The sequence below is a fragment of the Giraffa tippelskirchi genome, chromosome 2 (assembly GCF_054371585.1).
Source record: "Giraffa tippelskirchi isolate mGirTip1 chromosome 2, T2T-mGirTip1v1.2.pri, whole genome shotgun sequence".
NCBI lineage: Eukaryota > Metazoa > Chordata > Mammalia > Artiodactyla > Giraffidae > Giraffa > Giraffa tippelskirchi.
The window spans coordinates 83,307,444-83,451,622 of record NC_137276.1 but is presented as its reverse complement, the minus strand read 5'-3'; the positions used below and the strand labels follow the sequence as shown (position 1 = coordinate 83,451,622).

General features: G+C 42.0%; 3 protein-coding genes and 2 non-coding genes across 13 annotated transcripts; 2 read left to right on the top strand and 3 right to left on the bottom strand.

Annotated features, from left to right (window-relative positions):
- Positions 1-355: 355 nt before the first annotated feature.
- On the bottom strand, positions 356-4,338 carry SERP1 (stress associated endoplasmic reticulum protein 1). Its single transcript, XM_081569452.1, has 3 exons — positions 3,893-4,338; positions 3,538-3,613; positions 356-2,352 (listed from the first exon to the last, which is right to left on the bottom strand). Exons 1-3 carry the CDS (start codon positions 3,974-3,976, stop codon positions 2,312-2,314), a joined length of 201 nt encoding a protein of 66 aa, XP_081425578.1. The 5' UTR covers positions 3,977-4,338; the 3' UTR covers positions 356-2,311.
- Positions 4,339-4,670: 332 nt separating this feature from the next.
- EIF2A (eukaryotic translation initiation factor 2A) lies at positions 4,671-48,186 on the top strand. Of its 6 annotated transcripts, none has more exons than XR_014076617.1 (15): positions 4,671-4,706; positions 7,202-7,312; positions 14,885-14,954; positions 17,822-17,896; positions 20,425-20,543; positions 21,576-21,678; positions 21,927-22,009; positions 25,561-25,634; positions 25,778-25,922; positions 26,124-26,240; positions 30,503-31,074; positions 35,033-35,146; positions 43,397-43,626; positions 44,218-44,283; positions 47,394-48,186. XR_014076617.1 is itself a non-coding variant. In XM_081569449.1 (15 exons), exons 3-15 carry the CDS (start codon positions 14,908-14,910, stop codon positions 47,457-47,459), a joined length of 1,710 nt encoding a protein of 569 aa, XP_081425575.1. In that variant the 5' UTR covers positions 4,671-4,706; positions 13,688-13,732; positions 14,885-14,907; the 3' UTR covers positions 47,460-48,186. The 6 variants fall into 6 exon arrangements, 5 of the variants coding, with proteins under 5 accessions (XP_081425575.1, XP_081425576.1, XP_081425574.1 ...); XM_081569449.1 differs by lacking the exon at positions 7,202-7,312 and adding an exon at positions 13,688-13,732 and having other exon boundaries at positions 43,397-43,525; XM_081569450.1 differs by having other exon boundaries at positions 21,579-21,678; positions 43,397-43,525.
- LOC145540046 (small nucleolar RNA SNORA42/SNORA80 family) lies at positions 11,515-11,646 on the top strand. The gene has a single exon (XR_014078172.1). It is a non-coding gene; the product is annotated as a small nucleolar RNA SNORA42/SNORA80 family (small nucleolar RNA).
- An 8,805-nt stretch (positions 48,187-56,991) lies between the features above and the next one.
- On the bottom strand, positions 56,992-57,124 carry LOC145540047 (small nucleolar RNA SNORA42/SNORA80 family). Its single transcript, XR_014078173.1, has one exon. It is a non-coding gene; the product is annotated as a small nucleolar RNA SNORA42/SNORA80 family (small nucleolar RNA).
- Positions 57,125-67,293: 10,169 nt separating this feature from the next.
- GNG4 (G protein subunit gamma 4) lies at positions 67,294-134,316 on the bottom strand. 4 transcript variants are annotated; one of them, XM_081569440.1, is made up of 5 exons: positions 134,157-134,316; positions 116,015-116,290; positions 106,073-106,182; positions 103,044-103,152; positions 67,294-71,147 (listed from the first exon to the last, which is right to left on the bottom strand). In XM_081569440.1, the coding sequence occupies exons 4-5, from the start codon at positions 103,140-103,142 to the stop codon at positions 71,019-71,021; spliced, it is 228 nt and encodes a 75-aa protein (XP_081425566.1). In that variant the 5' UTR covers positions 103,143-103,152; positions 106,073-106,182; positions 116,015-116,290; positions 134,157-134,316; the 3' UTR covers positions 67,294-71,018. The 4 variants fall into 4 exon arrangements, with proteins under 4 accessions (XP_081425566.1, XP_081425565.1, XP_081425564.1 ...); XM_081569439.1 differs by lacking the exon at positions 116,015-116,290 and having other exon boundaries at positions 106,073-106,287; XM_081569438.1 differs by lacking the exon at positions 116,015-116,290.
- Positions 134,317-144,179: the final 9,863 nt, after the last annotated feature.

The following is a 144,179-nucleotide window of genomic DNA, read 5'->3' as shown; positions in this document are numbered from 1 at the left end:
ATTGGATAATGTAGAAATGTAGACCACCTCAATAAAGTATTTATTCTCTACATTGTACTCAACATTAGATGACATATAAAATTCAACTGGGAAAAGGGGATCAAAAAAACTGTGCTTTTTCCTTGTATCAGACTCAAATAATAAGATGAGGGTAAATTCCACGTGGGAAAGTATTTAACTCATTGTGCTTTTATATATTTTTCTTAGTACCTATTCCCAGTTATCAACCTTAAAATTTGTGTCTCTGGGTACTATTTCTTCTAACTCAAGAACAACATACCAGGCGTTCCTTAAAATCATCTTCTATTAATTATAAAAAGTATACTCAGATTAAGAACTCTACAAAATCACTTCCTTTTAGAAAACATCAACTATTCAGGGATCTTTATTTTTAAGGGTAAATCAAATAAGACATAGCTTTCATTGACCCAAACATGCATAATCCATCCTTAATATAAAATGCACCCAACTGGTAATTACATATGAAATACAAAGGGGATGCAACTTTACATATGTAAAACGATTGATCACTATGGCAATTTAACAATCAAATTAACACACATTGTTTAAAAAAAAAAACTCAATGTTTTAAAGTCAGCTATCTATAGTAAACCAAGGGAAATTCTGATACGGAGATATGGAATAGTTTGACTCAAAAGCAAAGACTAAGGCACCTGCTATGAATTTAGAACAATACATTTCATTTTTAAAGGTACAATAAAATAGAATTAGTAAACCAAGAGGGAAACAAACACAGGGGTTGATTTCCTGGGTGAGAAAGGCAGGTTAACAATGCAGATTAAAACATGCTGGACCAAGGTCGGCAGATTCCTTTCCTATTCCAGAGTAGTCAAGAACCATCCTAACCACTCCTCACTCACTCTCCCCCATACTTAGGGCTATCAGAAGCTTTGAGGTTCATACTGTATAGACTAGGTAGTAGATTTCCCTTCTGCTCTTCCTAAAACAGCTTAAAGAGATATCCTGAGGCAATCAACAAAGCAAACAAGCAGCTTTCTCTCCAATTCATTAACACGCAGACACCTCTCAGGCTTCATCAACCTTATGGCTAAGTATTTAAATAGCCAATACTTGAAATTTTCAACAGTACCAGTAAACCTCAAACCTGCCTTATCACTCACCCTTACCATTAGTAAAAAGAAAGTCTGATCAATCATAACCTATAAAATCATACAACAAAGGGAAGACTAAGGACTGGTTCTTATCAGTAAATCCATTTAATTCTCCATGACACTTTAGTCTGATATATCTAGTATCCTAACAGAATTTTATCCATAAATCAAGAAAAGCATTTCCAAACTAAGTGTAACTTTTCAGTTGATGTGCCTTTTTGGTATTGAAAGTGCTATCAACATGATGTCTTATGGCACACTGGACTCAATAGTATGTCCTGGTGAGGCATCCATTTTTAGTAGTATTTTCCCTAAAATGTTGGTCACCATAACAGACCCCTTTGATATATTAAAGTAATTCTGGTGAAATCAATGGTGATATTAAAAAACCTTCCCTGACTTTACTCCACCATGGCTACTTTTAGTGAAACTGAAGTGACTAAGTTTTAAAATGCTCAACCAAGTTGTTTTCTTATGGCATCCTTGGTTAGTATATTCACTCATGCACAATCCAAGGTAGTGTAATAGAAATAATAATGTTAAAATAGACATTGCAGCTGAAAGCATCTCCCTTTATATCAGGCATTTAGGAACTTTTCAAAAATTTTTAGGTGCTAAAAGATTGTGGGTAAACTAGGCTAGCCGTGTAGTTGTTCCACTTATAAGTACCTTATTACAGGACAGTTACACGATCCTCTGTGGGAGTGTGCTTTCAATTCAAGAAATAGTAATAAAGTGCCTAGCTATATAAAAACTGTAGGGTTCCAAATTTTAAATTAAGCTAACTGCATTTACACATTTGGGCTAACAAAATCTAGACCCTGTCTACATGGATTTAATCTAATTTTCTATTCTGTATCTTGTTCTAATAACCACATTAAAAAAAAAACCCCAAAACTTACTCTTTACTGACTGAATAAGTAGGGTCCACTACTGTAGCTTAACAATCAAATTTTATTGCTTTATTCATGTGGTGCTTTTGCAAGGCACTGTGGTATGGACTAGAAAACTTGGAATGACTTGTGAAGAAACCTTGGAATGACACGTGAAGGATGATATGAACAGTCATTCTGAGGCAGGATGCTTTACTGAATTGTTTTTAACCAGGATACCAAACATCAGGAATGAGTTCAAGTTAAAATTCACAGGAGAATGGAAACATCTTAAGGTCAGTCACTTCACATGCCCATCCTGATACTTTGAATAATCTGGAAAATTGCTGTAAAAAGAAAGAGCAAAAATTAAAACATGCTTTGAATAAAACAGGCCTGGCAACTGACAAGTATTAAAGTAGTTCAAGAGTCCAAGAACACTCTGACAATTACTTGCAAATACTATGTAACTTCAAGTAATATGAAAACAGGCCTACTACGAAAATACAATTACTTTTCTATGCCTTAGCTTTCCTGAATTTTATGCCTAAATGTCTAAGAGAGTTATCAAATAAGGAGTGATTTTTAAGAAAGAAACTAAAGTACCAAAGTGAACAGGTTTTTCTAGCATACAAGTATTCTGGTTTAACCCTAAATATCAGGTGTACTTGGCCTGTAATATATGCATATTTCCTCATTCTCAGGAAGCTGAAATTCAATTATCTTTAGGTTACATAAACTGCTTGGCTCTTGGCCATTTATCAGGAAAGCTTCTCCAACGTTCAGGAGACAGACAAAGGGAAATGGTTAAAAGAAACCTCCAGTGACTTTAAAATGTCAGGACAAGGAAAGTAGAAACATGTTATTTCCATATTAACAGCTTGCATATTAAGATAATAAATGAAGAGAGGAAAGACATTCCGTAATCCATTCGCAGAGACAAGAGTCTACCACTCGAACAGCAGTTTGACCTGATAACTAATTCTTCATACCATATGTCAAACATTTCTTTCATTAAACTAAAAACATTTGTCCCACACATTAAATTGTCAATCAGGTACAAATTCTTCTACAGTGGATTAATTCCTTGCACTAGCTTTACTTTATAAAACATAACCAATTTTGACTTAAAGACATTAGATGTTGGAACACGTTAGATTAAGTTCGAATGTTTCCATGAACGTGAAATTCATAAGCTTCTCTTTCGCAAAGGTTGCTAAACATTCCAAATTCTCATTCTGGGAGATGTTTTTGTTTTTTTGTTTTGGTCTAATGTTTTTCAACTCGATAATTACTAAGGACCTGACCTCCTTTTCTGTTCTCCTATGAGCGCAAATCAAACGGGGAGTTTCTAGAGCACCACCCTCTGTACATATGTGGGACAAGTAATTTGGTTCGGACTAAAGAGAATTATACGGATCTCCCGGCAGGTGGGTTGAGAACTACGCGGAAGGACTCACCACTCATGGGTCACCACGTCATCCCCAAACCCGTCATCCAACACCCAACCCGACGGTCGACCCAACACTTACCAGAACCACAAACAACAAAAATGAAGAGAGCCAATAACCAGGGTCCTACAGACGCCTTCTCTTCAGGAGCATTTCTCTGTAAAATGGAAAATCCGCGGTTTGCAATGTAAAAAACCCGCCCTGAGCCCGGGCTCTCACCGCCCGCACCCCGGGCCAGGTGGCCGGGTCCCCGCACGTCACAGGTCTCTCGCGCGTTCCCGAGTCGACCAGCTCCCGCACCCATCTCTTAAGCTCCCAACTTAGGTCCAGCTCGCGGCCTCGGGCCCGAGTATGGGGAAGAGAGCTCGACGCGGCCCTGGAGCCCGGGCCTCAGAACCGGCTGCGGAACGGAGAGAGGCGCCCGCTCTTCCCTTACCGAGGTCTTGGCGACGTTGCCGCGCTGGGTGATGTTCTTGCTGTGCTTCTCGTTGGCCATACGGATCCGCTGCTTGGCGACCATCTTCGCGGCGCCACCACCTGCCCCGGCCACCCCTCGGCCTCGCTCGCTCGCTTCTTCTCGGGCCGCTCGACCGACGCTCCGCTCCCGGTGCCCGCGCCGCCAGAGCGAGGAGGCTCTCAGGCGGGGCGCTAGCTCCGACCGCTGGGCCTGGACGAGGCGGGCTCCGGGTCTGAACCCTAGTGGGGCGCGGGCCGACTGACGACGCCTGACTGTCCGGCCGAGCGAGGCGGGCGCGCGGGAGGTGGAGAGCAGGCCGCCAGGATAGTCTCGCGCTGCCGCTCTGGCCGCCGCCGGGAGCGTGGAGTGTAAGAGGGAGGAAACGAACAGAACGCAACAACGAGACAGTGCTGCCCGTCGCCTCCAACTGCTTCGGGATCAGCTGCCAACGTCAGCACTGGACTGGCCCCGCCCCGCGGAAGTGCAGGCTCCGCCTGCTGAGGAAGACGAAGAGGGAGGGTGAAGTCCGGCGCACCGACCCTACCCCCGCCCCTCCACGCTCCGTAAAGCGCGGCCCCAAAGCTGCGCGTGCGCGCAATCGAGGGCTTTTCAGCGTCTCGCTCCGACCGGAAGTGAATTGGCCCCGAGCCTCATGACCCAGGAAACACAAGTTCGCCGTCTCCACGCCGGAGGAGACGTGTTGGGGCCGGGTTCGGCCCTCGTGAACTCTGACCCAAGTGTTTGAATTTTTCTTTCCGGGACAAGATGGCGCCGTCCACGCCACTCCTGACAGGTGAGTTCTGAACGAACGAGGGACTATTTCTTTAGAGCAGAATTTTTTCTGTCTTTGACCTTGGGCACCACGCGAGAAGCCTTGGAGTCAGATGCGCCCTTTTTTGTGGATTGCGGTAGAGCCGGAGGGCCTTTTGGATTTCTGGATGTAGCGTGACAATCGGAAGTTAGGCCCTGGAATCGGGGCTCCAGTATTCTGCCCCCCGCTTTTGCCCATCCATCATTCTTTCCTAACACTTCAAGTTCTTCGGCAGTAGAGAAAGGGGCGTAAGAGCAGAGTGTTAGTGGGATTTGTTAACCTGGATCTGCAATACCGGTGAAACTCTAACGCTTACCAGGTCACAGGCCCTGTTGACATTGTGAAGTCATTTAACTCTATAAAAGGAAAGTCTATTAATACTAGAGTAACCACGCACATTAAATACACCGAAATTTAACTGATGACAAATCCTATGCTCTTTGCTTTAATGCAGTTTGTGGGACTGAGTGGAGCTGTGTTAGTGTAGGTTTTAAGTAGATGAGAGTGTGGTCTAGAGGAGTAGCAATGAACGTTATAAAGTAGCAACGTTAGAACATTATGGGATTCCTGAGGTTTTGAAGCCGAGGCAGAGTTTATAATGTTGGAGAAGATAATAAACTTACTCTTAGATAATATCGGCGCTGACTCTGGATTACAGTAGTGGCTGGAGTCTCATATATGAGCTTTAAGTAAGGAGAGGGGAGTTGGGAGAGAAAAGAAGGCTTAAATTAAGTTACCAATAACTTAATAACATGTAGAAGGAAAGAGAAGCCATTGAGGAAAGGGGTTACTTCCCCCCTGAGACTTGAAAGGAACCTTAAAAAACTTGTGCACCTTTTGCCATTCTGCATTTGGAGATCTTTGTTGTCAGTGTTAAGCACCAGGCTCATTCATATTCGGTGTGGCTACCACAGTTCTTTCATCAGACATGTGTCAAATACGACTGATTTGTTAAACGATACCGTGCCAGGGAGGTACTGCCTAAAAGCATAATTACCTAAGTAAATGAATTTATTTCTCTAACTTCACAAAGGTAGCTTGTATGTTACTTACAGTTTTGGAATACTGGATGCTTTTTTGAACTTTAAAAATTAATGCATTTTTGAATGTGATCATTTTATCTTTTGCCTTTTAAAATCCTTACAGTAACTGCTTACAGGGTAAATTCTTTCCTGTTTAGCACAGCATGTGGAACCCTTTATAATCTTTTGAATAGCTCTTGTCATTCATTTGACACCTTGCAACCTCATTCTATTTTTTTCTTCATCAATATTAAACTTCTTGAAAACCCTTGAGCCGCATATTTCCTTAGTCTAACACTATCCTCTTTCTCTTGATTTGGATGACTTCTTTTTATCTTTTTAATTTTACTTTAGACATCATTACTTTATGAAGGCTTTCCTTAATCTTCCCAGGTAGTCAGTGTTTCCTCAGGCTGTTTTTGTACCTCGTATATACTTTTTTTTTTCCTTCTCATTTATAACATAGGATAATTATCTACTTGTTTAGATGCTTTTCTCCCCTGGAAGACTGTGAACTTCTTAATGGCAGGGACAGAGTCTTACTCATCCCTGTCTTCTCAATACCAAGTACAATGCCTAGTATACAAGAGACACTAAATATTTAATGGAAGAATAAATTAATGAAAGATAACCCCTTTATTTGTAGTCAGACTAACCAAGAGTGACAGTTTTCTTTGAATGCTTAAAATCAAGGACTTAAGTTAAAATCAAGAGCTTAAGAGTTATCCAGTCAGTCTTCTCATTATATTCTCACATTTATAGCAGCTGAGAGAAATTAACTGGTGAGATTCACGTCACAAATTGGCGAAGTCAGGATTATATTCAATCATTCAACCCCATGTTTCATTTTTCATTCACTGGAACTCTTTCACTCGAACACGCTGATTAATCTTTTTTAAACATTCTGAGTATAGGTGTTTCAGTCAACAATGGATCCTTTTACTTCCAGAATCTTTTTTAAATTTATGGGATTTTGGAGTTGTTAATGATTTTAAGATTACCTAGTAAATTGTATTAGTTATGATTTTTCATTGGAAACGACAGAAAGCTAAAACAAGTGAAAGGATTAAAAAAAAAAAAATCTCATGTACCTTACCTTAAAGCTTTTACTGTTACATTCAGGTATTCTCATGACTCCAAAAATCTGTTTTTCTTCATCCCTAAGCTCTTGCTTTCTTTCAGGTTAAATTTATTCTCAGGCTAATGTTTTGATTGGGATCCCCAGGTTTACATTCAGCCAGCTCAGCAGCCGCTAAGGAAAGTACACATCTGTGCCAGTGTTAAGGTTGGCTGTCTTTGAGTTGGCTTGGCTCTTGTTCACCATATAATTAGTCAGATTTATTTATTTTTTTTTAAGAGTCTTTTTCTTCCCCCGTGTATTTATTTATTTTTGGATGCGCTGGGTCGTGGCTTTTCACAGGCTTTCTCTAGTTGCGGTGGCTTCTCTTGTTGCAGAGCACAGGCTCTAGGTGCCCGGGCTTCAGTAGTTGCCGCACACAGGCTAAGTTGCTCCAGGACATGTGGAATCTTCCTGAACCAGGGATCGAACCCATGTCCCATGCATTGGTAGGTGGATTCTTTTTGTTGTTCTCCCAGTTTTATTGAGATATATTTTACATACAGCACTGTAGAAGGTTAAGGTATATAGCATAATGATTTGACTTATGTCACAAAATGATTATCACAGTAAGTTTCTCATATACAATTTAAGGAAATGAAAATTTTTTTCTCGTGATGAGAACTCTCAGGATTTACTTTTTTTTTTCTGCTTGTTTTTTTAATTAATTAATTTTTAATTGAAGGTTGATTGCTTTACAATATTGTTTTGGTTTCTGCCATACATCAGCATGAATCAGCCATAGGTATACATATGTCCCCTCCCTCCTGAACCTCCCTCCCTTCTCCCACCCCATCCCACCCCTCTAGTTTGTCACAGAGCCCTGGTTTGAGTTCCCTGAGTCATACAGCAAAGTCCCACTGGCTGTCTGTTTTACATATGGTAGTGTATATGTTTCCATGCTACTCTCTCCATTGGTCCCACCCCTCCCCAACCCGTGACCACACATCTCTTTTCTGTCTCCCTTGCTGCTGGCAGGTGGATTTTTATTCACTGTGCCACCAGGGAAGTCCTAAATTAGTCAGTTTTTAATCAGATCACCAGAACCAAATTATTCTCACCCCTGGATATCTCCCAAAGGAAAACTAAGGTCTCCTGTAAAGGGGGTCCAGGATGCTTGGCCATAAAAGAACAATAACCCTTATATGAAGCTCATGTTGTTTAATCAGCTTGCCTACTTGAGGCCATTGAGATAATCAAGATTGAATCATTTTCCTAAATTGATATATACTTCAGTGGGTGCAAGGATTGGAAATAGTATGATATAATCACCATATCCCAGACCTAGGGCCATTGTTTGTTGAAGCCTCATAGTTTTCTCATATTAACTCAAGCCTAGAGCAATGAGTGGTATGTATCTAGAAAGGCTAGTAAGTTTTAAAAATATACTATATAGGCACAGTATTTAATGTAATTATTGTTTTTAAACAGTAATTCTTTGTGGAACTTTGCCATTTATTTGTTGCTTTAATGAAAAGAACCACTTGTAGTCTTGATTTTTCTTTTTTTATAGAACATGGTGATCCTTTTTTGATTAAAGAGGAAAATCATTAAAGATAAGGAATCATGTCATGTCAATAAACTACATTAAGCTATCCCCACACTTGACTCATTGTTTTACATTTAATCACTTCCAATTAAAATGAATTCCTCATTAGAAAGTCATATGTAGAAAAAAATTGTTTCAGTTATTGAAAACAGTTTGTTTTGAGTCCATATTTATTTTTGCTTTTATTTATAATGCAGTTTATATTCTGTTATGAACCTGATTTTGTGTTTCATCTGATAAACTTTGTATATCTGTGTATTCAAATTTGTGTAAGAAGTTGCTCAAACTGATAATACAGCATATCAGTAGCATATTTTAGTGGTTCCAAGATTTCTTACAGCACTTTCTTATAGTTGTATTTCTGTGTAGGGAAATGTAAAATAAAATATTTGCTTTAAATAGTGGTTTACATGTATGAACAAAGCTGTAATGATTCATTATGATTTTTATGATGAGTATAATTGATATTTAGTTCCCCTATAATAGACATATCTACTGTAAAGCATCATGTATAAAGAAGTTGTCTAATTTAATGGCAACCAACTGTATCATCAGTGCATAAAGTAGCTTTAATATGTACTTTTATCTTGCAGAATGTTTTTAGCTTAGTACAGAAATTCTTGGTCGGTGCGATTTTTAATTTAACACTTTTGTTCAGTATTCCCAGGCAAATCCATTCTTGTGAAATGTTGCAGACTTTTGATTGATTTCATTTCTTAGAATATTGTGAACAAAGTATTATGGAAAAATGATGGGCTTTTAAAAAGCTTTTTTATTTTGAAGTAAATTAGGACTTACAGGAAGTTGCAAAAAGAGTCAAGAGAGTTCCTGTGTATCCCTCACCTAACTTTCCTCAATGATCATATCTTATATAACTATAGTATATTATCAGAACCAGGGAATTGACACTGGTGCGGTAGTATTTACTAAACTACTCTCCTATTTGGATTTTACTCATTTGTGCATGCATGTATTTTACCACATGTGCAGATTCGTGTCACCACCACTATCAGAATATAGAACTGCTCCATCACCACAAAGGACTCCTCTGTCACCCCTTTCTAGTTGGAGCCTCCATCCACCTGTAACCCTTGGCAACCACTGATCTGTCCTCTATCATGATACTTTGTCATTTCAAGAGTTTTGTATAAACGGGATCATAGACCACTTTGGATTTTTGTTTTTAAAGTGTTCTTTATTTAGAATGAGAACATATGTATGTTGAAAAGGAGTTGATTAATTTGACTGAGATTTTGCTTCTCCAGAATCATATTAAAACCGGTAATTGAAAACCATGAGACTGAATGCTACTTGAGCAAGAAAGACATGGCACTTTTCACACTGACTTTTCTATCAGTGTTGCTTTCTGAGATTTTGGGTTAATAATCTGCGTGAAAGAGTGTGGGTTAAGTGGGAGTTTTGCTCCCTGTCTTAGTCCATTCTGGCTCCTATAACACAAATATCATAGACTGGGTGGTACATGCATGCTCAGTTCTCAGTCGTGTCCAGGTCCTTGTGATCTCATGGACTGCAGCTGCCAGGCTGTTCTGTTCATGGAATTATCCAGGCAAGAATACTGGAGTGGTTGCCATTTCCTACTCCTAGACTGGGTGGTAGCCAATAGAAATTTATTTCTTACAGTTCTGGAGGCTGGCAAGTCCAAGATCAAGGCACCAGCAGATTCAGTGTCTGGTGAGCACCAGCTTTCTGGTTTACAGACAGCCATTCTTCACCATGTCCTCACATGGCGAAAGAGACAGGGAAGCTCTGTGGGGCTTCTTTCATGAGGGCACTAATCCCATTCATAAAGGCTCTGCCTTCTTGGACTAATTACCTCCCCAAAGCCACTCCAAATACCATTAAGGATTAAGTTTCAGCGTATGAATTTGGAGTCGGGGTACACAGACATTCAGTCTATAGCAACTCTTTTGGGATCTTCTACTTATCTTAGTTTGGAATATAAGTATGACATAGGAATTTTGTAAGAGGAAAATCTTGTACCTGTACTGATTGCCCTGAATACCCTGAAAGTTCCCACTGCTGTGGCAGAAGGCTACCTTCTTGGGTTCTGACGTACAGCTGCCACTTTAGTATAACATCCAAAACCTTTGAATTTTCATCAAGTCAATATTGGGTTGGTAATAACAGCGGAATCAACAGATACAGAGGACCGAGGTCACTAGGTACAAATACCATGAGAACATAAGAAGTTGAGATGAGCTGGGGATGGCTTTTTTCTTTTTTGCCAGTCATTTTGGGTAGAACATGGTTTGATTGCATTCATCATATGGCACATTTTAAAAAGTATTTGTGTCTTCATTGGCTCTGTACGGACAATGTACCATTTTGTTTTCCTAGATGAGTGTGAGAATTCTGAAAGAGAGTGCTTAGTGAGTTAAACTGTCACTGCACTTTGTGAGAGGGACTTTGTTAGGCTGACGGAATATTATGTAACCTAGCGATAACATGTAATCTGATAACTGTATATGCCCTAGTTTGGGAAATTCATTTTTTGTTAATCCTTCAAATGTTTATTAAAACTGTAATTGTAGTATTAAAAATGGCGTCTTTCCTTCTAAATCAGTGTATCATATGTTGTATTGCAGCAGGAAAGAGCACAGCTTTGCCTGTGTAGTAAGAGAATTTTGACGGAATACTTGATTTTAGTGAAAGGCCAAGAACAGGACTTCTCTGGCTGTCCAGTGGTTAAGACTTCACCTTCCAGTGCAGCAGGTTGCAGATTTTATCCATCCCTGGTTGGGGAGCTAAGATCCCACATGCCTCATGGCCAAAAACCAAAACTTAAAACAGAAGCGATATTGTAACAAGTTCAATAAAGATTTTAAAAATGGTCCACGTCCAAAAATCTTAGAAAAAAACCCAAGAAACAGTTGAGAATTTCTGATGTTGAGAATTAAACTTCATAGTTTTCAAGTCATCTAAGATAACATTTTTTGGCAGAAAATGTTTACTAAATATTAGAGATTTTTAGAATAGGTGCTTATCAGTGTTTCATTCAAGGTGTAGCAATGGACTGAGCTCATTCGAAACCATTATCTTGAGTGTGGTGATGGACTCATTTTTTAAGATCCCTAGTGCAATGCATGGGTTTGGATTTATGGCAGGCCCGTCCCCCTGGGCCTCTCATAGTGTCCCATGCCAGAGAGAACTGGCCCCGAACCATTGCCCGGCCTCTGCCCATAGGCTGCAGGCACTGAAGTGGGTTGCACAGTGGAAAAGAAAAAATCCCTAATGCGTAGCACATGAAGGTGTGCAGGGCCCAGATAGAGAGCCTTGTGGGCAGTCCTATGAGGAGTTTAGGTTTTGATATATGTGGAACACTTTGCTAGACTCCATTCTGTTCAAGGGCAAATTACCCACAATAGTTTGGCAATTCAGTTTAGTATATGAGGAAACATGATATCCAGTTGTATACTTGTGAATGTAGACAAGAAACTTATCATTCAGTTACGTGTTTACTCAACTTATTTCTCATCTTTCCACTAGAATGAAAGCTCCGTTGAGTACATAGATTTTTATCTTGTTTGTCACTGTTTCTTTTACTTTCATTCTAACTTTAAAGTATTTACTTTGAAAGTTCAGTTCAGTTCAGTCTCTCAGTCGTGTCCTACTCTTTGCGACCCCATGAATCGCAGCACGCCAGGCCTCCCTGTCCATCACCAACTCCCAGAGTTTACCCAAACCCATGTGCATTGAGTCGATGATGCCATCCAACCATCTCATCCTCTGTCGTCCCCTTCTCCTCCTGCCCCCAATCCTTCCCAGCATTAGGGTCTTTTCCAATGAGTCAACTCTTTGCATGAAGTGGCCAAAGTATTGGAGTTTCAGCTTCAACAAGTAAATAGCAATTTTCAATATCTGAAAATTGAGCTAGTTAATCTATAGGCAGAAAATCAATGTTATAAGAACTGTCCCTTGGGAAGGGAAAGGAAACAAGGATCAGAGCTGGAGCCCCGAGGGCCCTTGGGTACCAGCTTTGCTGCTGAAGAGTGGGAGATTTGGAAATAGCTGGTAGAAAAGGAAGCAGGTGCACTTCAGTAAAACCTTTTCTTCAGATCTGTACTGTTGCTGCTAGCAAGAATTCTAGCTGATAAAATAGTAACTCATCACCAAGTTCTGTCAGTTTTCTCTCCTGAATATTGAACGCTGATTCTCCACTTTCCGTTTCCACTGCCTGGCCCTAGTCCAAGGTTTTTGTCTTGTTTTTGCCATGCTGCACAGCTTGCAGGATCATAGTTCCCTGACCAAGGATCAAACCCGGGCCCCTAGCAGTAGAAACACAAGAGTCCTTAACCACTGGACCACCAGGGAATTGCCCAGGTTTCTGTTGTCTTTCCTGTGGAACTCCTGCAGACCATCTTGAGCAGTCTCTTCACACCCTCTCACTGCCTTCTGGTTCTTTCTCTACACTGTGTCAGGCTGACCTTTTCAAATTGCAAATCTGGTTTTAAAAATCTGCCTAAAACTTCTTTGAATTTTCCTGTGGTTCTTCAGCTCCAGCCCAGTATTGCCTGACTCAGGCCCCAGCATCCTGTTTGGTCTGAGCCCTGTTTTCTTCTCTAGATCCATCTCCTTCCAGCCACACAGGCCTTCTTTCCAGTCCTGCGATGCTGTCATCTCTCCTGCCATGGAGTTTCTGTATTTGCTACTGTTACTTCTTGCTTGTTAACTGCTATTTTATCTTTCATATCAGCACAGGAATCACTAGTCAAGGATGCTTTTCCTATCCTTCGATTTTTAGATTGAAACTCCAAATTATTCACTCTAGTAGCCTCTTCTGTCTTTCTTTTGTAGCACCAAATGCAGTTATAGATTTCCATCTATTTGACTAATTATTTGATCAGTGAGGTCAGGGACAAGAGTGATTTTCCTCCCTATTGTATCTGTAGTACTCAACGTTAGGGGTAGTTTTTTTTTTTCCCCTGTAAACATTTGTTGAATAAATGGATCATTTTATTTGGTTCAGCTTTATAAGCTTCTAATTAAGCCATTTAAAACAAATTAGAATCTAGTTCTGTAGATGTTTTTGCTTATTTAATCTTGAACTTTGTTCCCACCTAATTTTTTAGGACATTAGTATCGTTGGGGGTATCGGTATCTCATCCTACTTATTCTTAGTTTAAGAAATTGTGACTATATTAACAGTGCCTTGTTTTTCTTTTTTTAAGAACTTTGCATGAATTTATACTGTATTTTCATGTTATTATTTTACATAAAGGACACAGTGTTCTAAAGTTTTCATTTTGCTGATTAGGGCACAGACTCTGACGTAGTGATGGATCTAAGGTTCCACAGCTAGGTAGGAACTGAGGCCTGCCTTTGAGTTCATGTCCTCTCTGATACAGTACAACTACTTTTCACTGGTGACAGTTACAATTTTGAGCTTTTATTTATAAAACTTACCTGAAACAGTAAGCTGATACAAAGATTTAACTTAGACTCAGCTTCTAATTCTGTTTCCAACAGCCATACATTTTGAAAATGAGATTACAAAATAATGTGAAAACATAATACTAAGATCACTTTTTTTCCATTTGAATGAAAGGATATAAATATGAATGTTATATTTCAATGCACATGCATAGATTTCTTGTAAGATAGATAAAAGTGGGTTTATTGAAGTAATCTCCTCAGAGACTAAATGAGTATGCTCTGCAGAAAAAGAGAATATTGACTGTCTTGGTCAGTTTGCATGTGTGCCCACTAAGTTGCTTCATTCGTGTCCAACTCTGTGCAGCACTATGGACTGCAGCCTGCCAGGCTCCTCTGTCCATGTGATTTTCCAGGCAAGAATACTAGAGTGGGTTGCCATGCCCTCCTCCAGGGGATCTTCCTGATCCAGGGATCGAACCTGCATGTCTTACGTCTCCTGCATTGGCAGGCAGGTTCTTTACCACTAGCGCCAACTGGGAAGCCCCTTAGTCAGTTTAGGCTATTATAACAAAGCACTGCATACTAGGTGGCTTGTAAACAACAGAAGATAGAGTTCTAGAGGCTGGAAGTCTGAGACCAGAGTGCCAGCATGGTCAGGTTCTGGTAAGAACCCTCTTCTTTGTCTGCCAGTGTATTGTAGCCTCACATACCCTCTGCGTTTTTCTTATAAGGGTACTAATCCCATTCGTGAGGAATCCACTTTTGTGATCTAATAACCCTCTGAAAGGCTCCACCTCCAAGTACCATCACATTGGAGTTAGGGTTTCAACATGAGCCTTTTGTGGAGACACAAACATTCAATCCATTGCATTACCTATGTATTTCCCAGCGGTTACATGATTTTATGCAGAACAGGAAGAAAAATGTACACATTTAATGCTGATGTTCAATAGTTCTATGAAATGTTTAGTGATTTTATTAGTATTTTGATTGGAAGCTTTTTGCTTTTTTAAACATTTGTAATGACTGAGTATTTATTAAAGAAGTAATGGTGATTCTTTCCCTTTTTTTCCTTTAGTCCGAGGATCAGAAGGGCTATACATGGTAAATGGACCACCACATTTTACAGAAAGCACAGTGTTCCCAAGGTATAGTTTTATTTTGTTGCATAATGTTATAGAGAACAAAAAAAGAAAGAACAGATAAGCTAGTTTCTTGGGACATATCATATAATGTTAACAGAAGATGGGAAGAATGTATATTCTCTGTCAAAAAAAATGACCTTTAGATTTGAAAACAATAGCTTGAGTACATTTAAAAGGTCGAGACTACAGTGTAACTTAGTTCATGCCTGAGGCTTAGAGGGATGAGGAAAAACTTGTGAATGTGATAGCCAGACCACTGCCTGTTATCTTCATTAAATTACAGCCCGAGGGGGTTTTGCTAAACCATGACAGGAGTCAACCTGAAAGAGTTCATGCCAACTTCAGGGAGAACGATTTGAGGATTAAGGAGAATAATGACCAAAAATTAAGTCATGTCAAGTATATAAATAATTCCCTCCAAAATCTTTCTCCTTCCAAATATTATTGGTCCGTGTTAGACATTGATGGGATCCTGTTCATTACTTTGAAAACTGATAAAGAAAAAAATCAAGCATTTATGTTACCTTTCCTGTACAAACTTTTTCAGAGAAACCAAACTGTTGATGAAGAAAACTTCTCTATAGAGCAGTAATAAACCCAGAAGGAAAGATGGGCTTAGATAATCACCATTTCTTTATCCTAAAGAAGTCATGTATCAGTGGTTCTCAAGCTTTTGCATGCCTCAGAATCATCTGAAGAGCTTGTTAAAAACACACACACACACACACAGGATACTGTTGCCTCTTTAGGTTTTCTGATTCAGTAGATCTGGGGCAGGACCCCAAGAATAAGAATTTCTAAGTTCCCAGTTAATGCTGATGCTTCAAGTCTAGAGACCACACTTTGAGAACAACTGATCTAGGCAAATGATCATTGAAAGATGCTGAAACTGTTAGATGAACTGTTGATAGGGAACTTTATAATCAGATTGCCATTATCTGACTCTATTGATGATTTTTCTTATTAGATCCAGTTCTCTAGAACCTTGTTACAGAAAATATGGGCGCATGGTCAACTATATTAGCAACCCCTTGAGTCAGTGCAGAAATATAACATCTCAGGCCCTACTCAGTTTACTGAATCACAATCTGTAGTTTAACCAGGTCCTCAGTGATTTGTGTGTATGTTAATATTTGAAAAGTACCACTTTAGAAAATGAGTCTGTATTAAAGCTTTTGTGCTGCACTTCATTGGGGTGTGCAGTCCCAAGGCAGCAGGATTGAGGGAGAAAGGGAAGTGAGAAAAGGAAGTGAAAGGAAACATAGAATAGGATGCACTGAGCTGACCACCAATTCACAAAATCCAGCTGGGTTGTTTGGTCATGCAAAATCTCTCCAGTGAGGTTGTATAAAACCACTGTGCCTTAGAACAACCTATTGTTAAGAGGATGGATACAAAATTGATTGCAGCCAGAGTCTCTTTTGATCTGTTTGAGCTGAATCTGAGTGCCAGTGCTCCTCTTCCTGCTACTGCAGTAAGTGTAATGGAAGCCATGCTGAAATGTGGCCCTCATTCCTGAAGAGTCTGAGACAACCAGTGGTGTTAGGAGATGAGGTGGCCACATCTCTTCCTTGAATGGCTGGCACCTGGGAGCGGGAAGGATTCGCTGGATCTGAGGAGGCACATAATGAGTCCAGTACAATCTCAGCATCACTAAGAGTAGAACAAGGAGACATTGCGTGTCTCTTGGTGAGTTGCAATAGGAACAGTGTAGTATTTACCTTCTATGAAGATTTTTAAAAACCTGCTTCTAGTCAAGCTTTTAGATCTGGGCATTATTGTGTGATTGCAGAAACACCAATGTTATGTTCAGATGAATTAATGGAAAGATGGTGCCCTGTTTAGAAGGGGTGTATTGGTGAGTTCTCAGTGTGTCGCTATTTGACAATTCAAATATTTATTAGCTACAAAATTCTGATCTGATGTTGTGACTACATGTATGGACATTACTGAACACACACACACATTTCTTTATGGGTCTTCATTATCTCTGGGAGATGTACTCACAGTGGCCATCTCCATTTGAGAGATTCAGTGCTTAAAGTTTTGATCATTTGATAGAAGATTGCCAAGAAGTCCAAGTTCCACAGGTTAGTTTTTGTACAGAATCCTGCATCCATATTTATTTAATGTGAATATCCTCTTCTGGTTGTTAATACTTTCTGTCTCTGCACAGGAGAAATTGATGGAAGGTCTTTGTCTTTCAAATCCAGGGGCACTTGTTGGGTACTTGAGGATATTGTATCCACCATTGTTTTGTTACGCTGGTAGTTTGGGAAATTCTTCACAAACCTGTGTTGGAATCCTTCGGCTGTCTCAGGATAAGGGCTGACAGCTGGTAACTTCCACATTGTTGTTTGTTTTTATTTGATAAATCCTGGCCGACTCTTTTGTGATGCCATGGAATAGCCCAACTAGGCTCCTCTCTCCATAGGATTTCCCAGGCAAGGATACTGGAGTGAGTTGCCGTTTCCTTCTGCAGGGGATCTTCCTGACCCAGGGGTCAGACCCAGGTCTCCTGCGGTGCAGACGGATTCTTTACCACTGAACCACCTGGGAACTCCTAGTTTCCACATACGCTTACTTTTTTGGGTTTTCAGACAAACTAGTTATTCACCCCAAAGGGCTCTATTTCTTACTTAAGATTGATCTGTTGGTGTAAAAATCGATTTCCAGCTTACTTTACAGTGGTAGTCAATGCTACATTTTAAGAGAAAGTATTTTGGACAAACTAAAGCATGTTGGAATTATTTTCTAAAATTATGTAAGTTCTTAGTCACTAAATTAGTAAGACTGTGGATTTTTTATTAAGATTTTTTAAAGTATTAATGTTTATTAATTTAAGCTTTTTTTTTCTTGTCATTTTTCAGAGAATCTGGGAAAAATTGCAAAGCTTATACCTTTAGTAAGGATGGGACCTTGTTTGCCTGGGGCAATGGAGAAAAGTTAGTGTTTATTTATATAACTTTTTTTGTATATGTCATGAATATAAAACATAATTGTTTTATTTGAATAACATGTATTTGGATGTCATTTATAAAGTCCATCTTTATAGTCTTGGTGCAGTTAGGTATTATCTCCAGTATAACATCCACAGAACATCTCCAAAGTTGTTAGTTTCTATTTATGTGTCACACTTGTTTGAGTTCTCTAGTTTCTTAGAATTAAAAAGGAACATATGAAAAGGGGCTATTAATTTGATGCCAAGAGTTTGTTTTAAGTAGTGCTGTAAGTTACTGGTTAGGATTTCTTGAGTTCTGCATTAATACTTAGAGAATAATTCTCTTTGCTCCTTTATCTTAGATATTTTATATTTTTGCTGTTAAATTTCTTAATAGCTGTGTTTATTGCTGTTAATTTTGTTGTAGATAACAGTATGTCATTAAGTATAAGTTATTCAGAAGTATGTTTGGTATAGTCTATATTACATAAAATAATCAGATTATAAAATTGGTCTTACAGAAAAATAAGTATTTAGATTTCAGTGTCATAATTTCACTCAGAAAACTAATCCTTTTTCATTTTCCATAGTCACTGTATTTTAATTAGCAGAACCAGGAAAAATTCCCGAATATTTATTGCTTGATTTAAAGTTATTTTAGTGTTGTTGTGTTTAACCAGATACAATAGCTTAGATTTTTAAAGGGGGAAAAAACGATTACATGAGTTTGAAAAGTGCATTTTAAATGTTTCTTACACCATGGTAATGTATTCTTGGGTCTTTCGACTATCAGGTCAAATTGGATTAAACATGATTTTTAAAAGTGCTAAAAAGATTGTGTTGAGTTAGTTGATTCACTTCTGCAACTATAAGTAGGTGGCAGGATTCACTTTTATAATTAAAAATGTTCATTAGTATTTTTTTTTAAGTTACTAAGTACAATCAACAAACTACTACTCTCAAATTATTAAGAATGTAATTATATTGGGTCTTATTCACAATATTAACAGTCTTAGTCTCAAAAGAAAGGATGCACTTTCAACTTATTTCTTTAGGTGTAACCTGTTGGGTTGTATTGTTTTTAAATCCATATTTTAGTTTGTACTATTTGAGTAATAAGTTGATAGAAATTTACTACCTGATAGGATATACCATATATCTTTTCATTGCCTATTATCTTTTCGATGTATCCTTTATTCTGATAACTTAAAGTTTATTAAGTTTATTTTCACTTTGGCTATTATCATTAATTATTTTATATGTCATATCTCCACTTTGCTTTCTGTTGAATTCAACTCAATCCTTTTAATATGTCCCCACATGTTGTGTCCATTCATCTTTTTAATAGATTTTTTTATACCTTGCCTCTAGTATTTCCTTAAGGTGTTGCAACCACAACAATACATATTGTTCCTGGGGCAAGAGAAACAGATGTAGTGTATTGATTGTAGTCTTTGCTGAGTCCATGGTTAATTAAGTCAGAAGCTATAGCTGATTTTTCCTTAAATATATGCTTATTTAAAATATACACCCTTCATTAAACTAAGAATAACTTCAAAGTTTATTAACAACAGCAAAAAACTTCATGTAATTCTAAAATATGTAATTTACAGTAAATTGTAAAGAATCTATAGTTGTAAGCATGTGTGTCTGTGTGTTTAAACAGTTTTTGCTTATCCTAACCCAGTGTTCTCAAACTTGAGTTGAACAGAGTAACTTTAAGGAATTTCTGCAGTGAGAAGGAATATCTTTTTTTTTTTTAATCCCAAGGACTATACAAGAGCAAGTCAGGCCAAACAGGTTTCAAAGCCTTGCTCTGGCATTTATCAGTAGTATGATCTTGGGCAAATCATATCACTTTTTTTTTTTTTCTAAACTTCAGTTTTACCATTTGTAAAATGGAGATGTAAATGTCTATTTTATGAGATTGTTGTGAGGAGTAAATGAGAAAATGTACATAAAATGGTTAAAACAGAACATAGTACCTAGAAAATGTTCCAAAAAATGGAAACTGCCCTTTTTTTATACAGTTATTGTCATTTTTGTCTTTATTGTATCATGATAATTCTTATAGTAGTGTCTTTTGGAGAATGCTTCTGAGATTTTAATAGACATCAAAACTCTCCTTGCTGATTTCCTCAGCTGCTGCAGTTTCCATTTACTCAAATTAAAAAGTATACTTTTTGTTTTCTCTTGAATTTGATATTCCTTTGCTTGTCTGTGGGTTTGCACCGTGTTCACTCAAAAGCCTGTTACTTCCTTTTTGGCTAAAGGTGGTAGCATCTATTGTGTCTTCCTGAAAATTCTATTTTAATTCCCAGCAGCAGCCTTAAATAGGGGCCTTTTGGTAAAACACACTTTTTTATGTTAGAGTATTTATTGGGTATTTTCTAGAACTAACTGAAAATTGATCTTTATGAAAAATGAACACTTCAGAGTGATCTGTATTTAAAAAGAAGTATGAATGTTTTGGATAGTGTTGACTATTGTGAAACAGTATTTCATTGCTGAAGTAATTTCTTTTGAAACCAGAATAAATGTTATCAATGTCACTAACAAGGGACTGCTGCACTCCTTCGACCTTCCAAAGGCAGTTGGCCTTGAGTTCTCGCCAAAAAGCACTATCCTGGCGACATGGCAGCCTTACACTAGTAAGTATATTCCAATTGTAAAAACACTCTGATAGGACCAATGCAGTTCAGTGGAGGGGGGGAGAGAAGATTTATAACCTTATAAGAAAGTAATTAATCTTTATAATACTAAGCAGTGTTTAAGAATGTTTTTAATCAACAACAAATCTTGCATTCCCCAATTACAGTGTACTTTAAATGATTTCAGGTTAGAAGATTTGTCATGAGATAGAGGAAAAGAAAAAGCTCAAGGGAAAATTTATAAAGTAAATAATCACTGGATAAAGAAGATCTCAAAAATTAAGAATAATAATGAACTTTAAAATAAAAAAATGTTTTATATAAGCATAAATGAAAGAGGAAGTACAGTAGACACATCATCTAAGAAATATGGATGGTATGACAGAGTAGGAAATGGTGTGCCATTTTCTGGCACAATTCAAGATCTAATATATTTTATATGAGCATTTTATGTGACTGCTTCGTAGATGAGTAATAAAATATTGGGCACTGGTATGGAGCTTATTTTAAAAAGCATTCTGTAATAATGTGGATATTGTTGAATAAATATATGTTAGTAGTTCATTATTGGCTTATAAACCTTCTGAGTTTGTTCTTCCAAGAGGCATGGACTGTAATGAATCTTTGTTTTCCAAGTAAGTAAAATAGAGTTGGAGAATCAGTTGAGAACTGTGAGTGGTTTTCTGTGACTTTTTTTCCTGTGTGTGACTTATAGACACAGCTTTTTTAATAAGACAATTTAATCTGTTTAGCAGCAAACCACATCAGACTTAACAAACAAGAAATCTCCTAAGTATTTTTAAAAACTGTAGTAATGGACTCATTTCAGAAATACTGAACTTCTCAAACAGCTGTCATATCATCATGGCTTTAGGAATGGATGATTAAATCTATAATTTAAGTTAGAGGGGAAAGTTGATTTAAAGCATCTCTTACCTGATCTTTATAATCTTGTTGAAATTTTTTCTAAGAATGAAATCTTTTTACTGGTGTTAGGAGACAGTTACTGCAAAAGAAATTTTATTTTTATAGCAGCTTCTAAAGATGATACAGCTGGGATACCCAACCTGCAACTTTATGATATGAAAACTGGAACATGTTTGAAGTCCTTCATTCAGAAAAAAATGCAAAATTGGTAAATAAGTGCCTTAAAATACTAGTTATTTTTTAATATTTTAAATATCTTTGTTGTATATTGTTTGTTTCTCTGGTATAATTTAGAATATAACTTGTCAGATCAAAATCTAGATCTTTAAGGATTTTGTATGTGGAAATGTAATAGAGTAAGAACTTGATCTTTGTTTGTAAGTATCCTTCCTTAAATGGTAAACAATATCATAAACTTTAATATCTTATAGTTAATATTCTTGCTCTTCATTTTAGGTGTCCTTCCTGGTCAGAAGATGAAACACTTTGTGCCCGAAATGTTAACAATGAAGTTCACTTTTTTGAAAACAACAACTTTAGTATGGAAAGATTTATGAAATAATTTTATTATTTACTATAAATATGTATAGTTTTTATTGCCTTATATGGCATCATATGGTTCTCCTAAATACTGTTTTTATATTAGCAGTTGCTGTTATAGGAATTCATTTGAGTAACTCAAGTCTAAATGCTAGTAAAATGTTATAACACAAAGATACTATTTTATAATAAATTTTTACTATCTAATTACTACTAAATTAATATGTTTGAATAGCTCTCACTGAGTTTAGTTGCTATTGAAATTCTGTGATACGAATTTTTAAAATATTGTGTAGAATTTCAAACACAAAAGTAGATACCTAGTCCCAATAATCATCAGCCTATTGCCAATCCTTCTTCATCCAGGCATCTATTCACCTACCATCTCTTTTACTCTGCTTAAACAAATCATACACATCATATAATTTTACCTGTAAATATTTCAGTAAGGTAGTCATAATACTGTTATCACAGATTATGAAATATCTAGTCAGTTTCAAATTTCTAATAATTGCAAACGTAGGTTTTCTAAAACTCAAGATCTAGATAAGGTCTTTCATGTTACAATTGACATATAAATACTTAAATATAGATTTCCTCTCTATTCTTTTTTTTCCCCTTGCAGTTTATTATTTTAGAAACAAGGTTACTTGTATTATATATCTTCACAGAGTTTAAGTTTTGCTCTTGTATCCTATTCTGTAATTTACCATATTCATCTGTTTCCTGTAAATAGCTATTTGAATCTAGAGTTGGTCAGTTTCAGGTTCTTTTTGGGAGAGATGAGGGCAAGACTACATCATCATAAGTCAGTATTATTTTTATCAAGAAGCACCTAATATCTCATTGTCTTTAATTTTGTATAGTTAATTGGCATTAATATTCAGTGCCTTGATCCATTATTTCATGAGTGGTTAGAAATTGCTAATATTAAAGTTTCCCTCCTTCTCATCTCATTTATTAATTTATACTACCACTATAAAGAGAATTCCCCTTTCTACTATTTGGTTATCTAGTGGTACTTTTTATATCAGAAAGGCAAGATAAATATTCTTTTCTTTTATCACTTTTAACAAAATTAATCCTTTCACTAGCAACTAGATCCCTTAGACAAGTTAGCCTCCCCCCAACCTAATGAACGTATATGATTAATCCATTTAAAAAATTATTCTTATTAACGCTTAAATTGTCCTGTCATTGGTCTTTAATGACTTCTTTGCTGTATGGTGGAACAAGTCATTCTGGGGTTATCTTGTATATTTCTTTCTATATACCTACTGCTGCTGCTGCTGCTGCTGCTAAGTCGCTTCAGTCGTGTCCGACTCTGTGCGACATCAGAGACGGCAGCCCACCAGGCTCCTCCGTCCCTGGGATTCTCCAGGCAAGAACACTAGAGTGGGTTGCCATTTCTTTCTCCAATACATTTAAGTGAAAAGTGAAAGTGAAGTCGCTCAGTCGTGTCTGACTCTTCGTGAGCCCATGGACTGAGGCCTACCAGGCTCCTCCGTCCATGGGATTTTCCAGGCAAGAGTACTGGAGTGGGATGCCATTGCCTTCTCTGCTATATACCTATAATCAGCCAATTCTCTAGTACACTTTGCTCTCTTTTGGTGGAAAATGGTATTTAGAGACTATAGTCTGGGTGTAGAGGATTCTCTTTGCTACTGTGTTGATTGATCATTGTTTCTATTCCTTTTTTTCTTCTTTCTTATCTTTCATATGTATTGTTTTTTGCTGACACTGAGAATCTGGTTCTCTGGGCTACCAGGGGTGATAGTTTGAGAATAGCACATCCACATAATTATTCATTTGCTTTGTTCTACTCGACCACATAATGTTCTTAGAATAGCAGTACCAGCAATATAACACCCGTAACATGATTACTGAAAAATACTTTAAAGAAGAAATTTTGCAGCTCCTTTGTCCTTAGAGCAGTCTGGTGACTGAACACTTTTCAGTACAGACAGTCCCCGACTTGGAATAGTTTGACTTATCTTTTTTGACTTTATAATACAATGAAAGTGATATATATTCAGTAGAAATTGTACTTTGAGTGTTGATCTTTCCCTGGGCTAGAAATATGTGGTATGATACATGATGTTGGGCAGCAGCAGTGAGCCACAGCTCCCAGTCAGCCAGGTGATCACAAGGGTCAACAACTGATACACTTACAGCTATTCTGGACTCTTACAGCCATTATGTTTTTCATTTTTAGTTCAGTATTCAATGGATTACATGAGATATCCAACATTTTATTATAAAATCAGCATTGTGTTTAATGATTTTGCTCAACTATAGACTAACATTAAGTGTTCTGAGCACATTTAGGGTAGTCTAACGTAAGTGAGGAGAAGGCAATGGCACCCCATTCCAGTACTCTTGCCTGGAAAATCCCATGGACAGAGGGGCCTGGTAGGCTACAGTCCATGGGGTCGCTAAGAGTCGGACACGACTGAGCGACTTCACTTTCACTTTTCCCTTTCATGCACTGGAGAAGGAAACGGCAACCCACTCCAGTATTCTTGCCTGGAGAATCCCAGGGACGGTGGAGCCTGGTGGGCTGCCGTCTATAGGGTCGCACAGAGTCGGACACGACTGAAGCGACTTAGCAGCAGCAGCAGCAGCAGCAACGTAAGTGATGATGTTTAGTACATCAGGTGTATTAAATGCATTTTCAGCTTATGATATTTCCAACTTAAAATGGGTTTATCAGGACATAACCATATTGTAAGTTGAGAAAGTAGAATGGGAATTAGAAACAGTTCACATTTACCAGAAATGGTGTGCAGTCTCATTTTGATACCATCCACACAGTCATTTAGCTGTACCCTTCAATTTCCTGCTTTTGAGACTTAATCTGCTCCCACTGATTTGGGGTTAGCTTGCTTACTTATCTTACTTGCCACTTCACGAGCATGCTGAAAGGAGGGGGCTGCCAGTTTAACTGCTGGATATGCTACTTTTGAACAGCTATTGATCTCTATATTTGAACAAAGGAAGAGTAATAGCTCTTGATCCCATTGACTGTGAGAAGCAGTAGTGTTGATAACATGGTTTCTTACTGCCTGGCACAGAGTAATCATTCAACAAATATCCAGCCATTGTTATTGTTACTGTTGTTGTGATTATCATTGTTATGGATCTGTGTATCATGTTAGTTATGGAATTTTCATATCCACATTCTACAGTAGCAAGCTAGAGTCATCTTTCCCATCAGATGGGCTCTAAGATGACATTAGTTCAGAGGTTTAAGGGAAGAGAACTGATAGCTATTTAATACCTACTTTGTGCCTGGCACTGTGTACTAGGAATTAAGTATGTGATTCTCTTACTTGGCGAAGGTCACACAGTTAGTAGTGACTGAGTAGGAATTCAAGCATAGGTCTATCTTGCTCTCACCCCATGCTTTTTCTACTACGTAGCTCTGCCTTGCCTACATGAGACTACATTTTGTGTATAATTACGTTAGCCTTTTATAATGTATTCAGAATTTGACACATATCTGTTAACTTTCGCTCATTAACCTAACACTATTTACTTTTTTTTTTAGACACAATTGCAAATAAATTGCATTTGAAAAAAATTAATGATTTTGTGTTATCACCTGGACCCCAACCGTACAAGGTAATTGCTAATGTTTTTTGTTTGTTCATGTGGAATGGTATGAGATTAAACCTTTTCCTAGTTTTTGGTGACTTTAAAGACGTGTCCATCTTAGTTTATATGCTTCAGAAAATTAAGTATTTATTTATGTCTGTGTATCTTAGGTGGCTGTCTATGTTCCAGGAAGTAAGGGTGCACCTTCATTTGTTAGATTATATCAGTACCCCAACTTTGATGAACCTCATGCAGCTTTAGCCAATAAAAGTTTCTTTAAGGCTGATAAGGTCACAATGCTATGGAATAAAAAAGGTATGATAAATATATTTTTATCTCCCATTTTGTTTATCAAGCATTAATTTAGACATATTCATGTGTGTATAGAAAAAGGAAAAATTATGAGTGCTTATTTATTGAAAATTTACATGTGGTCTGTTACACTTTTTAATGCTTTTCTTATCAACATTAGGTTAATTTATGTTTTAAACCTAATTAAAGTTTTTATCCTTTTAGCTACTGCTGTGTTGGTAATAGCTAGTACGGATGTTGACAAGACAGGAGCTTCCTACTATGGGGAACAGACGCTGCACTACATTGCAACAAATGGAGAAAGTGCTGTGGTGCAATTACGTGAGTGTTCCAGCAGTCTTCCTTTGGTAGATCGATGATAGTTAAAAATACTGTGCCATAAAAATGTTATCATCTAAGTTTTTTTTTTCAGTTGTGTCAGGTCTTAGCTGCGGCACACAGACTCTCTAATTGTGGCTCACAGGCTCAGTAGTTGGGCACATGGGCTTAGTTGCTCCACAGCATGTGTGATCTTAGTTCCCTGACCAGGAATTGAACCCACTTTCCCTGCATTGCAAGGCAGATTCTTAACCACTGGACCACCAGGGCAGTCCACATCTAAGTTGCTGATCAAGTGATAGAACTCACATATTTTAACAACCTTTAAGATAAAATTTATCTTCATTAAGGAATTTAACTCATCCCTAAACATACTCTATTTTGACAGAATCCAATTAGTTAATTTAGTTTTGCTGCAAGTTGAGTAGGGAACTTGCTGAGTGAAGTAATTCCACTGTATTAGCTCTTTGGGAGCTTATTTAACTAACTATGACAGCAAGTTGATCTAGTGGGTTTAGCATCATCTTCAAAACTGAAGATTGTTAACCACTTCGTACTTTGTTTCAAGGAGCTAAGGTAACTTAATAGTTTTAAATTCCTGCAACTCAGTAATCTTTTATTTTGAATTGAACATGTAAGGGTAAGGTAAACTTTCCTTTAAAAAAGTATGTGTTCCCATTGAAGTCAGGAACAAAACAAGGATGACTTCCCCCCCCCCCCCCACTTTCTACTATTATTGAACATTCTGAAAGACTTAGTCAGTGTTCCTGATCAAAAGAATAAGTATACAGTTTTGAAAGGTGAAAACCAAATCACCTCAGCTCATACAGATTGTCACAGTACAAACAGCATCCTCTTATAAAACATAATGGAAGGAAAGAGTCCATATATGGCAGCAAAAAAACAAGAAATATATAGGGCTGATGGGGAGAAAACTAAAACTAATGAAGGATCACTCATTATTAGAGAAATGCAAATCAAAACCACAATGAGGTACCATTTCACACCAGTCAGAATGGCTGCTATCCAAAAGTCTACAAGCAATAAATGCTGGAGAGGGTGTGGAGAAAAGGGAACCCTCTTACACTGTTAGTGGGAATGCAAACTAGTACAGCCACTATGGAGAAGAGTGTGGAGATTCCTTAAAAAACTGGGAATAGAACTGCCATATGACCCAGCAATCCCACTGCTGGGCATACACACCGAGGAAACCAGAATTGAAAGAGACGCGTGTACCCCAATGTTCATCGCAGCACTGTTTACAATAGCCAGGACATGGAAGCAACCTAGATGTCCATCAGCAGACAAATGGATAAGGAAGCTGTGGTACATATACACAATGGAATATTACTCAGCCATTAAAAAGAATACATTTGAATCAGTTCTATTGAGATGGATGAAACTGGAGCCCATTATACAGAGTGAAGTAAGCCAGAAAGAAAAACACCAATACAGTATACTAATGCATATATATGGAATTTGAAAGATGGTAACGATAACCCTATATGCGAGACAGAATAAGAGACACAGATGCATAGAAGTCTTATGGACTCTGAGGGAGAAGGTGAGGGTGGGATGTTCTGAGAGAATAGCATTGAAACATGTATATTATCATATGTGAAACAGAGCACCAATTCAGGTTCGATGCATGAGACAAATGCTCAGGGCTGGGGCAATGGGATGACCCAGAGGGATGGGATGGGGAGGGAGGTGGGAGGGGGGTCCAGGAAGGGGAACACATGTAAACCCATGGCTGATTCATGTCAATGTATGGCAAAAACCACTACAATATTGTAAAGTAATTAGCCCCCAACTAAAATAAATAAATTTATTTAAAAAAAAAATAAAACTAATGAAGGGCAAACTAACCTTTCGTAAGAATTTTACAAAGATGTCATTTCTCTCCAAACTGATCTAAAAATTAAATTAGAATTCCAGTAGATTTTCTTTTTTTATAACTAGATAAGCTCATTCCAAAGTTGATATCAAAAAGTAAACATGCAAGAATGGTTTGAAAACTTTGTAAAAAAAAAAAAAGAGTAAGGAAAGAGGGATTCTGATACTATTAAGATGTAAGGCAATTGTGATGAAGACAGTTTGGTTCTGTGTTATGGATAGGCAGATAAATCAGTGGAAAACAACAGGATTCAGAAATGGATCCATACTTCTGTAGCCATTGACTTATAATAAAGTCAGCATTTTATCATGGGAGAAAATACTGCTCTTTTAATATATGGTTTGGGGACAGTTGGCTATTTGTAACAAAAAGTTTTTGCTGTTGTTTACCAAAATAAGTTCTGGCTAGGCCAAAAAATTATGTCTAAAACTACAGAACTATAACAAAATGCGGGAGAATTTTCTTCTAATCTTAAAGTAGAGTAAGACTTTCTAAACAGGACAGAAGTCATATGGGGAAAGGGATAAATTTGAATATATGAAATTATAGATTTCTACATTGGGGGGAGAAAAGAGTCCATAAATGAAGCAAAACAAACAATAAATTAAGGAAAATATTTTTAGAAAAGGGATGAGTATGAGAAAAGATGAATTTTGATAGTATATTAAGTATAACAAAGAATAATAGGAAAGAAAAATAGGTATAGGACAGTAAAAAATAGTCCACAGGACTATTATAGGACACTAAAAAAAGAAATAAGATTATGTATAAGTGTATTAAAAGGTGCTTAGCTTATAATAGGAGAAGGCAATGGCACCCCACTCCAGTACTCTTGCCTGGAAAATCCCATGGACAGAGGAGCCTGGTAGGCTACAGTCCATGGGGTTGCTAAGAGTCGGACACGACTGAGCGATTTCACTTTCACTTTTCCCTTTCATGCACTGGAGAAGGAAACGGCAACCCACTCCAGTATTCTTGCCTGGAGAATCCCGAGGACTGTGGAGCCTTGTGGGCTGCCGTCTATGGGGTCGCACAGAGTCGGACACGACTGAAGTGACTTAGCAGCAGCTTATAATAAAGGAAAACAAGACAGTTTTTCACTTAGTTGGCAAAGATAAAAATATGAAACAGTGAGTGAGAGTGAGGGGAAAGTCTTTGCTATCAAAAATTATTGGTAGTGTAAATTGGTGCAACTTCTTTAAAGGGCATTTCAGTGTACATTATCAAGTAAATTTATATGTCCTTTGGCCAGGCAGTTTCTCTCCTACAGGTGTTATTTGTGTACATTTACACAAATGGAAAGTAAATAGCAGGGTTTGTAATGGAGCACAGTGCAACTGAATGAGGCAGAGCTCAATGTGCTTTCATGGAAAAATTTCCAAGATAAGAGTATTAAATGAAACAAGAAAGGTTTAAAACCTTTGTGTGTGTGTGTGTGTGTGTGTGTGTGCATTTATGTATTTAAGAGAGAGACGATTAATTTCAACAAAAATATTCTGAAATAATATGCAGGAAATATGATAGAGGATTGGTGGTCTTTATGTTATTGTTGTTTAGTCTCTAAGTTTTGTCTGACTCTTTTGTGACCTCACGGACTGTAGCATGCTAGGCTCCTCTGTCAATGGGATTTTCTAGGCAAGAATACTGGAGTGGTTCAATGCATGATACAGGGTGCTCGGGGCTGGTGCACTGGGATGACTCGGAGGGATGGGGTGGGGAGGGAGGTGGGAAGGGAGTTCTGGAAGGGGAACACATGTACACCCATGGTGGATTCATGTTAATGTATGACAAAACCAATACCATATTGTAAAGTTAAAAAATAGATAAATAAACTAATTAAAAAAAATAATAATAAAAACAAAAAAAAAGATCTAAAAAAAAAAAAGAATATTGGAGTGGGTTGCCATTTCCTTCTCCAGGGGCTCTTCCTGACCCAGGGATGGAACCCACATCTCCCGAATTGGCAGGCAAGTTCTTTACCACTGAACCACCAGAGGGGCTTATTTTTGTGGCATGTCTTTTTATATAGTTTGTTTTTATTGCTATATACATATATTGCCTCTTTCAAGGAAAACTATCAGTAGTTTAATAATAATAATGATAATAATAACTGATGCTTCTATGAGTCCACATTGCCAAAATGTTTAAAAGAAATTGAGATTTATTAGGGGTTCTTAAATAAATTTATAATTATACATTAATTCCCACAGTATGTCATGCAAAAATCTTAATTTTATCATACTGTGAAAGTTTTGGATTTTTCTTATTGACTTGTTTATGAGTATTGTATGATTATAACTTGTGCTACTAAATATTATATTCCTATATATAATTCTTTATCACTAACAAATTTATCTTCTTTTTCTAGCAAAAAACGGCCCCATTTATGATGTGGTTTGGAATTCTAGTTCTACTGAGTTTTGTGCTGTGTACGGTTTCATGCCTGCCAAAGCGACAGTTTTCAACCTGAAGTGTGATCCCGTGTTTGACTTTGGAACTGGCCCTCGTAATGCGGCCTACTACAGCCCTCATGGACATATATTAGTACTAGCTGGATTTGGGAATCTGAGGGGACAAATGGAAGTGTGGGATGTTAAAAAGTACAAACTTATCTCTAAACCAGTGGCCTCTGATTCTACCTATTTTGCTTGGTGCCCAGATGGTGAGCATATTTTAACAGCCACGTGTGCTCCACGGTTACGTGTTAATAATGGGTATAAGATTTGGCATTATACGGGCTCTGTCTTGCACAAGTATGATGTACCATCAAATGCAGAATTATGGCAGGTTTCTTGGCAGCCATTCTTAGATGGAATATTTCCAGAAAAAGCAATAACTTACCAAGTAGTTCCAAGTGATGTGCCTAGTGAAGAACCTAAAGTTGCAACAGCTTATAGACCCCCAGCTTTAAGAAATAAACCAGTCACCAATTCCAAACTGGTAAGTGGAGTTTTACTACTTTGGTAGGAAAAGGTTTTTCAGTGTAGAATTCCTAGATCTTTTTTTTAATTTATTTATTAATTTTTATCAGAGTATAGTTGTACAATGTTGTATTAGTTTTTGCTGTACAGCAAAGTGAATCAGCTATATGTATACATATATCCCCTCTTTTTTAGGCTTCCTTCCCATTTAGGTCACCACAGAGCACTGAGTAGAGTTCCCTGTGCTGTACAGTAGGTTCTCATTTGTTATCTATTTAATACATAGTATCAGTAGTGTATATATGTCAAAGCTAATCTCCCAATTCATCCCTCCCCTTCTTCCCCCCTGGTATCCATACATCCATTTTTTACGCCCTAGATCTTTTTCTCATGCACGTTCTTGTGTTACTTGGTATCTGATTAAAAGATATAAACTCTAGGGTAGAAATTGTGGAGGACCTGCTGCTGAAGATGGTGAAAGGTTGTTAACTTAACAAAGTAATTAATGTAAAATCTTGGGAAAGATGAGTGGGTGTGATTTACTGGCTGTAGAGTGTGGGCTAAAATTCAAATGCCTGTCAAGCTAGGCTGGTAGTGTGAGGCAATGGTGAGTGGGGGGCAGGGGTGAAAGAGAGAGAACATTCCCTCTTTAAAGGCCATAGCAACTGCACAACAGTAGCCGTTTGTTTCCACAGGAGATTTTTAGGCCCAGTTTGCCAAAATGTTTGATTTTTCAAGACAAAACAAGTCTGGATGCTTGTATGAAATGCCTCAATTTTTTTAAGACACTGCTGATCAAACAAAACATACTTGTCCTTGGACCATTAGGTCCTTACCTCTGTTGCAAAATTGTGGTTCGAGTATTGGTCAGATTCTGATCACCTATAAAATGTTTCAGAGCTCAGGAGAGAGCATTTATTAATGACATGAGTTTCTGTGATGATGTTGAGGAATAAAGTTACTCTAAGCATGAACAACAAAATTACTGGTATTAACAGAAAGATGCTTCCCAGGTGGCTCAGTGGTAAAGAATCTGCCTGCCAATGCAGGAGACTCAGGAGACACAGGGTCGATCCCTGAATCAGGAAGATTCCCTGGGGGAAGAAATGGCAACTTACAGCAGTATTCTTGCCTGGGTAATCCCATGGACAGAGGAGCCTGGCAGGTTGCAGTCTGTAGGGTCAAAAAGAGTTGGACACGACTTAGCGACTGAGCACAAGCACAAGACCATACATTAGGTGTGTATTAGGACTGTTCCAAGTAAATGGAAATACAGTCACTAAATGATTAGGCACTCAGGGAAGTAGATACTTTTTCAAAGAATAAATATTTCTGTGCTTCCCTTATGCCACTTATGTGCTGTGCTGTGCTTAGTCGCTCAGTCGTGTCCAACTCTTTGCCACCCTGTGGAATGAAGTCCGCCAGGCTCCTTTGTGCCACTTATAACCTTCTCAAAAACAAAAAGAACAATCCTTCCTCCTCCACAAAATGTAGCATTTTGACTTCATTGAAATATTCTGTTTAAACATTTTTGTTGCATTGTTATTTAGTAAAAATACATAGAAACATATGACAAATTAAGCCCTATTTACTATTTTTGTCTTTAGATTTTTTGAAAAGGATATATTAGTCTTAGAATTTGTTCTCTCTCAGTTGAAACTTTTCTTACACAAAATTAAAAAAAAGAAGTGACCTCAACCCATCCTGCTTTCTAAATCTGTGCAAGTTAGCACAAGAGAAAGAAATTCTGAATTATTAATAGTATATATTTTTGTTCTCTGAGTCATAAAACTAATTTGTTTTGGTCAGTGGAGGGAGAAAAATTAAAATAGAAAGAATATACTTTGAAAATAGTGGGAAAAAACTATGTACTGCTAAGTCACTACAGTTGTGTCTGACTCTGTGCGACCCCATAGACGGCAGCCCACCAGGCTCCCCCGTCCCTGGGATTCTCCAGGCAAGAATACTGGAGTGGGTTGCCATTTCCTTCTCCAGTGCATGAAAGGGAAAAGTGAAAGTGAAGTCGCTCAGTCGTGTCTGACTCCTAGTGACCCCATGGACTGTAGCCTACCAGGCTCCTCCGTCTATGGGATTTTCCAGGCAAGAGTACTGGAGTGAGGTGCCATTGCCAATTTTTGACAGTTAAGATTTCCACTAAATTTTTGCTTTTGTATATAACCTGGGGATTATGTGACCCTATTACATCATTTTAGTTGAAGGAGCTACATGCCTATGAATGAGAAATTTTTGTATGTATTTAATTCTTCTGGAATTAAATAAAGAGCTAAATGGCAAAGAAAATATTGTTAAGAAATTACTAGAAACAAAGATAGCCTAGTTGATAATTTCACAAAGAAAGAGGGTTACATAGAAGAAGGAGGAAAAAATATGTTTGGATTCTTCCCCCTGAATAAGTAAAAAAATTTCTGTATTAATTAAAGAAGTATTTCTTGGCTTTCAGAAAACCTTCACTTTTATAACGTTTTCATCAAAATGATGTTAGAGTTAATGTTACTGAAGAAACAAGTTTTATTAGTAAGAATGAAATTGCTGAGTATGGATAGTTTAAGAGACAGCATTCAGATTATAGCAAAGTTGAGTAGACACATACTAAAGCCAGAAAAGCTTGTGATCCATAATAACTGTGTGGATATTTTTCAACTAAAATGAAATTCTGTCTGGCTACATGATGCTCATAGGGTGAAAGAGACTTCATCCTTATATCTTAACTATCATTATGAGCAGTGGATATAAAAAAAGTGAAAGGCTTGCTGTGCAAATTTGTCTCTTCTACAAATAAGGATTCTCATATATTCAGTTGCTTCAAGTAGGGTAGGTTCACACATAGAACTTTGATGCTTTCTATAGTTAGTGCAACTGCTAAGATAAAAATCACCTTATGGTTTTTTGTTATTACACTGTATCTTAAATGTTTGATCCCTGCCCATTTGATTATGGCAGTTGTAAGTACAATACAGCTCTGAGATCTAGTACTCAAAAAACTTCATGGAGATCTGGTCCTTTTGATGTGCTGAGTATGGATAGTTTAAGAGACAGTTAGCATTCAGATTATAGCAAAGTTGAAAGAAATCAATAAGTAGATGAATCTGATAAGAAGTTGAGTACTGTTATTTATACTACGTGTTGCCTGAAACTACTCTGGTGTTACTTTTTTTTTTCCCCCCTCTTCATTGGAACATAATTTACCTATAAAACTGTAAGATATTTAAAGGGTGTTAATTTAAAGGGTGTTGAGAGCTGTACAGTTATGCAATACAGTGTTATCAAGTATAGTCATCATGTTTTACATTAAATCCTTCTTGATCCTACATGTAATTCACCCTCTTATTGAATGTAGTTAATTATAGAAATACCTGATGATGAAAATGATTGCTTGTTTTCATTGTATAGTCTGACAAGTTGTTTAGATTTTTAAAGACTTCATTATGTTAGCTGGATTTATAATTATGTAATTTATTTACCCCTTCCTATTTGATTTGTTTTCTTACTGTTGGTTTTTTTTTCCCATTTATCTTCTAACCTCTGATTTTGCAAGTAAAGATCTATCAATTGACTCTTTGTGCAAAGAAAATAATTGAGGCAACTGGATTTCTTTTGGCAGTAGTCAGATCCAAAAGGACCACAGAAGAAGCTATTGTTAGTATCTAATTTTATAAAAATCATGTGTCAGTGGTAGTACTAAGAAAAATGCCATTGTTTAAACAAAAATAAAGTGAATTTTGCTGGCTCTTATATAATTGAAAGATATCGTATATCAACTAATAGGAAGATCCTAATTAAATCCATCCTGACCATCGACGTATACCTGCCACAAGAGTTTTGAAATATTCTTTGTCAGTGAACTTAAGATAAATTTGATAAAATAAATTTGTCGTGTACTAGCAAAATTGTATAATTTGTTGTATATGTTTTTAAAAACAGAGACTCCATTTCAAAATCATTTGTCTTTTCCATAGCATGAAGAAGAACCACCTCAGAATATGAAACCACAACCAGGAAATGAGAAGCCATTATCAAAAACAGCCCTTAAAAATCAAAGGAAGCATGAGGCTAAGAAAGCTGCAAAGCAGGTACTTGGGACACCTATCTTTTCAAACCAAAACAGACCAAACCAGTTAAATTAGCTCTATGCCTTAAAGTTTTAAGAATTGTAGCCCTAAAAACTTGACTGTTAGGTTATAAAATGTAGTTGGAGTTAGACATAAGTAGCCAAAATGTCTCTTTTGTGTTTACCTATGAATTTCTCAGTAGTCCTGAATGTGTAACGTGGGACTGAGGGAACTGGAACTGACCTTAAAACCTGAAACCCTAGTGGGATTATGGAGTGTGTTACTTGCAACAGACTGTTTTGGAGGAGCCTGTGTGAAGTGGTATAGTTTGCTTTCTTAAACCATGTATTTAGGAGAGACCAGAAATTACACGATTATAAAGCCATTCTGTCACTCAGTGGATTGCTACAGGAAATTGTTCAACTAGAAATCTAAATACCAGAAGTATCCAAACAGTGGAATTGTTATAAAATAACTTTTTATATACTTCATAGTTGAAAAACCACACCAGCCTAACAATTGACAAGTAAATAGTGATGGCTTCTGGCTTATGGTTGTAGTGAGACCCCCTGGGCTAGAAACATGTGGTTAGTAAAGTCGTGGTAATCATGTTTTTGAGGTTCAGACAATTTGGTCTTGCCTATTAATGCTTAGATTTTGACAGTTCTAGATTACTTGGGTGTTTTGGTAGGCAGTTACTATTTTAAGGTACAGAATTTCTTTCATCTTCAGTCACTCAGTCGTGTCCGACTCTGTGACCCCAGGCACTGTAGCCTACCAGGCTCCTTTGTCCTTGGGATTCTCCAGGCAAAAATACTGGAGTAGGTTGCCATTTCCTTCTCCAGTAGAATTTCATTGTGCAACCGTATTCTGCTAAAATTTGGGCTTAAAATATTGCTGTGTTCTTTTGTTCAGTTCAGTTTAGTTGCTCAGTCGTGTCCAACTGTTTGGGACCCCATGAATCGTAGCACGCCAGGCCTCTCTGTCCATCACCAGTTCCCGGAATTACCCAAACCCATGTCCATCGAGTCGGTGATGCCGTCCAACCATCTCATCTTCTGTCGTCCCCTTCTCCTCCCGCCCCCAATCCTTCCCAGCATTAGGGTCTTTTCCAATGAGTCAACTCTTCGCATGAGGTGGCCAAAGTATTGGAGTTTCAGCTTCAACATCAGTCCTTCCAATGAACACTCAGGACTGATCTCCTTTAGAATGGATTGACTGGATCTCCTTGCAGTCCAAGGGACTCTCAAGAGTCTTCTCCAACACCACAGTTCAAAAGCATCAATTCTTCGGCGCTCAGCTTTCTTCATCGTCCAACTCTCACATCCATTCATGACCACTGGAAAAACCATAGCCTTGACTAGACAGACCTTTGTTGGCAAAGTAATGTCTCTGCTTTTAAATATGCTGTCTAGGTTGGTCATAACCTTCCTTCCAAGGAGTAAGCGTCTTTTAATTTCATGGCTGCAATCACCATCAGCAGTGATTTTGGAGCCCAAAAAAATAAAGTCTGACACTGTTTCCCCTGTTTCCCCATCTATTTCCCATGAAGTGATGGGACCAGTTGCCATGATCTTAGTTTTCTGAACGTTGAGCTTTAAGCCAACTTTTTCACTCTCCCCTTTCACTTTCATCAAGAAGCTCTTTAGTTCTTCTTCGCTTTCTGCCATAAGGGTGGTGTCATCTGCATATCTGAGGTTATTGATATTTCTCCTGGCAATCTTGATTCCAGCTTGTGTTTCTTCCAGCCCAGCGTTTCTCATGATGTACTCTGCATAGAAGTTAAATAAGCAGGGAGACAATATACAGCCTTGCTGCTGCTGCTGCTGCTGCTAAGGCACTTCAGTCGTGTCCGACTCTGTGCGACCCCATAGACGGCAGCCCACCAGGCTCCGCCGTCCCTGGGATTCTCCAGGCAAGAACACTGGAGTGGGTTGCCGTTTCCTTCTCCAGTACGTGAAAGGAAAATGTGAAAGTGAAGTCGCTCAGTCGTCTGACTCAGCGACCCCATGACTGTAGCCTACCAGGCACCTGCGTCCATCGGATTTTCCAGGCAAGAGTACTGGAGTGGGGTGCCATTGTCTTCTCCGATACAGCCTTGATGTACTCCTTTTCCTATTTGGAACCAATCTGTTGTTCCATGTCCAGTTCTAACTGTTGCTTCCTGACCTGCATACAGGCTTCTCAAATGACAGGTCAGATGGTCTGGTATTCCCATCTCTTTCAGAATTTTCCACAGTTTATTGTGATCCACACAGTCAAAGGCTTTGGCATAGTCAATAAAGCAGAAATAGATGTTTTTCTGGAACTCACTTGCTTTTTCAATGATCCAGCGAACATCAATTTGATCTGTGATTCTTCTACCTTTTCTAAAACCAGCTTGAACATCTGGAAGTTCACGGTTCACGTATTGCTGAAGCCTGGCTTGGAGAATTTTGAGCATTACTTTGCTAGCATGTGAGATGAGTGCAATTGTGCGGTAGTTTGAGCATTCTTTGGCATTGCCTTTCTTTGGGATTGGAATGAAAACTGACCTTTTCCAGTCCTGTGGCCACTGCTGAGTTTTCCAGATTTGCTGGCATATTGAGTGCAGCACTTTCATAGCATCATCTTTCAGGATTTGAAATAGCTCCACTGGAATTCCATCACCTCCACCAGCTTTGTTTGTAGTGATGCTTTCTAAGGCCCACTTGACTTCACACTCCAGGATGTCTGGCTCAAGGTGAGTGATCACACCATCGTGATTATCTGGGTCGTGAAGATTTTTTTGTACAGTTCTTCTGTGTATTCTTGCCACCTCTCCTTAATATCTTTTGCTTCTGTTAGGTCCATACCATTTCTGTCCTTTATTGAGCCGTTCTTTGCATGAAATGTTCCCTTGGTATCTCTAATTTTCTTGAAGAGATCTCTAGTCTTTCCCATTCTGTTGTTTTCCTCTATTTCTTTGCATTGATCGCTGAGGAAGGCTTTCTTATCTCTCCTTGCTATTCTTTGGAACTCTGCATTCAGATGGGAATATCTTTCCTTTTCTCCTTTGTTTTTTGCTTCTCTTCTTTTCCCAGCTACGTGTAAGGCCTCCTCAGACAACCATTTTGCTTTTTTGCATTTCTTTTCCATGGGGATGGTCTTAATCCCTGTCTCCTGTACAGTGTCACAAACCTCTGTCCATAGTTCATCAGGCACTCTGTCTGTCAGATCTAGTCCCTTAAATCTATTTGTCACTTCCACTGTATAATCATAAGAGATTTGATTTAGGTCATACCTGAATGGTCTAGTGGTTTTCCCTGCTTTCTTCAATTTCAGTCTGAATTTGGCAATAAGGAGTTCATGATCCGAGCCACAGTCTGCTCCTGGTCTTGTTTTTGCTGACTGTGTAGAGCTTCTCCATCTTTGGCTGCAAAGAATATAATCAATCTGCTTTCGGTGTTGACCATCTGGTGATGTCCATGTATAGAGTCTTCTCTTGTGTTGTTGGAAGAGGGTGTTTGCTATGACCAGTGCATTCTCTTGGCAAAACTCTATTAGCCTTTGCCCTGCTTCATTCTGTACTCCAAGGCCAAATTTGTCTGTTATGCCAGGTGTTTCCTGACTTCCTACTTTTGCATTCCAGTCCCCTGTAATGAAAAGGACATCTTTTTTCGGTGTTAGTTCTAAAAGGTCTTGTAGGTCTTCATAGAACCGTTCAACTTCAGCTTCTTCAGTGTTACTGGTTGGGGCATAGACTTGGATTACCGTGATATTGAATGGTGTGCCTTGGAAACGAACAGAGATCATTCTGTCGTTTTTGAGATTGCATCTAAGTACTGCATTTCAGACTCTTTTGTTGACTATGATGCCTACTCCATTTCTTCTAAGGGATTCTTGCCCACAGTAGTAGATATAATGGTCATCTGAGTTAAATTCACCCATTCCAGTCCATCTTAGTTCGCTGATTCCTAGAATGTCAACATTCACTCTTGCCATCTCCTGTTTGACCACTTCCAATTTGCCTCGATTCACAGACCTAACGTTCCAGGTTCCTATGCAATATTGCTCTTTACAGCATCGGACTTTGCTTCTATCACCAGTCACATCCACAGCTCGTATTGTTTTTGCTTTGGCTCCATCCCATCATTCTTTCTGGAGTTATTTCTCCACTGATCTCCAGTACCATATTGGGCACCTACTGACCTGGGTAGTTCATCTTTCAGTGTCCTATCTTTTTGCCTTTTCATACTGTTCATGGGGTTCTCAAGGCTAGAATACTGAAGTGGTTTGCCATGCCCTTGTCCAGTGGGCCACATTCTGTCAGACCTCTCCACCATGACCCGTCCGTCTTGGGTGGCCCCACACGGCATGGCTTAGTTTCATTGATATAGACAAGGCTGTGTTCCGTGTGGTCAGATTGGCTAGTTTTCTGTGATTATAGTTTCAGTGTGTCTGCCCTCTGACGCCCTCTCGCAACACCTACCATCTTACTTGGGTTTCTCTTACCTTGGACGTGGGGTATCTCTTCACGGCTGCTCCAGCAAAGTGCAGCCGTTGCTCCTTACCTTGGACAAGGGGTATCTACTCACGACAGACCCTCCTTACCTTGAATGTGGAGTAACTCCTCTTAGCCCTCCTGTGCCCACGCAGCCGCCGCTCCTTGGACCTGGGGTAATTCCTCTCGGCCGCCCCCGGCCTTGGGCGCAGGGTAGCTCCTCTAGGTCGCTGCCCCCGGCCTCGGCTGCGGGGTGGCTCCTCTTGGTTGCCGCCCCTGGCCTCCACCGCAGGGTAGATCCTCTCAGCCGCCGTCCCCAGTTCTTTTGTAGTTGATATATTTTTATCTCCAGAAATATCTTCAAATATCCCAGGCTTTGGTGATTCCAAGTAAAATGATCTAGTCCACGTATTAGACTTGTGTAAAAGCAGGACTTAGCCTCTCATCAGAGTGGGTAGGGACCTCTGCTGGTCCCGAATGTTACAGACTAGTAGATTCCTTTTTTGTCGTTGGTTTTCCAGCTAATGATTACAGGTGTAATTGACAAATAAGAATCTTAAAGTGTCCAACATGATGATATGATATAGGTATACATTGTGATAGGATTCCTGCAATCAAGTTAATTAACACATATATCACCTTACGTATTTACTTCTGAGGGATGGAGCACTTAAATTCTGCTTTCTTAGCAAATTTCAATCACTGTGTTCAATATAATACAATATTATCAACTATAGTCACCATATTATACATGATATCCTCAAAGCTTATTCATCCTATAACTGAAAGTTTGTACCCTTTTACCAGCCCCTTCCCATTTCTCCCATCCCCCATTCCCTCTGGCTCCTGACAGCCACCATTTCTACTCTCCATTTATGTGATTTTGACCTCTGTCTTTTTTAGATTCCACTTATAAGTGATGCCATGCAGTGTTTATCTGTTTATCTTTCTCTTTCTGGCTTTGTGCCCTTATCATAATGCCCTCCAGGTTCATACATGTTGTTGCAAATGGTAGGATTTCCTTTTTATTTTATTTTTTTAATGGCTGGATACTATTCTACTCTATATATGTTTAATGTTTATATATTACATTTTCTATATTCATTCTTTTGTTGACGGACACTTAGGTTGTTTCCATACCCTGGCTATTATAAATAATATTGCGACAAACCTGGGAGTACAGATACATCTTTGGGATAATGATTTTGTTTCCTTTGGATATATACCCAGAAGTGAGATTGCGGGATCATATGGTAGCTCTATGTTTAATTTCTTGAGGAACTGCCATCCTGTTTTTTACAATGACTGTATAAGATTCCTTCTGATTGAGATTTAAGGGTCTTCAGAAATCCTTTCAACATAGAATCCTATTTTTATAAGTGATATTTCTTTCTCTTTATCAGAAGATATTTTTAATATGACCATTGCTGGTACTGAGCTACATAAAATCCCTTTGTAATAAAATATTAGTTGTTTATTTTGTGTGTTTTTCTGATATTTGAGTACATAAAATTTTGGGAAGAGGGTCATAGACTCAGTTTTCTAATTTAGAAAAACTAATATTAAAATAGTGACTTTCTTAATGATAGCCCTGCGGCTCTTTTGAAAAAACAGTGAGTGCTTTTACTGTAAAACGTAATAATTACAGAAACACTCTCCCACACCCCATTTCATACAGCCATGTAATCACCAACACATGTTATTTACTAAAGATGATACTGCTAACCCATCATTGTGAAGTTACTCTTTGCATGTTTTCTCAGTGAGAGCAAAATGTTTGATACTTTCAAGATAATTCTATCAGTATGCAAAGAATTATTATTTTTTTTGAGACACCTGGTTGAAGTTAGTAAAAGTTATGATTGTGCGGTAGAATGAAGGTAAACAATCTATGATAGGATCTCACCCTAACCAGACCTTCTTTCTCATGCCTGACTGTGAATTAAGGAACCAAAGAGAAGGAGTCAGATGTATATAATCTAACCAAGTACTTTTATAAATTGATGGTGATTCTATGAACTTATCATCTTTATCAAAAATAATTGAAACAAAGAGTTTGATCTTATCATATGCATAGCCTTTCTAGAGAATGACCAGAATTTAAATACAGTAACATAGACATTTTAACTTACTCTTTGTTTTTTAAAATATGGAGAAAATTGTGTCATATTTCACTTAACTTTAATAGTTTTTTATATGATATTAATCTTCCTAGAAAATTAGTATTCTCAGCTGATTACAAACAACTAAATTTTTATTTTTTTTGGCCATGCCACACAGCTTACAGGCTGTTAGTTCTCCCACCAAAATGGAACCTAGGCCCTCAGCTGTGAAAGTGGACTGCCAGGATATTCCCACAAACAACTAAATTTAAAAAATTGGGGGGACTTCCCTGGTGATCCAGTGGCTAAGACTGCGTTTCCAGTGCAGAGGACCCGAGTTCGATCACTGGTTAGGGGATTAGATCCTATGTGCTACAACTAAAGGATTCTACATGCTGCAGTGAAGATCAGACTCAATACGATTTGACCCAGTATGGCCCAAAAATAAATAAAAATAAATAATTAAAAAAATTTTTTTTATCAGATTTCAAAAGTGAATTTTGGTAGGCAAAGTATGTCTCTTCTCCTTTTATCCATTCTTCTCCTTTAATTTTTTATTATGTAAAATACCAAACTACACCATATTATCAGAACTTTCAGGCTTCTTTAGAGTAGAAACTAAATAATTTCTTTCTGAATACTTTAAATGCTCAGTAATGTTCTCACATAGAAGGTTAGGAATTAACGTTTGTGGATTGTAGTGTACGAATTACAATCAACATGACTCGTAAAAAGAAAAAAAATGCTCCAGTTCTGCACTGTCTAAAAACTCTCCTGCAGACATTTTTAGATTTGGAGATCTAGAAGGGATACCTTGTCCCATGTTCCCCTGGGATACTTTGGGAGTTTGGAGTATTCCACCCAGAACTCTAAGAGGTTCTAGAGTCTTGCAGAGTCAGTGTATTCCACTGGGAACTCTGTAAGGAAGAAGTAGAAGCCCTACTTAAAAAGTTTTCCATGGCACAGTGTTGCCGAGCTGAATTGATCTGATTGTAAATAAATCTCTATGGGACTTACCCTGTAGCATCATCTGTTATATATACTTGAGTTTACATACTCATAGTTTTGGAGAATGTCCCAAGAGTGAAACTTCAAACACCTTAATTAGATAAGCCCTCTCACATTTCCAAATCATCCATATAATGGCACATCCCAAAATAACCAAAAATCTAGAATGCTTATTGGCTGAAACAGTAATCTTCTCATTTACTAAGGTCATTTAATTTCTTTCCATTTGTTATTATATTACTAATTATATTTTATATTACTAAGATATTTTTATTATATTTTGCTAATATTACTAAAATCCTCTTTTTTTGGCTGCATCACGCGGCTTGAGGGATCTTTAATTACTGGACCAGGGGTTGAACCTGTGTGCCCTGCAGTAGAAGCACAGGGTCCTAAAACCACTGGGCCACCAGGGAGTTCCCCAATATGCTATTGTTTTTTATTTTATTATTGTGTTACTTTAACTTTAAATTACAGATCTAGCCTTTTGGATATCTCATTGTACTGAAATATTTTTTTAAGCTTCATTGTAACTGTTATGGGGTAATGTAACATACTTGAGGCTAGCAATTCAGTTGCTTTCTTTATATAAAATGTATAAAAGATAAAATATATTTTGTTTTCTAAAAGGCTATGTTTGTTGAAATACTTCAATGATTTCATTTTTGAAAACTGAATTCTTGAAAATATTTCCTGCAGGAAGCAAGAAGTGACAAGAGTCCAGATATGGCACCTGCTCCTGCCCCACAAAGCACACCACGAAATACTATTTCTCAGTCAACTTCCGGGGACCCTGAGACAGACAAAAAAATCAAGAACCTAAAGAAGGTGGGAGGCTTCAGTGAAAAGCACATGTGTTTATTGAAAGAACACATGAGAATTATATAAAGGAAGTAGTGCTTAGATGCCTAAAGCCAGGCATCTGAGAGGTTTGTAGCAATCTTCGTTGTTGTTTTCTCACCATGAAATACTGTAACTTAGGAATGGTACTGATTTTAGTTTTATTCACAGATGTCTAAGGAATATTAGTCCTTTATTATTGATTTTTCGAGTAATAAGAAATAATGTGCATTTGAACATTTTTATACTCACTACTTCATTAGACCCTTATGAGACAAGTAGGACAGATATTCATCCCTTTTTTAAAGATGAAGAAAGAGGAACAAAAGGAAGTTTATTAATTTGTCAAATTGCAACCCCTGTGTGATGGTGGCCTTGGAGGTAAAATCAGGTTTCTAGAGCACTTCCCAGGCTACATTATGGAGTTTCTCTTAAAGCTAAAGACATGGTCCAGGTACCATGAGGTACTGAAATAAATGGTGAAATTAGACATATATTTACATACATATACATGTACATATATGTGCATAGATGTACATATATACTAATATTAAAATTTTGAAAAATACCAAATTTCATGTTCTTAATGTACACAATTTTATGTTTAATTTTGAAAGTAGTTTGTGCACTCTGAAATTACTTATTCTTTCTTCCTTTTGACTCCTGTTTGGTGTTTACAGAAACTGAAAGCGATTGAACAGCTGAAGGAACAAGCAGCAGCTGGAAAACAGCTAGAAAAAAATCAGGTCTTTTCTCCATTTTTCATTTGGGCTCATAGTTACTACCACCCTTCCCCTTTTTATTACAAGCAACTATTTAAAACTTCTTTTGAAATATACAAGGATAGGGGAAAATGTGGATCATGGTGAATGAGGGAGTCCCTGTTGCCTGTGAGACATACTAATGCTGTAGCTGCTGGCTTATTATGTTAGACAAATAGAAGATTCTCTTCTTTTCTGTATCTCAGGTCACACTGTCCTGTTTCCCCTTTTCCTTCCTCCTGTCCTCAACACTTTGAAGCCCAAGTGTAGAATGGAAGATTTATTAGACTTAGAGAATGCAGTAAGGCAGCTCTGTTTTTTGTCTTCTTGATTCATCAGTTCAGTCGCCCAGTCGTGTCCGACTCTTTATGACCCCATGGACTGCAGCACACCAGGTTTCCCTGTCCATCACCAAACTCATGTCCATTGAATCAGTGATGCTATCCAACCATCTCATCCTCTGTTGTCCCCTTCTCCTCCTGCCTTCGGTCTTTCCCAGCATCAGGGTCTTTCAAATGAGTCGGTTCTTCACAGCAGATGGTCAAAGTATTGGAGCTTCAACTTCAGCATCAGTCCTTCCAGTCAATATTCAGGACTGATTTCGTTTAAGATTGACTGGCTTAATCTCCTTGCAGTCCAAGGGACTCTCAAGAGTCTTCTCCAACACCACAGTTAGAAAGCATCAATTCTTTGATGCTCAGCTTTCTTTATAGTCCAACTCTCACATCCATACGTGGCTACTGAAAAAACCATAGCTTTGACTAGATGGACCTTTGTTGGCAATGTCTCTGCTTTTTAATATGCTGTCTAAGTTGGTCATAGCTTTTCTTCCAAGGAGCAAGCATCTTTTAATTTCATGGCTGCAGTCACCATCTGCAGTGATTTTGGACCTAAGAAAATAAAGTCTCTCACTGTTTCCATTATTTCAATACCTATCTATTTGCCATGAAGTGATGGGACGAGATGCCATGATCTTCGTTTTTTGAATGTTGAGTTTTAAGCCAGCTTTTTCACTCTCCTCTTTCATTTTCATCAAGAGGCTCTTTAGCTTCTCTTCACTTTCTGCCATAAGGGTGGTGTCATCTGCATATCTGAGGTTACTGATATTTCTTCTGGCACTCCTGATTCCAACTTGTGCTTCATCCATTCTGGTATTTCGCATGATGTACTCTACATATAAGTTAAATAAGCAGGGTGACAATATACAGCCGTGACGTACTCCTTTCCAAATTTGGAACCAGTCTGTTGTTCCATGTCCAGTTCTAACTGTTGCTTCTTGACCTGCATACAGATTTCTCAGGAGGCAGGTGAGGTGATCTGGTATACCTATCTCATTAAGAATTTTCCACAGTTTGTTGTGATCCATACAGTCAAAAGCTTTAGCGTAATCAGTGAAGCAACAGCAGATGTTCTTCTGGAATTCTCTTGCTTTTTCTATGATCCAGTGGATGCTGGCAGTTTGATCTCTGGTTCCTCTGCATTTTCTAAATCCAGCTTGAACATCTGGAAGTTCACGGTTCACATACTGCTGAAGCCTGGCTTGGAGAATTTTGAGCATTGCTTTACTAGCGTGTGAGATGAATGCAATTGTAAGGTAGTTTGAGCATTCTTTGGCATTGCCTTTCTTTGGGATTGGAGTGAAAACTGACCTTTTCCAGTCCTATGGCCACTGCTGAGTTTTCCAAATTTGCTGGCATATCAAGTGTAGTACATTCACAGCATCATCTTTTTGGATTTGAAATAGCTCAACTGGAATTCCATTACCTCCACTAGCTTTTTTCATAGTGATGCATCCTAAGGCCCACTTGACTTCGCATTCCAGAATGTCTCGCTCTAGGTGAGTGATCACACCATCGTGGTTATCTGGGTCATGAAGATCTTTTTTGTATAGTTCTGTATATTCTTGCCACTTCTTAATATCTTCTGCTTTTAGGTCCATACTGTTTTTGTCCTTTATTGTGTCCATCTTTGCATGAAATGTTCCCTTGGTATCTCTAATTTTCTTGAAGAGATCTCTAGTCTTTTCAATTCTGTTGTTTTCCTCTATTTCTTTGCATTGATCACTGAGGAGGACTTTCTTATGTCTCCTTGCTGTTCTTTGGACTTCTCCATTAAGATGGATGTATCTTTCCTTTTTCTCCTCTGCCTTTAGCTTCTCTTCTTTACTCAGCTATTTGTAAGGCCTCCTTAGACAACCATTTTGCCTTTTTGCATTTCTTTTTCTTGGGGATGGCCTTGATCACCACCTCCTATACAATGTCACAAACCTCTGTCCATAGTTCTTCAGGCACTCTATCAGATCTAATCCCTTGAATCTGTCACTTCCACTGTATAATCGTAAGGGATTTGATTTAGGTCATACCTGAATGGTCTAGTGGTTTTCCCTGCTTTCCTTCAATTTAAGTCTGAATTTGGCAATAGGAGTTAATGATCTGAGCCACTGTCAGCTCCCAGTCTTGTTTTTGCTGACTGTAGAGAGTTTCTCCATCTTCAGCTGCAAAGAACAGAATCAATCTGATTTCAGTGTTGACCATCTGGTGATGTCCATGTGTAGAGTCTTCTTTTGTGTTGTTGGAAGAGGGTGTTTGCTATGACCAGTGCGTTCTCTTGGCAAAACTCTATTAGCCTTTGCCCTGCTTCATTCTGTACTCCAAGGCCAAACTTGCCTGTTACTCCAGGTGTCTCTTGACTTCCTACTTTTGCATTCCAGTCCTCTATGATGAAAGAGACATCTTTTTTTGGTATTAGTTCTAGAATGTCTTGTAGGTCATCATAGAAACCATTCCAGCTTCTTTGGCATTAGTGGTTGGGGCATAGACTTGGGTTACTGTGATATTGAATGGTTTGCCTTGGAAATGAACAGAGATCATTCTGTCATTTTTGAGATTGCCCCCAAGTACTTGATTCATATCAAACAACAAATTAGACCTTGTTTCTAATCTGTATTTTTGAAATCTGTGGTTACCAAAAAATCTGGTAAAGTCTCAGATATATTCTTTCTCTAAGTTTTTTCTCTTTTGCTATGTGGCTGTTGATCTAATCATTATTTCATTTCATTTCCTGTTTAATAACTTTATTGTTTTAAACTTTTCTAGTTGGAGAAAATTCAGAAAGAGAAAGCCCTTCTCCAAGAGCTGGAAGATTTGGAACTGGGTATTTAAAGATTCACAGAAAGCAAGCTGGTTACCAGACATCACTGCAAACATATTTTCTGTTAAACCCATCAGTGAAGATAGAAATATCCATGTGCCCACGTTTAACGTTCACTTATAATTTTGACCATTTATCTAAGATTCTACATATCTATACAGTTACTTAATAGTGTCTGTTAAATTGAATTTTACATCCTGCATCCTGTATCATGTCAACATACGATATAGAAAAGAGACATGATTTTCTGTTTAGCTAAGTTTGACAGATTGAAAGACTAATGTCATTGTTTTTTAGTAGGGGACAGTATTTACCATATCAGTGAATAAAAAGATTTTAATTTTAATCATTGTTGACTCTTAAGTTCTTCAGTTAACAAGTTGTTCATTAATTTACAAAGACAAGTTTGGGAAATTTTTCCTTTGAATATATAGCATAACTATCTTGATCCTAAAAGATTATGTAGTCGAACATTAAAGAAAAGCCTTAAAATCGGGTTGTACTAAATATATTAAATTGTTTATATTGGTAGGATTTGAAGTAAAGTTTTTCTGACTAGTATTAAAGTATGGACTTTAAAAATAGAAAGTAATAAAACATTTTGATATTTCAGATAATAAACCTGACCATTTAATGACAAGGTAATATTTTCTAAATGTGAACTATGATTATTTTGCTGTGGTTGTCTTGTTTCAGTTTTCACTGATATGATGAATAAATGATGTTCTGGTAACCCAAGACATTCAGCTATCAAAACTGATTTATATTTGGTTTTGGAGTCTGTTACAGCTACTTTTTTTTTTTAATCTGATTTACATTTGAAGTTATTTTTATTACATTTACATTGATACAGGTTTTAATTATCCAGAGCTAATATTTAAGCTAAGTAAAAGAAAAGAATCTAGGAATACTTTGAGAAAGATACACAGGTAACTGAGCTTCCTGATGTTCCAAAGCTACAAATAAGATTTGGTACAGACCTAATGAATTAAAGTTGAAGTGTTTTGGGTTTTTTGGTTTTTTTTTTTCCAGTGGAAGCACAGAGTCTTAACCACTGGACCGCTCTCAAAGTCCCTTGAGTAGTATTTTAAATGTTTTGTGTGTAGAGTAAATGTGGACACATACACACTTGTGTACATATAATTTCTTTCAACATTAATTTGTTTCTGATAATAGAAATTTAAACTTTTTTTAAAGTAATATATTGTAAAACAATGTATTTTTCTAATAAAATGTTAAGTAATTCACCTTAAGCCAGTGTAATGTTTTTTGGCCAAGCAGCCTAACAGTTTTCTTAATTTTAAATTTTTTAATTACCAATTTACACAGTTTACAGCAAATATATTAATCATGTTAAAAATGTTCATCTTAAGGGAATTCCCTCGTGTTGCAGTGATTAGGACTCGGTGTTCTCACTGCCGAGGGCCTGAGTTCAATCCCTGGTTGGCGGACTAAGATCCCACACACTGTGGCATGACAGTGAATAAATCAGTAATCAATAAAGCTTATCAGTCAGTCTATGGGAATTTCCTGGTGATTCAGTGGTTAGGACTCCACACTTCCACTGTAGGGGGCACGTATTCTATCTCTGGTCAAGGAACTAAGATCCTGCATGCCATGTGGCCCCCCCAAACATTTTTTTAATGAAATGTTTATCTTAGAAATATTATTGAACTTTTTGTTTTAGTCAGATGCTTTTTAATTGCTCCAAGGTGACTGTTCCTATTAAAATTAGATTACTTGGACTCAGTTTTTAGATTGTCTTTATTTCTGTAATCAATCTATTTAATTTTTTCCAAAGAAATGTTTTATTTTTGTGTGCTAAGTTGCTTCAGTCGTGTCTGACTCTTTGCAACCCTATGAACAGTAGTTCGTTAGGCTGCTCTATCCATGCGATTCTCCAGGCAATATACTGGAGTAGTTGCCTTGCCCTCCTCCAGGGGATCATCCCAACCCAGGGATCAAACCCGCATCGCTTATGTCTCCTGCATTGGCAGGTGGGTTCTTTTACCACTAGCATCATGTTTATTTCTGAGCACATATCAATGTAAAAATCACTGAGATGTTCTTGGACTACATATTTTATTTTTATTTTAAATATATTCTGGCAGTATGAGTAAGGTTATAGAAAAGTGTGTAAAGTGATGAAAGTGTGCTTGAAATTTTAAATATGCTGTTGTGTATTCATTATAAAGGAAAAAATGTAATTCCTGGATTCTCATAAAAGTCTCTTTTTATTAATCCTCTCAGAAATGTATTTGGAGGACTTTTTCTGGCAATCTAGTAGTTAAAACTGCACTTCCAGTGCAGGGAGCATGGGTTCATTCCCTGGTAGGGTAACTAAGATCCCATATGCTGCACAGCATGGCTGGGGAAAAAAAAAAGAAAGAAATGTATTTGGCTTTTACCATAAGCATCTGTGAAGAACATTATAAGCTTGAGGGGAGGTCCTTCAGTAGCACAAAGGCTCTTTGATTAGTTACACAAGCTTCCCAGAGAGGGAAGAGAAAAAGGAACAAAACTCAACTTTCATAGCCAAAAAAAGGAATTCTCTTAGAAAAGAAGTAGAAGTACAATTTATGTCAAGACATATGGCACCCCACTCCAGTACTCTTGCCTGGAAAATCCCATGGACGGAGGAGCCTGGTAGGCTGCAGTCCATGGGGTCGCTAAGAGTCGGACACGACTGAGCGACTTCACTTTCACTTTTCACTTTCATGCATTGGAGAAGGAAATGGCAACCCACTCCAGTGTTCTTGCCTGGAGAATCCCGGGGATGGGGGAGCCCGGTGGGCTGCCGTCTATGGGGTCGCACAGAGTCGGACACGACTGAAGCGACTTAGCAGCAGTAGCATACTTATATATGTTGCTAAATAAAATAATAACATTTTCAAAACAGTACATTTTTTGATGGTTACATTTAAGTATGTGAACTTATAGAAAAAGGTTTGCTAAGAGTATGCACTAAATTGATGACATTGACTACTAGAGTAGAGGGTGGTCAAAAGGAACTTTATCTTTATCTGTAATGTTTAATTTTTTATACATAAAGGAGAATATAATTTTGTACAATTTTAAAATCGTAACCGAGACTAGGCTTCGAACTAGGAAATTGTCTTCCAGTTCAATTTTATGACTTCTATACACCAGTAATATCTAAGGTAAGGACTCAATGTTATGGGCATTATGTGCAATTCATTTGCTCTTTGGAATATATCACCTAATAACTGAGGCAGCAGGAGAGTAAGGTAAATGTTTGCAAAAATGCTTCTCTTTTTTTTTTCAAGGAAATTTTGGCAAGTAAATATGGAAAATGCTGTATTCTCTTATAAACGCATATTAAGTTGGGATTCCATCTTTATCCTGGTCTGTTATCTAATATTTAAAAAATGAATTTGACTCCTACTTCACATAGTGATTCACATATAATTATTTTTATTAGTAGCCTTGACTATATGGACCTTTGTTGGCAAAGTAATGTCTCTGCTTTTTAATAAGCTGTCTAGGTTGGTCATAACTTTCCTTCCAAGGAGTAAGCGTCTTTTAATTTCATTGCTGCAGTCACCAACTGCAGTGATTTTGGAGCCCAGAAAAATAAAGTCAGCCACTGTATCCACTGTTTCCCCATCTATCTGCCATGAAGTGATGGGACCAGATGCCATGATCTTAGTTTTCTGAATGTTGAGCTTTAAGCCAACTTTTTCACTTTCATCAAGAGGTCTTTAGGTCTTCTTCACTTTAGCCATAAGGGTGGTGTCATCTGTATATCTGAAGTTATTGATATATCTCCCGGTAATCTTGATTCCAGCTTGTGCTTCCTCCAGCCCAGCATTTCTCATGATGTACTCTGCATATAAGTTAAATAAGCAGGGTGACAATATACAGCCGTGACGTACTCCTTTCCAAATTTGGAACCAGTCTGTTGTTCCATGTCCAGTTCTAACTGTTACTTCCTGACCTGAATACAGGTTTCTCAAGAGGCAGGTCAAGTGGTCTGGTATGCCTATCTCGTTCAGAATTTTCCACAGTTTATTGTGATCCGCACAGTCAAAGGCTTTGGCATAGTCAATAAAGCAGAGGTAGATGTTTTTCTGGAACTCTCTTGTTTTTTCGATGATCCAGCGGATGTTGGCCGTATAGTCAAGGCTATGGTTTTTCCAGTGGTCATGTATGGATGTGAGAGTTGGACTATAAAGGAAGCTGAGCGTCAAAGAATTGATGCTTTTGAACTGTGGTGTTGGAGAAGACTCTTGAGAGTCCCTGGACAGCAAGGAGATCCAACCAGTCCATCCTAAAGGAGATCAGTCCTGGGTGTTCATTGGAAGGACTGATGTTGAAGCTGAAACTCCAATACTTTGGCCACCTGATGGGAAGAGCTGACTCATTTGAAAAGACCCTGATGCTGGGAAAGATTGAGGGCAGGAGGAGAAGGGGATGACAGAGGATGAAATGGCTGGATGGCATCATCGACTCGATGGACGTGGGTTTGGGTGGACTCCGGGAGTTGGCGATGGACAAGGAGACCTGGCCTGCTGCGGTTCATGGGGTCGCAAAGAGTCAGACACGACTGAGCGACTAAACTGAACTGATATGATCTTTCTGTAACGTATATGACCCTAAGGCTATAGAATTAAGAAATTTGCCAATATCACCAAGCTAGGATGTGGGATTTAAACCCAGGCAGTCTGATGCCAGTGCTTGTGCTCTAGGTCACTGTGGTAATATTGCTTCTGTATCCTGAGGTAATATATCCTTATGCACTTGATTTGGTGTAATTGCAGGGTAGATTGTGTAAGCATGACTGCTGGACTGTGCAGATTTCAATTTTCATGGATACTGCCAAATTGCCTTCTTTAAAAGTTTAACTTCTACCAGTTAAAGTTTCCCATATTCTTATCAGATCTATAAGGCTTTTGAATTTTTACCAAATCGAGAGAGGGAAAATGATACTTTTTGGTTTTGTTACTTCTTTTTATTAGTAATGGGTTATGTATTTTTCCACATTTGATGGTGGTTTATATTTTTTTCGTGAATTGGTTTTCCTTTTCATTGGCCCATTTCCCTATTTGAGTATTTAGCTTTCATCTTACTGATTTATAAGCATATCCTATATAGTAACACGTACAATACTCTTAAAATCTTAAGTAGGAAGTGCGTGCACAGGATTTTTTTTTTTTAATTCAAGCAGAACAAATGTCATAGAATGAAAGTTACCTCCATTCTAGTTGCAGCAATTACTAGTTCCTTAGGTATCTTTCTAAAGATACATTGCATATTTATATTCAAGTATACATACACTTCCTTTAAAATATATATATATATATATATCTTTATATATATATATACACATATACACACAGAGTTCTGTATTTTTTCCCTTAACGTATTTTGGAAGTCATTTCATATCAGGACATTGCCCTTTTAAAATTTATACATATACCTTTATAATGACCACATTCTTTGGAGGTAAGACAGTTTAACCAGCTCACACCAATGTACATTTAAGTTATAAAATGTCAGTTAAACACACATATACACATGCTTTAAAATAACAAAGTATAGATGTTTATTCTGGGATTAAGTTGGATGTCGTCTTTTTTTTTCTTTAAATAGGTTTGCTGTGCTGGGTCTTCATTGCTGTGCACAGGCTTTCTCTAGTTGCGATGAGCAGGGGCTACTCCAGTGCAGTGCTTGGGCTTGTTGCAATGGCTTCTCGTTGCAGAGCATGGGCTCTAGGGACGTGGGCTTCAGTAGTTGTGGCACATGGATTCCAGAGTTTAGGCTCAGTGGTTGTGGCACATGGATTCCAGAGCTTAGGCTCAGTAGTTGTGACACATGGGCTTGGTTGCCCCTTGGCATGTGGAATCTTCTCAGGCCAGGAATCGAACCAGCGTACCCTTCATTGCAAGGCAAGTTCTTAACCACTGGACCACCAGGGAAGCCCCAAGTTGAGTGTCTCAAAAAATTAAATTAGGTCTTTGGACACTCAGTTTAACTGGGGATCAGTTTTGCAGTGAATTTCTTTTAGTTAGTGAAATACAAGAAAAGATAACTAGGAATATTAAAATTTTTTATTAAAGTAAGGTTTCAAAGCATTTCTTGGGTTCCTCCACTTCTGTAAATATTAATACATTAATGTCCAGAGCAGGGGAAAAGTATGAATTTATAAGTAGTAAAATGACAAATTATTGTGACTGCCTTGCTGGTCCAGTCTTGCCAAAGTTAAGTGTTTTTGTTTTTTGGTTTTTGTTTTATATTTCTGAAAGGCAGGAGGAATAATAGAATAAGCAAACACTAAGTGCCTACCTCTCTGGGTCATCTTTGGCTCCAAAGGCAATAGAATCAAATCAGATTTAGAAGGAATAACTTTCATGCTTTTTTTTTTTTTAAAGCTACATAGATCAGTTGTTTACAGTGTAAAGTGCAGGTTACAAAGGAAATACAGTGTATTTAGAAGTTTTAAGATTGACACTGAATTGAAGTAAAAGATATTTGAAGATTCCTGCCAAAAGATGTGGCCAGGTGTCTTAATTCATCAGGGCTACTGTAACAAAATATCATAAACTGGGTTGCTTATAAATAAGAGAAATTTCTTTCTGACAAATCTGGAAGTGGGTGAGAGTCTGCTTCCTGGTTCTGTCTTCTTACTGTGTCCTCACATGGTGGAAGGTGTGAGTGATCTCTAGAAGCTGCTTTTATAAGGGTTTATGAAGGCTCTGCCCAGAGTCCTCACTTGCAAATACCATGATGCTGGGAACTAGGTTCAATGTGTGAATTTTGAAGGGACACAAACATTCAGTCTATGTCAGTTCAGTTCAGTTCAGTCGTGTCTGATTCTGCAGTCCCAAGGGCTGCAGCACGCCAGGCCTCCCTGTCCATCACCAACTCCCGGAGTTTACTCCAACTCATGTCCATTGAGTTGGTGATGCCATCCGACCATCTCATCCTCTGTCATCCCCTTCTCCTGCCTTCAATCTTTCCTAGCATCAGGTCTTTTCAAATGAGTCAGTTTTTCACATCAGGTGACTGAAATATTAGAGTTTCAGCTTCTGCATTAGTCCTTCCAATGAATATTCAGGACTGATTTCTTTTAGGATTGACTGGTTGGATCTCCTTGCAGTCCAAGGGACTCTCAAAAGTCTTCTCCAACAGCACAGTTAGAAAGCATCAATTCAGCACTCAGCTGCCTTTATAGTCCAACTCTCACATCCATACGTAACTACTGGAAAAATCATAGCTTTGACTAGATGGATGTCTGTCGGCAATGTCTCTGCTTTTTAATATGCTGTCTAGGTTGGTCATAACTTTTCTTCCAAGGAGCAGGAGTCTTTTAATTTCATGACTGCAGTCACCACCCATGGTGATTTTGGAGCCCAAAAATTAGTCTCTCACTGTTTCCGTTGTTTCCCCATCTATTTGCCATGAAATGATGGGACCAGATGCCATGATCTTCACTTTTTGAACGTTGAGTTTTAAGCCAAGTTTTTCACTCTCCTCTTTCACGTTCATTAAGAGGCTTTTTAGTTCTTCTTTGCTTTCTGCCATAAGGGCAGTGTCATCTGCATATGTGAGGTTATTGATATTTCTCCTGACAATCTTGATTCCAGCTTGTGTTTCACCTGGCCTAGCATTTTTCACGAAGTACTCTGCGTATAAGTTAAAGAAGCAGGGTGGCAATATACAGCCTTGATGTACTCCTTTCCCTATTTGGCACCAGTCTTGTTCCATGTCCATTTCTAACTAGTTGCTTTCTGATCTGCATACAGATTTCTCATGAGGTGAGTAAGGTGGTCTGGTATTCCTATCTCTTGAAGAATTTTCCACAGTTTATTGTAATCCATATAGTGAAAGGATTTGACATAGTCAATAAAGCAGAAATAGATGTTTTTCTGGAACTCACTCGCTTTTTTGATATCCAATGGATGTTCGCAATTTGATCTCGGGTTCCTCTGCCTTTTCTAAATCCAGCCTGAACATCTGGCAGTTCACGGTTCACGTACTGTTGAAGCCTGGCTTGGAGAATTTTGAGCATTACTTTGCTAGCGTGTGAGATGAGTGCAATTGTGTGGTAGTTTGAGCATTCTTTGGCTTTGCCTTTCTTAGGGATTGGAATGAAAACTGACCTTTTCCAGTCCTGTGGCCACTGCTGAGTTTTCCAGGTTTGCTGGCATATTGAGTGCAGCACTTTCACAGCATCATCTTTTTGGATTTGAAATAGCTCAATTGGAATTCCATCACCTCCAGTAGCTTTGTTCGTAGCGACACTTCCTAAGACCCACTTGACTTCACATTCCAGGATGTCTGGCTCTAGGTGAGTGATCACACCATCATGATTATCTGGGTCATGAAGATGTTTTTTGTACAGTTCTTCTGTGTATTCTTGCCACCTCTTCTTAATATCTTCTGCTTCTGTTAGGTCCATACCATTTCTGTCCTTTTTTGAGCCCATCTTTGCATGAATGTTCCCTTGATATCTCTAATTTTCTTGAAGAGATCCCTAGTCTTTCCCATTCTATTGTTTCCCTCTATTTCTTTGCATTGATCACTGAGGAAGGCTTATCTCTCCTGGCTATTTTTTGGAACTCTACATTCAAATGGGTATATCTTTCCTTTTCTCCTTTGCCTTTAGCTTCTCCTTTTGACAGCTGTTTGTAAGGCCTCTTCAGACAACCCTTTTGCCTTTTTGCATTTCTTTTTCTTGGGGATGGTCTTGATCCCTGTCTCCTGTACAATGTCACAAACCTCTGTCCATATTTCTTCAGGCATTCTATCAGATCTAATCCCTTGAATCTATTTCTCACTTTAGCACATAGGGAAAAAAAGTCTTAAAACAAGGAGCATATGTTGATGCAGAGGTTTCACCGAAAACGCAATTCCTGTTATGGCCACTAGAGGGTTTCAAAGATCAGAATATTGGGAAACGAAGGAATTAGAAATTGTATAACATACCTGGAAAATATGTTCACTCACTTAAAAGTTGCAAAGAAGGGACTTCTCTGGTGGTCCAGTGGTTAAGAATCTGCCTTCCAATGCAGGAGACATTGGTTTGATTCCTTGTTGTGGGACTGAGATACCACATGCCACAGGGTAAATAAGCCTACAACCCTGCAACTAGTTGCAAGTATAATCATCTGTATTGCTGCTCTTTGATTTTATATTGCCAAACTCCTTGAATTAACCCTTGTTAGCTCCTTGCCATCAGACTTATTCCGGCCTTACCCCTGAGTTCTGTCATGAACTATTGGCTGCAAATGAATCATGTCTCAAGAGTTTGTTTGTAGGTCAAATGTTTACAAATGAAATTTTGCATGTTTTCCCACAGAGGTAATAAGTGGTTATTGGTGCTGAGATTATCCCACGAAAACCTTACATGGAAGAACTGGGTATATATTCATTAAAACAAAAATGCTATTTACAAGTTAATTTTTAAAAATGAATGCCAATATAAGAAAATAGAATGAGAATTCTTTTTGAAAGTTTGAGTGCTAACTTTTTTAATTAATTAATTTTTAAATTTATTTCTTTTTTTTTTTTTCTTCTTTCCACTCTGCAACCCACTTCAGTTCCTGCAGCCTACTGGCAGAGGCCAGGCAATGGTTCCGGGCCGGGTTTGCTCTGGCATGGGACACTATGAGAGGCCCAGGGGGACGAGCCTGCCATAAATCCAAACCCATGCATTAAATTTATTTCAATTGGAGGCTAATTACTTTACAATACTGTAGTGGTTTTGCCATACATTGACATGGATCAGCCATGGGTGTACATGTGTTCCCCATCCTGAACCCCCCTCCCACCTCCCTCCCCATCCCATCCCTCTGGGTCATCCCATTGCACCAGCCCCGAGCACCCTGTCTCATGCATCGAACCTGGACTGGCGATCTGTTTCACATATGATAATATACATGTTTCATGCTATTCTCTCAAATCATCCCACCCTCGCCTTCTCCCAGAGTCCAAAAGACTGTTCTATACATCTGTGTCTCTTTTGCTGTCTTGCATGTAGGGTTATCATTACCATCTTTCTAAATTCCATATATATGCATTAATATACTATATTGGTGTTTTTCTTTTTGACTTACTTCACTGTATAATAGGCTCCAGTTTCATCCACCTCATTAGAACTGATTCAAATGTATTCTTTTTAATGGCTGAGTAATATTCCATTGTGTATATGTACCACAGCTTTCTTACCCATTCATCTGCTGATGGACATCTAGGTTGCTTCCATGTCCTGGCTATTATAAACAGTGCTGCGATGAACATTGGGGTACACGTGTCTCTTTCAGTTCTGGTTTCCTCGGTGTGTATGCCCAACAGTGGGATTGTTGGGTCATATGGCAGTTCTATTTCCAGTTTTTTAAGGAATCTCCACACTCTTCTCCATAGTGACTGTACTAGTTGGCATTCCCACTAACAGTGTAAGAGGGTTCCCTTTTCTCCACACCCTCTCCAGCATTTATTGCTTGTAGACTTTTGGATAGCAGCCATTCTGACTGGTGTGAGATGGTACCTCATTGTGGTTTTGATTTGCATTTCTCTGATAATGAGTGATGTTAAGCATCTTTTCATGTGTTTGTTAGCCATCTGTATGTCTTCTTTGGAGAAATGTCTGTTTAGTTCTTTGGCAGCCAAAACACTCTCCTACTTAAATCACAGCAGGATCCTCTATGACCCACCTCCCAGAGTAATGGAAATAAAAGCAAAAATAAACAAATGGGACCTAATTAAACTTAAAAGCTTTTGCACGATGAAGGAAACTATAAGCAAGGTGAAAAGACAGCCTTCAGAATGGGAGAAAATAATAGCAAGTGAAGCAACTGACAAAGAATCTCAAAAATATACAAGCAACTCCTGCAGCTCAATTCCAGAAAAATAACTTTTTTTTTTAAAAGCAGACTTAAATGATGGAAAAGGAAGAAAATAATTTTAAGGAGATTCCTAAATGCTTTTGGTTATTTTTCTGCACTTTAGCTATTGGTTCTGTGCTCCACACACATATACTTATCTTCTCTTTTCCTCAATTAAATTATCACTATTCTCAAATTCTACCACAGTTGAGGTCAGTGAGTGTTTATCAATGAAACAAAGAGAAGGAAAGAAAGGAGATTTTTCCTAAGATCACTAAGCAAAAAATGGATGCAGGAGGGAACGAGAAAAAAACCGTTTCAGAGAAAAACATATACATGAGATGGACAGAGAAAGAGAGAAAAGGGGAAGTGAAGCTAAGAAACCCTGGAATTGGATCAGAGCCATCACAGCCAGGGTGCCATCTCGGATTTTTGTTTTGTTTTGTTTTGTTTTGTTTTTAAGCTGGGGAGGGATGGCACCCTTGGAAAAGGAAATCAGTGTGTAACCCAGAAATAGTTGCAAATTAGGCACTATATGACTTGGGAATGTCTCCACAATTCTCTTAGGAATTAAGTTCCCTTTAGAAGAAAATTCAGCTGCATTTTTGAAGTCTTAAAAGACCTGGCAAAGCAGAGCTGTTTGCATTCACATTCTCAGGCAAAATTACTTCTGGGCAGTTTTGTTTATGTTCAGTTGAAACTAAACAGGTCAAATCCTAAAGTTGTGGTATCACCAGAGACACTTTTATTGTGCCCAGCCTGCTTTGCTTTTGTGTCCCTTCCCCTCTTCTTCCCAGCAGGGGTGGACGGTACCCCCTTAAGGAGTTTAGAATCCCGGGCTTGTCCCTCCTCTTCCAAGCCCACAGTCATATAATGGAGACAATTCAGGCATACTTATTGATTGAAAAAAATACATTTGGACAACAAAACTCAAGCATGCATTTGCATTTAAACACTGGCAATGAAAGACTTGAGAATTTAGTGTTTGATAATATTGACCCCAGAGCAGAGAAGTGATCAGCCTTAGACATAGAAGTGGGGGTGGGGTGGGGGGTGCAAAATGAAAACAGGAAGTTCTTGTTCAAAAAATAAGAATTTCGACGTGGTGATAGCAAAGCGTTAAACCAAGTGCATGGGGTCTTTACATGTTGGGCCCTGTACACCTGTACAGGTTGTGCAGCCATGATGCCAACCCTGCCTAGAAGCTGTGAGAAACTGAATTCCCTCTAAAAGAAGTGTCTTTACTTTGTTTCTGGACATCCCCCTGTTCCCTGGAGGAGAGAGGGGTGGTGGCTGACCCTAACAAGACTGCTGTGGAGGAAGGGGAGATTTTTTTTTAGATGAGTTTTGGGTTCACAGCAAAATTGAGGTGATCCCCCACCACAGTAGTACATTTATTAAAATTGGTGAATGCCTTGACACATAATCACCCAAAGTCCATAATTTACATTAAGTTTCATTCTTGGTGTTGAACATTCTATGGGTTTGGTTACAGGTGCAATGACATGTATCCACCATTATAGAATCATACAGAATAGTTTCTCTGATTGGAAAATCCTCTGTTCTCCACCTATTCATCTCCCCACTCTCTCCCTGGCAGCCACTGATCCTACTGTGTCCGTAGTTTTGCCCTTTCCAGAATGTCATATAGTTGGAATCATACTGTATGCTGCCTTTTCAGATTGGCTTCTTGCACTTAGTAATAAAGCATTTAAGATTTCTCCTTTTCCCTATGCCTGCCACCTCCACCCCACTTCCAGGTATGTCTAGGAGGCTTCAGGGGATGTCTGATGTATGGTCAGCAAATGAATTCACTCTTATCAAGTGCTGCCACTGCCTCCACTTGCACCGCAAGTCTTCTGATGAGTGCTACCTTTGCTGAAGACCCCACCCCCTGCTGGCGTCTGAGGCTGCTCCACCAGGCCCAGAGGCTACTTTCAACATTTGTGCATATTTAGCATATCACAGTCCTGAGATGCTAGAGCTTCGTCATACCATACATTGTAACCCTGGGTAAGATGGAGAATATCTCTCCTTTTTGCATTATATTCTTTTGGGAGAGAGTTGTTAGAAACTGTCTGAGCCACCAGTGCTTCTGGGGTTCCAATGTCATGCTGCATTCTTAGAGTTTTAGACCTATTAACTTATTTTTGAATTGAGTTGGGCTGGCTTGGGGATGCAATCTGAGTGATAGTTCTTAGGCTGGAGTTGGAATCATCTTTCCCCCAGAGACCTATGCTCAGTTGCAGCCTGGGCTCTATGTTGTTTGGCTCTTTTTTTTTTAAATTTTTAATTTATTTTTGGCTGTGCTGGGTCTTCCTTCCTGCAGTAGTTTTTCTCTAGTTGCAGAGAGCAGGAGCTGCTCTCTAGTTGTGGTGCTACGGCTTCTCGTTGCTGTACCGTCTCTTACTGTGGAGCATGGGCTCTAGAGCACAGCCTCAGTAGTTGTGGCACATGGGCTTAGTTGCTTCACAGCATGTGAGATCTTTCTGGATCAGGGATCAAACCTGTGTCTTCTGCATTGGCAGGCAGATTCTTCCACTGAGCCACCAGGGAAGCCCTGGTTCATTCTCTTGAAATGCTTTATTTCCCAGAAGGATTCACTCCATGTCTCCCCACCCCCACCTACAATCCACATGTGTTTACTTGCCAACCACACCCCACATGTCTGAGTCCCAGCAGTGAAAAATGAGATTTTCCACTTTGAGAAGTCTTTCCTCAAGAACCCACAAGTCTAGTTATTCCTTGTGCCCTGTTCTTTTTAAAAATATTTATTTTATCTATTTGGCTGCATTGGGTCTTAGTTGCTGCACGTGACATCTTTTGTTGCAGCGCTTGGACTTAGTTGCCCTGTGGTATGTGGGATCTTAGTTCTCTGACCAGGAATTGAGTTTGTGTCCCCTACATTGCAAGGAGGAAGATGAGATGGTTGGATAGCATCGGCGATTCAATGGACATGAACTTGGGCAAACTCTGGGAGATGGTGAGGGACAGGAAGGCCTGGCATGCTGCAGTCCATGGGGTCACAAAGAGTTGGAAACGACTTAACAACTGAACAACAACAACAACATTGCAAGGGGGATTCTCAACCATTGAACCACCAGGGAAGTCCCCCTTGCACTCTGTTTCTGTGCTGTGTCGAAGTGGTTTATAATGATTGTCTGCATCTTCATGTTGTATGTGACTTCCTATCTTGAGACACTTCTTACTTCAGTCATGCATACAGTTACTACATCAGTCTTCCTTAGTGCTTTGATAATGTTGCCAATCTTCAATAGCTCCCATTTTTTTATAGGAAAAAAATTTAAACTGCTTAGCCTGGCATTCAAGAACTTCCACAATCTCCCCTACCTACATTTCCATTCTGGTTTCCCATTCATCCCCTAATGAAACCCTCTCCAGCACGGTAGTCATGCAACCACCCCTCTTCTGGCTTTTATTTACATTCTCTTTTCTTCACTAAATCTTTACCATCCATGACATACACACATTCAAACATTATTTGCTGTGTTAGTAATGAATTAATAAATAAAAAATAATAAAGGTAAAGCCCCAGGCACCCAATAGATAGTAGTTGATATTATTTGTTCTCATTTTATTCTCACTGCTATTATTTGAAAAAGTCCATAGTTACCTGGACTACCAGGACTAATGACAGTTTTTGCCCTTGCCAATCTCGGCTAAAAACAGAAGAGTCTGACATAGTAATCACTGATTACAATGATGTATAATGACTAGGTAGGAGGTCAGAGCTGAGTGCCTCAAGGGTATAGTGCAGGAAGGGTTAAAGCTAAACTTCACTGAACAGTGTGAATTGGCCTTGAAGAGTAAATAGAAAGTTTTATATTTTTATTTGTAAAAGTTTTGCACATTTCATTTTAGATTTATTCTAGGAAGTATTTGTAAAGGATACCTTTTTAAAAATTTTGTTGCTGTTTAGTCGCTAACTTGTGACCCTTTTGTGACCTCATGGACTGTAGCCCACCAATCTCCCCTGTCTATGTGATTTCCCAGGGAAGAGTACTGGAGTGTGTTGCTATTTCCTTCTCCAGGGGGTCTTCTTTTCCCAGGATTGAACTCACATCTCCTGCATCAGCAGGTGGATCCTTACCACTGAGCCACCAGGGAAGTTTTTTTTTTATTTAATTACATTTTAAAATTGTTGATGAAAGATTGTGCCCTGCCCTCTTCCTGTCTCACTAAGATATATGACTTGTTTTAGTCAAAGTGAGCTGAAATAAATATTCAGAAATGTTTTCAGACTTTCACTAAATTCTTTTTTTTTTTTAGCATATGAAAGGTACGTATTTATCATTGATATGCAAATTAAAAACCTAACAAATCATCACTACATACCTACCAGAATATAGGTATCATGTGGCTAATATCACATGCTAGTAAGGATGCATAGCAACTGGATTTCTTATAAACTACAGGATGGAATGCCAAGTGGCACAACTACTTGGGAAAACAATTTGACAGTTTCAAGTAAGCTAAACACATACTACCACATGATCCAACAATCTCACTGCTAGATATTTAACCAACAGAAATGAAAACTATGTTCATACAAAAACCTGTACACAAGTTTTATAGAGTTTCATTCACAGCTACCCAGTGTGCTTCCGCTGCTGAATGGATAAACTGATATAAGAGAACACTATGAAGCAAAAGGAATAAACTATTGATACATGCAACAACATGAAGATATCTCAAATGCATATCATTATGTGAAGGAAGCCTCACTAAATTCTTAAATTAGAAAATAATTTTTGATCATCTGTTTCATTCAAACTGTTGGATATGATAAACTGTTGTTGTTGCTCAGTCACTAAGTCGTGTCTGACTGTTTGCAACCCCTGAACTGAGACACACCAGGCTTCCTTGTCCTTCACTATCTCCCAGAGTTTGTTCAAACTCATGTCCATTGAGTCAGTGATGCCATCCTGCCATCTCATCCTCTGTCACCTCCTTCTCCTCTTGCACTCAATCTTTCCCAGCATCAGGGTCTTTTCCTGTGAGCTGGCTCTTCGCATCAGGTGGCCAAAGTATTGAAGCTTCAACTTCAGCATCAGTCCTTCCAATAATATTCAGGATGGATTTCCTTTACGGTTGACTGGTTTGATCTCCCTGAAGTCAAGGGGCTCTCAAGAGTCTTCTCCAACACCACAGTTCAAAAACTTCAATCCTTCGGGATTCAGCCTTCTTAATGGTCCAACTCTCACATCCATACATGACTACTGGGAAAACCATAACTTGGACTATATGGACCTTTTTAGGCAAAGTGATGTCTCTGCTTTTTTTAATAGTTTGTCTAGGTTTGTCATAGCTTTCCTTCCAAGGAGCAGGAGTCATTTAATTTCATGACTGCAGTCACCATCCATGGTGATTTTGGAGCCCAAGAAAAGAAAATCATTGTTTCCACTTTTTCCCCATCTATTTGCCATAAAGTGATGGGACCAGATGCCATGATCTTAGTTATCTGAATATTGAGTTTTAAGCCAGCTTTTTTACTCTCACCCTTATCAAGAGGTTCTTTAGGTTCCTCTTTGCTTTCTGCCATTAAAGGGGTATAATTTGCATACCTGAGATTGTTGATTGGCAATCTTGATTCCAGCTTGTGAGTCATCCTGCCTGGCATTTTGCATAATGTACTCTGCATATAAGTCAAATAAGCAGAGTGACAATATATAGCCCTGACATACTCTTTTCCCGATTTTGAATCGGTCCATTGTTCCACGTCTGGTTCTAACTGTTGCTTCTTTTCCTGCATACTGGCTTCTCAGGAGACAGGTAAGGTGGTCTGGTATTTCCATCTCTATAAGAATTTCCTGTAGTTTATTGTGATCCATACAGTCGAAGGCTTTATTGTAGTTAATTAAGCAGAAGTAGATTTTTTTTGAAATTCCCTTGCTTTTTCTACAATCCAACAGATGTTGGCAATTTGATCTCTGGTTCTTCTGCCTTTTCTAAATCCAGCTTGGACATCTGACTCATGGGCATACACATTTATTGAGAACTAGAACTCATACCTGATGCATTTCATTAATTATGATATCTGGGCTAAATGATTCAAAATGACTAAAATTTATTACTTCTGAGGCTTTATTTTAAAAAATGTGGCCAAATTTTCCATTGGCATTCCCAATACTCTTCCCCAAATCATCTGAAGCCCAGGTACTATAATAATTTTCCTAAAACCCTCTTACTGAGACTCTCCTTGATTTCCTGTGGTGTGTGCTGCATTGAATAATAAACGAAACTTTTAAAATTCCTGGTGTAATCGTGACCTTAAGGTTTTCTCTGATGGGACCTAAAACAGATATCAACCAATGGCAATGGATTACTTTTTACTTTGGTTTTGATTTTGGTCCTTTTTGTGTCCCCAGTTTCTTGTTTGCAGAAAGTAGGCTTCATTTGGCCTCTTTGACATTCCCTGAGTTCCATAGAGCAGATTCAAAAGGTTGCTGTCAGGGAAGTCAGAAAATGCAGAAACCAGAGAAGTGCAGTCAAGAAATAGTGCAGGGTGGTGGTCCGGTGGTTAAGAAGCCACCTTGCAATGCAGAGAACTATGATCCCACATGCCTTAGGGCAACTATACTGGAACATCACAACTGCTGAGCCGTTGTGCGACCAGTGGAGAGTCCTTGAGCTGCATTGAAAGATCCTACACGACGCAGCGTGTCGGGAGCCGCGATAGGCATTACTGACAAAATGGAGGCACGGCCCCAACCCCCTCTCCTCATCCCGCAGGCACGGTCCCAGGATGAAGGAGTTAGGTCTTGTGATTCTGACTTGTTCTTTCCTTCCTCCGGTTGAGTTGGCTGGAAAGAATGTTATAATCCATAACGTTAACTATTGACATTTGTTCAAGGATCTTTACAAAGAATGCTCCAGGATGAGCACATAGGCTGCAGCCTGAGATCATGGGAAACATTGTTATCTGAAACCTGCCTGTAAGGGGAATGTTTATGGCAAAAGAAGTTTGCTGAGTTTAGGGGTTAGGAATAATTAAGAATAGTTAGAAGCTAAAGGTTTCAGGTATGTTGTAGTGTTGGTATATTTTTCTATAGCTTATGGAAACTAGGTATTTTAGAGATACTAATAGCCAAAAGCCTTTTTAAGAGATGATGAACTTAAGTTACTAGGGGATAGCAGGATTTAAAGAGATAAGAAATAAACTGAGGAATGTAATATACAGCCCAGAGACAAACTTGAGTTACAATGTTAACACAAGGACACTTAAGAGAAACTCTGAAGGACAACAATGATTTATGGAGACAGTAAATATGGGTGAGGGGAAACTGAAGATGTCATACCTCTGACCTAATGCTTTTGTAAAAGTATGAAAGAAAACCTGATGCTTAAAATAAACATGCAGCCCAGTGCTTTGAGCGAGAGACTGCATCATTTTCTCCACCGAGATGCAGTCCAAATGAGTGAGAGGCTGCATCATTCATTGACCCCGTTCATCCCTTTAGGGCGATTCCCTGGCTGCCGGAGCTGGACTCCGGCAGCAGCGAAGATCCCAAGTGGCAACATTAAGACCCGATGCAGCCAAGAAAAAAAAAGAAAAGAATCGTGCAGCCACAACAGTGTGTTCTTGGGAAATAGGCAGAGACTACAAGGCCCCTACTCAGGTGGAGGATGGTAATTTAAGGCTGAGCCCAAGATTCCTGGTACACCACCCTGTTACCTCATCACCAACCAATCAAAAGAAAGCCACTCACTCTGAGGCCTCACCCCAAATTTTGCCTATAAAACTATCCCCCCCAACCATCGAAGATTTCAGGATTTTAGGCACAAAGCACTCATCCCCTTTGTATTGGCGCATTTATACTAAATGCTGCATTTTACTTCACTACAGCCCGATGTCAGTAGCTTGGAGTGAGCAGACCCATTTGAGCTGACTTCTTCAGCTGAAGAGCTGAAGGAGATGAGGTACAGAGGTGAAGTCTGTCTAATCTATGATCTCAGCCCATCTTCTTCTCAGGTCAAAACACTAGTTGTTTTTTGTTTTGGCTTTTGTTTTTGGCCACATGACACCGCTTGTGGGATCTCTAGTTCCCCGATCAGGGATTGAACCCATGCCCCCCGCACTGGAAGCATGGCGTCTAAACCACTGGACCATCAGGGGAGTGCCCAAACACTAGTTGTCATTATTTCCATGTCAAATTGGAACAATCATCAGAACAAAATTCCCTCTGACCTTTGGTTTGTTCTCTTCCCATGACTCCCTCGGAGGGAAGCTGCAGCTGACTTAGACTCATTGTTGAGTTCTGTGGGGGCCAGTGCTCAGAATCAAAGGTAAGACCTGTGGATTCGTGTAGCAGGAGTCCCAGCATGAAGTGGCTCTGTGATCACCTTGGGATTTGATGCATCAGAGTTGCACAAAGGAGAATGGCCAGGCCACCTGGGAGCCGAGAGACAAGGAGCTCAGAATCAATCAGAGGTTTGGAAGGGGCTCAGCATTCCCATGGCTGGGGGCACAGTCAAGGGAGCTGAGTTTCCCTCCATGTATCTCCAGGTCGGGCTGCCTGGGAGACTGGGTTGCATTCAGAAGATGTATCATTGCAAAGCCAGCTGATGCCTGTAGAGCCCTTTCCCCCAGAGGTGGTGTTTAGTAACAGGGCTTTGTGGCCTGTTATCCATTCATTCCAGTGGTCAGAAGGCAGGAGAGGCTGAGAGGAAGTCATCAGCCTCACTGACAGAGAGGCTGAGCCAAGAGGGAAATCTCAGGAGGATTCCTCACTGTTCTCCCTAACAACACAGATTCCACACATGGCATTCACATGCCCCGTTCATAGGCACTGTCTGCAATGCTCTGGGAGCTACTCTCTGTCCAGAGAGCTATGGATTACAAGTACTTTGTATTTCAGAATGTTATCACATACTTAAATGTCCCACTAATGAGGTTACACCTAAAGAGGAGTAAAAAGTTGAGCTGTCAAAAAAAAGTCAGGGAGGGGTGGACGAAAAATAACCATAGGATTCTCAATTGCTAAGCACACTTTTTATTGAAGTACAACATACATACAGAAAAGGGCACAAACCACAAGTGTACAGCTCAAAGAATTTTCACAAAATAGACATGCCCAGGTGACCAGCAACCGGATCAAGGAACAGAACATCCAAGGAACACTCTTGTGCCCCCGTAAGAGTAACTTACATCCCTACTTGCAAACAGCTTTGCCAGGTTTCTCACTTGATGTAAACGGAACTGTACAGTACAGATTTGCCTCCTCTTGTGAGACTCACACAGTGTCGTGTGTGTGTCTGCAGGATTATCCCTTCTCCTTGCTGTGTAGGGCTTCATTGTATGAATATACTATAATTTGTTTATCCATTCAACATGGGCATGTGGGTACTTTCCAGCTTGGGGTTATTATGAACACTGCTTCTATGAATTTTCTAGTACACTTCTTTTGGTGAATATACATACACATTTCTTTTGGGTAGACACCTAGGAATCGAGTCTTTAGGTTATATGATAAGTACACTTAACCTAGGCTATTTCACAGAAGAATGAGGGATTTATTGGATGGAGCTTGGATGCTCACCGAATTGACAGAAAGCTAGAAAGGAGACTTAGGAAGACAGGTGGGAGCTAAGACGGTCCAGTGGGGCCAAGGAACAAAGCAGAAACAGTCTGCTCAGGACTCTGTCATCCCTAGACACTACTACCAGTGGACACCACCCCTGCAGCCTGCTAGTCTTGGAAACCTTCCTGATGGACCACTGCCATCCCTGGACCATCACAGCTCCCATGAAATGGATCTCAGCATCCCTTAATTTCTGTGTCACTTGCACCAAACTCACAGTCCTAAGCATGGGAGTCTAGGGAGTTCACCCTAGGTCACTGGTCACTGCCTGGTCAGTCTGGTGCTGGAGATGGGGATGCACCTGAGACAGGGAAGACTTTCCCATTTCAGCATCCATGGTGCTGGAGGCACTGCATTCCACTACATTTATTTATATGGGGAGATTTCATGATTTCTCCCTTTAGGAAAGGGGTCAGGTGCTGGACAGTCAAGCTGGAAATGCCACATGACAACTGCTCACTACAGGCAGCTTCATCAGATTCCCTGCTCTTGCTGGGGGGAGGGTCTCATCCACACATTTGTGTGTCTCACAGCCCATGTGCATGAGTTCGACTTTAAGGGCAATACTGAGTTCAGGGATATATTAGAAGGGGCAAGCCACACAAAATGCTGTAGGTTTGAAAGGAAAAGGTGTAGTGAAAGGACAAAAAGCATTTCATGGAGGGATGCAAGGCGGACAGGAGGAGAGGAAGAAGAACATGGAGGGATGGTGAAAGTGAGAACAAAGGGAAGAAGTTTGGTGAAGTCAAGGAGCACGTTATTCTTTCTTGACCTGGTTTAGCTGGTTTCTGTGTTGTCCCACTTTCCCAGTCTCGCTGATGTGCTTTTATGGATTGTGCTTTGCTTGATCAAGTTAATGATGTTGACATGGACCACAAGATAAAGAGATCCTGGTCATAAACCAAAATAGAGGGAGACTGGAAGTCATATTATCACAGACAGCATATAATTATGCTATAGTTTGAGCACACAGCTTCCTAACAACACTGGTATTATCAGGGAGCTTTCATGAAACGAAGAATTGATTTCAACAAAAGAAGCAAAGAATAAAAATGTACTAAAATCATTTACAAGGGTAGCAAGTCACTAATTGACCTGAAAATTATATTTGCCTTTTTTGTGGGTGATTTTATATGATTCTTCCAACTGAATGGATCTTTGAAGTCACGCATTCTAGATCCCTATACTATATCCTGGCATTTAGTACATTTACTTGTTTTAAATAATAATCAGAGCTTTCATCTATGTAGCACCTCCCCCTGTCTTAGAGCAAAGACAGGAGGAGTTCAGTTCAGTTCAGTCGCTCAGTCGTGCCCCATGTTTGTGACCCCATGGACTGCAGCACGCCAGGCCTCCCTGTCCATCACCAACTTCCGGAGTTTACCCAAACCCATGTCCATTGAGTTGGTGATGCCATCCAACCATCTCATCCTCTGTCGTCCCCTTCTCCTCCTGCCTTCAATCTTTCCCAGCATCAGGGTCTTTTCAAATGAGTCAGCTCTTTGCATCAGGTGGCCAAAGTATTGGAGTTTCAGCTTCAATATCAGTCCTTCCAGTGAACAACCAGGACTGATCTCCTTTATGACGGACAGGAGGAGTAACTACCCATTATCCACAATCTGCAGACTGTAATGTTCCAGGCATACAGTGGCTTGCCTTGAATCACAGTGTAGCCACTGCCAGAGCCAGGGTGGGAGGAAGTTCCCAAACAAATGCAAACTCAGACAGAGCACTCACTCTCTGCCCTGTCGTTTATTCCCTTCCTTTATCAGGGGTGATAGAGTTTGTTTTAGGTGGAACCTGCAAGTTTGTCTCAGAAAATTCAAAATCTGTCTAGCCTTCCACGTGGGCAGCCACATATCATTTTCCATAAGCTGCCAGAATATGGGACTGACATGTCTGCTCCCAGGGAAGATGGGAAGAGAAGTGTGCTGTTGAGCAGACCCCAGCAATGGTGCTTCGTGGCACATGGCTCAGGTTGTTTTCAGGTCTACCTACCTACCTGCAAGCAGGTAGGGCTGTAAGACAGTGGAACTCAGGGGCTTAGGAGTCAGACTGTCTGCACTCAGGTCCCAGCCTTCTGGCTTACTATCTATAGCTGTGGGGAAACTACATGGTCTCTCTGTGCCTCAGTTTTCCTCTTTTTAGAGCCTATGGATATTGTTGGAGGATTAAGTAAGTGGATACGTGTGAATGCTTCGATCAGTGGATGCTACATGGTGAGTTGCTGCCCCTGACTTGCTCCTCTGGGGCAGGGGCCACCCTGGTGAAACCCTGCAGGGCCCAGTGCTGTGCCCAGAACAGGCCCTTATTAATGTAGCCCCTGCAGGGCAGGAGCCAGAATAGGAGGAAGCAGGATGAAGTGGTATTTGGAGAGAAGAAACGTGCCCCTGGCCTGCTTGGCCAGAGCATGTAAAGAGAAGTAATGGGGCCACATTTACAGTTAAGCTCACTCCAATATCTACTCCACACCTACATCTATAGAAGGACCACCTACAAAGGGAATCAATGACAATCAGTGGGAAACAGGGGTCTGGGCTCTCCATCAGGGGCTGAGTCACAGGGCTCCCGGATGACCCATATTTAGAAAACCATCCAGTGATGTGGGTTCTTTCTTTTTTAAATAGGATGATGGGAAAGTCAGAAATAGAAAACTTCCAGAACTTTCTCCAGGAAGAGAGATGGAACCTTTACCCACAGACTTCAGTTAGTCAAAATGCTCTAATTTGATACTGAATGATGGTAAATGGGGGGCTTGTTGAGTACCTTTTATCTTCTCAATAAATTATCCACTAGAATGTATAAACTTGACGTATGTAAACTTGGGAACTGATGTTTAAAAAATTTAAGCTCTTACACCCATACTTATTTTTAACTTGGCATATTTGTTATTTGGCTATAAAAAATGTGTATTTTCTTTTCTAATAATGACAGTAACAGAAACATGAAAAGAAAAGGTGAAATTGCAGACAATGAAGAAAACCAATGAAAAGACAAGCAGTGGGGTAAAGCTGGTTGGGCAGCGGTGAGTGTGGGCAGAGCTCCCTAAAGCTAAGAGCATGCACGGTCTCTACCAGGGATTTTACAGACAGAAAAGGAGACATTTGCATAACAAATGGAGTCAGAGGATGGTACAAAAGAACTTCTTCTCTCGGAAGGGGTTTTCTGACGCAGGCACTGGGATGATGAGAGGGTCCTCCCGCACATGAGCTTCACAGTAGGCCAGGAGGTCCGCCGCTGCCTGGGAGACCTGGGGGGTACACAGCACAAGTGCGGGGTTAGAGGCCAGTTCACGGTGGGTCCAAGGCAGGGGTGTCAGTTTGGAGAGTGGACAAGCCTGAGGATAGGCTGTGTTGCGTGCACTGCCAATGACAAGGCCATTCCGAGGCCTGGAGAGAGGGCTTATGCAAATCCAGAGGAGACAGGTTTTGAAAGTTGCCTCTGAGGAAATGCAATAGAGAAGAACAAACCTGACTCCACATTGGATCTATTCCTTTAGCTCTAACCCTTGTGCTCTGTTATCTGTGCTTTGTCATGCAGGCTCTGCATCTTTCTTAAAAGAATGCTCCTCCTGAAATATACAGGAGAGCCCATTCTCAAGGCTCTGACCTTTAAAAGTATAACACTTTTCCATTTACATAGAGATAGAAAGTTGCAGAACAGAGAGCAACATTTATTTTGTTGGAGGTTTATGGGAATATTGTGACCAGAGCTATGTGGACAGCTGTGAGAACAAAGGATTCCAATACCAAGAAATTTGCAACAACCAGCCACCCTCTCTCCTCCTTTAGTATAAAAGAAACCTGAGCTCTAATTCAGGGAAGATGGTTCTTTGGGACACCAGTCCACCATTTTCTCCATCTGCTGGCTCTCCGAATAAAGTCGCTCTTCTTTGCCCCGACAACTCGTCTCTCGACTTAGTGGCCTGTCATGTGCCAAGCAGTACGAGCTTGGACTAGGTGACAGAAAGAGGTGCCACCCGGTAGAAGTGCAGATCAATACCAAGGGAGGTATGAGGCACCATCAGGAAGGTCTAGACATCTTGTCCTACTCGGAACTGAGTGATGAGGGAAGGCTCCAGGCCAGTAGCCTCACCAGTGACTCTCTAAAACTACCTCTAGACAGATAAAGCCAATTTCTGCCCCTGGCCAAGCCAGTGTGATTGTAATTATTATTATTAGTGTTATTGTTTTACTGCAATCCACTCTCATGACCAACCCAGGCACTTCATCCTCCCCAGGAGAACACAGATCATAAGGACATTACAGAGAACACACACACATAAGCTACACACAATAAGCACACATTGAACTTGGAACGGCCACTTCCCTGAGGAGAGAATTGCTCCCGACCAGAAACCTCTTTGATTTTCCTTTCAGGCTTCTCTGAAGCCTGTTGACACTTGGCAACTGTGGATCAAATTATCTTCCAGGTAATCTCCAGGAGTTCCAGGGGAGGAGCAGGTGGGAGAAGGCAAGGCACTGAGAAGCGTTTACTAAGAGGAAGTGACCAGCTCATTGGGCCCATGGTCTATGTCACGAGTCCAGCAAATGACTGGTCTGCGTATTAAATCATCCTGCCGATTAGCTTGTTCTGCCTGTAAGTGCTTATTAGAGGCTACAGGCTGGAGTAAGCATATAGCAGTCAAAAGAAATCCTTTTCAGGCAATTAGTGTCTAAATCTTCCCCAGAAGGATAAACATGCTGCAGGTGAATGAAAAATGTTTGAAGGCCCCCAGTACACACAAGCCATACACCTTCCATCCAGGTTTTAAAAATTGGCCGTCGGTACTTCCCTAGTGGTGCAGCGGCTAAGATTCCACATTCCCAATGCAGGGGGCCTGGGTTCAATCGCTGGTCAAGGAACTAGATTTTACATGCTGTGACTAAGAGTTCACATGCTGCAACTATTAATAAAAGTGCCACAACTAAGACCTGGTACAGCCAAATAAATAAATATTGAAAACAAAACAAAAACAATGCCACCAATGCTCAAAACTTAAAAAAAAAAAAAAACTGGACCATCTTCCAAAATATTATAGAAAATCTTCTAATTTCCAGCTCAGATTTACCTATTTCAGCAAGGGCTAGAATATAACAAATAATTTTAGTAGAGATACGTAATAAATTTTTCCTTCTGATGAAACAACTGAAACTTGAGCCAATGAGTCAACCTAAATCTTGACAAAGTCTACATTTGTTGGGAGTGTGGAATAGAGCATCAGGCTTCCCTGTCCTTCTCGGCCCCAAGATGGCTGTGCGACTTTAGGTAAGTCACTCAAACTCTCTGAGCTTTAGCTTCCTCATTTATAACACTGGGAGAGTGAGCTATCTCTAAGATCCTGTTTACTCTAAACAGTTTGTAGTTTTAGCTCTAATGCCACCACGGCAGTACTGTAGAGCCTAAATAAAATGGACGTTGGGCTGAATGAGAATGAAGTTTGCAGTGATTCACAGGACACCCATGCAGGAATCTCCCAGGTGAGGCGAGGGCACAAATATAGGCCTTCAGGGGACCTACGAGGCCACCACAAGGGGCTAGAGAACAAGAGCAGGGAAGCTGACTCTGAAGCCCATAAAGGTGTGATGCAGGGACTTTGCTGGTGGCCCAGTGGCTAAGACTCCGTGCTTCCAATGCAGGGGGCCTGGGTTTGATTCCCGTTCAGGGAACTTGATTCCACATACTGCAACTATTATCAGAGTTCATGTGCCGCCACTGAAAGATCCTGTGTGCCACAGCTAAGACCTGGTACAGCCAAATAAATAAATGTATTTTTTTAAAAAAACTCTTAATAGACATATAAAAAACCAGAATCACATAGTGAGTGCTTGGGCGTGGAGACTGAGCCTGGCATCAGGCTTGTCACCTTCTGAACCAAAGCCAAGGGCTCTCCCCTGACTGCCTGGGTCGCAATCCTCTCCTCTCTACTCCAGGCTTCTCCTTGAGCCCACAGAGGCAAGGGGTCTTCTCCATGGCCACTGTGTTAGGATGACCACAGGATTCACCCAACGGCTCCTCCCACAACCACTGTGAACCGGTCTTCACCACTGGCCAGGCCAGCGTGCACAAGAAGGTGGCAATGTTCAAACAACTATCTTCCTTCCCTAAGAGCTAGATCCTCTTAGCTCTAACTTCAGTGAGTTCTTCCAGATGCTTCATTTAAGAATGTCTTGGGATTTCCCTGCTGGTCCAGTGGCTAAAACTCCATGCTCCCAATACAGGGGGTCAGGTTTGATCCCTGGGCAGGGAACTAGACCCCACATGCTGCAACTAGGAGTTCAAATGCCACAACTAAGATCCAGGACAGCCAAATACAAATAAATTTTAAATATATATATATATATATTTTTAAAGTCTTATCTTCATCCCCTATCTCTAGTTTTCATTTTTCCCATCTATTTTACTTTTGGGGACAAGGACATGCTTCCATTCGTTCTGAATTCTCTATAAACCTTACAATTTCATCTAGGAAGCTGTGTGTCAACCTTTCAGCTAATTGAGAGGCTATGGGGAAAAAATACGGCAAGACTTTTGCTTTCCAGGGGTCTGAGAAGACTCAAAAATTGTAACATTACTAAAATAATCAGGGTGTGCTAAAACATCACAAAAGCACAGCTGCACACCTCTGCAGGGCTACAGAGACAGGGCTGTCAGAGTACCTCACCCCCTCCAGTTCCACATGGGGGCAGTTACCCTGGTAAACCCGCCCCTTTTATCCAGAGGCTGGCTCCAGCCAACTGATCGCAGAGACATGATTTTCTGGCAAGTCAAGAATGGCTCTTATCTTGTGGCAGATCCATATTAAACAAGTTTAAGAGACAACCATATAAAATCATTAATCAAAATAATAGCTGACATGAACTGAGTCCTTATTATTAATATGTGCCAAGCCCTGTGCTAAACACATCGTTATATGTCTTGTGTGTGTATGCATGCTCAGTCGTGCCCAACTCTTTGGGACCCCATGGACTGTAGCTTGCCAGGCTTCTCTGTCCATGGAACTCTTCAGGCAAGAAGTTTGGAGTGGGTTGCCATTTCCTCCTCCAGCGGATCTTCCTGACCCAGTGATCGAACCCACGTCTCTAGCATCTCCTGCCTTGGCAAGCAGATTCTTTACCACTGAGCGAAAGCTATGGCTTTTCCAGTAGTCATGTATGGATGTGAGAGTTGGGCCATAAAGGAAGCTGAGCACTGAAGAATTGATACTTTTGAACTGTGGTGTTGGAGAAGACTCTTGAGAGCCCCCTGGACTACAAGGAGATCAAACCAGTCAATCCTAAAGGAAATCAGTCCTGAATATTCATTGGAAGGACTGATGCTGAAGCTGAAGCTCCAATAGTTTGGCCACCTGACGTAAAGAACTGACTCATTGGAAAAGACTCTGATGCTAGGAAAGATTGAAGGCAGGAGGAGAGGTGGACGACAGAGGATGAGATGCTTGGATGGTATCACCGACTCGATGGACATGAGTTTGAGCAAGCTCCGGGAGTTGGTGATGGACAGGGAATTCTGGTGTGCTGCAGTCCATGGGGTCACAAAGAATTGGACACGACTGAGCAACTGAACTGAACTGAGCCACTGGGGAAGCCCCATTATATATCTGGCCTCATTTAATTCTTCTAAATACTATTATTAAAGTCACTTTACAGATGAGGAAACTAAGGCATGAAAGTTAAGAAATCTGTCCAAGTTCATACAACTGGTAAGAGAGAGACCAGGATTGAAGCTAAGCAGTCTGGCTACAGAAGCTACACACTACAGTAGCTGCCTGATTAATTGTTCATGAAAACTGTACCTGGAAGGTGGCCTGGAAATTTCTTGTCTGCTGGGCCAGCACACTCTCTTTGTAGACCAACCACCTGGGAACTCATGTGACCAGAAGGAGCAGTCCTGCAACTAAAATTTCTTAGGTCATTTGTTTAATCCAGGGACAATTTTAAAATAATCTTTTGGTCATGCTGCACTGCATGTCAGATCTTAGTTCTCTGATCAGGGATTGAATCTGCACCCCCAGCATTGTCAGCATGGGATCTTAACCACTGGACCACCAGGGAAGTCCCCCATGGACAATCTTGCCAAGAAAACCATAAGAGTTGAGTGTCAGCAGCTGGGACTGGCTTCCTCTTCCTATGCCCTGGCTTGGATGGATGCTCCAATGTTGCTCTGAGACTCCTTCCTCTAGGCTGTGACCTGCACGCTGTTAGTGTATAAACAAGGATGCTATTACACTGGGTTGGCTCTAATTCCTTAGTAGCAGCCTTTTTAAACTAAAGGTTTCCCAGGTGGTGCTAGTGGTCAAGAATCTGCCTGCCAAGGCAGGAGATACAAGAGACACAGGTTCAATCCCTGGGTCGGGAAGATCCCCTGGAGGAGGAAAATGGCAACCCACTCCAATATTCTTGCCTGGAACTTCCCATGGACTAGAGGAGCCAGGCGGGCTACAGTCCACAGGGTCCCAAAGAGTTGGACATAACTGGGCACAGCATAGCCTTTTTAAACTAAAGCCCAAGCCAGAGAATTTGAGAAAGTGAAACTTAAGATCAACCAATCACAAACAGCAAGCTAGGCTTTCCCACTTAATGCAACTGCTTAAGCTAAACCAGTCAATGCTTTGCTTCAACATCTTCTCTACAAACACCTTGCCCTCTGCCTGTCAATGGATGGTTCTAACTACCTCTGGTTTGGCATTGTGCAGCTTCGACTCCACCTATGTCCAAATTAAATCCAAAAATTTTAATGTTCTTCAGTTTACCTACTAACAACAGGATCCAGCTGGTCCGAAGTTTGCTAAATATCATTAGCAGATATTTTCTGGTTTTCGGTTTACTAAATAGCATCACTTTTTTTTTTCTTTTTGGTTTGCTAAATATTATCACAGCTTCCTTCCTCTTGATCAGTTTACTTGTTCCGATGCTCGTCACCATCCGTTCACTGTAGGCAGATTTGACTAATTTTCTGAGAGCAACCTAACCGCAAGGGGGCGCTGCCTCCTCCACCATCAGGCCAGGGCACGGGAGGAGGGGCTCAAAAATTGGGGCTTTAGGGGTCGCCCTGCGGAGGTGAGTTAAGACTGGTCTCCTTCCGGTCTCACAGTTGTGTATTTGCTCCCCTCACAGCCCCAGGTCTACAACCATGCCATCAACATGTGGCCTCGCTAGCTCTAAGCAGGTCCAACCTAGGGCTTTTTCTATCATCTATCAAAGGTGATACTGCACTTGATACTAGATTTTTCTTTCAAGAAAACAAGCTGTTCTTGGAGTGCCTCCCTTTGTTGTTTCAGGGTCACAGATGTGCTTGCTTAGTTTTATCTACACACCTCTGGATTGCAGAGTTCCATCTGGAGCACCTGTACTACAAGAATGAAACCAGAATTGTTAGTACTGGTACCAAGTAATCAGCACCCAGTTTTGTGTGGATCTGGGTCAGCTCCACACAGTATTAGTTTTATAGAGGCACTCAAATTATTGAGAACATCCTACAGCACGGTATGAACATGTTAAATCATTTTACAACAAAAGGAGTTTTCCACCTTTTCCCACCTTCGCCATCAGCTTTATTTCATGCAGTATCCAAGGTCCCTTTACTCCTGTGTAACCAAAGTCTCTTGGCTAACCTCTGAAGCTTGCTGTAATGGGATCTGAAAAGATACACACATGTAATGATCATCTTAATGAGCCTTCCACAGGAAAGGGGACATCCTAACACACAGTTTAGTATCTGGGCATTAATTAAACTAAAAACCCACTCCTTAGATTGAAAGGGAGGGTTTCCTTAATCAGCCCTAGATTGATTTTTATGGTTCAAAGTTTCCTTCAGTGTATTTAAAATACTGCATGTAGACTTCACCATATCCTACAAACATCTTCCATCTTTCTAACATAAAATAGACAATTTACTTTCAAAGAGAATTTTTTATTCTGAAATTTAAAACTCCGTTACTGTTTATGTTTTCTTATCAAGCCTGAAGTCTGCTTTGCCTTTAAGTCCTCTGTTACAAAATGCCCAGAGCATCTCTGCCTCCTCTCCTTAGTGCTGAAGTGTTAAAGAGTTACAAGATAACAGATGTTGAAAAGAGAAAAGAATTGGGAGCTAGGGAACAACTGTGGAATTTTACCATTACATTTCAGAGTAAAAGAGGTGATTAAAACAGCTCAAGTTAGCACATAATCCCATTTGTTGCACTATAATTACAAGCTTCAATGATGGGGAGAAAATGTTGCAATTACTAAGTCACATTCTGGGACAAGACAGATGACATAATTACTATTCTGGCTGTGACACCCACTGCATTTATCCTTTGCATCTAAAGTACAGCGACTCACACCTATTTTTCAGCAATCCTGGTCTGTTTAACAATACTATTTGGAATAGATCACAGGCATTCTTGATGGCTCTCCCTGTTCCTCCCTCCCCCACAAGAAAACAAAGCAGGATTAGAGTCAAGAGCACAGCCAGGTTGCATCCCCCACTGAGCAACGATATCTTTCACAAGTTCAAACCTGGTACAGGTGCCAACAGAAGAAATCATATGCCATGTATCCCTAATAAAACCCTGAGGACTTTACAGGTCTATGCCTCACCTCTAAATTCTGAGCTAAAGCTACAGGGTGAATCCTTGTGAATTTTTTTTCTTTCTTCTAATGTTGGATATTATTTGAGATTAACACACCAGTTTTGTTTTGTTTTTTTAAAGAATGTGCCTGCAAGGTGGGAGCCTAGGGTTTGATCCTTGGGTCAGGAAGATCCCCTGGAGAAGGAAATGGCAGCCCACTCCAGTGTTCTTGCCTGGAAAATGCCATGGACAGAGGAGCCTGGCGGGCTATAGTTCATCAGATCACAAAGAGTCAGACATGACTGAGTGACTAATACTTATTATTTTTTAACTTTATTATTATTTTTAAAGACTTTATTGAATTTGTTACAATATTGCTTCTGTTTTAGGCTTTGGTTTTTTTGTCCCTGAGGCATGTGGGATCTTAGTTACCCAACCAGGGATCGAAAGGGATCAAATCAAACCTCCTGCACTGGAAGCGCAGTCTTAACCACTGGACTTCCAGGGAAGTCCTAACACCAGTTTTTAAGGGCATTCTCAAGATACTTGCAAATAATTATGCTATAGGCTGAATGTGTGTGTCCTCCCTGCCACCCGCTAAGTTTATAAGTGAAACCAAAATCTCCAGTGCCAGGGAGATGGGGCCTTTGGTAGGTAATTAGGTCATGACGGTTGAAACTTCATGAATGGAATTGAGATGGGCTGGGACCTGGGACCCTTTGCTGCAATATCTGCACCTGGACAAACATCCCCTTGAGCACCGAAATACAAAGAAACTATAAAGGACTAAAAATAATTGTGTTACAATGTACAGCTGGGGCAAATTATGGACACAAGATAGGAAAAGACCAAAACCCAACTGCTGCTCCTGAAGAGTTGGGAGCAAAAACAGGGTGTTGGGAGCAAAAACAGGGTACTGCGCATGCCCCTTGCACACAACAGCACCAAAGCGGTGGGCAAACCTCCTAAACCACCCCTCTGGTTCCACCCCTCACCCCATATAAGGAGCTGACTTGCCACGTAGAAGAGTGAGGAAGCAAGGAAACCTGTTACTTCTTTCCTCCAGACCCCCACTCCCAGCTGTAGCAGGGGCCCCAGAAAAGCCTTGCTTGAATTTCTTGTCTGGCCTCTGATCAATTTCTATTGATTAAAGGTCCGTCTAGTCAAGGCTATGGTTTTTCCAGTAGTCATGTATGGATGTGAGAGTTGGAATATAAAGAAAGCTGAGCGCCGAAGAATTGATGCTTTTGAACTGTGGTGTTGGAGAAGACTCTTGAGAGTCCCTTGGACTGCAAGGAGATCCAACCAGTCCATCCTAAAGCAGATCAGTCCTGGGTGTTCATTGGAAGGACTGATGTTGAAGCTGAAACTCCAATACTTCGGCCACCTGATGCAAAGAGCTGACTCATTGGAAAAGACACTGATGCTGGGAAAGATTGAGGGCAGAAGGACAAGGGGATGACAGAGGATGAGATGGCTGGATGGCATCACTGACTCAATGGACATGGGTTTGGGTGGACTCAGGGAGTTGGTGATGGACAGGGAGGCCTGGCGTGCTGCGGTTCATGGGGTCGCAAAGAGTCGGACACGACTGAGCGACTGAACTGAACTGAAAGAGGCCAAGAACCCTGCTGCTGCTGCTGCTGCTGCTAAGTCGCTTCAGTCGTGTCCAACTCTGTGCAACTCCATAGACGGCAGGCCACCAGGCTCCTCTGTCCCTGGGATTTTCCTGGCAAGAACACTGGAGTGGGTTGCCATTTCCTTCTCCACCAAGAACCCTGGTAGGTAATAAAATTAGTGCTCTTATAAGAGAAAAGGTCTCTCTCTCCCTCCCTTCCATGTGAGGTCACAGCAAGAGGGTAGCCATCTGTAAGCCTAGAAGAGACGCCTCACCAGAACCTGACTACGTTGGTACCCTGATCTGAGGCTTCCCAGCCTACACAGCTGTGAACAATGAATTTCTACCGTTTTGAGTCACTTAAGTCCATGGTATTCTGATACAGCAGACATTTGGCTTCCAGTGGTTTCCAGCAAATGTTGTGTATTGACCAGATCAATATTGGTAATTCTCAATCATTGGCTCCTAGGGCACAAATAGCATCTAGTAGGGAGTAAGGTTATTCCTGGAGGAAACCAGAGGGGGTGGGAGATATGTGTGAATACGTGATGATATAACAGAGAGTCCTTCTCTGAATTCTAAAGTCAAATGTCCAGAATAACGAATCAGCTGCTGTTCACTATCACCAGCATACAGGTTGTTTTTTTTTTTTTTTCCACATCAAAAGTTGATTGCACATTTGCAGCAACACAGATGGACCTGGAGATTATCATACTAAGTGAAGTAAGTCAGACACAGAAAGATAAACATCGTATGATATTGCTTATATGCAGAATCTAAAAAAAAAATGATACAAATGAACTTATTTACAAAACAGAAACAGACTCACAGACTTGGAGAATGAATTTATGGTCACCAGAAGGGAAGAGTAGGTGGGAGGGATAGATTAGGAGTTTGAGATTGACATGTACACACTGCTATACTTAAAATTGATAACCAATAAAGACCTACTGTAAAAGTTGATTACATATTAAGAGGTAATTCTGAGATACTTGAAAGAGAGTTTTAATATCCCCAAGTTAATCTAAGAAAGAGCTTACTATTACATGGCTTTCACCATCAGGAACTGCAAAGCTCTCAGTTAGTTTAGAGTGACTAACCCAGGTCCACCCAGGATCTTGATTTAACCAAACCCTTTTAACAGGTTGGTATGTGACATACATGACTTTGACCACCGGTCAGCTTTGACACATCACAATTTCCCACAAAGGAAGCCAAAATTCAGTAATTTTGCAAGTTCACCAAGAGAGTGATTTATTTGGTGACAGAAATTAGTGAGTCACTGAAGAGTTTCCTGACTGATGTAGGAGTGAAAGATGAACATAACAAATGGGTTCTAGCTCCAGTGATTCTAGAAAGCTAGCAGCATCTCAGAAAGGAAGCAGGGGTTTATGAGTCAGAAAACAACATCCTGGATGGAGTTGCACTCAGCGCTGCTGAGCTGTGTCATCTGGGCACTCAGTTTCCACTCCTGTGGAAATAGCAATACCTGGTAGTTAGTGGCTAAATGATACAATAGATGTATTATATGTACAATGTATTATTATTTCATTATTCATTTGGCTACTTTTTGGTAGGGTGGGAAAGGTGTTTGGGCCATAGACATGAAGTGGTTTTTGCTCAGTCACTAAGCTGTGTCCAGTTCTTTGCAACCCCATGAACTGCAGCATATCAGGCTCCTCTGTCCTCCACTGTCTCCTGGAGTTTGCTCAAATGCATGTCCATTGAGTCGGTGATGCTATCTAACCATCTCATCCTCTGCTGCCCCCTTCTCCTTTTGCATGAAGTAATCTCTCAGAAATGATCAGGGCAATTTGATCTCCGAGGTGCCCCCGCCCACAACATCCCCTTGAATTGGGAGGCATGCTTCATCTTCTTGTTCTCCTACTCAACATTCTACTCTCTGATTTAACTGAAAGATTTCTCTCCTTTTATCCGATACCTATTTCTAGAAGTGCTCATTCGTAACACCTGTTCTTAATTTTATGTCTAAATCTGATTGTAGAATATTATCATCTGAATCAGTTAACTTCTAAAGGTCTGGGCAAGGGCTGCAAATGTTTTTGGCAGAGGAAGGGGAAATGAAGAAAAGGGTTAAACCTCAATTGCTAAATTAGCAGAAGCTCGAATAAGAAAGAGTTGCTACAGAGTATAGAGGAGACATATGAAAAAGGCAAAAATCTACAAGCATTGCCTCTAGACTTTTGGCTAGATCATACAACATAATTTATATTTAATTTTTTTTTAGAAATGTCATTCTTTCTACCATAACATCATCTAACATCTTTCAAAAAATATTTATTTGGCTGAGTGGCATGCGAACTCTCAGTTGCGGCATGTGAGATCTAGTTCCCTGACCAGGGATTGAAGCTGGTCACCTGCATTGGGAATGTGGAGTCTTAGCTACCTGACCACCAGGAAAGTCCCTATTATCTTAATTATATCCCTTTTCCTGGACTTCACCAGACCCTTTAAATCATCCATCAGTGATCTATCAGAACGTGAAGATATCCCCAATTTTGCTTTTTTTAAACTTGTTCACAGGGAACACCATGATATTTAAGCCTTCTTTCTTTTGTTTTAATAACTGATTTTGGCTTCAGAATTTTCTGCACTGGCTTCAGAAAGTTAATAGTACATGTTTTATCTTTTGGGAAAATAAAACCATAAAAAATTCTGTTCCTTCCAAAGAATTCACAAACTGGCAGCGCAGCTGCAACTCTTAGGAAATGCTATAAAAAATAAGTATAACATGTACAGATGTGAGATGTGGACCATGAAGAACAGGCTGAGCATGGAAAAATTGATGCTTTCAAACTGTAGTGTTGGAGAAGACTCTTGAGAGTCCCTCAGACTGCAAGGAGATCAAACCAGTCTATCCTAAAAGAAATCAGTGCTGAATATTCATTGGAAGGTTTGAGGCTAAAGATCCAATACTTTGGCGACCTAATATGAAGAGCTGACTCATTGGAAAAGCCCCTGATGCTGGGAAAGATTGAAGGAAGGAGGAGAAGGGGACGACAGAGGAGGAGATGGTTGGATGGCACCACCGACTCAATGAACATGAGTTTGAGCAAGCTCTGAGAGATGGTGAAGGACAGGGAATCTGGCATGCTGTAGTCCATGGGGTGGCAAAGAGTTAGACACAACTTAGTGACTGAACAACAATGTGTTAAAGAAGTATCTATTAGAAGAATTATGAGAAAAAAACCCTACACGTGAAATAAGAATCACGATGTTGATGCCTAAAGGGCTATGTCAGAAAACTTTTGGCCACTTACCACTGGCTCCAGCAAACAGCTCTGGATTATCCAGGCTGCTGGAGGAAATGATTAGTCTAAAGACAATCCCAACCAAATTTACACTTCAATCTGGAATATAAGTTATGATTTCTACGCAATGTGTTTCCATAAAAATATGGTCATATTTTGCACTGGGCAGTTAATACTGAAGAGATGGGAAGACAGATTCTATACAAAAAGAATAATGCACATACAAATAATTAAATTGTTTAACTGAACTGACAGTAGTCAAGAACCATTCCTCGGTTTGAAATACAAGTGGTTTAGGCTGATGGTGTGGCGGTGAGATCCTGCAGGGAACAAACAGAGGAGTCCCCTTTTCTGTTTCCTGCACTAAGTGGTCACCTCATGCGGCACCCTCTTCCCCCTTCAGATGCCCTCGAACTACACAGGTAAGAAGTTCAGAGGAGGGACTTCCTGGGGGGTCCAGTGGTTGAGAATCCGCCTTGCAATGCAGGGGACGCAGGTTTGATTCCTGGTCAGGGAACTAAGATCCCTCATGCCATGGAGCAACTAAGCCTGCCCGCCACAATCAGAGAGTCTGTGCACCACAACAAAATACCCCACATAACCCAACAACGGTCGCTTGTGCTGCAACTAAGACCCAACACAGATGAATCAATTAATAACTATTAAGAAAAAGAAGTTCAGAGGAGGGAGTAAGGAACTGAGTCCTGGGGGAGGTGGCACTTCTGTAGGGGCATGATTTCCAGGAATAACTTGACTTTTGGAAATAGCTTTATTGCCTTTATGACAATAATAATCCTTATTTTTTTGTAAAATTACCCCAAAGGACAGAGATGGAAGTAAAAATCAACAGAAACCCTGCCATTTGGAGAGAACATTTGGTGAACATCTTTACAGACATCTTACTATCCATCTTTGTACATACAGTCTCACATGCTGTTCTGCAATATGCTTTTATAATCACTCAGAGCACACAGATGTACATCATTTAATCAGATGATACAGTGTAACACTGTCTGTATATAACTTAGGTGAAATAAAATTCGTATTTTATGGCAAGACAAGAAAAACTTAAGACACAAAAAATTTTCTCTGCCATTTGGCTGTCTTTCTCTCCCCACTGTGCATTATGTATGATGCACTGCACAAACCTCCCCTTTGGCAGAAATACCTGCTTGACCATCAAGTGCAACATTCTCTTAGCATCAGTAAGTACAGTTGAGTTCAGTCGCTCAGTCGTGTCCGACTCTTTGCAACCCCATGGACTGCAGCATGCAAGGCCTCCCTGTCCATCACCAACTCCCGGAGTTCAAACTCATGTCCATTGAGTCGGTGATGCCATCCAAACATCAATGTACTGACTGTACAAGCATCAGTAAGATTGTACAAGCATCAGTAAGCATCAGTAAGATTGCACAAGCATCAATGTACTGATGTACAAGCATCAGTAAGACAACTCCTCAAAGATGACATTCCTTCTTGACCTTATAGGGGTCACATGACCCACCACTTTGTACTTGCAGACCAGGATTATGTAAACTGTCAATAACACATTATTTGATGTACGGCCTTCTGTCTCAAAAAACGTATATAACTCTGCTTTGACTTCTAACAGGCGGAACAGTTCTCAGAGCTTTCTGAGATGCTCTTCCTGGGTTATAATCCTCAATTTGGTTCCAATAAAATCTTCCCTTTCTTTCTGATTAATTTTTCGTTGACACTATTTAACCAATCCGTGTGTATGCTTAGTTGCTCAACTGTCTCCAACTCTTTCCGACCCCACAGACTGTAGCCCTCCAGGGTCCTCTGTCCATGGGATTCTCTAGGCAAGATGCTGGGGTGGGTTGCCATTCCCTTCTCCAGGGGATCTTCCTGACCCAAGGATTGAACCCGGGTCTCCTGCATTGCAGATAGATTCTTTACTGTCTGAGCCACCAGGGAAGCCCAACCAATCCCTACTGATGGACAAAAATATAATTTTTTGACATTATAATAGTGTTCTGATGAAATTCTCATAGTCCTTCATTATTTGTGAGATTGTCTCCTTTGGGTAATCCCTAGAAGAGAGTGCTGGGTCAGAGTATGCACAATAAACATTTTGATACATATTCCAAGCCACTCTTTGGGAAGACTATAGGTTTCCACTCCAACTATCAAAACAATTGCTCACTTCCTTTAACAGTTGATAACAATATAGGATTTAAGCAACAATTAAAAACATCAATAGTCTGGATCCCAGTTTTTTTTTTCCAAGTGCATCTCAGTGTTTTTTGGAGGCGCAACTCTTGTATTGTCTTTTTTTTTAAAATTTTTTTGGCTATGCCATGCAGCTTGGAGGATCTTAATTCCCCGACCAGGGATCGAACCTGCAGTGCCTCCTGCAGTGGAAGTACAGAGTCTTAACCACTGGACCACCAGGAAGTTCCTGTTGTATTATTTTTGAAGCTAAATGTCTCTTCATATATTTGACCCTTTACATGTCTCCTTTTCAAATTGCCTATTCATGTCAGTTGTGCATTTTTTTTAAAAAGGGAGGATCTTTTTTATCTGCTTTAATTTTTCTTACAAGGGAGGCTGTTTTTTTATCTTATTTTTTCAGAGAAATTAAATTTAAAGATATTAACCTTTGTTACTCAGGTAGCAAATGTTTCTCTTAATTTGTTGATCGGAAGATTTTTACCATATAGAATTTTTTTTTAAAATGCAATTAAAACTTTTACTTAATGAACTGTAGATTATGCTTGGCCTTCCCAAACTCACATTATAAAAAAATATTTGTTCCTATTTTACAAGTACTTTTATGGTTTTGTTATATTTAAATCTTTGACTAAAGTTATGGACTGAAATATGTTTCCCCAGACTCATGTTGAAGCCATAACCCCTAAAAACATTAATAAAGGGGATTCTCCAGGCAAAAATACTGGAGTGGGTTGCCTTGCCCTCCTCCAGGGGGTCTTCCTGACCCAGGAATTGAACCCGAGTCTCTTCTGTCTCCTGCCCTGGCAGGCAGGTTCTTTACCAGCCTCATTAAAATGGAGTGAGGAAGCCGGAAGGGGGAGCTCTCAGACAGAACTGTGCAAGTCAGTCATAGGAAGCATTTCAGTTTCAAACACCAGCAGAAGAATCCTCAACAGAAAAGAATCTTCAGTTATAAGCCCCAACAGGAAAAGAGGTACATGGAATCTCCTACAAGAAATCCATTACCCCTGCAACTTGGCCAGTGAGAAACTACCACCACTCTGAACTCTCGATTTTCTCCAATGGACTTTCATTCAGAAGCACCCCTTCCAGCTTTCTCCTTTTTCTCTATAAAATAACACTCGTCTCCTTTGTTTGTTGGACTTGCCCATAGTTTCTGCTGTAGCATGATCTTCCTGAATTGCAAGTCTCTGCTATTTCCAAATAAATCCATCTTTGCTGGTAAAATAGCTGACTTTTATTTTTAAGGTTAATATTTCCAGTCTAACTATATTTGGAGACAGGGCCTCCATGGAGATAGTTGGCCCTCTGTATTCATGGAATTTGTATCAGTGGATTCAACCAACAACGAACTGAAAATGTTTGGGGGAAAAAAAGAAAAACAGAAAGTTCAAAAAGGCAAAACTTGAATTTGCTGCACACCAGCAAGTGTTTACATAGCATGTATGCTGTATTTACAATATTTACATAGCATTTACATTGTATTAGGTATTATAAGCAATCTAGAGATGATTTCAAGTATATGAGGAACCTCCCTGGTGGTCCAGTGGCTAAGATTCCGTGCTCTCAATGTATGGGGCCCAGGTTCAATCTCTGGTCAGGGAACTAGATCCCACATGCTGCAACCAAGAGTTCACATGCCACAACCAAAGATACCGCCTGCCATAACTAAGGCCTGGCACAGCCAAGTAAATATTTTTTAAAACCTATATGATAGGATAAGTGTGGTTTATATGCAGACACTACACCATTTTATATATGGAACTTGAGCATTCTTGAACTTTGGTATCTAAGGAAGGTCCTGGAAACAATCCCCTACAGATAAGAAAGAATGACTATAATTCAGGCTAGATGGGGTCATAAGGTGGGACCCTAATCGAACAGGACTGTGTGAGTTTATAAGAAGAGGAAGAGACCCTAGAAGGCTCTCTCTTCACATGAGCACAGAGGAAAGGCTGTGTGAGAACAGACTGAGAAGGCAGCTAGCTGTCTGCCACAGAAGGAGAGGCTTCAGCAGACTGCTGAAGTGTCTAAATTGGCAACTAGGTTGCCAACACCCTAACCTTGGACTTCTAGCCTCCAGAAGGATGAGAAAATAAATTCCTGATGTTTAAGCCACATATTCTGTGGTATTCTGTTATGCCAGCCCTAGCAGACAAATATGGGGTTCCCTGGTGAATCAGCAGTAAGGAATCTGCCTGCAATGCAGGAGACCTGGGTTTGATCCCTGGGTCAGGAAGATCCCCTGGAGGAGGGCATGGCAACCCACTCTAGTACTCTTGTCTGGAGAATCCCATGGACAGAGGAACCTGGCGGGCTACAGTCCATAGGGCTGCACAGAGTTGGACATGACTGAAGTGACTAAGCAGCAGCAGCAAATACAATCCATCTGATACTTATCTGGATAAAACTAGTGGTATGCAACTTTATTTTCAAAAGGGTTAGCAATTTCTAGCAACACTAATAATCTGTTCTCTACTGAGCTGAGATGCCATCTGGATTGTACTTCGAATTCCCAATACACTTGGGTCTATTTAGGGACTTCCAATTTTTTTCTATTGATCTATTCCTAAAGGAGTAGTATAAATTTTCAAGTACTACAGTTTTATAATAACCTTGTAAGAATATTCTACATATGTTGTATTCAGTCGCTAAGTCATGTCCAACTCTTTGTGACCCCATTGACTACAGCACGCCAGACTTTCCTGTCCTTCACTATCTCTCACTCAGAGTTTGTTCAAACTCATGCCCCTTGAGTTGGTGATGCCATCCAACCATCTCATATATGTTGCCCCCTTCTCCTCCTGCCCTCAATCTTTCCCAGCATCAAGGCCCTTTCCAATGAGTCTGCTCTTTGGATCAGGTGGCCAAAGTATTGGAGCTTCAGCATCAGTCCTTTGAATGAATATTCAGGCTTGATTTCCTTTAGGATTGACTGGTTTGAGCTTCTTGCTCTCCAAGGGACTCCCAAGAGTCTTCTTCAACAGCACAACTCGAAAGCATCATTTCTTTGACACTCAGACTTCTTTATGGTCCAACTTTCACATCCGTACATGATTACTAGAAAAAACATAGTTTTGATTATACGAACCTTGGTTGGCAAAGTGATGTCTCTGCTTTTTAATACACTGTCTAGGTTTGTCACAGCTTTTCTTCCAAACAGCAAACATCTTTTAATTTCATGGCTATAGTCATTGTCTGCAGTGATTTTGGAGCTCAAGAAAATAAAATCTGCCACTGTTTCCATTTCTCCCCCATCCATTTGCCATGAGTGATGCCATGATTTTAGTTTTTTGAATGTTGAGTGTTAAGCCAGCTTTTTCACTCTCCTTTCACCTTCATCAAGAGGCTCTTTAGTTCCTCTTCACTTTCTGCCATAAGGGTGGTGTCATCTGCATATCTGAGGTTATTGATATTTCTCCCAGCTCTTCCTCCTCAAATATATATACTTCTTTTTTTAAAAAAATTTTTTTGTGGATATTCTCACAATTTATCTAATTGAAATTAGAATTAAGTTTGCTTTCTTCAAAAACAGTGATAGAATTACTTTCTTTCTCAAGCTGAATAATATTCTGCTGTGTAGATATACAGATATATCTCATTAATTGTGCTTCACTTTTTAGCACTTCATAGATATCCCATTTTTATTATTAATAATTGAAGATTTGTGACAACCAAGCACTGTCAGATGATGATTAGCAATTTCAGCAATAAAGTGCTTTTAAATTAAAATTTACGTAACATTTTTTAGACACAATGATATTCAGTTCAGTTCAGTCGCTTAGTCGTGTCCGACTCTTTGCGACCCCATGAATCGCAGCACGCCAGGCCTCCCTGTCCCTCACCAACCCCCAGAGTTGACCCAAACCCATGTCCATCGAGTCGGTGATGCCATCTAATCATCTCATCCTCTGTCGTCCCCTTCTCCTCCTGCCCCCAATCCTTCCCAGCATTAGGGTCTTTTCCAATGAGTCAACTCTCGCATGAGGTGGCCAAAGTATTGGAGTTTCAGCTTCAACATCAGTCCTTCCAATGAACATCCAGGATTGATCTTTAAGATGGACTGGTTGGATCTCCTTGCAGTCCAAGGGACTCTCAAGAGTCTTCTCCAACACCACAGTTCAAAAGCATCAATTCTTCGGCGCTCAGCTTTCTTCACCATCCAACTCTCACATCCATACATGACTACTGGAAATACCATAGCCTTGACTAGATGGACCTTTGTTGGCAGAGTAATGTCTCTGCTTTTAAATAGGCTATCTAGGTTGGTCATAACCTTCCTTCCAAGGAGTAAGCGTCTTTTAATTTCATGGCTGCAATCACCATCAGCAGTGATTTTGGAGCCCAAAAAAATAAAGTCTGACACTGTTTCCACTGTTCCCCCATCTATTTCCCATGAAGTGATGGGACCAGATGCCATAATCTGTTTTCTGAACGCTGAGCTTTAAGCCAACTTTTTCACTCTCCTCTTTCACTTTCATCAAGAGGCTCTTTAGTTCTTCTTCACTTTCTGCCATAAGGGTGGTGTCATCTGCATATCTGAGGTTATTGGTATTTCTCCCGGCAATCTTGATTCCAGCTTGTGTTTCTTCCTGCCCAGCGTTTCTCATGATGTACTCTGCATATAAGTTAAATTAGCAGGATGACAATATACAGCCTTGATGTACTCCTTTTCCTATTTGGAACCAGTCTGTTGTTCCATGTCCAGTTCTAACTGTTGCTTCCTGACCTGCATACAGGTTTCTCAAGAGACAGGTCAGATGGTCTGGTATTCCCATCTCTTTCAGAATTTTCCACAGTTTATTGTGATCCACACAGTCAAAGGCTTTGGCATAGTCAATAAAGCAGAAATAGATCTTTTTCTGGAACTCTCTTGCTTTTTTGATGATCCAGCGGATGTTGGCAATTTGATCTCTGGTTCCTCTGCCTTTTCTAAAACCAGCTTGAACATCTGGAAGTTCACAGTTCACGTATTGCTGAAGCCTGGCTTGGAGGATTTTGAGCATTACTGTACTAGTGTGTGAGATGAGTGCAATTGTACAGTAGTTTGAGCATTCTTTGGCATTGCCTTTCTTTGGGATTGGAATGAAAACTGACCTTTTCCAGTCCTGTGGCCACTGCTAAGTTTTCCAGGTTTGCTGGCATATCGAGTGCAGCACTTTCACAGCATCATTTTTGAGGATCTGAAATAGCTCAACTGGCATTCCATCACCTCCACTAGCTTTGTTCGTAGTGATGCTTTCTAAGGCCCACTTGACTTCACATGCCAGGATAAAGGACAGAAATGGTATGGACCTAACAGAAGCAGAAGATATTAAGAAGAGGTGGCAAGAATACACAGAAGAACTGTACAAAAAAGATCTTCACGACCCAGATAATCACTCACCTAGAGCCAGACAATGATATTATTATATACTTAATAGACAACAGTATAGTGAAACCATAATTTTTATGTGCACTAGGAAACCAAAACATTTCTGTGACTCACTTTGTTGCTTTACTGTGGTGGCCTTTTAATCAAACCCATAATATTTCCAAGGTCTGCCTGTATACAGTTTGTTTATCCATTATCTGCTGATGGACACTTAGGTTGCTTCTACCTCATACTTTCTGAATAATGCTGCTATGATCTGTGTGTACAAATCCTTCTCAAAGAGCCTGATTTCAGTTCTTTGGGATGCATACTAAGAAGTGGAATTAATATATTCTATGAGCAGTTGTTTAAAAATTTTTTAGAGGAACTGCCATACTGTTTTTCCTAGTGGCCACACCGTTTACATTCTTTGCAATAGTGCACCAAGGTTCCAGTGGGTTATTTTCTGTGTTGGTGACAGCAGCCATCCTGATGGGTGTGAGGTGATGAAAAAGGCTTTAACACCAATGCTATTTCAGTTTCATCTCTCCTGTAATATGAGTGGGAGCCCAAAGATACAACTGGATGGGCTCTACCAAAGGCTTATAGGGAGGAGACTCTGAAGTTAGTGGAAAAAGGCTTCAGTAACTTGAAGAAAGAAATCAAGAATGACTAGATGTTTGGCCATCAGCAGTGACTGGTGCAGTCAAAAGGGATACTGAGGTCAAGTGGACCTCAGCTATTGTCTCACCAATGAATGTGGGGCTTTTGATGTCCTAAAGAGCTCTTCACTGGGCTGGGAGCAGACTCTTCAGAGGGTAACGTTTCAAGTCCAGCTCCTTTAAGAGGCTGAGCTTTCAGTTGAAGGACCCTTTCCCAGAAGATGGGTGGGGCAGGCGACCCTGAAGTGGTCCTAGCAGCTCAGCACAAAGTTAGAAACCTCACACAGCAAGAGTGGACATCTGCGCCAAAGTAGGACCTTTGTTTCTTGAAAAAGTGAAGTGTCTGTCATTCAGTCATGTCCGACTCTTTGTGACCCGATGGACTATAGGCCCCCAGGCTCCTCTGTCTGTGGATTTCACCAGGCAAGAATACTGGAGTGCGTTGACATTCCCTTCTCCAGGGGATCTTCCGACCCAAGGATTGAACCCAGGTCTCCTGCACTGCAGGTGGATTCTTTACCATCTAAGCCACCAAGGAAGCCCTTTTGATGTTCTGAAGAGTTCTTCACTGAGCCAGGCGCAAGCTCTTCAGAGGACTAACCTTGCAAGTCCGGCTCCTTTAAGAGGCTGGGCTTTCAGCTGAAGGATCCTTGCCCAGAAGATGGGTGGGGCAGGTGACACTGAAGTTGTCCTGGCAACTCAGCAGAAAGTTAGAAACCTCACAAGGCAAGAGTGGACATCTGCCCCAAAGTAGGGCCTTCGTTTCTTCACCCTGATCTAAAAAGCATGCTGGCAGCTATTGTTTTATTTGTGATGTCTGAGCCAGTGTAGTTGCAGTTTCCTGTGCCTTTTTGGTAGGAATGAAGTCAATGGCACGTGGATGGCCTCACCTGATCCTGATTCTCTGCTACTGATCGGGTTGTTCTAAGCCAGTCCATCTTTCAGTGTGACTCGCTATGACCCACGGAGTGAGTGGGATCCCAAGACAGGGACACTCAGCCCCTGCTCAAAGAAGCTCCTGATCTAGTGGGAATTGCCCTAGAAACTTTCTTACAGTCCTAACGTTAATAAATATCACCATGATGCACGTTGGTATCTTCTGTCATGAAATTCAATTGTGTAAAATGAAGTAATTTTGCAAAAGAAAACAAGATGTGTTTGCATTATATTTAACTTTCTTGCCTAATTGAGAATATATTTATATTGCCTGTGAGCTTCCCAGGTGGTGTGAGTGGTAAAGAATCCACCTGCCAATGCAGGAAACACAATAGATTTGGGTCAGATCCCTGAGTTGGGAAGATCCCCTGGAGGGGGAAATGGCAATTCACTCCAGTATTCTTGCCTGGAGAATCCCAGGGGCAGAGAAGCCTGATGGGTTACAGTCCATGGGGTCACAGAGTTGGATGTGACTGAACACTTACATTGCCTATGACATACATGACCACTTGGCTGGGTAGCAAATTCTTTGCAGAATTTTAGAATTTTTATAGAATTTTAGGTTGGCATCCTCTCAACTGAGATTCAGTGTTGTCCAGACTGATATTTCTGCCCTTTCTAGGGGGACACCATAGTTTAATGATAATCCAGGATCTGGGTTGGTATTCCCCATTCATCACATAACAACTGTGGGCCTAGGTTTTCCTGTCTGAGGACTGGGGTACCAGTAGCACCCACATCTGAGGTCAGTGGGAAGATCCAAGCGTCCGACATGGGTTAAGTCAGGTGTATTTGTCCTAACTGATAGCTTCCCCTGTCAGTACATTTGATGGGCCCATTCAAGATTAAGTAACCTCCGCTGTGGGCTTCCCTGGTGGTTCAGATGGTAAAGAATCTGGCTGCCAGGCAGGAGACCCAGGTTTTCGATCCCTGGGTCGGGAAGATCCCCTGAAGAAGTGAATGGCTACCCATTCTAGTGTTCTTGCCTGGAGAATTCCATGGAGAGAGGAGCTTGGTGGGCTAGAGTCCACAGGGTCGCCAAGACGGACATGACTTAGCGACGAACACTTTCACTTTCAACCTCAGCTGTATGTGTATTTCAGGGTTGATTATTTTCTGTTACATCCTTTTCTGGAATATGATGAGCTGTCTGGATCTACACATTCCAATCTTCCTTTTACTATTCTCTCCTCAGGAGTATTTGTTTCATCTGGTCTCTCTGCCATGAACATCAGCGTTCAATATTGGAATGTTGCCAGTCTTCATTTCTGTCATCCTCTAACTGCGTTGATCTGTGTCTTTTTCTTCTGCTTACTGTGAGAGTTTCTTAAGCCTGTTCTCTATGTCATTAATTTTGATTTTCTGTAGCATGTGTTATACCCTTTGCTTGTTATTTTATTTTTTTATTGAAGTATAGTTGATTTATAATGTTGCGTTAGTTTCAGGTGTACAGCAAAGTGATTCAGTTATACATACACTTACATCTGTTTTTCAGATTCTTTTCCCTTATAGGTTGTTACAAAATACTGAGTAGAGCTCCCTGTGCTATACAGTAGGTCCCTGTTGGTCATCTATGTTATAGACAGTAATGTGTCTCTCTGTCAATCCCAAACTCTTAATTTATCCCTCTCCTGCTCCTCCCCCCCACTTTGGTAACCACAAGTTTGTTTTCTATGCCTGTGGGCCTATAAGTTCATTTGCATCATTTTTTTAAGATCCCACAAATAAACAATACTACAATTTGAAAAGATACATGCACCCCAATGTCCTGCAGCCCTATTTAAAATAGCCAAGCCATGAAAATAACCCAAGTGCCCATCAATAGACAGCTGGGCTTAAGAAGATGTGATATATGTATGTACGTGTGTGATGGACTATTACGCAGCCACTAAAAAGAATGAAATATTGCCATCTGCAGCAACATGAATGGACTTAAAGAATAAGTAAGTAAGTCAGGTAGCGAAAGACAAATATCATCTATATGTGGAATCTACAAAATAATACTGGCTTCCCTTGTGGCTCAGCTGGTAAAGAATCCACCTGCAGTGTGGGAGACCTGGGTTCGATCCCTGGGTTGGGAAGATCCACTGGAGAAGGGAAAGGCTACCCACTCCAGTATTCTGGACTGGAGAATTCCATGGACTGTGTAGTCCACAGGGTCGCAAAGAGTTGGACATGACTGAGTGACTTTCACTTTCACAAAATAATACAAATGACTCTATATACAAAACAGAAACAGACTCACAGACAGAGAAAACAAATGCATAGTTACCAAAGGGGAAAAGGGTGGGTGGGGGGAATTAATTAGGAGTATGGGATTAACAGATACACACTACTGTACATAAAATAGATAACAAGGATTTACTGTGTAGCACAAGGAACTATATTCAATATCTTGTAATAACCACAATGGAAAATATTCTGACATACATACACATAATTGAATCAGTTTGCTATACACCTGAAAATAACACAATATTGTAAATCAACCCTACTTCAATTGAAAAATAAAAGAAGTCATGCTGAAAAAATGGAAAGAATGGAAATGCCCAAGAATAGGGGACCAGTTAAATAATTGCATATCAGGTGATAAAGATATTAAAGATGTACATTTTAGGAGAGTATTTACTGACCTGGATATATAATCACAGTATATTGGTCAATGATAAATCAAATTTCAAAAAGTAATAAATTGATGAACTAAAATTTACATTTTAAGGTAAGATAAATCAAACACAAAATTCTCTCTCTCTGGGCCTGCTCCCCCCTTCCTAATGTGCAGTGTGCATTTGCATTACACATTAACCAGAGCACCTCAAAGATGGCAATGCTTGCTCAACTGTAAAGAGCATTTCCCCCCTTTCTTCTCATGCCAGGAATATAACTTCTTAAGAGAATAGTGTTCCTTTCCAACACTGTAGGGATCATGGTGACTTGCCGCTCCCTTTCTACCTGTTTACCTGGATCTCTAACCTTGGTTAACTCTACGTAAAATATCAATATGTCATTTTGATGTACGATCCTTTGTCTTGAAAATGCATGTGACTATACCTTCTACCTTTAACGGGTAGAATAGTGCTCAGAGCTTGTGAAAGTTTGTCTCCTAGGTTATCAGCCTCAGTTGGCTCAAATAAAGTTTCCTTTCCTCTTAACTTGATTGTTAATTGAACTTTTGTCAACAAAATGTACATTATAACCACAATTTTATAAGAAAACTAGGTATAGTTTATAAGGTAAACAGCTAGATGGAAAAACATGAAAATGTAGTAGCTATAGTTTAAATTTTCTTTATACTTTTCTATATTTTCCAAAATTTTCAAAAATAAGTATTATTTGCATGAACAGAAAAATTGCATTATTTTCAAATTAAGATTTAATGCCCCTAGATACAGATACCCACTTTCTCACATTCTCATTTTAATTTATCCCTTTCTCCTTGAGGAGCCTTAAGTATGCTTCTGGGTGTGTCTAATTCTCTATCACTCATCTATGGTTTGCAGAAAAGTTCTAAATGGAATAAGCACAGTATATGTAACCTCTATCTTTAACACCCATAAATTCAGTTTTGGGGTCTTTGTATTTCTTAACTAAAATGTTTTTTGATCATGTGGCTGCTTTTCCTTTAAGCATCAAATAAGAAAATCTCCAAGACCAAAAGTAAATGGGAATAAGTCTTTCTCTAAAGCTATTCCCCTTTTCCAAACTGTTTTCACCAAATTTTTCATACCTGTGATGGAGAAGGATTGTGAACACTTGTCGTTATTTCTTGCGATAGAATCTCTCTTCTTTTATGTCAATACTTTCAGCACTAATTTCATTACTGCTGCCACGTCATTGGGTAACTCTAGTCCACTCATCACCTGCCACTCTTCTTGACCTGCCCTACTTTTTTCAGTAGTCTATAGAAGCATGGCTGATGGGGACTTCCCTGGTGGTCAGGCAGTTAAGATCTGCCTGTCAAAGCAGGGGACACAGGTTCGATCCCTGGTCTGGGAAGATCCCATGAGCCATGGGGCAACTAAGTCCATGCACCACAACCAGAGAAGCCACTGCAAAGAGAAGCCAACACACCATAATGAAGAGTAGCTCCCGCTCACTGCAACTAGAGAAAGTTTGCACACAGCAACGAAGACCCAGCACAGCCAACAATAAATAAAATTATAAAAAGAAGGGGGGCTGATTTAGAACAGGGTGATCTGTCAACAATCAGCAAATCAAGCTTAGGTTGACAAAATTAATTTCAGCCTAAAGGCAACCCTTTTGGGGGCTGTGAGCACAAACATAGCTGTTTATCTACTGAAGGTGCGTGAGAGAGCTGGGCCTAGCGCTGCTTGGCAAATGTCAGCTTCCTGATCCCTGGCTGAGAGCTACTAGTTCACTCAGAGTGTCCATCCTTCTCCAGGGTCTGCAGGCCACAGTCCATGGGGTTGGCCCAGTGGCAGGAGAGTTGGGGAACCCTGAGCGGTGCCCAGTGAGCAGCAGCTCCCAGCAGCCTTCCAGGGGCCTGGGACCTGGCCTGTTCAGGGCCTCTGTGCCTCCTCCAGGGGACAATGACTTCTCTGGAGCTGAAGTCTTCTCTCGGGCTGGATGGGTTGGCTCTGGAGACCATTTTCTTCACATAAGCCTCTTATACTTTGTTTAGCTCATATCTGCCTTCATTTCTCAACAAATTTTCCCCTATTTGATGATCCATGCCATGTATGTGCTTTCCCGATAGAATTTTATATTGCTTGAGCCTCCAATGGGTGAGAGTGAGAATCAGGTTATGGGTGTTCTTTTCCAAGGGACCAAAACATTTTCCAAGTCATCTTTACATGCTCTTTATTTTGTTTAGGATCCTGAGTATTATTTTCTAAGCTTTCTGTTTGGGGGGAAGCCATACATGTTGAATCTTCTCTGTACTTACAATGAATGAAGTACATACGGATTTTTTAAAAAATTATTATTATTTTAGAAATTTTATTGGAGTATAGGTGGCGTAAAGAATCTGCCTGCAGTGCAGGAGACCTGGGTTCGATCCCTGGGTTGGGAAGATTCCCTGGAGGAGGGCATGGCAATTCACTCCAGTATTCTTGCCTGGAGAATCCCCATGGACAGAGGAGCCTGGCGGGCTACAGTCCATGGGGTCACAAAGAGTCAGACACGTCTGAGTGACTAAGTACAGTACATAGTTGATTTACAATGTTGTTAGTGTCAGGTGTACAGCAAAGTGAATCAGTTGTATATACACATATATCCACTCTTTTTTAGATTAGTCTCCCATATAGGTCATTACAGAGTACTGAAAAGAGTTCCCTGTACTATACAGTAGGTCCTTGTTAGTTATCTATTTTTTTCTTTAAATATTTTTGAGTGGTTACTATCTGCTCGCCACTTTCTTTTGTTTTCATTTGTTTTGGCTGTGCCCCAAGGCATGTGGGATCTTAGTTCCCCAACCAGGGATCAAACCCCTGCCTGCCGCATCGGAAGCACGGAGTCTTAACCACTGGACCGCGCCAGGGAGGCCCCTAGTTACCTATTTTATATGCAGTAGTGTGTACATGCCAAAGCAGCTGATATAGGTTCTCAAAGTGGAACACCCAGTTTTGCTGGGAAATGGGCTGGTGAGCTTGGAGGTGGGATGGAGAACAGTCACCCGAATGCTGGGGGAGACGGCTGAGTTGGGGGAGGCAGTCAATAAACATTAAAGGAACGAAGGTAGTGTAAGTTGCTTTTGGCAAGAAAGAGCTATCTCCAGGGGGCCCCTTTGTCTTATCACTAACCTTAAACCAGGCACCCCCATGCTCCATTCATCTCAGGCCCTGGCACACCTTTCAAATCTTTTCATCAGACAATATCTTGCCTAACTTGTGGGTTCTCTCCATAGGTCAAAGAAGTATAATAAAAATGAAACGTAAGTAATAAACAGGTGACCAAATCTCTTCCCTAGCTTCCCCTTCAGGAATCTCAAGAACAAAGTGTGTGACCAAGACAGTATCTCAGGGAAAATCACAAGGAATCAACAGGCCTGCACACAAGCCTGCATGCAGTGGGGGACGGCTCTGATCCCCCATTTCAATGCTTCACCGAGATTACTTCCCGTTTCCCTTTAAAACCTTTCATGACCTAGCAGAATCCTCGGAGGTGGTTTCTAGGTGACACCAAGTCCACCATCTCCTCAGATTGCCAGCATTCTGATAAAAGCAATTTTTTCCCACCAACATTTGTCTCTCTCTCCAGTATTGATTTTTGAGTGGTGATCAGCTGGATCTGATTTGCTAACAGTAGGGAGGTTTAAGAAGGATGTTGAGGGTGAGTGTGGGGAGGGTCTCTGTAACATGTGGGGTTTGCGGGCTGGCTGGGGGCTACATGGTGAAACCTTCGTTCTACATCTTACAAAATCTGCAAGAAAGTCTACTGCAGTCTATTGCACCAGTGCTTTTGTGCAGATGATGTTTGCAGAGACAGACAGGACCTGAAGATCATAGTGGATGTTTCTACATTTTACCTCCACGAACTGCCCAAACCTCTCTTGAGTTCACACTGATAGTTTTTCCTACCTTTGCAACCTAAATAGCCGCATAATGCAGTATTTTTCCCCTTCTCTCCCCTTTACTTCCCTAAGCTGCAAATATCATCCTTTCCTTCCTGTCCCACGAGATACTCTTCCAAGCAGAGCAAACTATGAAGCCTGGAGGCGGGTTCTGCAGTTGGCAACACACTGTGTGAGCCATGGGGCTTGTCCCAGGTTTCCCACCCAATACGTGTCCTTCCCGGGTTGTCCTCTGGGTGCTTCTACCCGGAACTGGCTCTGTGGGACTCATCATTGCAATTATTTTTCCCACAGGGCCTCTAGTTGTTTCTCCTTGTTCAGCCCTCTCTCTGGGCTCCGTGGCTGGCATGGCACATGGGGTGTTCCCTGGTGTTCCCCTCACTGTATGAGGGCAGTGAGTTCTAGGAACTGCTCCTCTCCTCCTCCCACACAGCTTCCCTCTGTCATTTACCCCCAGGATCCTTTTTTCCTTCTTCATCTCCTGCAATGAACTCTCACCCACCCTAGCGAGGCCACTTCTTTTTCCTGGTGACACTCTTCCTGTTTCTTCCTTCCCCAAGAAACCTACTGGCTTCCCTGCTGGCTTAGTGGTAAAGAATCTGCCTGCCTAATGCAGAAGATGTGGATGGAGAAGATCCCCGGAGAACAAAATGGCAACGCACTCCAGTATTCTTGCCTAGAAAATCCCATGGACAGAGGAGCCTGGTTGGCTACAGTCCATGCAGTTGCAAAGAGTCAGACATGATTTAGTAACTAAAAAACAACAAGGCGCTTATCATGGTCAACTTGGGGTATCCTTGATGGATTCTCTTTCCACATTTTGTTTGTTGTCTGGCTAACTGATATCAATATACATCTTTTTTTCCCCCCAAGTTGCATTAAGTAGATTTTTCCCCAAAGCCTTCCTGTGCCCTGAAGCAAGGGGTGTCTAGTGCTTAAAAATCCAGTGTGAGTTTAACACTCATTAGAATGGCTATTATTTTTAAAAAGGAAAATAAGTGTTGCAGAGGATGTGGAACAACTGGAACCCTGTGCATTGCTGGGGATGAAAGTGAAGTGTTAGTCACTCAGTCGTGTCCAACTCTTTGTGACCCTATGGACTATAGATCACCAGGCTAGTCTGTCCATGGAATTCTCCAGGTATGAAAACGGGTGGGTATCCATTCTTTTCTCTAGGGGAATCTTCCTGACCCAGGAGTGAGGTTGAGGAGGAGTTAAAAAGGTATGGCTACCATGGAAACCAACGTCGTGGTTCCTCAAAAAGTTGAACATAGAATTACTATATGACCCAGCAATGCCACTTCTGGCTATATACACGAAAGAACTGAAAGCGCTGACCCAAAAGCATTCCATGCTCATAGCAGCATTATTGACAAAGAACAAAAGGTGGAAACAGCTCAAATGTACATCAACACACGAATAAGTAAATAAAACATAGTACATACATGTAATGAAATACTATTCAGCCTTACAAAGGAATGAAATTCAGACACATGCTACACTGGACAAAACTTGAAGGCAGATGCCAAGTGAAATAAGCCATACACAAAATACAGACAAATACTGTATGATTCCACTTATAGGAATGAAGTACCCTGAATAGTCAAATTCATAGAGACGCATGTAGAAGAGAGGTTTCCAGGGGCTGTGGGGGCAGGGGATGGGGAGTGCGAGTTTAATGGGTGGAGCTTCTGTTTGGGATAATGAAAAAGTTCTAGAAATGGATGACCTCACAGTGTTGTGGGTGTACATAATGTTACTGAATTACACACTTAAAAATGGTAAAAATGGCAAATGATATGTTATGTGTATCTAATCACGATTTTAAAAAATTAATGTTTGAGGTTGTGTGAGCACAAACAAAAAACCACATGTGACTGTGCAGCTCTGGCTGGGATTTGGTTCCTGGAGGCCACCTCTGTCCTCAGGCAGCCCTGGATCATCTCTTCAGGGATCGAACTCTGCCAGCTCAGAACCAGACCTGTCGGCGGCCCTGTAATCACCATAGAGGCTGTAGCGGCCCTGGGAGGCCTCTCACGAGATCAAGGAGCTGCAGTTCCACAACCCAGTCCCTGCAAGAACGGGACCGCCCGGCCCATGACACCATCTGATAGCAAACTGGACTCTGAGTTGCCCTGTGACCTCCCCTCCTTCTCTGGGAGACTGACATGTCCTGTAGTGACTCCTGAAGAGCCCTTCCCCAAAGGGACATGTACTCCACCATGGCCCCTGGGGTGCCGATGGTCATGAGAGAGGATCTGTTACCATCGAGAGCATCTTCCTTGACGAACCAGAACTCCCCACCATGGCAATGGTCCCACTGCCAAAACCAGTGCTCCCCATCCTTCCAGTCCTTTGGCCATGGACTTGACAGCTGGGTCTAGATTCTCTCTCCCTGGAGACTGGCACACTTACCCTCTGAGTTCTGCTGAGTTTCTGGTGTCTCCATCCTGCCTCTGTCCTCTGCCCACTCTCTTCCCCTCCCGGCTTCTCTCTGCAGCTTCTGCTGCCCCCTGGCCTCTGACAATGCTATCGACTGCTGTTAGTTCATCCCACAGCCCCAGCTGCGCACTGGTTGTTTTTATGACCTGTTCCTGTGCACATAGCTGCCTTCCCAGCACAACAACTGGCTTCTCGGTCAAGGCCAAGTGCTCGCAATGAGCCATGGTCAGCTCATACCAGCCTTCCCTCCTCTCCCATGTCACTTCACAACCAACCCCCAGCTCATGGCTCCAGGAAGTCTTCTCTGAGCAACATAATGGGAACATTCCATTTGTTTTTCTAGCCCAGGACCGTGCCAAAGGCAGAGCAGGTGCTCAGGGATCTTTGTCCAACGAGTGCATCCCTCGCATCCTTGTCCTCTCAGCAAAAGTCTGTCCTGTCTTTGAACCACTACTGCCTGCAATGCTCATCCTTAGACCCATTTCTACACCACTGGGCTCCTCCTCTTTTAGAACTGTTTCTTTTCTTGCTCCCTCCTCTAGCCTAATGATTAAAGACTATGGATTAAAGATGTTTTATTTGTAGCTGGTATCAATATGTGCAGATATGGCCAGTCCGCTTAGACCAATGTGTATCATCCTGTATTCCCTTCTTGCTTCATATACATCATGTCACTTACTGGGCATGTTGCTGCCTCCCTAGAGAGCTGGTACCCGAAGGTCCCTGGGGAGGGGGATGGATGGAGGCCGACTGATGGAGCTGGTGTTATCTGGTCAAAGCTCTGGGCAGTGGGAGCCTCGGGGAGGGACTGATTGCTCCACCAACAGAGGGCATTAGGAGTCACCCACTGCCCCACGGTTTCTGTCCTATTTGGGTGAGAGCCCTGGTTTTATGTCCCCACAGGGCACAGACACACTGGACTGGTGTTTTCTGCTGTCAGATGCCCGATGCACTTCCAGCTCCATTAGAGTCAATGAACCTAACTAAGCTGCATCTCAGGGCCACTTGCTCAGCCTGGCCTCCTGCTTGCTTTGAAGTGGCATCTGGGGAAGAGCTGGCTTCGTTCCCCCAGCGTGAAGACATCCCTGCTTCTCAGTGAAGTGAACATGGTAGGAGGAGGCTGGCACCCTCCTTCCCTTTCCTCCAAGGAGCAGCTGACAAATGCATACATGATTCGATGCGGTACTTCCCACAGCACCCCTGTCAACATACCTGATGTTGTCTCATCTCCGAGCCACTGGACCAGGCAGGAAAACTATGATGGATTGCATGGTTCAACTCCCTCACTCGCTTACAAGCATGACAACTGAGTTAAAGAGAGCTGAGATGAACATGGGTCTATTTTAGGCGACTCCTTACGGAATTCACACACACTGTGTATTTTGCATCCCTTGGTTCCTCGGGCACACTTGGAACTCTGGAGCAAACACTCGTCTGTAAATGTTACAGCTGCCAGTGTTGGCTGGATGACAGGAACACGTCTATGGGGTGAGGTGTTCACTCTCATGCTGCTGCTTTGGACATGGGGGGATTGTTGTGAGCTGCGTGCTGGTCAGAGGGCAGGTGGGCCTGTGCATGCTTACCTTCACCCTGTCCATGCAGGCTTCCATCTTCAGCTGCTCCACAGCTTTCCGGGCCTGGGAGATGCTGGTGGTGCTGTTATTGGACATGCCTTCTTTCATTCTGCTGCCCCTGGAATACCCAAAGTTAAGGAGGTTGGAAGAGTTGCTTGTCTGAAAGCAGAGCCCCCCAACTTTCTCCCCGTCCCATTCTCTGCAGCTTCTCTGTCCAGGTTGGGGAGCCATGGGAGCAGACCCTCCTGGGATCAGAGGAAGGAGCACTTCACCCGAGCGATGGGAGCAAGACATGGGCTTCTGGGGCCACCTGTCAGCCACTCCCTCTCACCGGGGCTGAGAAAGCCTCACAACAGAAGCCCATGGCTTTCTCCCATCCTTACACCCCACTGCTGCTGCTGCTAAGTCGCTTCAGTCGTGTCCAACTCTGTGCGACCCCATAGACGGCAGCCCACCAGGATCCTCTGTCCCTGGGATTCTCCAGGCAAGAACACTGGAGTGGGTTGCCATTTCCTTCTCCAGTGCATGCATGCATGCCAAGTTGCTTCAGTCATGTCCAATTCTGTGTGACCCCATAGACAGCAGCCCACCAGGCTCCTCCATCCACAGGATTCTCCAGGCAAGAACACTGGAGTGGGCTGCCATTTCCTTCTCCACTTACACCCTACAGCCATAAGGAATACCTTGACATTTGTTCAGTGATTTGTTAGTAATAAATCATCTTCATACACATTTGGTTTTTTTTGGCTGCACGGCATGTGGGATCTTAGATCCCTGACCAGGGATTGAACCCATGCCCCCTGCAGTGGAAGCGCAGAGTCTTAACCACCAGACCACCAGGGAAGCCCACCACTGTCATATACATTCGTTCACTCACTCCTCCAGCATCTCTAAAAGCTGGCAAAACAGACCGAGCTGTGTTTTGCACATCACGAAAGAGCAAAATTCAGAGAAATGAAGCCAAGAGCCAAAGGTTCCACAGCCAAGACCTGTCATTCTAGGATCCAAAAGCAAAGCATTGACGCCTACCTAGCTCAGGGCTCTTTCCTCTCACAGAGCGCCCCCTAGCTGTTTATAGTGTAAAGCACAAGTTTCCCTTGCCAGAGCTTGCTTTATCATTCGTTTTAATTTGCTATTATTCCAAAAAGTTTATATTGTTTTTAAATAAGAACAGACACACACACACACACACCTCCATCCCCTATCCTAAGCACGGAAGACCCCTGTGATGCTAACTGTTCTGCAGGAAAGCACACGTCATAGGTTACTGTTACCCCGTTTAATGAGAAACTCCCTGGAGACCTATGCGGTCAGGCCTGAGAGCTGCAGGTGGGTCTCACAGGAGACAGTGGTTTTGTGTAGTGCACAAGGAGGTGTGAGGGGGCTAGGCCAGTCCCGGGGTGTGCAGACCACACTCTGGGTTTCCTTATTCAAGCAATGACTCTCTGACCCAGATGAGGCCTGACGTCAACTTCATTTATTCCCAGACAGTGTTTGAAAAATAAAACTTGCCTGTTGTGAAACGTGGCAGGCACCGAAGTTAGAGTTGACAGGGGTGTGTTCTTCTCTTGATTGCGAACTTTCATTCAACAAGAAGAGAAGGAGAAGCAGAAGGAGCTGGGGGATTTGACACTTGGGGGAGCAGCTGCCGACCCCCTACTCTACAGAGATGTGTGTGCATTTCTGCATGTGTGTTTGGGGCGGTGTCCCTGCCTGTGCCCACGTGCCTGACAGGCATACTCTGCCGGCCTGTGTGTGCGGCGGTCCCCCTGTGGATGTGTGTGTTTATGCATCCTTGTGTCCACACAAAAGGAGGGAGGAGATGCAGGCCAGTTCTAAGCCTCCCCAGCCCAAGGGACAAGGGAAAAAGGTCCCTGAAATCATTGCCTTCAGGCCCTGATCCTCCTGCCCCATTTCTGAATCCATTCTTCTCTTTCTTCATCACCAGCTTGGGGCTTTCAGAAGTTAGAGGACTTGGGGGTGGCAGGGACCCAGGGGGCTGGTTAGAGGAAGCTGAGCCCAGGATCAGCAGGAGTGAAGAAATGAAAATGTAGGGGAGGGCAGAGAAGGAGGAGGGGGCTCTGTACTGTGTGTGCGAGAATGTGTGGGTATGTGAGGGTGTGTGAGTGTCTGGGTATGAGGGTAGGTGTGAATGTGTGTAGGTGAGGGCGTGTGTGAGTGTATGCAGGTGAGTGGGGTGTGGGTGTGAGGGTATAAAGATGTATGGGTGGGGGGGTGTGAGTGTGCACACAGGTGTATGAGTTGATGATGTGTGTGAGTGTGTGTGGTCAGGCATCTTTCTCCTCAGGCACATGGGGACACTCACACAGCTTGCCTGGGGAGGTTCTGACGGCCACACTCTGTGGCGTGTAATTTGGTAAACTCAGCGTTGGGGGCAGGGCAGCGCATGATGCTTCAATCCCCACCGCTGCTGATCTGACCTGACTCAGGACAGTCTTTACAGTTTCTGGATGAGTGGATGTCATCGTGCCTTTTCAGCCATCCTCCCTAATATTACTTATCTCCACAGACTCTTGTGAAGTGTTGACTGGCAGAGCTCTGCAGTCTGTCTCTCCAGGAAATCTCTGAAAGACAGCTGTTGCCTTTGGCCTGAAGGGACTGAGCAGGTTATACTGTGGGGTGAGGTGTTGGTTGACCCCCCCCAACCCACATGCATCCCCTTTGTCACAGCAAGCAGCTGACCAAGGATGCTAGCCTGAGTAATAATATCTCTGTTCCTAGGTGGGGAAGGACACAGCTTGATTTCCAAGCCAAGGCCAGCAACCCATGGAGATGGCTTGCATCTCCTCCTGCTCCCCCATCACCCACTCACACGAGGGATAATGTGAAACAAGGGGTGAAATAGCCTTCATAAGGGCCTTACATCTGGGCTGAGAATGCAGTGATGGCGGGAGGACCTGGCCATACATCAAGGATCCTAACAGCTAGTCTCATCCCAGGCCCACACGTGCACTGCTGGCAGTGACCCCGCCCTCCAGAGAGAACCCGTTCTTGGACAGGGCCCCTGACGTCCTCACCTGCTGAGCGATGGCACAGTGACAGGCCTGGGCCGGGGACAAGCTGGAGGCAGGAGCGGCTGGCAGTCGTCAGACGAGAGGCTGCGTCAGGGCCCCTGCTGCGCGCTCGCCTGGAAGCACAACCAGAGATGGGTCACCAATGCAGCAGGAGCCAGGTGATCCCCAGACAGCCTCGTCCCTCGATGTCTTGTCCTGGCGGCCAGCAGCTGTCTCTCCTGTATCAGGCCACAGGGGAGATGGTGAGCTAAAGGCGGGAAGAGAAGCCCCTGAGCTGACAAAGAGCACAAGGGAACATCCAGAGGCCACAGACCACCAGGGGCCTCCCCCAACCCCACTCGTTGCCCCCGCTCCAGCCAGACCTTGGCCAAACAGAAACAGTTTACATGTTTTTTTAAATTCTGAAAAGATATGCCCATTGTAGGAAAATGTGAAGATGGAGAAAACTGGCTTCCCTGGTGGCTCAGATGGTAAAGCATCTGCCTACAATGTGGGAGACCTGGGTTCAATCCCTGGGTTGCGAAGTTCCCCTGGAGAAGGAAATGGTAACCCACTCCAGTACTGTTGCCTGGAAAATTCCATGGACGGAGATGCCTGGTAAGCTATAGTCAATGGGATTGCAAAGAGTCGTACACGACTGAGCAACTTCACTTCACTTCCCTCCTCTAGGGCTTCCCATGGTGGCTCAGGTGGCAAAAAGCCTTCCTGCAGGAGACTCAGGTTTGATCCCTGGGTCAGGAAGATCCTCTGGAGAAGGGAATGGCTGTCCACTCTGGTATTCTTGCCTGGAGAATCCCCATGGACAGAGGAGCCTGGCGGGCTACAGTTCATGTGGTCACAAAGAGTCGGACATGACTTAGTGACTAACACACACTCTCTCCTCCAGAAAGGACGACTCTGGGACAATGGAACCCCCTCCCAGCACCCTGCCCTGAAGCATCCATCTCCTGGGATCCCAGTATTGTTGTTGCTCAGTCGTATCTGACTCTTTGTGACCACATGGGCTGCAGCACGTCAGGCTTTCCTGTCCTTCACTATCTCCTGGAGTTTGCTCAAACTCATGTCCATTGAGTTGGTGATATCATCCAACTATATCATTCTCTGTTGCCCCCTTCTCCTCCTGCCTTCAATCTTTCTCAGCATCAGGGTCTTTTCTAGTGAGTTGGCTCTCCACGTCATCAAGTGGCCAAAGTATTGGAGCTTCAGCTTCAGCATCAGTCCTTCCAATAAATATTCAGGGTTGATTTCCTTTCAGTTTAGTTCAGTCGCTCAGTCATGTCTGACTCTTTGGGACCCCATGGACTGCAGCATGCCAGGCTTCCCTGTCCATCACCAACTTCTGGAGCTTGCTCAAACTCATGTCGATCAAGTCGGTGACGCCATCCAACCATCTCATCCTCTCTCATCCTCTTCTCCTTCTGCCTTCAATCTTTCCCAGCATCAATGTCTTTCCAATGAGTCAGTTCTTTGCATCAGGTGGCCAAAGTATTAGAGCTTCAGCTTCAGCATCAGTCCTTCCAATGACTATTCAGGACTGATTTCCTTTAGGATGGACTGGTTGGATCTCCTTGCAGTCCAAGGGACTCTCAAGAGTCTTCTCCAACACCACAGTTCAAAAGCATCAATTCTTCAGCGCTCAGCTTTCTTTATGATCCAACTCTGACATCCATACATGACTACTGGAAAAACCATAGCTTTGACTATCAGACATTTGTCAGCAAAGTAATGTCTCTGCTTTTTAATATGATGTCTAGGTTGTTCATAGCTTTTCTTCCAAGGAGCAAGAGTCTTTTAATTTCATGGCTGTAGGCACCATCTACAGTGATTTTGGAGCCCAAGAAAATAAAGTCTCTCAGTGTTTCCACTGTTTCCCCATCTATTTGCCATGAAGTGATGGGACCAGATGCCATGATCTTGGTTTGTTTGAATGTTGAATTTTCAGCCAGCTTTTTCACTCCCCTCTTTCACTTTCATCAGAGATCCTAAAGGAAATCCCAGAAACAAAGCAGAAACAAAGCCAGACTAGACTCACAATGCTGTTTACTCCCCCCGGCTAGAGGGGCCTCCAAATGTGTTTTGGTTTGAGGTGTTTGGCCAGTTGTGTGGCTTCACAGATACCATGCCTTCTGTTTCCAAGGCGACTGTTTCTTCCTGTCAAAGTAATTTGTTACACCTAGACGTTTCCCATCCCCCAAAAGCTGTCAGGCTGTTATGGAGTCTTATCCTCATCTCCTTCCCTGTTTTGTTTTCTCATTCTCTGCTGTAAGAATGTCTGGCTCCTCATCTGGAGGGTCGCAGTGGATGTAATTTGAAAAGATTCATGCACCCCAGTGTTCACAAAAGTGCTGTTTACAACAGCCAAGACATGGAAACGACGTAAACGTCCATCAGCAGACTAACGGATAAAGAAGACGTGGTACAAATATGCAACGGAATACTAGTCAGCCATAAAAAAGAATGAAATAATGCCATTTCCAGCAACATGGACGAACCCAGAGATTATTGTACTAAGTTAAATAAGTCAGAAAGAGTTTACTGATACCAGTTATATGTGGAATCTAAAATATAACACAAATGAACTTAATTTGTGTAAAATATACAAAACAAATATGCATAAAATATACAAAACGAACTGACTCAGACATAGAGGACAGTCTTGTGGTTGTCGAGGGGAAGCGGGAGGGATGGATTGGGAGTTTGGGATTAACGGATGTAAATTATTATCTATAGGATGGATAAACAGCAAGTCCTACTGTATAAAACAGGAAACTATATTTAATATCCCGAGATAAACCATAGTGGAAAAGAACATGAAAAAGAACATACATATGTCTGAATCTCTTTGCTGTATAGCAGAAATCAACACAACATTGTAAATATAAATAAATTAAAAAAAGGAAAATTCTTTTTGGCCTATTTCCTTGTTTTTTTTTCACTTTGCTAATAGTCCTCTCAAGACCCACTTCAGTCTCTGTTTTTAAGTCACTGGTTTTCCAAGTGGCATGGGATCTCGACTGCCAGTTAGTTTCAGTCAACTCTGGGGGCCCAGCGGGGTCCTAACTGGGGAAGCCGAGGAGGGTCCAGCAGGTTTTCCACCAGGAATCCCCACTCCCACAATAATCTTCCAAAGGGAGCCAGATAGACAGACATGTCCTAGAGACGGTCCTGGTGTGCACTGCAACCCTCCAGATGAGGAGCCAGATAATGGTCATACCTGAGGCTTCCATGACCAGGCGTGATTTCTCGTGAGCTGGTCCCACCGCAGTGATCCGGACCTCCGCTTCCCTCTCTGCTCTGCACAGAGATCCTGACATCCTAAGCCTTCCAATCGAGCCTTGATTCCACTGGCTCTCAGGCTTTGCTGTGCATCTGAGTCACGTGGGGTCACAGCTAGTCCTCTTAGGGCACACACTCCATCAGCAGGGGCAGAGGGGGACCCTCAGCAGCAGCCCTGGGCACTGGGGGGGACAGGCGCAGGATCTCAGCCCCACCCAGGCCTGCATGGAATCCACATTAACCTGAGTCATTCACATGTACCTTGTAGGTGGAGAAGTTCTCTGCTGGATTAGACCTTGAGCCCAAGACAACGAGACTTTCCCCAAGACACCTGAGTTGGTAGTGAAGGTGGGGGATGGTGGGGTCACTGCTCTCCTGACCCTCAATATGAGCCACAGTCCCTTCCAGCTTTGGGGACTCCTCTTTCAGACGATTAATTCCGGTGGCACTTTAAGAGACCACACATCAGGAAAAAGCTGTATTGATTTCATCCACTTGGCATCTGCACACAGTGTCTTCCCTCTGATGCTTGCAGTGTCTTTCAGATGTCAGCCCACCAGCCACTCTGGTCCCTTGAGGGGCTATAGGATCATCGCTGCTTCTCAAAGGAGGACAGGTGTTGGTATGGCCAGGAACTCAGCTCCTCAACTGGCTTCCTTGACTTGGTTGCTGAAACATGCTTTTTTTCTTTAATTGGAGGATAATTGCTTTACAATGTTGTGTTACTTCCTGCTGTACAACATGTGAATCAGCTGTACATATACATATATCCCCTCCTTCTTGGACCTCCCTCCCACCCGACCATCCCACACCTCTAGGTCATCACAGAGCACCGAGTTGAGCTCCTCATGCTATACAGCAGCTTCCCACTAGCATCTATTTTACACATGGTAAAAAACACTGCTTTTTAATAGCACTAAATGTTACCATGATGTTTTCCAAAGCTTTTTATTTTCCCTGAAGAAAATATACTCATCTCTAAATAAAATGCTGTGGTCTCACTGTGGGGGCCTGGGAAGATCTACCAGGTGGCCATGGGCTGGGAGGAGCCCCTGGTGCACAGAGGTACATGGATGCCTGGGTCCCCAGAGCCAACACAACCCAGCTCCACATGGCCATGACTCTTGCCTGGGCAAGAGAAAATCCAGGCTTCAGAGCAGTGATGTTAATTATCCATGGCTGCTGTTGTTTCAGATCCTAAATGGAGCTAACTTAGCTCCTGGATGTGAAGCAGGGTAACTGCAGTCACATGCATTTGCTGACGGCAATGCTGGGCCTTGAGGAACAAGAGTCACGGTCTCTGTGGGGGGTGTCACACATGGTTCCAAGCATCGGGGTGATGGATGTCTTCTTACACGTGGCAGCATATGTTTCTAAGTGGATGTAGAACCAGAGGATTTGATGTGGACTGGAGCATATGTGTGGGTTTCTATGAAAGACTCCGAGGCCAGGGGGCACGAGGCTTGCCTGTCTCCACAGAGAGCTCAGGGGCTGGAGGAGAATAACTAAGCCAGGGCTGTAGGGTCATAAGTGTACATGAGCATCCAACAGAATCCACTCTCCCCTTTTCTTATGATAATTGTGGCTGATAAAACAGATGCTCACATACTGAGGTATGGGGAGGTCATTCTGGCTTACATACATGCATGACTTGAATTTTAGACTAGCTAAAATAGTCTGTTTGTGGCTGATCAAACCTACATTGTACACCTGCTTTAAAAAAAAATTTCCCCCAAATGTTGAAGTATCCTCTTGCATTTTCCGGTCTCTTTATTTTTTTCATTGCATTTTTGTTATTTTTATTCTATATATTTTTAGGCCGTGCCATGCAGCATGCAGGATCTTAGTTCCCTGACCAGGGATCAAACTTGTGCCCCCTGTATTGCAAGCTTGGAGTCTTAACCAACAGACTTCCAGGGAAGACCCCAAACATTTGCTTTAATTATTAAAGAAAAGGGCACACTGACCATGTGAAAAATAAAGATTAAATGCCCCTCTTCTTGGGACATTAAGGCTGGGACTCCTTTGATAACAAAGACTCCCTTCCCAGGTACCAAGGTCATGCCGCCTTGCTGTGTACGTGCTTGTCTGTTTGTTTATTAAAGTTCGAAGGAATGTATCCCTAACTTGTTTCATGTTCTTTGTTCTGACAAGATATAAAACTGCTGAGTACCTTGAGAGACTGTCCTCTGGGCTATATCTTCAGTACGGCTTCAACAGAATTTTTTTCTATTCCTATTATAGATTGTTTATTATCTTCATTGACATGGCCACGAACTCAACTTTCTCCAGCATCCCTGGCAGGCAGGCATGGCTTTGTGAGTTTTCTCACCAGTGGAAAATGAGTGGAAATACAGGGTGCTACTTCCCACCTGGGCCTTAACATACTGTGTGCATGTGTGTAAGCATGCGTGTGTGCCTCCACACACCTTCCCTACTCCATAATCTGGACCATGGATGAGTCAGCAATCAGCCAGGGCAGGCAAAGACAGGCCCCTGGGCAGTGGTTCCCCAAGCAGGATCCCTGGACCAACAGCTTTAGGATCACCTGGGAGCTTGTCAGAAATGCAAATTCTCAAGCCCTACTCAGACCTGCTGAGTGGGCGTGGAAAATGTTTTAACCAGCCCTTCAGTGGGTTGAGGTGCTCAGGAGAGACTGAGGACTACAGTCCTCGGCCAGAGAGGGAAACAGATTATAAAGAGCCTGTGCCTCTGACATGCACTTACAGCTCAGCTGCCTCGTCCAGCTGGGCTGCTCACCTTTGGCCTTGGAGGTGATAGAGAGAAATAGTTTTATGCATTTTACATCACTGTCTTTCTGGGGCTCTCTGTCACAGCAGCTTTGCATCTCCCTAACCAATGGTGGTGGTTTATCACTAAGTCATGTCCAACTCTTGTGATCCCATGGAATATAGCCTGCCAGGCTCCTCTGTCCATGGGCTTCTCCGGGCAAGAATACTGGAGCGGGTCGCCATTTTCTTCTCCAGGGAATCTTCCCAACCCAGGGATTGAATGCACATCTCCTGCATTGGCAGGCGGCCTCCTGCATTGGCAGGTGGTCTCCTGCATTTGCTGGCAGAGTCTTTACCACTGGGGCACCAGGTAAGTGTTTCAGTAGAAGTCTGTAGACTGTGCAAGGGAAACACTGTGGCCTTGAAAAGACTTTTGAGTCTTGAGACAAAAGTACTAACTTAATGCTGAGAACTACACAACATTAATAAGGAAAACTGAAGACGACTCAAAGAAATGGAAAGAGGAGGAGTCAATATTGTTAAAATGGTCACACTTCCCAATCTGTAGAGTTAATGTGATCCCTATCACATTATTCAAGACATTTTTCACAGAACTAAGGCAAATAATCCTAAGATTTATATGGAACCATAAAAGGCCCAGAATTGCCAAAGCGATCCTAAGGAAAAAGAACAAAGTTGAAGGCATAACCCTCTCAGACTTCAGGCAATATTACAAAGCTACAGTAATCAAAACAGCGTGGTATTGGCATAAAAACAGACAAATGGACCAATGGAACAGCATACAGAGACCAGAAATGAACATATACACCTACGGTAAATTAATTTTTAACGATGGAGGCAAGAATATATGATGGGGAAAAGACAGTCCTTCAGCAAGTGGGGTTGGAAAAGTTAGACAGCTGCAACTCAAAATGGCTTAAAGACTTAAATGTAAGACATGACATCACAAAATTCCTAGAAGAGAACAGAGATGAAGCATTCTTTGACATAAATCATACCAATGTTTTCTTAGGTCTGTCTCCCAAGGCAATAGAAATAAAAGCAAAAATAAACAAATGGGACCCAATCAAACTTACAAGCTTTTGCATAGCAAAAAAGAAAAAAACATGAACAAAATGAAAAGACAACCTATTGAATAGGAGAAAATACTTGTGAATGATGCGACCAACAGGATTTTATCCCCCAAATACACAAACAGCTCACACAATTCAACAACAAAAAAAACAAACAACCTAATGGAAAAATAAGCAAAAAACCTAAATAGACATTTCTCTAAAAAGACATACAGATGGCCAATAAGCACAGAACTCATCATCACTAACAATTAAAGAAATGCAAATAAAAACTACAATGAAGTATCACTTAACACTGGTCAGACTGGCTATCATTAAAAAGTCTACAAATAATAAATGTTGGAGCAGGTGTGGAGATAAGAGAATTCTCTTACATAGCTGGCAGGAATGTAAACTGGGCCAGCCATTATGGAAAACAACATGGAGGTTCCTCACAAAACTAAAAAGAGAGCTGATACATGATCAAGAAATCCCATTCCTGGGCATACACCCGGACAAAACTCTAATTCAAAAAGATACATGCACTGCTATGTTCACAGCAGCACTATTTACAACAGCCAAGACATGGAATCACCCTAAATGTCCACTAACAGATGAATGGATAAAGATGTGGTACACAGATGAAATGGAATAGCACTTAGCCATTAAAAAGAATGAAAGAATGCCATTTGCAACAACATGGATGAACCTAGAGATTATCATACCAAGCAAAGTAAGTTAGAAAGAGAAAGACAAATACCATATATCACTTACATGTGGAATCTAAAATACAATACAAACAAATGTATCTACGAAACAGAATCAGACTCACAGATAAAGGCAAGAGACTTGTGGTTGCCAAGAGGTGGGGGAGGGAAGGATTGGGAGTTTGGGATTAGTAGATGCAAATTATAACATTATATATAGAACGGATAAACTACAAGGTCCCACTGTCTAGCACAGGGAATGATATTTAATATTCTGTGATAAACCATAATGGAAAAGAATATGAAAAAACAGTATATATGTAAAACTGACTTGCTTTGCTGTATAACAGAAATTAACACAAGCTTGTAAATCAACTATAAGTCAATAAATTTTTTTTTTTTTTACTACTCACTTAAATTCTATTTGGAAAACCCAATACAAGGAGGCATCAGTTACAGCAAAGATTCCACCCTGAGAAGCTGTATTCATGTCTGGATGACATTTTTGGGCACAGACCAGTGGGGTCAGCCTGCTGAGTCTCAGGTATGCTCAGGAAAGAATCAGGAAAGAATCAGATCACTGGAAAGAGAGCCCCAGAATAACCCTGGATTATAGCCACACCTGGGGCTGGGGCCACAATTTCCGGTCCCACATGGTGTCTTCACGTAGATTTGCTCTCTGATCCAATCCCCAAATGTTAAAGGGGCTAGAGGTAGAATGTAAGGAAGTCACTTTGTCACCCTGAGATCCTGTCCAATGCTTGTCCACAGGTGACAATGCTCCTGGCATGAAAATTGGGGAGAGGTTCTCCCGATATTCAGAGTCATCATATCATCTAGGATCCCTTCTCCTCAGCTTTTGGATAAATTGGTTCAGAATTGTCACAAAGATATCACGCTCTGAGTGCACATTTTGGAGTACCTCATCCCTCACCCCCCCGCAATAATGTAGGTCACATCTGCTTCAAAACAAAGGATCACTAAATCACCCCAAGATTCACAACTGCTAAAGTGGCAGAGGGTGCAGACTTCTATATGTATATATGGAAGCCCAAGTGGTGTTTTAGCTTCACATGGCAACCTTTGCTCTTTCTCAGTCATTTTGGGATGAAAATGGATGTTTGGACCACTGGAGGGCAGTGGCAGGGAAGCAGCTGCTGTCACACGTACCGGACCACTTGAGCTCCATGTCTTCAGTGGGAACACAGTCCCCCTGGTCCTTTGAGCAGGGGCAGGGCCACTCCCGCTCCTGCTAGAGCTACTTTGCAAATTAAATACAGTTGTAGTCAAGCTTGGTGCATTTTACAATCTGGGTCTCAATTGCTCAATTTACATCTTGATTGCCTGACATCATCTGCCTGATCTAATAACAACTAATCACACTGATGCTAACCAGGCACAGGGTAAGACTCGTTCAGCATGGTATGTAGTGGAGTAGATTTGAGAGACAAAGGGTCCTTAGGAGGAAGACACTGAGTCTGAATGATGCTGGAGCCTGCTAGTTACCAGTCCCCTGGTGACTGCCCTTCTTATCTGGTCCCTACTAAAGCCAAAAACACTAGAGAAGGTTGGCAGACCAGTTGTCATATTTAAGAGCGCTTGACGAACTGGTGCAGAACAAACAAGAGATTCATCTTCCCTGTGATCCTCCAGCCCAGACACTCCCTAAGTTTTTCTTTGGCCCTTTCAGATGGAGTCCAAAGTCTTAATCAACAGGAACAAGTATTAAAAAGTCTAATAGAGCGGCTTCCCTGGTGGTTCAGTGGTTAAGAATCCGCCTGCCAATACAGGGTTCCATTCCTGCTCCAGGAATGTGAAGTTCAAGATCTCTCATGCCTTGGAGGAATGACGTTCGTGCTCTAGACCCTGTGCTTGGCAACTAGAGAAGCCACCACAATGAGAAGTTTGCACAACACAACTAGGGAGGAGCCTCCACTCATGGCAACTAGAGAAAGCCTACGCACAGCAACGAAGACCCAGTGCTGCCAAAAATAAAGTAAATAAATAATTTATTAAAAAGTCTAATGGTGGCCTATTGCTTTTACATTGTGGGCTCCCCTGGTGGCTCAAACAATAAAGAATCCACCTGCAACGTAGGCGCCCCGGGTTCGATCCCTGGGTCGGGAAGATCCCCTGGAGTTGGGAACGGCAACTCACTCCAGTATTCTTGCCTGGAGAATCCCATGGACAGGGTCTCAAAGAGTCAGACTCGACTGAATGACTAAGCGTGGTTTTTACATCAGCCCTCCCAGAGCATGAAGTCAACTCTTTTTCTGCCTGCCGGGTTACATATCCGAGTTGCTCAAGCTGGACCATGATGCTGAAGGAGGCAGGAAAGTTGGTGTCACAGCTGGAAATCTGAAGATGCTACAACTGCTGGCTGGCTTTGAAGATGGGAGGGGGACCTCAAGGAATGCATGCAGCCTCTAGGAGCTGGAAAAGACAAGAAAATGGGTTTTTGCTTAGGGTCTCCAGGCAGGGCTGCTTTCTTCTGAGGACTCTCTCCATGGCCTGCAAGTAGCTGCCTTCTTGCTGTGGCCCCAAAGGGTCTTCTCTCGGTGTGTGATAAAGACACCACATGACCCCATTAATTAGCTCTTTACAGGCCTATCTCCAAACAAGTCATTCTGAATTTCTTGGGGCACACAATTCAGCTCATTTCTCTCTACTCCCTCGGTCCCCCCAAACTCATGTCCTTCTTACATGAAAATAAATTCACCCCATTCCAACAGGCCAAAAGTCTTAATCTATTTCAGCATTGACTTGAAGTCCAAAATCTCATCTAAATATCATCTAAATCAAGTGTGGGTAAGAACTTGAGTTATGATTCATCTGGAGGAAAAAGTTCCCCTCCAGCTGTGAACCTGTGAAATCAGACAAGTTATCTGCTTCCAAAATACCACAGTGACAGGCATAAGATAGACATTCCCATTCTAAAAGGGAGACGTCAGATAGCAGAACAGGGTCATGGGGCCCAGGTAAGCCTTTAGAAAGAGAATCTGGTGTAGGTCAGACTACGTCGCATCCCACTTTGACATGACATTATTTCAACAGAAAAGCTCCTTCCCAAAGTGGAAAGTGACTGACAGAAGATGATACTTTTGAGTTTTCCATGTAATTCTTGATTGAGAAAAGGATAAATGCTCTCATATGTCCACTCCTAGCATTATTTAAGAAGAACAAATTTTCTGTAAGCATTCTTAGGGCAAACCATTCATTTTCACATCTCTGGATAATTCATCTTTTCAAAAAAAATAGGCTGATTTTGTTAAAAAGCATCAATATTTTACTCTATACTGTGAGTGTGTGTGTATGTCAATTATTTCCAGTATTATTAGTTTCCTACGAGACTTAAGGAGTAAAACAGATTAAATAAGATTTCTTTGTTGTCTTTGGCTCCATCACTGTTTTGTCTCACCTTTAGCAACCTGCTATTAGTCTTGGTCAAGGGTGCCATTTACAAACTGGCTGCTGAACACCAAAGAGGAGGACAGATAGCAAACTGTAGCTCTTGGGAAAACCTGTAACACATTGGTGACTCTCTTGAACCTAGGGAAGAACTGACCTTGAAAGTAGCTCCTAGCAGGGGAGTGGACAAATGTATAATGACATGTACCCACCATTACAGAATCGAATAGAACAGTCTCACTGCCAAAAAAATCTTCTAAGAATTTGTCCAAACCCATAGAATGTACAATACCAAGAATAAACCCAGATGTCAACTGTGGGCCTTGGGTGATGATGCTGTATGATTGTATCTTTATAACTTGTAACTGTGCCTAATTTGTTGAGGATGCTGACAGCGGGGAGGCTGTACACATGTGGGAGGAGGGGGTCCATGGGAACTCTGTACCTTGTGCTCAATTATGCTGTGAACCTAAACCTGTTCTTAAACAAGTCAATTAAAAAAAGAAATGCTCAGTGTTCTGCCAATCCCTGGCAACCACTTACCTTTTTATTGTCTCCATAACGTTGCCTTTTCCAGAATGTCAAATAGTTGGAGTCATACAGTATATGACCTTTTCAGCTTGGCTTCTTTTATTTGGTAATATGCATTTAAGACTCTTCCATGTCTTACAGATGGTCAACGGGCACATGAAAAGATGCTCAACATTGCTAATCATTAGAGAAATGCAAATCAAAGCTGCAATGAGGCGTGACCACACACTGGTCACAATGGCCATCATTAAAGTCTACAAACAAAGGCTGGAGAGGGTGTAGAGAAAAGGGAACCCTCTACACCACTGGTGGGAATATAAGTTGGTGCAGCCACTATAGAGAACAGTATGGAGGTTCCTCAAAACACTAACTCAAAAAGATAAGTGCACTCCTATGTTCATTGTTCACTGTGGCACTGTTCATAACAGCCAAGACATGGAAGCCATGTAAATGCCCATTGCCAGATGAATGGATAAAGAATATGTGCTACATATAGAAAATGGAATACTGCTAAACCATAAAAAGAACAAAACAATGCCATTTGCAACTACATGGATGCAACTAGAGATTATCATACTAAGTGAAGTAAGTCAAAAGAGAAAGACAAATACTATATGATACCACTTATATGTGGAATATAACATATGTCACAGATGAACCTATCTATAAAAAATAAAATTCACAGACATAGAGAGCAGACTTGTGGCTGCCAAGGGAAAGGGAGGGAAGTGGTAGGGTGGACTGAGTTTAGAGTTAGTAGATGCAAACTGGGCTTCCCAGGTGGTGCAGTGGTAAAGAATCCTCCTGCCAATGCAGGAGATGCAAGACACATGGGTTCGGCCCCTGGGTCAGGAAGATCTCCTGCAGGAAGAAATAGCAACCCACTCCAGTATTGTTGCCTAGAAAATTCTATGGACAGAGGGATCCATGGGCTACAGTCCATGGGGTCACAAAGAGTTGGACATGACTTAGTGACTAAACAACAACAACTTAATATCTTGATCTTGAAAGAAGAAAGAAAAGCAGAGTAATGCAATTTTCCTTCTAGAGGAAGAGAATTTGTAAGACCAAATGACAACTCAAAGTCAGCTGTCTTTATAAAGAGGAAGGAAAGGGGCTTCCTTGGTGGTCCAGTGGTTAAGACTCCACCTTCCAATGCAGGGGACATGGGTTCAATCCCTGGTTGGGGAACTAAGATCCCACATATCTCTGAGGCAGCAAAGCTCGTGTGCAACAACTAGGGAAGTCCGTGTGCTGCAATGAAGACCTAGTGCAACCAAAATTTAAAAAATAATAAAGTAAAGAGAAAGGAAGAACTGACACCAACTAACAGGGCCAATCCTTTGTCATGTGCATGAACGGGATTTCTCCAAGGTGGTTACTTATACTTTGCAGACAGAATCTTTTGTGGGGCTCAAGTGAACTATGCATGGAGGAGAAAATGTTATCAGCAGTGGGGAAAAAAAAAATTAGGTCACATTTAAAAAGCCTGAAAATAATCTGGGTATTTTCCAAGAAAAAAGATGCAGAGTCTGACCTGAGTTTTTCTTTAATGTGTCAACAGCCTGCTGAAGATCCCAGGAAAAGCAGTTGTTTGTGGAGAGGAGTCCCTAAGGAGAGGAGGTGGTGGCAATCGGCAGGGCTGAGGCTGGAGGCAAGCAGAGATAAATTCTCTGTTCCCAGCAGCCAAAGGAGCCACAGCACCCAGGAGATGCTGATCTGATCTGACCTGTGCCAGCTTCCCTACGCGAAGCATTGGAGGAGAAAAAGCTCCTCCTGTACCAAATGGTTGGACCACACTGGGAAAGCTCTGAGCCATGTCTGAGCAAGACAGTGGGCCAGGGAGGCTGGCTCTGGCTATTCCTTCTTTTAATCAGAAGTCAACTGGCTGTTGTGAAGAGGCATCTGAGATGGGAAAATTCTACCCGAGAAAAGACTATAAAAAGCAAAATGGGGACCTCCCTGGTGACCCAGCAGTTAAGACTTCCTCTTCCAATGCAGGGGGTGTGGGTTCAACTCCTGGTCAGGGAACTAAGATCCCATATCCATCACAGACAAAAAATGAAAAAGCATAAAGCAGAAGCAATATTGTAACAAGCTCAATAAAGACCTTTTTTTAAAAAAGTAAGAAAATGATACAAGTGGTCCAGCTCACACACAAAATCTCTAAGTAAATAGAGAAGAATGTAAAGACCAGTGTCCTGTGAACAGCAAGGGACTTGGCCATACAAGGGACTCCCCTCAATCTCTCCTTTGCTGTTCACCTGAAACTATCACATTGTTAATTGGCTATTGCGTACATGCTAAGTCACTTCAGTTGTGTCTAACTCTTTTCAATCCTATGGACCACAGCCCGCCAGGCTTCTGTGCCCATGGGATTCTCTAGGCAAGAATACTGAAGCGTGTTGCCATTTCCTTCTTCAGGGGATCTTCCTGACCCAGGGATCAAACCCATGTCTCTTATGTCTCCTGCATTGGCAGGTGGCTTCTTTATCACTAGCACCACCTGGCAAGCCCCAATACAAAATAAAAAGTTAAAACAAACCCACCAGTATCCTAACCTGATAAGCAGATAAAATGAAGCTCTTGTTCAAGCAAAGGTCACCTGGGGATGGGAGGAGACTCCAAACCAGAGAAGGGTGGGGGAGGTGGGGGCCCCTATGTGATGGCATAGTTCCTCCCACTGATAGCTAACTAGTTCCCATTTTGCCAGGGAGGGTGAAGGACCAACAGCCAGTTTCAGAACTGCCCTCTATACCTACCTGGAGAAGACCCCTCCCCTGAGGGTCTGCACTCACTGCCTGTGGAAGGAAGGAAAGCTGCTTAGAGTCTTCCTACTCTGAGACCAGCGGCTGATGTAGGAAAGCAACGAGGAAAACGTTGACAGCAAAGATATTTCTCCACGGGATTCTCCAGGCACGAAAACTGGAGTGGGTAGCTATTCTCTTCTCTAGGGGATCTTCCCGACCCAGGGATGGAACCCGGGTCTCCCGCATTGCAGGGAGATTCTTAACTGTCTGGGGCACCAGGGAATTCCTGCATATTTAGAACGTTTACCTTAACAAGACATTGTTAATGAACCACAGAGTGTTAGAAACGGAAGGGATTTCACAGACCATGGTTTCAGTAGTTTAAGCATATGGGTCCCTTCCATAATAATACTAATTATGAAAAATGCAGCTTCCTTTATGGTAGTACTTATTTATTTATATACTTGGCTGCATCAGGTCTCAGTTGTGGCAGGCGGGATCTTCAGTGGCAGCATGCCAGGCCTAGTTCCCTGACCCAGGTCTCCTGTATTGGGAGTGCAGTCTCCCTGGACCACCAGGGAAGTCCCCTTTATGGCAGTACTTTTGATAACCACTGATTCAGGAGATATAAAATGATCTAAAGAACTCAGTAATAGACTGAGATTCACTGTTACCTTATCACTGTGCAGGAAGCATCACTATGAACAAAGCTAGCAGAGGTGATGGAATTCCAGCTGAACTATTTCAAATCCTATAAGATGATTCTATTAAAGTGCTGCACTCAATATGCCAGCAAATTTGGAAAACTCAGCAGTGACCACAGGACTGGAAATGTCACTTTTCATTCTAATCTCAAAGAAAAGCAATGCCAGAAATTCTTTAAGCTAGGCTTTGACAGTAGGTGGGCCAAGAACTTTCAGATGTTCAAGCTGGATTCAGAAAAGGCAGAACCAGAGATCAAATCGCCAGTATCCATTGGATCACAGGAAAAGCAAAGGAATTCCAGAAAAATGTCTATTTCTGCTTCACTGACTATGCTAAAGCCTTTGACTGTGTGGATCACAACAAACTCTGGGAAATTCTTAAAGAGACGGGAATATTAAACCACTTTACCAGAATCCTGAGAAACCTGTAAGTCAAGAAGCAACAGTTAGAACCAGACATGGAACAAGAGACTGGTTCCAAATTGGGAAAGGAGGACGTCAAGGATGTATATTGTTATCCTGCTTATTCAACTTCCATGCAGAGTACATCATGTGAAATGCCAGGCTGGATCAATCACAAGCTGGAAACAAGATTGTTGGGGGAAATATCAACTATCTCAGATATGCAGATAATATTCTAATGGCACAAATCAAAGAGGAACTAAGGAGCCTCTTGATGAGGATGAAAGAGTGTGAAAAGCTGGCTTAAAACTCAACATTCTAGAAACTAAGGTCAGGGCATCTGGTCACATCACTTCACGGCAAATAGGTGGAGAAAAAGTGGAAACAGTGACAGATTCTATGTTCTTGGGTTCCAAAATCACTGTGGATGGTGACTGCAGCCATGAAATTAAAAGACGCCTGTTCCTTGGAAGAAAAGCTATGACAAACCTAGACAGAATATTAAAAAGCAGAGACATCACTTTGCTGACAAAGGTCCACATAGACAAACCTATGTTTTTTCCAGTAGTCATATACGGATGTGAGAGTTGGACCATAAAGAAGGCTGAGTGCCAAAGAATTGATGCTTTCAAATTGTGGTGCTAGAGAAGATTCTTGAGAGTTCTTGAACTGCAAGGAGATCAAACCAGTCAATCCTAAAGGAATCAACCCTGATCATTCATTGGAAGGACTGATGCTGAAGCTCCAATACTTTGGCTACCTGATGCAAAGAGTTGACTCACTGGAAAAACTCTGATGCTGGAAAAGATTGAGGGCAGGAGGAGGAGGGAGCAACAGGATGAGATGGTTGGATGGCATCATCGATTCAATGGACATGAGTTTGAGCAAACTCTGGGAGACAGTGAAGGACAGGGAAGCCTGGCATGCTGTATGTAGTCCATCACGTCGCAGAGTCAGACACGACTTAGTGACAGAACAGCAACAATTCAAAAGCACAGCATCCTGTGTTTGATCTACAGGGTTCCTGGTGGAGATGCGAATTTAGAGAACTCTTGTAGTAATTCCAGGTACCACCCTGAGGAAGCTGCAGGCTGGTAGAGGGGAGGTAACTTAAGCCTCTTAACTTCTTTTAACCAGCCAGTTAGTGGTTGATTATCTGGCCTCACTACACTGCCTGGGTAATAGTCAGGGATCTTTCCTTTCACTTCCATCTCAGGGACCCTGAGGGTCCTTCCTTTCCCTAAACAGGTAAGTCCAGAGTAGGGTGTAGAAGGAGAATATTCTGACACTTCATCTGTGCTTTATTTCCATGCTTCCCTGTTCAGTTCAGTTGTTCAGCTGTGTCTGACTCTGCGACCCCACAGACTGCAGCACGCCAGGCTTCCCTGTCCATGACCAACTCCTGGAGCTTGCTCAGACTCATGTCTATTGAGTCAGCGATGCCATCCAACTATCTCATCCTCTGTCATCCCCTTCTCCCCCTGCCTTTAACCTTTCCCAGCACCAAGGTATTTTCCAATGTGTCAGTTCTTCACATCAGATGGCCAAAGTATTGGAGCTTCAGCATCAGTCCTTCCAATGAATATTCAGGACTGATTTCCTTTAGGATAGACTGGTTGGATCTCCTTGCTGTCCAAGGGACTCTCCAGAGTCTTCTCCAGCACCGCAGTTCAAAATCATCAATTCTTCGGAGCTCAGCTTTCTTCATGGTCCAACTCTCACATCCATACACGACTCCTGGAAAAACCATAGCTTTGACTAGACGAACCTTGTCGGTAAAGTGACTTCTTTGGTTTTTAATATGCTGTCTAGGTTGGTCATAGCTTTTCTTCCAAGAAGCAAGCATCCTTTAATTTCATGGCTGCAGTCACCATCTGCAGTGATTCTGCTTCCCTGTACCTAACCCTTCTCAGTCGGCCAGAGGTATCCACGATGCCTGCTCGGAAGCTAGGATTATTAAAGCAAGAAGAGAAATACAGAGGTGTTTTGCTTTTCACCTGCAAGTAGACTCTGAAAGCCCTCCTCAGAAAGGAGTTTTGGGTGTCAAACTTTTGAACTGTACAAGGGAGTCTCTCATCTATGTGCTCAGTCCTTCCGTCATGTCCGACTCTTTGCGACCCCATGGACTGTAGTCCATCAGACTCCTGTGTCCGTGGGACTTTCCAAGAAGAACACTGAAGTGGGTTGCCATTTCCTACTCCAGGGGATCTTCCTGACCTAGAGATCAAACCTGGGTCTCCTGCATTGACAGGCAGATTGATTATCACTGCACCACCTGGAAAGCCCCTCTCATCTATGAGAGGACCCCAAAGGACCTAGAAAGGGAACAGAGAAGACCGGGACTGACCTGTTTCTGGACCCCTGTGTTGAGAGAGAGGAGGTGAGCAGGACAAGACAACCCAGGGGCCTGGATGTCATGTGTAAGGACAGCGGTCAGCACTGAGAAGCAGACCTTCCCTGTCACACTGGGAGACCAGGCGTACAGCAACCTGAGGCCACAGACCTGCTTTTCACAGTCAGTCCTTATCAGGCATCAGGCACACAGCCACCTTCCCATGTCTCATCAACCAAGGATGCTTCCTGACTCCAGAGCAAACAAGGGCACCACCTGCAGGGTGCTCAGGACCATGCGGTGCTGCTCGATGTGGGAAGGGAATTGGGAGGGGATGTCTGTATTCTGAGGTCAAGTATGCACTGTGAGGGAGCAGGTCTTCAGGGCGAGTAGCTGATTTCCCCATCGAGGAGGCTCTCTCCTGAAACTGATGCATGCAGGCATCCTAGAGTTTCCGGAAAACCTGAGCTCCTGCAGGTGGTGTTTGCTGGGAGTCACATCTCCTGGCTCTGGGGCTGGGGCGGCGGAAGTGGGAGAGACCAGCCTGGGAAACAGGCCCCGGGATGCTTGGGCAGGCTGGGGGTGATCAGATGCAAGGAAGAAGGACCCACAGAAAACAATCAGTGGTTTGTAAAACTCAAAAGACAATCCTGGGGGCTTCCCTGGTGGCTCAGTGGTAAAGAATCTACCTGCCAATTCAGGAGACATGGGTTCTATCCCTGATCTGGGAAGACCCCACATGCCACAGAGCAACTAAGCCCGTGCGCCGCAATTACTGAGCCTGTGCTGTAGAGTCTAGGAGCCACAACTATTGACAACCCCCCCTCCGCTGCCTGCCTCTTCCACTCTGCATCTCTCACACTTGGAAGGTGCAGTGAGGAAAAATCAGCAGAACAGATAGAGCGAGGACTGAAAAAGAGAGAGAGAGAGAGAGAAGCCCCACCAGGGGCACATTTCACAATGAAAACCAGAGGGAGCCCAGGCTGGACCAAGGCCCCGGGCCAATCTGTGGGCGGCTTAGGTGAGTTGCCATGGTTACTGTGAAGCCTGGCCAGGGGCCACCAGAGCTTGGGGAGTGAATATAGGGTGACCAGGAGGTTCTCAAAAAACAGAAAACAGAGACTCATCCTTGGGGTGAGACACGTTCTCACTGAAGGCAATTAACTGTCATCCCTGACGTCAGTGAGTGGTGAGAGGTGGCGTGAGCAGCCTCGGATCAAACTCGCCACATCATGGGGACCAAGGAATCGTAAACAAGGAGCAGGGCTGCAACTGCTCGAACGGCAGAGAGAATGAGTCATCCAGGGAAGCGGGGTGGTGGTGGTTTACTGTGGCTTCGAAGAGACCGGCGGGCTGAGCAGGCTCAGGGACTGCTGGCCAGCGGGGCGGGTCCCGTCTAAGGGACATGAGAACTTGCAGTAGAAAGAGCATGTATTCTATAGAATCACTTTTGTTTTGTCCCAAACTTTGCATCTGTTCTCTGAAGCCTCACTACTTGGTTTCCCTTCTACTCTCCAGGTGGGCACTCTCACCCACCACCTGTTATCACCTGGGTACCAGTGGCTGTGGCTCCATCTGCAGCCAGACTTCTGCTCCCCTGGAGGGCAGCTCGCCCCACCCGCCATCTCCTATTCACTCCTCACAGCAGGTACAGAGCGCCAAGGCTGGGTCCTGCTAAATCCTGCATCTGCTGACCACCTGTCCCAGGGCCCCACTCCTCCCAGAGAACGAGCTTCCATCTGCCACTCATGAGTCTTCATCCCCTGGCTCCACTCTGCCTTTTCCCTTCTCCTCGCTGCACTCTCCTAACTCTGAGCCTTCACACAGGCTGGTCCCCTGCTTAGAAAGCCCTTTCTCTTTTGTCTGGATTGAAAACTGTGACTCAGCTTTCCAGGGCCAGTTTAAGAGCCAAGCTCGCTATCAGGTTCTTGCTGCACCCGCCACTCCCTGGGAGAAGTGATGCTCCCAGCTTCACTGCTCCCACAGCACTTTAAATGGGGCCGTCAGAGTGTTAACCTGGGGTGGTGAGCTGTTTACACACACGTATTTCCCTCTAGATTATGAGTTCTTTGTAGGGCACGACTATCTCTTATTCATCTTTAAATTGCTAGTGCCCAGAAATGGCACCCCACTCCAGTACACTTGCCTGGAAAATCCCATGGATGGAGGAGCCTGGTAGGCTGCAGTCCGTGGGGTCGCTAAGGGTCGGACACGACTGAGCGACTTCACTTTCACTTTTCACTTTCATGCATTAGAGAAGGAAATGGCAACCCACTCCAGTGTTCTTGCCGGGAGAATCCCAGGGACAGCGGAGCCTGCTGGGCTGCCATCTATGGGGTCGCACAGAGTCAGACACGACTGAGGTGACTTAGCAGCAGCAGCAGTAGCAGAATACCTAGTGCATGAACTCAACTGCTTGTCACACGTTCAGTAAATGGACATCTTTTTTAAAAAAGTATTTGTCTATTTATCTGGCTGTACCGGGTCTTAGTTGTGGCATGTGGGATCTAGTTTCCTGACAAGGGATCGAACCCCGGGCCCATGGCTTTGGGAGTGTGGAGTTGTAGCCACTGGACCACTAGGGAAGTCCTTAGTAAATGAACATCTTGAAAGTGCATGATTTATGAACAAGGTCCTACTGTATAGCACAGGGAACTATATTCAATACCCTATGAAAAACTATAATGGAAAAGAACATGAAAAAGAATATATATATATACACACACAACTGAGTTACTTTGCTGCACAGCAGAAATTGGCACAATATTGTAAATCAACTATGCTTCAATAAAACATAAAATAAAATCAAAAGAAAAAGGTTACATTTTTAAAGAGTTCCCTCCAGTGGAAAAAAAATGTATGGTTTACATACAGTCTATCAGCCACATATCTACCACTTTTAGCAAAATATATGCATTGAGAAAGTCCTTTCCTGGTGTCCAGGAATCTGGATGAATGTAGTTTTCATCAGTAAAGCTCAGGAAAAGCAGAGAAAGGCCGGCCACCCTGGGAAGGCTGGTCACAGTGAGGATTGGCAGACTCCGTGGGGACAAATCCCCTGACCAAGAAAATGTGTCTGGGTCCAGGCCAACAATCAACTTATTTCAGACACTGTTCACTAAAACAGAATTCAGCACAAGGAGAGAAGCTGGGGAGTTCAGAGGAGTCTGACCCAATAGAGAGCACAGTGGACCTGAGGGCTGGACAGGACACATAGTGGTTTTGTCCAATCTCCTCTTAATAGTTCTAAGGATGTAGAGACACAGCTGTGGTCACACACACTGCACGTGGATGGATGAAGCACAGAAAGGTCTGTGGGAAACAGCCACAAAAAGGCACAATTCGACAAGACCAACCAGGTGGAGAAGAATGGAGCTGAAACACCAAACCCCAACTGCAAGGGAGATGAGGTGAAGCCCCTCAGAGACAGGGCTGGGGTGGTAGGGACACCCGGGAACCCAAAGTCTAAGTCAGCATAAGACTCTGGTAATCCTTCCCTGTTGATAAAATTTAGCTGCAGAAGAAAACATAGGAGGTTGATGAAGGCCAGTTTATGTATCTGCACCTCACCTAGTTCTAGAAAGAATCTGGTGGCTGATGGCACTGTCGGCTTCCCTCTGTTATTCCCTTGAGGTTCAATGCTTTGGAAATCTCCACTCAAGTTCCATCAGCCTTTCCTGGCCACAAAGCCATTAAAACTCCGGAAGCCTGACTGTATCTTTACATCTCTGCAATATTTGCTTCCTCCTGTGTATATACCATCAAACATACATGGACACACTTCAGTAATCCGTCTCCTTAACCAGAACACAACCCTCCTTCATCTGCATGGCCCCACAGGTGTCAGGGGCTAAATGAGCGTCTACTAACCACCGGAACCCCCAGGTTGTAAGTACAATAAACTGGGGCACAGAGAAAACAGAATTTTCCCAAGACCGATGAACAGAAACTAAAAGCAAAGAGAGATTACTCATGCTGGTTTAGGATGCTACATTGGCTTTGGGCTTCAGAGTTTGCCGAGGAAAGGTTCTGCTAGAAATTGAGGCAGATCAAAATGTTGTTGTTGTTTAGTTGCTCAGTCGTGTCTGACTCTTTTGTGACCCCATAGACTGTAGCCCGCCAGTCCATGGGATTCTCCAGGCAAGAATACTGGAGTTGGTTGCCATGCCCTCCTCCAAGGGATCTTCCCAGCCTAGGGATGGAACCCAAGTCTCCTGCATTGGCAGGCGAATTCTTTATTACTGAGCCACCTGGGCAGCCTGGGATCAGAATATACCATCCCAAAAGATGCAACCTTGGTATAAGGATTATTGTGAGCTAAAGACAGCAGCATGCAGGAGGAACTCTCTGGCCTCCCCCTTTCTACCTAAAACCAGGACATAAATTTCCTTTTGTGAAGGTGTTTCCGCACTCCCATCACCCAGCAGGAGGAAAACAACCAGTATTACTAAGAAAGGTATCACCAAGATGGGCCTCCACAAGTAGACCTCACTAAAATAACCCTTATATGTCATTAACTTTTGCCACACATATACCCACCCAAAATTTACCACCCCTAGAAGCTCAAACCCCACCCTCAACTTTGTTTTGTCATTTTCCCACAATTCACCTCCCTTTGTTAAAAGGGTATATATATGCCCTGAAGTGTACTCTTTGGGTTTCTCTCCTTTCCTGCAAAGGACCTGTATACATGCATAATAAACCTTTACCCCTGTTAATCTAGCTCTATTCTCCTGTTATTTTCACCTGTCATAAGTTTAATTTGCAGGGCCCAGGTACAGAACATAAGAGGGAAAAGAAAAAGTTTTTCCCCTCTCCTATATTCCCATAAAAGGTATACACAGCAGGTACTCCAGGGCAACAGGACAGATGCCTGTCCTGGGAAAATACTCCAGAGGATACCAATTCTTGGGCATGCCTGGACCCTCATACAGATAAGATGGGAGGGTGGAGGCCACTATGAGAGCAGGAACCACAGATAAAAAGGGGGTCCCTCCAGGATGTGAGGGTTCTGACATCACCCCCTCTCTGATATCCCAGTCTTTGCCCCTCCAACAGTGTCCAGACTTGAGTCACAGAGGCTGAGGGGCCATCATGGAAAATAACCTATTTGTAAAAAACTGCCCTCAGCAACTTCCATACTTGCTTTCTACCCTTCTCGATATTCCTGTTCCTCCTTCCTTCCTGTTTTCTGATTCCGGTTCTTCTACTTAAACCTTTATACTCACATATTGCTTTGGCAAAAATCTCTTGATTTTACATATTTGTGTGATGAAACACTGGAAGAAGAAAATACAGTTGAATTTGGGAGCTACAGAGGGCACATTTATTTTTCACGTTAATGCCTTTTGCTGTGGCTGTAAAGGTGTTCTAATAAGAATTCTGGAAACAATTTAAAATGTTTTCCTTATTCCTATTGCTATGGCCCTGCTCCTCTTCCTTTGGTGGTGACCCTGGGGAGGGGTTGAAGAGGAGGCCCCACGACCGTTAGTTAGACATGAGTGCCAGGAGGAGGCACGGGAAGAACGAGAATTGCAGAGAGCACAGTTCCTGCCAGTTACTGGATTGCGGGCTACTGCTCTGCGTCGTGCCTGCCTTTGATGGGGCAGAGAGAATAACTTGGGCCCCGGAGGGATGTTTAAAGCATTACTTCTATCTTCTGTCTCTTCTATCTACTTCTTCAGCCTCACAGCACAAGCCCCACTCAGTTCAGCTGCTCAGTCGTCTCTGACTCTTTGCAACCCCATGGACTGCAGCACACCAGGCTTCCCTGTCCATCATCAACTCCCAGAGTTTGCTCAAACTCATGTCCATCGAGTCGGTGATGCCATCCAACCATCTCATCCTCTGTCATCCCCTTCTCCTCTTGTCCTCAATCTTTCCCAGCATCAGGGTCTTTTCCAATGAGTCAGTTCTTCACATCAGGTGGCCAAAGTACTGGAGCTTCAGCTTCAGCATCAGTCCTTCCAATGAATATTCAGGACTGATTTCCTTTAGGATTGACTGGTTTGATCTTGCAGTCCAAGGGACTCTCAAGAGTCTTCTCTAATACCACAGTTCAAAAGTATCAATTCTTTGGAAGATCCCCTGGAGAAGAAAATGGCAATCTCCTCCAGTATTCTTGCCTGGAGAATTCCATGGACAGAGGAGCCTGGTGGGTTACAGAGCTGCAAAGAGTCTGACCTGACTGAGTACACACATGCATGCACACACATATACAGATTGGTATATGCACTTCGTTGGTTAGTTTAAAAAGTCACCATCACCCACAAAAAGTCTGCCAGAATACTCCTGGATAAAAAGGAGACTAAGGGCACATCGTTGTTGTTGTTGTTGTCTTGGCTAAAGAGAAACCTTTAACCTGAAATTAGAAGACGACTGCTTCCTGGCAGGAAAGCTATGACAAACCTAGATAGTGTATTAAAAAGCAAAGACATCACTTTGTCGACAGAGGTCCATATGGTCAAACCTATGGTCTCTCCGGTAGTCATGTACAGATGTGAGAGCTGGACCATAAAGATGCTGAGCGCCGAAGAAGTGATGCTTTCAAACTGTGGTGCTGGAGAAGACTCTTGAGAGTCCCTTGGACTGCAAGGAGATCCAACCAGTCCATCTGAAAGGAAATCAACTCTGAATTCATTGGAAGGACTGATGCTGAAGCTCAAACTCCAATACTTTGTACACCTGATGTGAACAGCTGACTCACTGGAAAAGACCCTGATGCTGGGAAAGACTGAAGGTAGGAGGAGAAGAGGGTGCAGAGGATGAGATGGTTGGATGGCATCACTGATTCAACGGACATGAACTTGGGGCAAACTCTGGGAGATGGTGAGGGACAGGGAAGACTGGCATGCTGCAGCCCATGGGGTGGCAAAGAGTCAGACACGGCTTGGCAACTGAACAACAACAAAGAGAAACCTTGCAGGTGTGCTGTGAGGATTAAGTGAGATCATCCACATGATGGGCCCAGAGGAAGTCTGGTCTTTCCTCCACTCGGCTGCCCCATGCTCCTTCTGCCATCTGCTCCTCCCAGGTTGGGGCACTGGAAACTTGCACACACCTGAGAAAATCAAGCCTTTGGGCACAGAGTAGCTTGACCACACTCCTCACTTCTCCTTGGACACCCAGGGCCCATTCCTCAAGCATCATATCCTCAACATTCCCCCATCCTCACAGGACCTGCCATTTTGTTTGCCAAGTTCCACCAGGAAGACTGGCTGCACACCAGCTGCCATTTGGCCTAACTAAAGCTCCTGGACAATTAAAGTGACTTGGAATGCTCCAGCTAGCTTGTTGAATAATCTCTTTTTAAGTAGCCATTGTTTTCCTGTGTAATATTTTCTTTTCTTCCAGCAGTACTTCTCGCTTCTACTTTCTTCCCTAAATGGAAACTTCATTTGCACATCTTCACTTCTGATCATTTAAAAAGATATTTGGTTTATTCTTCATATGGCTTTAACCAGCTACTGAAGACTTTTCAGCTATTATTGTTTAGTTGCTAAGTTATGACTGACTCTTTGAGACCCCATGGACTGTAGCCCGCCAGGCTCCTTTGTCCACAGGATTTCCCAAGCAAGAATACAGCAGTGGGTTGCCATTTCCTTCTCCAGGGGATCTTCCCGACCCAGAGATTGAACCTGAGTATCCTGTATTGGCAGGCAGATTCTTTACCACTCAGCTGTTAGGGAAGCTCCAAGAACTTTCAGTAGCATTACGCTAATTTCAATTGATTTCACTGTTTTTCTTTTCTGACACTCATTCAGCTTCTCTTGACTTCCAATTAAAATTCCTTTGCTGGTTATTGTTGAAAGGATTTTTTTTGTAGTATTTTTGGTGTATGAAAGAAGTTAAATTTCAGTTTCTGGTTTAAGAATACTGAGCAATCTCTCTAACTGAATAATAAGCCTCTTGATGTCTGAATATGTCTAGAGTGGAAAAAAATTAAAAATGGAGAAAATGTGCAAGGTTAGATACTAGTAAATTCTCATAAAGGTGTTCTGAGAACAAATCAGGTAATATGTTAAAGACATTTTGAAATTCAATTAAGAAAAAAGGGCAATCTACTAGCATGTTCCATTATAAGGTAGTCTCCCTTCTTCAACTAGAACAAACATGAGACAAGGTAAGAAAAATGTGACAGTGAAATGTGGCTATAAATAAATGAGAATGATCTGTCTAGTAGACTTCAGTCTTTCCTCAGCCATTTGGCTGCGCTCCTCAGTAAGCAGTAGTTATGTGGTGAGTCAGCGTGTGTGTGTGTGTGTGTGTGTGTGTATGAGTGAGAGAGAGAGAGAGACATTATACACAATCACCCCTAAGCCCAACCTCATCCTCCAGAGACAGCTGTCAGGCACTTGCTTCCTGGGAACCCGGGGAACAAGAGGACAGTGTCCAGTTCTCACCATTTCAAAGAACGTACTAAGATTTGGGGGCATCTTGGATTGTCATTTTGGCTATAAAAACTGTAAAATGAATACAAGGAAAAGCTTTTTCCTTGTTTCTCCATCACTGCCTTGCATGAGATATGTGAAAGGCAATTGTCCGGCCCATCACGGCACTACTGGGAATGACCCTTTTGCAGTGCTTTTTTTCTCAGCTGGCCAAACATCTTCCAGAGGCTTCCCCTGAGCAACTGGATGTTAAGGAGGCTGAGGATTGGAGCCATGTGTGGGTGGAGGAGAAAACAGGAAGCTGGTTGTCCTCAATAGTCATTTCAGCCCGATAACCTCAATGTGAGGCTACTCATTAACTAGGGAAGCACCACAGTAAACCTTGTATTTACATGAACTAGTTATGACATGTCTCATCACAACTGAAAACTGAGCCAACCCCACACTTCAAAAATAATTGCCAGTTTACAAAGTACCCTGTCTTGTTTCTCAGGGCTGAAACAGGCTTTCCATTTATCACCTCGGTTGCTCCCACAGTAGTCTCCTGCAGGGAACAGGGCCAGATCAGAAGGTGGGTGCCTCCCTTCCCCCACACCATGCAAAAATCAGGAAAAGGATTTCCCTAAATAATCAAGAAGGCAGCCAAAGAGCCCGAGTCCCTTCCCTGCCTCTCTGAGGTGTCTGCCACTGAATTTTCTATGAGAAGGAAGCACCACCAGTGAGGGCTCATGAGCAGATGATAAGACTGGCACGTTTTAATGGGAAACACCAGCGCAGCCCAGCAGGCCCTTCGCTCCGACTGAACCGACCAGCCCCGTGCCAGCCTTTTACAGTCCTGGGAGGCAACAGAAAGAGAAGAAAACCTGTGTCGGTGGGGACCTGGGAAGAGGGTGGGGAGAACGCGTGTCCACGATCCACTTTATCACTTGATGAAACTTTAACATTTTTGCATTTCTGAGCATCCTAGCCCAAGACACACAGAAAGAAGCAAATCCTCCTTATTTTTAAATTACGAAGTCTTCTCCAGTCACACTTCTGTCCGCCGCCCCATCCCATCCTTTTATTATTCCTAAGGTAATTTAAAACAGTAACCCAAAGCCCCCCAACGCTGCTGGTTTGCGCGAGGCGAGCGCAGCCCATTTCAGCACCAGACTGGAGGACAGACGCCATAAGGGGCCCCGTGGTCCATTGACGCCGCCGGAACTGCTCCCAAAGCAGGTGTCCCGGTGATGAGGAATCAAGAGGGCTTCTTCGGGCCCAAAGAAATTTCCCCCAATAAAATGACCAACTAGCCACTCCATCTCTTCCACTACTACTAGTCTCTCCACTTCTTCAATGGGGGACGTCCCTGCCGTGACCTACTTACGGAAACAGGGTCCCCAGGAGCTTCCCCTGCTTCAAGCAGGACAAATGGGGCGACCGCGACCCCCAGGAGACCCCGTCAACGTTTCGGGTTGTCTGTCCAAACCTGCGCTCGGGTTTCCCAAGGGCTTGGCGGAGGGTCCCGGATTCGAGGAGCCCCCGCCGGGCCGCTAATACCCACCTGTGCCGGCGCCGCGAGGGCCGGGCTCGCCGTGCGCGGCCAAGATTATCACAGGTGTGCGTTTCGCGAGCTTCCTCCGACAGCTGTAGGACGAAGCAGGAACCTCTCCAGTTCCAGAGACGGTCCACCCTGAGTTCCCCTTTTGTCTCCGGCTCGCCCCGAGCTCACAGGAGCAAGGGCTGTGCCATCTGTTCCCCACCGACACACCCCGACCGACCCGCCGGCGGGCGCCCACTTACCCAGGCCGAGGGCGCCGCTCACGCGCGAGCTTTGTCTCCGGGGCGGTGCTCGCTGGGGGCGGCCAGACTGAGTGGCATCGCCCCTCAAGCCTGGCGCCGGCTCCGCTCCGGGACTCCCGCACCTCGATACTGACCCGCTGGCGGTGGAAACGCGCGCCCCGCGCAGCCCCTCCTCCGCCCGCGGGGTCTCCGGGCCGCGTCACCGGCCCCGCCCCGCCCCGCGCCTCCCGGCCCGGGCGGGGGAAAGACCACGTGAGGCCGGGCGGGCGTGCAGGGGGCCGAGCCCCGGCCCCGCTGGAGCGTGCAGTCACCCGGACACCAAGTACTTTGTCTGCTCAGCACTCCAGGCCGGGCTCCGGGCGCACGTCCAGCCCCGGCCCCCGCAGAGCGCGGACCCCCGACCCCCGGCTTCCTCGCGTCCACGTTTTTTCGCGCCCACTCCACGGCGGGGTCTTGCCGGGCGCCCGGGAGGGACTGGGAAATCCCGCCCGCCGCCGTCGACGTCACTGATGCGTCACCGGGGCTCCCGCACCCGGGCTCCGCGCCCTCCGCGCGCCCCTCGGCCCCCCTTCCCGACCCCGCGCTCAGCTCCGCGCGCTCCCGGCTCGGCCCCGCGCCCCACGTCTGGCCCTGCTCTCCACTAGGAGCGCGCGTCGCCCAGGGCCTGGGGGAAGGGAGATGAGAGGTAAAGGTAGGGTCTTAGGGCCGTGGTCCTCGTGGGCTTTCGGGACCTGAGCCTTTGGCGTCTTCATCCTTGCTTGCGGGTTAGTTCCTGGACCAACCGTGCTGGGCGCGGCCAGTTGCCATCCATTACTAAAGAATACATACCCACCCCACCCCCAAGGGGGGCAGTGAAAGGAGAAATGCTTAATACACAAGGCATTGTAGATTCACAGGGCATTGTCTCCATTTACCGGGACGTTGCTAAGTAACGGGAAATGAAGGGACGACCGCGCCAGCCCAGCGCTTTGGGAGTGGGAACGAGCCGCTAGCTGTCCTCCTGTGCTGCGACCAGTGTTAGTAGACAGCAGAAGCTGTTTCCGCGGGGAAATCCTTGGCGATGCTTCATCTTCTGAACTGTAAGCGTTTTGCGATGGAGATATTTTAAACTTCTCCGTTATTATCATCCTTTTCCTTTAGGGAAAAACAGTTTAGGTGCCGTCCATTTTTCCAACTCCTGGTAAAATAATACAAAACCTTTGGAATAGGAAAGCTACGTTACACTTCAAGCAGTGTTAGCAAGATTGGCAGGAAAAGGAGGCCAGTACCGCCCTTCCTTGCGGTAAAGGGCGCGAGGTTCACTGGTTTCTTAGATCTCGATTCCGAGTTGACTTGACATTTGCCTCAGACAAATGTGCACCTTCCAAGACGCCAAGTAGACAAATGTGCACCTTCCAAGACGCCAAGTGTCTGACGCAAATGCAGAGGTCAGGAAGGCCCACCTGGGGCCAGCAAACATCTCACACAGATTTTTTTTTTTTCCTACAGCTTGGAAATGCCCATTTAAGGTACATAATTAAACTATGGTAAAATGATTCAGCCACTGCACTGACCTTTTTGAAAAAGTGAAAAAGATATATGAGTACTGCATTTAAAATTCAACAAATCTAAAATTGGGCTCATTATTTCCACCCCAAATCGATTTCTTCTGTATTTCCTTGACTCAGAGGCACCACTCCCCAGGTAGCTGGCTAAGGTTGAATCCTCCGTTTCCTTAGTATCCCAACTCCCATCTCAATTAATTCCAATCAGTCGATTTTAAGGGAAATCAACATCTACACTTTCAGATGCCTCAGTTATTTTATCTTTTGAATTTATTACAATATCCCTTAAGATAGAATTGTACATTTTAAAGAGAAAGAAGAGGATCATTCATTCGGAGCCAGTGGTTCCCCCAGTGAATCCATTGACCTGCAGGATCAGCACCACCTGAGGGGTTGTTAGAAATGCAAATTTTCAGGACCAATCCCAGCCCTACTGAATGGGAAACTCCGGGGATGCGGCCCAGCAGTTGGTGACGTCAGCCTTGCTCTCCAAGTGATTCTGATTCTGTCTTATCTCTGTCCATCAGCCAGGACTGCTGTGTTCACAAAAATTCAATTAACCATCAAGCTAAGAAGAAAAGGGAATTTTATTTGAGCCAAACTCAGGATTACAACCCAGAAGATAGACTCAGAAAGCTCGAGAACAGTTCCACCTATTAGAAGTTAAAGGCACAATCATATACTTTTTTGAGACAAAAGATCATATATCAAAATGGCATGTTGATTTTTTACATGAAGTCCCCCAGGGATATAGGATATTATAGTCCAGGTAAACCCATACATAACCCCCTACAGAGCTGAGAAAGAAGCTTCTTAAAAGAAGCTGGTCTTTTAAGAAGTTACATTGATAGAATCAGAAGAAAGGGTGGAAAATGATCTTGAGGCAGGCACTCTCATCTTGGAGAACTGTCTGGTTAATATGCAACAGAAATGTGCACTGCACATTTGGGAGGCAGGAGGTCCAAATGGACAGAAAGAGACAATTTTGTGTTTAAATTTTCTTGTCCTGCCTAAAAATGTAAATTTTATTTCCTTAGCTGCTGTCACCTGCAACCTGGCTCCAGACCCTGGACATCCATTTCCCTTCCTTTGCCCTGGGGTCTGATATCTTTGATATCCATATAGCCATGCAGATTTCTTACAATGGTGTTTGCATGATGTATCTTTCCCCATCCTTTTAAACTTACTTGTATCTTTATTCTTAAAGAGAGAGTCTCTCTTCTTGTAGGCAGCAGAGTTGGATCTTGCTTTTATATTCAGCCTGACAAACCTGGCCTTTTAATTGGAGTGTTTGGATCACTTACTTCTTATGTAATTATCATGTGGTTGGGTTTAAATCTAGAGTCTTGCTATCAGTTTGTTTTCTATGTGTCCTATCGTTCAGAAGTTTTCCTCTTTTTTTTTAATTGAGGTATAGTTGATTTATTAATACAATATTATATTCGTTTCAGGTGTGCAACATAGTAATTCAAAATTTTTATAGGTTATACTCCATTTAAATTTATTATAAATATTGGCTATATTCCCTGTGTCGTATATCTTTGTAGCTTATTTATTTTCTAGATGGTAGTTTGTATCTCATAATCCCAAACCCCTATCTTGCCTCTGTCCAATTTCCTCTTCCCCATGGGTAACCACTAGTTTGTTCTCTATGTCTGTTTCTGTTTTGTTATATTCATTCTTTTTATTTTTTCAGTTCAGTTCAGTCACTCAGTCGTGTCCGACTCTTTGTGACCCCATGAATCACAGCACGCCAGGCCTCCCTGTCTATCACCAACCTCCCACTCCTTTTCCATACATAACCAGTAGAAAAACCATAGCCTTGACTAGACGGACCTCTGTTGGCAAAGTAATGTCTCTGCTTTTTAGTATGCTGTCTAGGTTGGTCATAACTTTCCTTCTTTTAATTTCATGGCTGCAGTCACCATCTGCAGTGATTTTGGAGCCCAAAAAAATAAAGTCTGACACTGTTTCCCCATCTATTTCCCATAAAGTGATGGGACCAGATGCCATGATCTTAGTTTTCTAAACGTTGAGCTTTAAGCCAACTTTTTCACTCTTCTCTTTCACTTTCATCAAGAGGCTCTTTAGTTCTTCACTTTCTGCCATAAGGGTGGTGTCATCTGCATATCTGAGGTTATTGATATTTCTCCCGGAAGTGTTGATTCCAGCTTGTGTTTCTTCCAGCCCAGCGTTTCTCATGATGTACTCTGCATATAAGTTAAATAAGCAGGGTGACAATATACAGCCTTGACGTACTCCTTTTCCTATTTGGAACCAGTCTGTTGTTTCATGTCCAGTTCTAACTGTTGCTTCCTGACCTGCATACAGGTTTCTCAAGAGACAGGTCAGGTGGTCTGGTATTCCCATCTCTTTCAGAATTTTCCACAGTTTATTGTGATCCACACAGTCAAAGGCTTTGGCATAGTCAATAAAGCAGAAATAGATGTTTTTCTGGAACTCTCTTGCTTTTTCAATGATCCAGTGGATGTTGGCAATTTGATCTCTGGTTCCTCTGCCTTTTCTAAAACCAGCTTGAACATCTGGAAGTTCACGGTTCACGTATTGCTGAAGCCTGGCTTGGAGAATTTTGAGCATTACTTTACTAGCGTGTGAGATGAGTGCAATTGTGCGGTAGTTTGAGCATTCTTTGGCATTGCCTTTCTTAGGGATTGGAATGAAAACTGACCTTTTCCAGTCCTGTGGCCACTGCTGAGTTTTCCAGATTTGCTGGCATATCGAGTGCAGCACTTTCACAGCATCACCTTTGAGGATTTGAAATAGCTCAACTGGAATTCCATCACCTCCTCTAGGTTTGTTCGTAGTGATGCTTTCTTTTTTTTTTTTTTTTTAGATGTATTTATTTATTATTCTTATTTGGGGGGAGGGCATGGTGCATTGCTGCACCTGGGCTTTCTCTAGTTGTGGCAAGCAGGGGCTACTCTTTGTTGCAATGTGTGGGCATCTCATTGTAGTGGCTCCCCTTGTTGAGGCACATAGGTTCTAGGTGCTCAGGCTTCAGTAGTTGCAGTTCACGGGCCCTAGAGAGCTGGCTCAGTAGCTGTGGTGCATGGGTTTAGTTACCCTGGAGGCATATGGGATCTTCCCAGACCAGGGATCAAACCAATGTCCTTTGCATTACAAGGCAGATTCTTAACCACTGGACCACCAGGAAAGTCCCCGTAGTGATGCTTTCTAAGGCCCACTTGACTTCACATTCCAACACTATGTGTACAATATTATCTATAGAAAGTACATAGATAATTAGCTAATTCTCTAAGAAGAAAACAGAAGTCTTGAAATGAGGATGAAATTAGCTAAGTAACCATTTGTATTTAGGTCATATCAACAAGTATGAAAATTATAGTTTTTTTCCTAAAAATCTCAGAAAAGGTAGTCTTTTTTTCTTAATGCTTGAAATGGTATTCTAATGATACTTTTTTTTAACAAAATTAAGTTAATTAAAGTTAATTAAAACAAAAAAGTGGTTTTTTTAAACAAAATTAAGAATTGAGGATGAAAGAATGACTTATTGTGATCAGCCTTCAGAAATTTTGATAAGACCAGTTTAACTTACTTTGGGAATGAGCCAAATATTGCCACAAAACACTCTTTTCTAAACTCATCTCTCATTAACTTTGTTCATGAGAGAAAAAACAAGTTCAGCACTTGAACAAGGATACTGTAGCCCAGACTCAAATGATCTCCTAGTCATTTTTGGCCTCAAAGGACACATTGTATTATTTAATTTCTCTGAAATAGCTGAGGTGCAACCCAGCATCCCCATATTGGCAGGAGGTATTTTTCTGTTCAGCTCATGTAACACAACAAAATTAGTGGTACCTCCTTTCCAACTCAGTGTACAGTTAAGTGTATATATTTTGTATCAACAGATGTAGCTGCTTTTTAAATTGTGAAATTTAAAATGGAATATAACCTGCCATGGGGGAAGCTGATAAATGCCATGCATGTTGGTATTCTGTGTATGATACTCTGAAATAACAGTTTATGCTGAACCTAAAATCTCTCTGCTTCCCTTTGACCTCAGTTTTGGATGGTTATTTCAAATGGCCATTCTTTGTTTTACTCCCCCATCATCCCTCCCCACCCCAAATGCTCAGGCAATTTTTTAAGCGTGTTACATTTTGAAATGCTTTGGCTTCATAGTATATGGAGTGTTGACCTAACAGGTATATTGAAAAAAAAATATGGAGTTGTTCAAGGATTAGACAGTTTCTAAATAGGGATATTTTGCCCCCAATTTGGGACACACTGGAAATAGTTGAAGAATAATCAGCAAAGTAAGGGTAACATGGATAATTCAAAACCTCCAACAGTTTCAGTCTCCAGATGTCAAGCTATTGAATTTCTTCCTTGCTCACTTTTCTAAATATTGCCTTGTAACCGTTCTTTCACTTTTGACAATTTAATTATATCTTGGTGTGGGTTCCCTTGGGTTCATTTGGAGGTGTCTGGGCTTTCTGGATCTGAACTTCTGTTTTCTTCCTCAGGTTAGGAAGTTTTCAGCCATTATTTCTCCAAATAAGTCTTTTACCCCTTTCTCTCTTCTCCTTCTGTGATCCCTATAATGTAAATATTGATCTACTTGATGTTTTACCACAAGTCCTTTAAGCTCTCTTTACTTTTTTAAAATTCCTTTTTCTCTTAGCTGTTCTGATTGGATGAGTTCCACTGCCATCCCTGTCTTAGAGTTTACTGATCCTTTCTGGTGCTTCATTGAATCTATTGTTGAACTCCTTTATTGTATTTTTCAGTTCAGTCATTATATTCTTCAGCTCTGTGATTTCTGTTTGGTAGTTTCTTATGGTAGTTTCTTACATTTTCTTTTTTTTTTTATTTTATAAATTTATTTATTTTAGTTGGGGGCTAATTACTTTACAATATTGTAATAGTTTTTGCCATACATTGACATGAATCAGCCATGGGTTTACATGTGTTCCCCTTCCTACATTTTCTTTTTCTTTGTTGAGATTCTTACTTTGTTCATGCATTGTTCTTTTAAGTGTCAACAAAAAATGATCAATAGTCAATCTAAGAAAAAATGGAAAATTTTATGTGAGCCAAACTTAGGACTGTAGCCCAGGAACAGTCTTTCAGAAAGCACTGAGAACTGTTCTGAAGAGGTGGGGTTGGGGGAGGTCAGTATATATGTGATTCTGGTGATGAGTACCTCAAATCAAGCATTCTTCTCAGTAGAAGGTTGCTGCCAGCCATGACGAACAGACATCTTAGTTAATGGATCTAGTGCTTTACCAAGCTGGGAAGATGCAAGAATCCAGCTTAATAAAAAATTTCTCCTGAAAATATCTAACTATCATAGGGCCAGTTCTGTCAGTTTTCCCAGAGCACAGAGTGCCTCATCCTGATCTTCACCCTGAATTCCTTTCAAAATGTATTATAGGTTTGCGACTGTAGGGACTTGATTCTAGGAGAATTGGATGGTAAGCAACATTCTCTATTGTACAGACCCTTCCCTTTTGGTCTTAATTTCGACCAAGGTTTGGGAAGCATTTTGTCTTCCTATGCTTGGAATGCCCACCCCCAGGTCAAGCAAGGATTTCATTGCTAGGCCATTTACTGTGCTATTACTGGACTGCTGCTAAGTCGCTTCAGTCGTGTCTGACTCTGTGCGACCCCATAGACGGCAGCCCACCAGGCTCCCCTGTCCCTGGGATTCTCCAGGCAAGAACACTGGAGTGGGTTGCCAGTTCCTTCTCCAATGCATGAAAGTGGAAAGTGAAAGTGAAATCGCTCAGTTGTGTCCGACTCTTCACGACCCCATGGGCTGCAGCCTACCAGGCTCCTTGGTCCATGGGATTCTCCAGGCAAGAGTACCAGAGTGGGGTGCCATTGCATTCTCCATTACTGGACTAGGCCACCTTAACAGCAATCCAGAGCCTCTGGACCACCTGTCCTAACTAGTCTGTTATGGGCCTGAAAATGGTTCCTTCTAGTTGCTTCTTACAATTTCTAGAGTTAACTATTAAATCACTGCTCTTACAGAACTATAAATCCGCTCAGTTGTTTCAAGTTGCCTAATCATTTTAATTTTTATCTGAGGCTTAGTCATACATTTGGAAATGCAAGAAACAATAATCTTGTAATATAGCTAGTAACATTAATAAGATCCTAAGTAAACATTTGGAATTCCCAGGTGGCTCACTGGTAAAAGAATCCACCTGCCAATGCAGGAGACATGGGTTTGATCCCTGGGTTGGGAAGATCCCCTGGAGAAGTTATGTAGCTGGTGCCAGGAGGTGGCCATGGGGAAGATCTGGGTCACACTAAATGCAGATGCACCGTGCACATTGTGGGGAAGGGAGAGGAGGCCCAAACCTGCAGACAAATAGTTTCATGTTTAATTTTTTCTTGTCTTTCCTTAAAATGTGAATTTTTATTTCATCAGTGCATTGTCCTCCTGCCCTCAGTGAACATCTTTATGACTCTTTTCAGGAGGGTATAAACTTTGGCCTTGGTCAATTCTCCCCTACCCTCTGATGTTGCTTATATGCCTGTGTGCAAAACCAGTTTTAGATTGTCAAATGAGCCTCATCTGGGGAATTTTCAGGGCAACCCTTCCTTGTATCTTCCTTTCCTGAGACCATTTTGATGTCTTGGAAAGGGAACCCCTTCGAGTTGTCAACGCTGGGAATGTGGCTCTGCTGTCTAACAAAACACAATTGGGGACTTCCCTGGTGGTCCAGTGGTTAAGACTCTGCCTTGCAATGCTGGGGATGTGTGTTCAATCCCTGGAGGTGGGGGAACTAAGATCCCACATGCCGTGCGGCATGGCCAAACAAGACAAAACTCAACTGGCTCTCCCCCAACTTCTAGGGTAACTAGGGCTCCTCAAGGAAGATGGGGTGTTTTGATGGACCAGTTGGGAGCCCCCAGTCTGCTTCTTTACTTAACGGGAGCTGAAAGGAAGCAGGTTTAGCTCAGGTCTTCCCTCTTTCTTGCAGTAAGTGCGTTGACTAGGATCTAGCTTTGCTGGTGGCCTGCATGTCCCACATCCCACATCGGTGGCAGGGGGTGCTGACCTGTAAAGTTTTCTTATTCTTTCATCCTGGGTTCCCTGAGGTGATGTGCAGCACTACCACAGACAAGGTGGCTTGCTTCTTCATCTTTTTCTTCTTCTGCTACCTCTTGGTTATTGAAAACCTTTTAAAGGCAACCTCAACCATTTGAGAGGTGGGGGTGTTAGGCCCTGCTGCCATCTTCTGAAGTTTGTGGTGAGTATTTGGAGCATTCGGGGCAAAGGAAAATATAAGGGGCCTACAGGGGGTCCTTTCTACAAGGAGAGTGAGGTCTTCCTCCTTGAGTTAGACAGCTAAGCAGGCCTAAGTCTGCACTTTTCCTGGAGTCCCTGCTCTGGTTAAAGGCCAGAAGCATTGCACATAGGGAATCTCAATGTCACTTCTGTTCTCTCACAGAACAAGCCTAGTTGGAGAATGGTGCTATGACTTAATGAGCCATTCTCTGGCCATTTCTCCTGGTCACTTGGTATTGTGGCCAGACAGTATTACAAAAGAAGAAAGTTGTTTTTTCATCACTGAGGTGGAGCCACAGTTTCCAGTGACTCAGAATGCACCCTAATGGGCTGGCAAAGGGGACTGATGTCTGCCCATATCCTTGGGTCTCAGTTGAGGATCGGCCTCTGACTACACAGAGGTCTAAACTAAGGTTTGGTGGAGACACAGATTCTGCTGTTCTTAGACAACTGAAAATTTCCTTCTCTGGAGAGTTGGTCAGTAAGTTCTTCCGACTGATGAAAGTGTATACTCAGGTATACCAACCCTCTACAAATAATTCAAGTTACCAGGACCCTCTTAACAGAAGTCAAAACAAAGGCCCTTTTGGGCTGTCAGAGCCAGGACTCTCTAACAGAAGTCAAAACCAGGAAGAGAGACACAGATTATTTCCCTGAAGCCTTTAGTGATCAGGTGTCCTGATCAGCCTCCAGGACTCAGGAAGACAGGGGTGAAGTTGGTATTTCCCATTTTGTCAAAAATATGAGTACTCTTTACACATGCACACAAATACAATACAGTTGCTCAGACAAAAGATCAGGCCAGTACAGCGTAACTATTCCATTCCCCCTCCCAGGTGGAGACCTGATGACCAGACGGTGTTGCTCCCAAAAGAGAATGGCCCAAATAGGCTCGTTTCCTGAAAGGGCATGAACCCAGGGGAATAACCCCCAGTCCCTGCAAGCTGGAGCAACTTACCCCAAAATGGACTGAGGGCTGACGGTTAGTCAGAATACTTCTCAGAGTTCCCGCAGGTGAAATGAGCCCTGGCAGCTCCAGGGGGCCCAAGGGAGGGGCTGCCCCGGCCGAGGTCCATCTGCCGCAGGCACAGGCTCCTGGCTGGCTGGTCAAACACTGTTGCCAAACCCTAGGTTGTGTTCCCGATGCACAGTGAGACCAAACAAACCGAAACATCAGTTTGGAGCAGA

What these genes read in the sequence shown, in the direction of transcription:
- SERP1 (XM_081569452.1), bottom strand. Translation starts at nt 3,976, where the DNA reads ATGGTCGCCAAGCAGCGGATCCGTATGGCCAACGAGAAGCACAGCAAG. An exon ending in GCAACGTCGCCAAGACCTCG is followed by an intron (nt 3,614 to 3,892) that starts GTAAGGGAAGAG and finishes TCCATTTTACAG; the next exon opens with AGAAATGCTCCTGAAGAGAA. An exon ending in TTTTGTTGTTTGTGGTTCTG is followed by an intron (nt 2,353 to 3,537) that starts GTAAGTGTTGGG and finishes TTCTTTTTACAG; the next exon opens with CAATTTTCCAGATTATTCAA.
- EIF2A (XM_081569447.1), top strand. Translation starts at nt 4,679, where the DNA reads ATGGCGCCGTCCACGCCACTCCTGACAG. An exon ending in GTCCACGCCACTCCTGACAG is followed by an intron (nt 4,707 to 14,884) that starts GTGAGTTCTGAA and finishes TTTTTCCTTTAG; the next exon opens with TCCGAGGATCAGAAGGGCTA. An exon ending in GACATGGCAGCCTTACACTA is followed by an intron (nt 20,544 to 21,578) that starts GTAAGTATATTC and finishes TTTTTATAGCAG; the next exon opens with CTTCTAAAGATGATACAGCT.
- GNG4 (XM_081569440.1), bottom strand. Translation starts at nt 103,142, where the DNA reads ATGAAAGAAGGCATGTCCAATAACAGCACCACCAGCATCTCCCAGGCC. An exon ending in CCTGCATGGACAGGGTGAAG is followed by an intron (nt 71,148 to 103,043) that starts GTAAGCATGCAC and finishes TGTACCCCCCAG; the next exon opens with GTCTCCCAGGCAGCGGCGGA.